A 144,179-nucleotide genomic window follows, 5' to 3' on the forward strand; every position below is an offset into this window, starting at 1 on the left:
CAGCTTGGTGGTAATGACTTCGGAGAAACATCACTATCTCATCTGGAAGATCAACTCCCACTCGATTCAAGCGATTGTTGTACTCAGACAATCTGAGCACAAGCTCAACAATTGAGCTTTTCTCCCTTAGTTTGCAGGCTAAGAAAATCGTCGGAGGTCTTATACCTCTTGACGTGGGCACGAGCCTGAAATCCCAATTTCAGCCCTCAAAACATCTCATATGTTTCGTGACGTTTCAAAACGTCTTCGGTGCCTCAACTCTAAACCGTTTAACTGAACTATCACGTAGTTATCAAAACGTGTATGTCAGATGTTCGCAACATCCACAGACGACGTTCGAGGTTCAGCACACTGAGCGGTGCATTAAGGACATAAGCCTTCTAAGAAGCAATGAGGACAATCCTCAGTTTACGGACTTAGTCCGCATAATTGCTACTATTAACTTTCAACTAATTTTTCTCTAGGAACATAACTAAACAGTAGAACTAAAGCGCGAGCTATGACATAATTTGCAAAATCCTTTTGACTATGTTCAGGATAATTAAGTTCATCTTATGAACTCCCACTCAGATAGACATCCCTCTAGTCATCTAAGTGATTACATGATCCGAGTCAACTAGGCCGTGTCCGATCATCACGTGAGACGGACTAGTCAACGTCGGTGAACATCTTTATGTTGATCGTATCTTCTATACGACTCATGCTCGACCTTTCGGTCTTCTGTGTTCCGAGGCCATGTCTGTACATGCTAGGCTCGTCAAGTTAACCCTAAGTGTTTTGCATGTGTAAAACTGTCTTACACCCGTTGTATGTGAACGTAAGGATCTATCACACCCGATCATCACGGCGTGCTTCGAAACGACGAACTGTAGCAACGGTGCACAGTTAGGGGAGAACACTTCTTGAAATTTTAATGAGGGATCATCTTATTTACTACCGTCGTTCTAAGCAAATAAGATGTATAAATATGATAAACATCACATGCAATCAAATAGTGACATGATATGGCCATCATCACTTTGCTCCTTTTGATCTCCATCTTCGGGGCTCCATGATCATCATCGTCACCGGCATGACACCATGATCTCCATTATCATGATCTCCATCATCGTGTCTTCTTGAAGTTGCCACATCATCTATTACTTCTACTACTACAGCTAACGGTTAGCAATAAAGTAAAGTAATTACATGACGTTTATGTTGACACGCAGGTCATAAATAAATTAAGACAACTCCTATGGCTCCTGCCGGTTGTCATATTCATCGACATGCAAGTCGTGATTCCTATTACAAGAACATGATCAATCTCATACATCACATATATCATTCATCACATCCTTTGGCCATATCACATCACATAGCATACCCTTGCAAAAACAAGTTAGACGTCCTCTAATTGTTGTTTGCATGTTTTACGTGGCTGCTATGGGTTTCTAGCAAGAACGTTTCTTACCTACGCAAAAACCAAAACATGATATGCCAATTGCTATTTACCCTTCATAAGGACCCTTTTCATCGAATCCGATCCGACTAAAGTAGGAGAGACAGACACCCGCTAGCCACCTTATGCAACTAGTGCATGTCAGTCGGTGGAACCTGTCTCACGTAAGAGTACGTGTAAGGTCGGTCCGGGCCGCTTCATCCCACGATGCCACCGAATCAAGATTAGACTAGTAACGGCAAGCATATTGAACAAAATCAATGCCCACAACTACTTTGTGTTCTACTCGTGCATAGAATCTACGCAATAGACCTAGCTCATGATGCCACTGTTGGGGAACGTAGCATAAATTCAAAATTTTCCTACGTGTCACCAAGATCTATCTATGGAGTCATCTAGCAACGAGGGAGGAGTGGATCTACATACCCTTGTAGATCGCGCGCGGAAGCGTTCAAGAGAACGGGGTTGATGGAGTCGTACTCATCGTGATCCAAATCACCGATGATCCTAGCGCCGAACGGACGGCACCTCCGCGTTCAACACACGTACGGAACGGAGACGTCTCCCATGCCTTGATCCAGCAAGGAGGAGGGAGAGGTTGATGGAGATCCAGCAGCACGACGGCGTGGTGGAAGTAGCGGGATTCCAACAGGGCTTCGCTAAGCGCTGCGGGAGGAGGAAGATGTGTCACGGGAGGGAGAGGGAGGCGCCAGGCCTTAGATTGGTTTGCTCCTCCTTTTCCCCACTATATATAGGGTCAAGGGAGAGGGGGGAGGCGCAGCCCTTGCCCCTTCCTCCAAGGAAGGGTGCGGCCAAGGGGGGGAGGAGTCCATCCTCCACAAGGCACCTCGGAGGTGCCTTCCCCCTTTAGGACTCTCCCCTTTTTTTTTCTCTTGGCGCATGGGCCTCTTGGGGCTGGTGCCCTTGGCCCATATAGGGCAAGGCACACCCCCTACAGCCCATGTGCCCCCCGGGGCAGGTGGCCCCACCCGGTGGACCCCCGGGACCCTTCCGGTGGTCCCGGTACAATACCGATGACCCCGAAACTTGTCCCGATGGCCGAAATAGCACTTCCTATATATAATTATTTACCTCCGGACCATTCCGGAACTCCTCATGACGTCCGGGATCTCATCCGGGACTCCGAACAACTTTCGGGTTACCGCATACTAATATCTCTATAACCCTAGCGTCACCGAACCTTAAGTGTGTAGACCCTACGGGTTCGGGAGACATGCAGACATGACCGAGACGTTCTCCGGTCAATAACCAACAGCGGGATCTGGATACCCATGTTGGCTCCCACATGTTCCACGATGATCTCATCGGATGAACCACGATGTCAAGGACTTAATCAATCCCGTATACAATTCCCTTCGTCTATCGGTACGATACTTGCCCGAGATTCGATCGTCGGTATCCCGATACCTTGTTCAATCTCGTTACCGGCAAGTCTCTTTACTCGTTCCGTAACACATCATCCCGTGATCAACTCCTTGATCACATTGTGCACATTATGATGATGTCCTACCGAGTGGGCCCAGAGATACCTCTCCGTTTACACGGAGTGACAAATCCCAGTCTCGATTCGTGCCAACCCAACAGACACTTTCGGAGATACCTGTAATGTACCTTTATAGCCACCCAGTTACGTTGTGACGTTTGGCACACCCAAAGCACCTCTACGGTATCCGGGAGTTGCACAATCTCATGGTCTAAGGAAATGATACTTGACATTAGAAAAGCTATAGCATACGAACTACACGATCTAGTGCTATGCTTAGGATTGGGTCTTGTCCATCACATGATTCTCCTGATGATATGATCCCGTTATCAACGACATCCAATGTCCATGGTCAGGAAACCGTAACCATCTATTGATCAACGAGCTAGTCAACTAGAGGCTTACTAGGGACATGGTGTTGTCTATGTATCCACACATGTATCTGAGTTTCCTATCAATACAATTCTAGCATGGATAATAAACGATTATCATGAACAAGGAAATATAATAATAATCAATTTATTATTGCCTCTAGGGCATATTTCCAACAGGGGAGGCCCATGGGACCCTCCGGGATAGGTGGCCCCACCCGGTGGACCCCCGGGACCCTTCCGGTGGTCCCGGTACAATACCGATTACCCCCGAAACTTTCCCGATGGCCGAAACTTGACTTCCTATATATAATTCTTCACCTCCGGGCCATTCCGGAACTCCTCGTGACATCCGGGATCTCATCCGGGACTCCGAACAACCTTCGGGTTACCGTATACTAATATCTCAATAGCCCTAGCGTCACCGAACCTTAAGTGTGTAGACCCTACGGGTTCGGGAGACACGTAGACATGACCGAGACGACTCTCCGGTCAATAACCAATAGCGGGATCTGGATACCCATGTTGGCTCCCACATGCTCCTCGATGATCTCATCGGATGAACCATGATGTCGAGGATTCAATCAATCCCGTATACAATTCCCTTTGTCAATCGGTACGTTACTTGCCCGAGAGTCGACCATCGGTATCCCAATACCTCGTTGAATCTCGTTACCGGCAAGTCACTTTACTCGTACCATAATGCATGATCCCATGACCAACCACTTGGTCACATTGAGCTCATTATGATGATGCATTACCGAGTGGGCCCAGAGATACCTCTCCGTCATACAGAGTGACAAATCCCAGTCTCGATTCATGCCAACCCAACAGACACTTTCGGAGATACCCGTAGTGCACCTTTATAGTCACCCAGTTACGTTGTGACGTTTGGCACACCAAAGCACTCCTACGGTATCCGGGAGTTGCACAATCGCATGGTCTAAGGAAATGATACTTGACATTTGGAAAAGCTCTAGCAAACGAACTACACGATCTTTGAGCTATGCTTAGGATTGGGTCTTGTCCATCACATCATTCTCCTAATGATGTGATCCTGTTATCAATGACATCTAATGTCCATAGTCAGGAAACCATGACTACCTTTTGATCAACGAGCTAGTCAACTAGAGGCTCACTAAGGACGTGTTGTGGTCTATGTATTCACACATGTATTACGATTTCTGGATAACACAATTATAGCATGAACAATAGACAATTATCATGAACAAGGAAATATAATAGTAACCATTTTATTATTGCCTCTAGGGCATATTTCCAACAGTCTCCCACTTGCACTAGAGTCAATAGTCTAGTTACATTGTGATGAATCGAACACCCATAGAGTCCTGGTGTTGATCATGTTTTGCTCTAGGGAGAGGTTTACTCAATGGATCTGCCACCTTCAGGTCCGTATGTACTTCACAAATATCTATGTCTCCATTTTGAACACTTTCACGAATGGAGTTGAAGCGACGCTTGATATGCCTGGTCTTCCTGTGAAACCTGGGCTCCTTGGCAAGGGCAATAGCTCCAGTGTTGTCACAGAAGAGAGTCATCGGGCCCGACGCATTGGGAATGACTCCTAGGTCGGTAATGAACTCCTTCACCCAGATTGCTTCTTGTGCTGCCTCCGAGGCTGCCATGTACTCCGCTTCACATGTAGATCCCGCCACAACGCTTTGCTTGCAACTGCACCAGCTTACTGCCCCAGCATTCAAAATATACACGTATCCGGTTTGTGACTTAGAGTCATCCAGATCTGTGTCGAAGCTAGCATCAACGTAACCCTTTACGACGAGCTCTTCATCACCTCCATAAACAAGAAACATATCCTTAGTCCTCTTCAGGTACTTCAGGATATTCTTGACCGTTGTTCAGTGTTCCATGCCGGGATTACTTTGGTACCTTCCTACCAAACTTACGACAAGGTTTACATCAGGTCTGGTACACAGCAAAGCATACATGATAGACCCTATGGCCGAGGCATAGGGGACGACACTCATCTTTTGTCTATCTTCTGCCGTGGTTGGGCATTGAGCCGTGCTCAATCTCGTACCTTGCAATACAGGCAAGAACCCCTTCTTTGACTCATCCATATTGAACTTCTTCAATATCTTGTCAAGGTACGTACTTTGTGAAAGACCATTGAGGCGTCTCGATCTATCTCTATAGATCTTGATGCCTAATATGTAAGCAGCTTCTCCAAGATCCTTCATTGAAAAACACTTGTTCAAGTAGTCCTTTATGCTTTCCAAGAATTCTATATCATTTCCCATCAACAGTATGTCATCTACATATAATATGAGAAATGCTACAGAGCTCCCACTCACTTTCTTGTAAATGCAGGCTTCTCCATAAGTCTGCGTAAACCCAAACGCTTTGATCATCTCATCAAAACGAATGTTCCAACTCCGAGAAGCTTGCACCAGCCAATAGATCGAGCGTTGGAGCTTGCACACCTTGTCAACATTCTTAGGATCGACAAAACCTTCCGGCTGCATCATATACAATTCTTCCTTAAGGAAGCCATTAAGGAATGCCGTTTTGACGTCCATTTGCCATATCTCATAATCATAGAATGCGGCAATTGCTAACATGATTTGGACGGACTTCAGCTTCGCTACGGGTGAGAAAGTCTCATCGTAGTCAACCCCTTGAACTTGTCGATAACCCTTAGCGACAAGCCGAGCTTTATAGATGGTTACATTACCATCCACGTATGTCTTCTTCTTAAAGATCCATTTATTTTCTATGGTCGCCGATCATCGGGCAAGTCAGTTAAAGTCCATACTTCGTTTTCATACACGGATCCTATCTCGGATTTCATGGCTTCCAGCCATTTGTCGGAATCTAGGCCCGCCATCGCTTCTTCATAGTTCGAAGGTTCACCGTTGTCTAACAACATGATTTCCAAGACAGGGTTGCCGTACCACTCTGGTGCAGAATGTGTCCTTGTGGACCTACAAAGTTCAGTACAAACTTGATCTAAAGTTTCATGATCATCATCATTAACTTCCTCTCTAGTCGGTGCAGGCACCTCAGGAACAATTTCCTGAGCTGCGCCACTCTCCGGTTCAAGAAGCAATACTTCATCAAGTTCTACTTTCCTCCCACTTACTTCTTTCGAGAGAAACTCTTTCTCTAGAAAGGATCCATTCTTTGCAACAAAGATCTTGCCTTCGGATCTGAGGTAGAAGGTATACCCAATAGTTTCTTTAGGGTATCCTATGAAGACGCATTTTTTCGATTTGGGTTCGAGCTTTTCAGGTTGAAGTTTCTTGACACAAGCATCACATCCCCAAACTTTTAGAAACGATAGCTTAGGTTTCTTCCCAAACCATAATTCATATGGTGTCGTCTCAACGGATTTCGACGGAGCCCTATTTAAAGTGAATGCGGCAGTCTCTAAAGCATAGCCCCAAAATGACAGCGGTAGATCGGTAAGAGACATCATAGATCGCACCATATCCAATAGACTGCGATTACGACGTTCGGACACACCATTATGTTGAGGTGTTCCAGGCGGCGTGAGTTGTGAAACTATTCCACATTTCCTTAAGTGCGCGCCAAATTCGTGACTCAAATATTCTCCCCCATGATTTGATCATAAGAACTTGATTTTCCTGTCACATTGATTCTCAACCTCACTCTGAAATTCTTTGAACTTTTCAAAGGTCTCAGACTTGTGTTTCATTAAGTAGACATACCCATATCTACTCAAGTCATCAGTGAGGGTGAGAACATAACGATAGCCACCACGAGCCTCAACACTCATTGGACCGCACACATCAGTATGTATGATTTCCAATAAGTTGGTTGCTCGCTCCATTGTTCCGGAGAACGGAGTCTTGGTCATTTTGCCCACGAGGCATGGTTCGCACGTGTCAAATGATTCATAATCAAGAGACTCCAAAAGTCCATCTGCATGGAGCTTCTTCATGCGTTTGACACCAATGTGACCAAGGCGGCAGTGCCACAAGTATGTGGGACTATCATTATCAACCTTACATCTTTTGGTACTCACACTATGAATATGTGTAACATCACGTTCGAGATTAAATAAGAATAAACCATTGACCAGCGGGGCATGACCATAAAACATATCTCTCATATAAATAGAACAACCATTATTCTCGGATTTAAATGAGTAGCCATCTCGTATTAAACGAGATCCTGATACAATGTTCATGCTCAAAGCTAGCACTAAATAACAATTATTGAGGTTTAAAACTAATCCTGTAGGTAAATGTAGAGGTAGAGTGCCGACGGCGATCACATCGACCTTGGAACCATTCCCGACGCGCATCGTCACCTCGTCCTTCGCCAGTCTCCGCTTATTCCGCAGCTCCTGTTTTGAGTTACAAATATGAGCAACCGCACCGGTATCAAATACCCAGGAGCTACTACGAGTACTGGTAAGGTACATATCAATAACATGTATATCACATATACCTTTGGTGTTGCCGGCCTTCTTGTCCGCTGAGTATTTGGGGCAGTCCGCTTCCAGTGACCACTTCCCTTGCAATAAAAACACCCAGTCTCAGGCTTAGGTCCATTCTTTAACTTCTTCCTGGCAGCTTGCTTACCGGGTGCGGCAACTCCCTTGCCGTCCTTCTTGATGTTCTTTTTACCCTTGCCTTTCTTGAACTTAGTGGTTTTATTCACCATCAACACTTGATGTTCCTTTTTGATTTCCACCTCCGCTGATTTCAGCATTGAATATACCTCAGGAATGGTCTTTTCCATCCCCTGCATATTGAAGTTCATCACAAAGCTCTTGTAGCTCGGTGGAAGCGACTGAAGGATTCTTTCAATGACCGCGTCATCCGGGAGATTAACTCCCAGCTGAGTGAAGCGGTTATGCAACCCAGACATTTTGAGTATGTGCTCACTGACAGAACTATTTTCCTCCATCTTACAACTGAAGAACTTGTCGGAGACTTCATATCTCTCGACCCGGGCATGAGCTTGGAAAACCATTTTCAGCTCTTCGAACATCTCATATGCTCCGTGTTGCTCAAAACGCTTTTGGAGCCCCGGTTCTAAGCTGTAAAGCATGCCGCACTGAACGAGGGAGTAATCATCAACACGTGACTGCCAAGCATTCATAACGTCTTGGTTCTCTGGGATGGGTGCGTCACCTAGCGGTGCTTCTAGGACATAATCTTTCTTGGCAGCTATGAGGATGATCCTCAGGTTCCGGACCCAGTCCGTATAGTTGCTGCCATCATCTTTCAGCTTGGTTTTCTCTAGGAACGCGTTGAAGTTGAGGACAGCATGGGCCATTTGATTCACAAGACATATAGTAAAGATTTTAGACTAAGTTCATGATAATTAAGTTCATCTAATCTAATTATTCAATGAACTCCCACTCAGATAGACATCCCTCTAGTCATCTAAATGAAACATGATCTGAGTCAACTAGGCCGTGTCCGATCATCACGTGAGATGGACTAGTCAACATCGGTGAACATCTCCATGTTGATTGTATCTTCTATACGACTCATGCTCGACCTTTCGGTATTTTGTGTTCCGAGGCCATGTCTGTACATGCTAGGCTCGTCAAGTAAACCTAAGTGTATTGCGTGTGTAAATCTGGCTTACACCCGTTGTATTCGAACATTAGAATCTATCACACCCGATCATCACGTGGTGCTTCGAAACAACGAACCTTCGCAACGGTGCACAGTTAGGGGGAACACTTTCTTGAAATTATTACGAGGGATCATCTTATTTAAGCTACCGTCGTTCTAAGCAAATGAGATGTAAAACATGATCACCATCACATGCAATCAAATAGTGACATGATATGGCCAATATCATTTGCTCCTTTTGATCTCCATCTTCGGGGCTCCATGATCATCGTTGTCACTGGCATGACACCATGATCTCCATCATCATGATCTCCATCATCGTGTCTTCTTGAAGTTGTCTCATCATCTATTAACTTCTACTACTATGGCTAACGCTTTAGCAATAAAGTAAAGTAATTACATGACGTTTATGTTGACATGCTGGTCATAAATAAATTAAGACAACTCCTATGGCTCCTGCCGGTTGTCATACTCATCGACATGCAAGTCGTGATTCCTATTACAAGAACATGATCAATCTCATACATCACATATATCATTCATCACATCCTTTTGGCCATATCACATCACACGACACATGCTGCAAAAACAAGTTAGACGTCCTCTAATTGTTGTTGCAAGTTTTTACGTGGCTGCTATAGGTTTCTAGCAAGAACATTTCTTACCTACGCCAAAACCACAACGTGATATGCCAATTTATATTTACCCTTCATAAGGACCCTTTTCATCGAATCCGATCCGACTAAAGTGGGAGAGACTGACACCCGCTAGCCACCTTATGAAACTAGTGCATGTCAGTCGGTGGAACCAGTCTCACGTAAGCGTACGTGTAAGGTCGGTCCGGGCCGCTTCATCCCACGATGCCGCCGAATCAAGATAAGACTAGTAACGGCAAGTAAATTGACAATATCCACGCCCACAACTGCTTTGTGTTCTACTCATGCATAGAAACTACGCATAGACCTAGCTCATGATTCCACTGTTGGGGAACGTAGCAGAATTTTCGAATTTTCTACGCATCACCAAGATCAATCTATGGAGTCATCTAGCAACGAGGGAGAGGGGAGTGCATCTACATACCCTTGTAGATCGTGAGCGGAAGCTTTCAAGTGAACGGGGTTGATGGCGTCGTACTCGTCGTGATCCAAATCACCGATGACCTAGCGCCGAACGGACGGCACCTCCGCGTTCAACACACGTACGGTTGGGAAGACGTCTCCTCCAACTTGATCCAGCATGTAACACCCTCGATGCGGCTATATCTCCTACGTGTCGAAGCACGACTTAGAGGCATAACCGCATTGAAAGCAATGTCGCAAGTAAGGTAATCTTCACAACAACCCATGTAAATAGATAAAAGGGGAAAGGATACATAGTTGTCTTACACTCGCCACGTCACACAAATACATGAATAACATTACAATCATCCAATACACTCATGGTCCGACTATGATACCAAAATAAAAGATTAACCCCCACATGCGACACGGTCCCCGATCGCCCCAACTGGGCACCACTACTGATCATCTGGGAAAGACACATAGTAACAGCGAGATTCTTCATCGAACTCCCACTTGAGCTCAAGCGCATCGTCTGGAGCGGTATCATCGGTCCCTGCATCTGGTTTTGGAAGTAAACTGTGAGTCACGGGGACTCAGCAATCTCGCACCCTCGCGATCAAGACTATTTAAGCTTATAGGTAAGGCAAGGTAATATGTGGAGCTGCAGCAAGCGACTAGCATATATGGTGTCTAACCTGTTCGCAAAAGAGAGCGAGAAGAGAAGGCAAAGCACGGACGAATAACTATGATCAAGAAGTGATCCTAGAACAACCTACGTCAAACATTACTCCAACACCATGTTCACTTCCCGGACTCCGCCGAGAAGAGACCATCACGGTTACACACGCGGTCGATTCATTTTAATTAAGTTAAGTTTCATGTCTACTACAACCGGACATTAACAAATTCCCATCTTCCCATAATCGTGGGCACGACTTTCGAAAGTTCAAATCCCTGCAGGGGAGTCCCAACTTAGCCCATCACAAGCTCTCACGGTCAACGAAGGATATTCCTTCTCCCGAGACATTCCGATCAGACTCGGCATCCCGGTTTTACAAGACATCCTCGACAATGGTAAAACAAGTCCAGCAACACGCCCGAATGTGCCGACAAATCCCGATAGGAGCTGCACATATCTCATTCTCAGGGCACACTCGGATAAGCAATCCGTACAACTAAAACCAAGCCCTCGAGTTTCCCCGAGGTGGCGCTGCAAGGGGCTCTAGTTTGGACCAACACTCAGAGGAGCACTGGCCCGGGGGGGGGGTTAAATAAAGATGACCCTTGGGCTCCGAAAACCCAAGGGAAAAAGAGGCTAGGTGGCAAATGGTAAAACCAAGGTTGGGCATTGCCAGAGGAGTTTTATTCAAGGCGAACTGTCAATGGGTTCCCATTATAACCCAACCGCGTAAGGAACGCAAAATCCGGGAACATAACACCGATATGATGGAAACTAGGGCGGCAAGAGTGGAATAAAACACTAGACAAAAAGGCCGAGCCTTCCACCCTTTACCAAGTATATAGGTGCATGAAGATAAACAAGATAATATGGTGATATCCCAATAATGGAACGATCTCCAATCTTCACCTGCAACTAGCAACACTATAAGAGGGGCTGAGCAAAGCGGTAACATAGCCAATCAACGGTTTGCTAGGACATGGTGGGTTAGAGGTTTGACATGGCAATTTGGGAGGCATGATAAGCAAGTGGTAGGCATCGTAGCATATTCATAGCAAAAGAGCGAGCATCTAGCAAGCAAAGATAGAAGTGATTTCGAGGGTGTGATCATCTTGCCTGCAAAGTTGTCAGAGTTGACTTGATCCTCGTAAGCGAACTCAACGGGCTCCTCGTTCACGAAATCGTCTCTTGGCTCTACCCAAACAAGAACAACAAGCAAACGGGAGACAATCAACCACGTGCAATGCTCAAGCAATATGATGCAAACATGGTATGCTATGCGGGATGCGGTATGCGATGCATATGCAAGATTTGACAAGGAATGATTGAACCTGGCCTCAACATGGAAATCCAAGAGTGCCACTGGAAAGGTGAGGTGATTTTGGTTGAAATCGATATAAAGATCACCGGAATCGGATGCACGGTTTGGAAATGGCAAGCAAAACAAATGTGACACCGGTCTGCGATAATCAGCAAGTGACCAACTAAATCATCAAGATAAATATGCTACAACACTCAAGCATAACAAAAAATACATGGCAGGGATCCACTCATGATGCTTGACAAAAGATGAACACTGAGATACGGCTAATTCATCCATTAACAGGTTCAAACCAGCATGGCAAAAGTGCAAATGATAACAGGTTTCAGACTTAGTGAAATTAACACAAGTCTGGAATTTATCATCAGGAAGCACAATTTAGAGCATGAAAACTACATGCTCCAGGAACTTAACATGGCAATGCAAGGCATGGCATGAGGCTACTCAAAGCACTTAACAAAAGTCCCTTAGTGACATTGAGCCAAAAGGGATCAGAAAATACAATTGCAAGCATGTGAACATGGCAAAAACATAAACAGATTTCAGACTTGGTGAAAAAACTGGAGCATGCAAATCAGTTAACGAGTAGGCATGTTTACGAGCTCGATGCACTCACTACAGAGCATGGCATGACAAACTAAGCATATACCCATCAAGAATACATATCATAGAAGCTAGAAATGGCAAGAACAACAACATAGCATGCACGGATCAAAAGCAACATCCTCGGCAAAATCGCTAATCATGTCAACAATCTACCAGGATTCACGATATAGCAAAAGTAGAGCTCGATTGACTCAAGATAGAGTGCTCCATAAATGCAAACAAAGACATGGATGCATAGAGCACCATAATGTTAACAAATCATCCTTAGTGATCATCCTCAAAAGAGGCACAGATCACTAGGAAACAACATGAACATATGGCATATCAACAAAATCAGGACAAGGACTTGGTGAAATTCTAAGTCCCTGAAATCAGCCTTACCGATTACACTACTTTGCAAGCTTGTGCTAGTCACCACACATATCACAAAAATACATGGTAAGCACCTCTGTAAAGATGGCATGGTATATAACAAAACACATGTAGAGCTCAGGATCATAGCATGCACACATTAAACATGGCAAAAATGACAAATAGCTATTTGATGCAACAGATCTGACAAATTCACCACATAGCCCTCTTTCAACAGCATTTCGGGCATCAAGATGAGCTCAAATTAAAAAGATGCAATGAGCTGAAATGATGTACTCGTCGAGTCGAACATTTTGATATGCTACACGCACAAATCGGAGCTACTGATGCAGAGATACGACATGATGAATATTGCAAAAAAAATAAGGGGAGAGGGGGAAAGTCAACCCTAGAACTCGCAGATCTGGATCGGGGCGAGCACTGTAGCGATGCACTGTTCACCGGTGCGCGAACCGAGGATGGCCGGCCGGAGAGGGAGGCGCCGGGGCCGGATCCGGGTCGGAGGTGAACGGGGGCGGCGTCGGCGGTCGTCGGACGGCGGCGGAGGAGGTCCGGCGACCTCGCTGTGGCGGCGGGGCGAGGTCCGGCGAGCTCGCTGTGGCGGCGGGGCGAGGTCCGGCCGGCGCATGGTTGGCGCGGCGGTGGTCGTCAATGGCGGCGCGGCGGGTGGCCGGGAGAAGAGGCGCCGGGCGCGGGGAAGACGAGGCGGCGCGGGCGGGGGCCTCTGGCCCGGCTCGGCGGCGGGGAGGGCCGCGCGCAGGCCAGGCGGGCCGGCGCGGGCGAGGCGGCGATGTGGGGCGCGCGCTGCCATGTGGCATGCCCCGGTTGGCAACGGCGATTGCGTCCAGTGCGGGCGGACGTGTCCGCGCGCGGAGAGAGAATTTCTAGGGTTTTGGAAGGAGGGGATCCGGGAATTTTTGGAGGAGACCTAGTTTTATAGGTAGGAGGAGCTAGGAGGCTCCAAATTGAGCACGGTTTGCGGCCACGCGATCGTGATCGAACGATCTAGATGATGGAGAGGGTTTAGGTGGGTTTTGGGCCAAATTGTAAGGGTGTTGGTCTACAACACAAACGAGGCCTTCTCGGTCCCTCGGTTAACCGTTGGAGTATCAAACGAAGTCCAAATGGCACGAAACTTGACAGGTGGTCTACGGGTAGTAAACCAAGGCCGCTTGGCAAGTCTCGGTCCAATCCGGAAATGTTTAACCCCCACACACGAAAAGAGGTAGAAAGGGGCACCGGAGGAGATAGGAGCGCCGGAATGCAAAACGGACAACGGGGAAAATGCTCAGATGCATGAGACGAACACGTATGCAAATGCAATGCACATGATGACATGATGTGAGATGCATGAAAAAGGCAACAACACACGGAGGCAAAAACCTGAACCCGAGGAAAATAAAATAACTTAGGCCGGAAACGGCAAGAGTTGGAGTATAGATAAGGTAAATTACATCCGGGGTGTTACACAACAAGGGGGAAGGAGAGGTTGATGGAGATCCAGCAGCACGACGGCGTGGTGGTGGAAGCAACGGCGATCTCGGCAGGGCTTCGCCAAGCATAGCGAGAGGGAGAGGTGTCACGGGAGGGAGAGGAAGGCGCCAGGGGCTAGGGTGCGGCTGCCCTCCCTCCTCCCACTATATATAGGATCCCTAGGGGGGCACCGGCCCTAGGAGATGGGATCTCCAAGGGGGGCGGCGGCCAAGGGGGGTGGAGTGCCCCCCAAGCCAAGTGGGGCGCCCCAACCCCTAGGGTTTCCAACCTTAGGCGCAGGGGAGGCCCATGGGGGCGCACCAGCCCAATAGGGGCTAGTTCCCCTCCCACTTCAGCACATGGGGACCTCCGGGATAGGTGGCCCCACCCGGTGGCCCCCGGGACCCTTCCGGTGGTCCCGGTACAATACCGATTACCCCCGAAACTTTCCCGATGGCCGAAACTTGACTTCCTATATATAATTCTTCACCTACGGACCATTCCGGACCTCCTCGTGACGTCCGGGATCTCATCCGAGACTCCGAACAACTTTCGGGTTATCGTATACTAATATCTCAACAACCCTAGCGTCACCGAACCTTAAGTGTGTAGACCCTACGGGTTCGGGAGACACGTAGACATGACCGAGACGACTCTCCGGTCAATAACCAACAGCGGGATCTGGATACCCTTGTTGGCTCCCACATGCTCCTCGATGATCTCATCGGATGAACCACGATGTCGAGGATTCAATCAATCCCGTATACAATTCCCTTTGTCAATCGGTACGTTACTTGCCCGAGACTCGATCATCGGTATCCCAATACCTCGTTCAATCTCGTTACCGGCAAGTCACTTTACTCGTACCGTAATGCATGATCCCGTGACCAACCACTTGGTCACATTGAGCTCATTATGATGATGCATTACCGAGTGGGCCCAGAGATACCTCTCCGTCATACGGAGTGACAAATCCCAGTCTCGATTCAGGCCAACCCTGTTGGAAATATGCCCTAGAGGCAATAATAAATTATTTATTATTATATTTCCTTGTTCATGATAATCGTTTATTATCCATGCTATAATTGTATTGATAGGAAACTCAGATACATGTGTGGATACATAGACAACACCATGTCCCTAGTAAGCCTCTAGTTGACTAGCTCGTTGATCAATAGATGGTTATGGTTTCCTGACCATGGACATTGGATGTCATTGATAACGGGATCACATCATTAGGAGAATGATGTGATGGACAAGACCCAATCCTAAGCCTAGCACAAGATCATGTAGTTCGTATGCTAAAGCTTTTCTAATGTCAAGTATCATTTCCTTAGACCATGAGATTGTGCAACTCCCGGATACCATAGGAGTGCTTTAGGTGTACCAAACGTCACAACGTAATTGGGTGACTATAAAGGTGCGCTACGGGTATCTCCGAAAGTGTCTGTTGGGTTGGCACGAATCGAGACTGGGATTTGTCACTCCGTGTGACGGAGAGGTATCTCTGGGCCCACTCGGTAGGACATCATCATAATGTGCACAATGTGATCAAGGAGTTGATCACGGGATGATGTGTTACGGAATGAGTAAAAGAGACTTGCCGGTAACGAGATTGAACAAGGTATCGGGATACCGACGATCGAATCTCGGGCAAGTATCGTACCGCTAGACAAAGGGAATTGTATACGGGATTGATTAAGTCCTTGACATCGTGGTTCATCCGATGAGATCATCGTGGAACATGTGGGAGCCAACATGGGTATCCAGATCCCGCTGTTGGTTATTGACCGGAGAGTCATCTCGGTCATGTCTGCATGGTTCCCGAACCCGTAGGGTCTACACACTTAAGGTTCGGTGACGCTAGGGTTGTAGGGATATGTATATGCAGTAACCCGAATGTTGTTCGGAGTCCCGGATGAGATCCCCGACGTCACGAGGAGTTCCGGAATGGTCCGTAGGTAAAGAATTATATATAGGAAGTGCTATTTCTGCCATCGGGACAAGTTTCGGGGTAACTGGTATTGTACCGGGACCACCGGAAGGGTCCCGGGGGTCCATCGGGTGGGGCCACCTATCCCGGAGGGCCCCATGGGATGAAGTGGGAAGGGATCCAGCCCAAAGTGGGCTGGGGCGCCACTTCCCCCTAGGGCCCATGCGCCTAAGGGTGGGGGAAACCCTAAGGAAGAGTCCTAAGAGGGGAAGGCACCTCCTAGGTGCCTTGGGGAGGAGGGATTCCTCCCTTGGCCGCCGCCCCCTAGGAGATTGGATCTCCTAGGGCCGGCGCCCCCCCTCGGCCCCCTATATATAGTGGGGAGATGGAGGACTTCTCACCTTGGCCTTTGGTGCCTCCCTCTCCCTCTCCAACACCTCCCCCTCCTCCATAGTGCTTAGCGAAGCCCTGCCGGAGTACTACAGCTTCACCACCACCACGCCGTCGTGCTGCTGCTGGAGCCATCCTCCATCAACCTCTCCTTTCCCCTTGCTGGATCAAGAAGGAGGAGACGTCGCTGCTCCGTACGTGTGTTGAACGCGGAGGTGCCGTCCGTTCGGCGCTAGGATCATCGGTGATTTGGATCACGACGAGTACGACTCCATCAACCCCGTTCTCTTGAACGCTTCCGCGCGCGATCTACAAGGGTATTTAGATCCACTCCTCCCTCGTTGCTAGATGACTCCATAGATAGATCTTGGTGACACGTAGGAAAATTTTGAATTTATGCTACGTTCCCCAACAGTGGTATCAGAGCTAGGTCTATGCATAGTTTCTATGCACGAATAGAACACAAAGTAGTTGTGGGCATTGATTTTGTTCAATATGCTTGCCGTTACTAGTCCAATCTTGATTCGGTGGCATTGTGGGATGAAGCGGCCCGGACCAACCTTACACGTACTCTTACGTGAGACTGGTTCCACCGACTGACATGCACTAGTTGCATAAGGTGGCTAGCGGGTGTTTGTCTCTCCCACTTTAGTCGGATCGGATTCGATGAAATGGGTCCTTATGAAGGGTAAATAGAAATTGGCATATCACGTTGTGGTTTTTGCGTAGGTAAGAAACGTTCTTGCTAGAAACCCATAGCAGCCACGTAAAACATGCAAACAACAATTAGAGGACGTCTAACTTGTTTTTGCAGGGTATGCTATGTGATGTGATATGGCCAAAAGGATGTGATGAATGATATATGTGATGTATGAGATTGACCATGTTCTTGTAATAGGAATCACAACTTGCATGTCGATGAGTATGACAACCGGCAGGAGCCATAGGAGTTGTCTTAATTTATTTATGACCTGCGTGTCAACATAAACGTCATGTTATTACTTTACTTTATTGCTAACCGTTAGCTGTAGTAGTAGAAGTAATAGTTGACGAGACAACTTCATGAAGACACGATGATAGAGATCATGATGATGGAGATCATGGTGTCATGCCGGTGACGATGATGATCATGGAGCCCCGAAGATGGAGATCAAGAGGAGCAAAGTGATGATGGCCATATCATGTCACTATTTGATTGCATGTGATGTTTATCATGTTTATGCATCTTATTTGCTTAGAATGACGGTAGTAAATAAGATGATCCCTCATTAAAATTTCAAGAAAGTGTCCCCCCTAACTGTGCACCGTTGCGAAATTTCATCGTTTCGAAGCACCACGTGATGATCGGGTGTGATAGATTCTTACGTTCGAATACAACGGGTGTTGACGAGCCTAGCATGTACAGACATGGCCTCGGAACACATGCAAAACACTTAGGTTGACTTGACGAGCCTAGCATGTACAGACATGGCCTCGGAACACAAGAGACCGAAAGGTCGAGCATGAGTCGTATAGAAGATACGATCAACATGAAGATGTTCACCGATGTTGACTAGTCCGTCTCACGTGATGATCGGACACGGCCTAGTTGACTCGGATCATGTAATCACTTAGATGACTAGAGGGATGTCTATCTGAGTGGGAGTTCATAAGATGAACTTAATTATCCTGAACATAGTCAAAAGGTCTTCGCAAATTATGTCGTAGCTCGCGCTTCAGTTCTACTGTTTAGATATGTTCCTAGAGAAAATTTAGTTGAAAGTTGATAGTAGCAATTTTGCGGACTAGGTACGTAAACTGAGGATTATCCTCATTGCTTCATAGAAGGCCTATGTCCTTAATGCACCGCTCAGTGTGCTGAACCTCGAACGTTGTCTATGGATGTTGCGAACATCTGACATACACATTTTGATAACTACGTGATAGTTCAGTTAAATGGCTTAGAGTTGAGGCACCGAAGACATTTTGAAACGTCGCGAAACATATGAGATGTTTCGAGGGCTGAAATTGGGATTTCAGGCTCATGCCCATGTCAAGAGGTATAAGACCTCCGACGATTTTCTTAGCCTGCAAACAAAGGGAGAAAAGCTCAATTGTTGAACTTGTGCTCAGATTGTTTGAGTACAACAATCGCTTGAATCGAGTGGGAGTTGATCTTCCAGATGAAATAGTGATGGTTCTCCGAAGTCATTACCACCAAGCTGCTTGAGCTTCGTGATGAACTATAATATATCAGGGACATATATGATGATCCTTGAGATATTCGCGATGTTTGACACCACAAAAGTAGAGATCAAGAAGGAGCATCAATTGTTGATGGTTGGTGAAACCACTAGTTTCAAGAAGGGCAAGGGCAAAAAGGGATGCTTCATGAAACGGCAAATCAGCTGCTGCTCTAGTGAAGAAACCGAAGGTTGAACCCAAACCCGAGACTAAGTGCTTCTGTAATAAAGGGAACAGCCACTGGAGCAGAATTACCCTAGATACTTGGTAGATAAGAAGGCTGGCAAGGTCGATAGAAGTATATTGGATGTATTATGTGTACTTTACTAGTACTCCTAGTAGCACCAGGGTATTAGATACCGGTTCGGTTGCTAAGTGTTAGTAACTCGAAATAAAAGCTACGGAATAAACGGAGACTAGCTAAAGGTGAGATGACGATATGTGTTGGAAGTATTTCCAAGGTTAATCAAATATCGTACGCTCCCTCTACCATCGAGATTGGTATTAAAACCTAAATAATTGTTATTTGGTGTTTGCGTTGAGCATAGACATGATTGGATTATGTCTATCGCGATACGGTTATTCATTTAAGGAGAATAATGGTTACTCTGTTTATTTGAATAATACCTTCAATGGTCTTACACCTAAAATGAATGGTTTATTGAATCTCGATCGTAGTGATACACATGTTCATGCCAAAAGATAGTAATGATAGTACCACCAACTTGTGGCACTGCCACGTAAGTCATATCGGTATAAAACGCATGAAGAAGCTCCATGTTGATGGATCTTTGGACTCACTCGTTTTTTAAAAAAGATTGAGACATGCGAACCATGTCTATTGGCATATATGCATGAAGAAACTCCATGAAGATGGATCATTTGGCATCACTTGATTTTGAATCACTTGAGACATGCAAATCATACCACATGGGCAAGATGACTGAAAGCCTCGTTTTCAGTAAAATGGAACTAGAAAGCAACTTGTTGGAAGTAATACATTTTGATGTGTGTAGTCCAATGAGTGTTGAGGCATGTAGTGGATATCGTTATGTTCTTACTTCACAGATGATTTGAGTAGATGTTGAGTATATTTACTTGATGAATCACGAGTCTGAATTATTGAAAGGTTCAAGTAATTTCAGGGTGAAGTTGAAAGATCGTCGTGGCTAGAATATCTATGATATGATCATAGAGATGAATATCTGAATTACGAGTTTGGCACAGAATTAAGACATTGTGGAAATTGTTTCACAACTAATACAGCCTGGTACACCATAGTGTGATGGTGTGTCCGAACATCATAACTGCACCCTATTGGATATGATGCATACCATGATGTCTCTTATCGAATTACCATGATAGTTTATGGGTTAGGCATTAAAGACAACCACATTCACTTTAAATAGGGCACCACGAAATTCCGATGAGATGACACCATATGAACTATGGTTTAGAGAAACCTAAGCTGTCATTTCTTAGAAGTTTGGGGCTGCGATGCTTATGTGAAAAAGTTTCAGGCTGATAAGCTCGAACCCAAAGCGGATAAATGCATCTTCATAGGACACCCAAAACAGTTGGGTATACCTCCTGTCTCAGATCCGAAAGCAATAAGGGATTGTTTCTAGAATCGGGTCCTTTCTCGAGGAAAAAATTTCTCTCGAAAGAATTGAGTGGGAGGATGGTGGAGACTTGATGAGGTTATTGAACCGTCTCTTCAACTAGTGTGTGGCAGGGCACAGGAGTTGTTCCTGTGGCACCTACACCAATTGAAGTGGAAGCTTATGATAGTGATCATGCAACTTCAAATCAAGTCACTACCAAACCTCATGGGATGACAAGGATGCGTACTACTTCAGAGTGGTACGTAATCCTGTCTTAGAAGTCATGTTGCTAGACAACAATGAACCTACGAGCTATGGAGAAGCGATGGTGGGCCTAGATTCCAAAATGGCTTGAGGCCATATAATCCGAGAGAGGATCCATATATGAAAACAAAGTGTAGACTTTGGGAGAACTACTTGATGGTCATAAGGCTGTTAGGTACATATGGATTTTAAAAGGAAGACGGACAATGATGGTAAGTATCACCATTAAGAAAGCTCGACTTGTCGTTAAGATATTTTCCGACAAGTTCAAGGAGTTGACTACGATGAGACTTTCTCACTCGTAGCGATGCTAAGAGTCTGTTGTAATTATATTAGTGATTACTGCATTATTTATGAAATCTTGCAGATAGGATGTCAAAACATTGTTTCCTCGACGATTTTCTTGAGGAAAGGTCGTATGTGATACAACCGGAAGGTTTTGTCAATCCTGAAAGATGCTAATAAGTATGCAAAGCTCCAGCAATCCTTCTAAGGACTGGAGTGAGCATCTCAGAGTTGGAATGTATGCTTTGATGAGATGATCAAAGATTTTGGGTGTATACAAAGTTTATGAGAAACTTGTATTTCCAAAGAAGTGAGTGGGAGCACTATAGAATTTTTGATGAGTGTATGTTGTTAACATATTGTTGATCGGAAATGATGTAGAATTTCTGGAAAGCATGCAGAGTTATTTGAAAAAAAAATTTCAATGGAAAACCTGGATTAGGCTACTTGAGTATTGAGCATTAAGATCTATAAGGATAGATCAAAATGCTTAATAGTACTTTCAAATGAATACATACCGTGACAAGATTTTGAAGGAGTTCAAAATGGATCGGCAAAGAAGGAGTTCTTGGCTGTGTTATAAGGTGTGAACATTGAGTAAGACTCGAAACCTAACCGCGGCAGAATAGAGAGAAAGGACGAAGGTTGTCCCCTATGCTTTAGATGTAGGCTCTACAGTATGCTGTGTACCGCACCTGAAGTGTGCTTTGCCATGAGTCAGTCAAGGGGTACAAGAGTGATCCAAGAATGGATCACAGGACAGCGGTCAAAGTTATCCTTAGTAACTAGTGGACTAAGGTATTTTCTCGATTATGGAGGTGGTAAAAGAGTTCGTCGTAAAGGGTTACGCCGATGCAAACTTTGACACTAATCCAGATTATTCTGAGTAGTAAACTGGATTCGTATAGTAGAACAGTTATTTGGAATAGCTCCAAATGTAGCATAGTAGTTGCATCTACAAGATGATATAAGAAATTTGCGAAGTACATACGGATCTGAAAGATTCAGACCCGTTGACTATAACATCTCTCACAAGAATAACATGTTCAAACCCAGAACTCATCGAGTGTTAATCACATGGTAATGTGAACTAGATTATTGACTCTAGTAAACTCTTTGGGTGTTAGTCACATGGGGATGTGACCTTGAGTGTTAATCACATATCGACGTGAACTGGATTATTGACTCTAGTGCAAGTGGGAGACTGTTGGAAATATGCCCTAGAGGCAATAATAAATTATTTATTATTATATTTCCTTGTTCATGATAATCGTTTATTATCCATGCTATAATTGTATTGATAGGAAACTCAGATACATGTGTGGATACATAGACAACACCATGTACCTAGTAAGCCTCTAGTTGACTAGCTCGTTGATCAATAGATGGTTATGGTTTCCTGACCATGGACATTGGATGTCATTGATAATGGGATCACATCATTAGGAGAATGATGTGATGGACAAGACCCAATCCTAAGCCTAGCACAAGATCATGTAGTTCGTATGCTAAAGCTTTTCTAATGTCAAGTATCATTTCCTTAGACCATGAGATTGTGCAACTCCCGGATACCGTAGGAGTGCTTTGGGTGTACCAAACGTCACAACGTAACTGGGTGACTATAAAGGTGCACTACGGGTATCTCCGAAAGTGTCTGTTGGGTTGGCACGAATCGAGACTGGGATTTGTCACTCCGTGTGACGGAGAGGTATCTCTGGGCCCACTCGGTAGGACATCATCATAATGTGCACAATGTGATCAAGGAGTTGATCACGGGATGATGTGTTACGGAACGAGTAAAAGAGACTTGCCGGTAACGAGATTGAACAAGGTATCGGGATACCGACGATCGAATCTCGGGCAAGTATCGTACCGCTAGACAAAGGGAATTGTATACGGGATTGATTAAGTCCTTGACATTGTGGTTCATCCGATGAGATCATCGTGGAACATGTGGGAGCCAACATGGGTATCCAGATCCCGCTGTTGGTTATTGACTGGAGAGTCATCTCGGTCATGTCTGCATGGTTCCCGAACCCGTAGGGTCTACACATTTAAGGTTCGGTGATGCTAGGGTTGTAGGGATATGTATATGCAGTAACCCGAATGTTGTTCGGAGTCCTGGATGAGATCCCGGATGTCACGAGGAGTTCTGGAATGGTCCGGAGGTAAAGAATTATATATAGGAAGTGCTATTTCGGCCATCGGGACAAGTTTCGGGGTCACCGGTATTGTACCGGGACCACCGGAAGGGTCCCGGGGGTCCACCGGGTGGGGCCACCTATCCCGGAGGGCCCCATGGGCTGAAGTGGGAAGGGATCCAGCCCAAAGTGGGCTGGGGCGCCACTTCCCCCTAGGGCCCATGCGCCTAAGGGTGGGGGAAACCCTAAGGAAGAGTCCTAAGAGGGGAAGGCACCTCCTAGGTGCCTTGGGGAGGAGGGATTCCTCCCTTGGCCGCCGCCCCCTAGGAGATTGGATCTCCTAGGGCCGGCGCCCCCCTAGGCCCCCCTATATATGGTGGGGAGATGGAGGACTTCTCACCTTGGCCTTTGGTGCCTCCCTCTCCCTCTCCAACACCTCCTCCTCCTCCATAGTGCTTAGCGAAGCCCTGCCGGAGTACTGCAGCTTCACCACCACCACGCCGTCGTGCTGCTGCTGGAGCCATCCTCCATCAACCTCTCCTTTCCCCTTGCTGGATCAAGAAGGAGGAGACGTGGCTGCTCCGTACGTGTGTTGAACGCAGAGGTGCCGTCCGTTCGGCGCTAGGATCATCGGTGATTTGGATCACGACGAGTACGACTCCATCAACCCCGTTCTCTTGAACGCTTCCGCGCGCGATCTACAAGGGTATTTAGATCCACTCCTCCCTCTTTGCTAGATGACTCCATAGATAGATCTTGGTGACACGTAGGAAAATTTTGAATTTATGCTACGTTCCCCAACAAACCCAACAGATACTTTCAGATATACCCGTAGTGCACCTTTATAGTCACCCAGTTACGTTGTGACGTTTGGCACACCCAAAGCACTCCTACGGTATCCGGGAGTTGCACAATCTCATGGTCTAAGGAAATGATACTTGACATTTGGAAAAGCTCTAGCAAACGAACTAAACGATCTTTGAGCTATGCTTAGGATTGGGTCTTGTCCATCACATCATTCTCCTAATGATGTGATCCCGTTATCAATGACATCTAATGTCCATAGTCAGGAAACCATGACTATCTTTTGATCAACGAGCTAGTCAACTAGAGGCTCACTAGGAACGTGTTGTGGTCTATGTATTCACACATGTATTACGATTTCCGGATAACACAATTATAGCATGAACAATAGACAATTATCATGAACAAGGAAATATAATAATAACCATTTTATTATTGCCTCTAGGGCATATTTCCAACACTTTACTCGTTCCGTAATGCATCATCCCGCAACTAACTCATTAGTCACATTGCTTGCAAGACTTATAGTGATGTGCATTACCGGGAGGGCCCAGAGATACCTCTCCAATACTCGGAGTGACAAATCCTAATCTCAATCTATGCCAACTCAACAAACACCTTCGGAGACACCAGTAGAGCATCTTTATAATCACCCAGTTACGTTGTGACGTTTGATAGCACACAAGGTGTTCCTCCGGTATTGGGGAGTTGCATAATCTCATAGTGAGGGGAATATGTATAAGTCATGAAGAAAGCAATAGCAATATAACTAAACGATCATTATGCTAAGCTACCAGATGGGTCTTGTCCATCACATCATTCTCTAATGATGTGATCGCGTTCATCAAATGATAACACATGTCTATGGTTAGGAAACTTAACCATCTTTGATCAACGAGCTAGTCAAGTAGAGGCATACTAGGGACTCTCTGTTTTGTCTATGTATTCACACATGTACTAAGTTTCCGGTTAATACAATTCTAGCATGAATAATAAACATTTATCATGATATAAGGAAATATAAATAACAACTTTATTATTGCCTCTAATGCATATTTCCTTCAGTCTCCCACTTGCACTAGAGCCAATAATCTAGATTACATAGTAATGATTGTAACACCCATGGAGTCTTGGTGCAGATCATGTTTTTCTCGTGAGAGAGGCTTTGTCAATGTGTCTGCAACATTCAGATCTGTATGTATCTTGCAAATCTCTATGTCTCTCTCCTTGACTTGATCGCGGATGGAATTGAAGCTTCTCTTGATGTGTTTGGTTCTCTTGTGAAATCTGGATTCCTTTGCCAAGGCTATTGCTCTAGTATTGTCACAAAAGATTTTCATTGGACCCGATGCACTAGGTATTACACCTAGATCGGATATGAACTCCTTCATCCAGACTCCTTCATTTGCTGCTTCCGAAGCAGCTATGTACTCCACTCACACGTAGATCCTGCCACGACGCTTTGCTTGGAACCGCAACAACTTACAGCTCCAGCATTCAATATAAATACGTATCCAGTTTGTGACTTAGAGTCATCCGGATCACTGTTAAAGCTTGCATCGACGTAACCAATTATGACAAGCTCTTTATCACCTCCATAAACGAGAAATATATCCTTAGTCCTTTTTAGGTATTTCAGGATGTTCTTGACCACTGTCCAATGATCCACTCCTGGATTACTTTGGTACCTCCTTGCTAAACTTATAGCAAGACACACATCAGGTCCGGTACACAACATTGCTTACATGATAGAGCCTATGGTTGAGGCGTAGGAAATGACTTTCATTTTCTCTCTATCTTTTGTAGTGGTTGGGCATTGAGTCTGACTCAATTTCACACCTTGTAACATAGGCAAGAACGCTTTCTTTGACTGATCCATTTTGAACTTCTTCAAAACTTTATCAAGGTATGTGCTTTGTGAAAATCCAATTAAGTGTATTGATCTATCTCTATAGATCTTGATGCCCAATAAATAAGCAGCTTCACCAATGTATTTCATTGAAAAAATCTTATTCAAGTATCCTTTTATGCTATCCAGAAATTCTGTCTTATTTCCAATCAACAATATGCCATCCACATATAATATTAGAAATGCTACAGAGCTCCCACTCACTTTCTTGTAAATACAAGCTTCTCCAAAAGTCTGTATTAAACCATATGCTTTGATCACACTATCAAAGCGTACATTCCAACTCCGAGGGGATTGCACCAGTCCATAAATGGATCGCCGGAGCTTGCACACTTTGTTAGCACCTTTTGGATCGACAAAACCTTCTGGTTGCATCATATACAACTCTTCTTTAAGATATCCATTATGGAATGCAATTTTGAGATCCATTTGCCAAATTTCATAATCATAAAATGCGGCAATTGCTAACATGATTCGGATAGACTTAAGCATCGCTACAGGTGAGAAGGTCTCATCATAGTCAACCCCTTGAACTTGTCAAAAACCTTTTGCAACAAGGCGAGCTTTGTAGACAGTAACATTACCGTCAGTGTCAGTTTTCTTCTTGAAGATCCATTTATTCTCTATGGCTTGCCGACCATCGGGCAAGTCAACCAAAGTCCACACTTTGTTCTCATACATGGATCCCATCTCAGATTTTGTCGTGGAAGTGTCACGGCAGATGTCCTCATGGAAGGACTTAGTTGTGGAGCCATTGCGACGAGGTTAGCTTAAAGGAGTTAAACGGGACAAAGGACGCGAAGAGTTTATACTGGTTCGGCCCCTTGCAGTGAAGGTAAAGGCCTACTCCAGTTGAGGTGGTATTGCTAGGGTTTCGATTACCAGGGAGCAAACACGCTCTGCCTGGCTCTTGATTTGATGTTTCTTGCCCTAAGCCACTGCCGGGTCGTCCCCTTATATACACAGGTTGACGCCCTGTGGCCTACAGAGTCACGCCGGCTCATAGAACGTGTCTGGCTCGGTGACGTATCTTACATGCCTTATATTACAAGTGTACTCTGGGCTTGGGCCTTAAAAGGTCTCTGGGCTTGGGCCTCTTACCGGCCTATCTATGAACCGCCATCTGGTATACTCTTGGGCTTCATGGATGAACCGCCATTGTGGTTGACCCGGCCCCTCCTGGGCGGGTCATACCTGATAGTCATATCCCCAACATTAGGCCCAGGTTGATTTGAACTTGTTCAGGTCAATCTTCAACACTTAGTGGTTGTTTGGATACAGGGAATTAGATGTGGGATTTTAGAAAATGAGTTTTTAGGAAAACCGACTTTGGTTAGTTATTCTGTTAAAGTAAGTAGGTACAATACTTTGTTTGGATGAGAAAAATAGTAAAGCATGGATACGCAGCTCCATCACACAACGACTTAGTCAAAATTCCAATACGTTCCTTCAGTCGATCTATTGAGCTGCTGGGCTTAGCTGGAGCGTCTCCGTCGAGCGCTCGTGTCAGCCTCGCTGCGGCCGCTTCCCCAAATACGGCGATAGAGACAAGGGCGCCATCGGTGGCGTCGTTGAGGACATAACGAACCAGGTTGCCGGCGGCCGGCCATGCAGCAGTGTCCTCTGTGCGCCGCTGGGATGACCAGGGAGGGAGCGGTGCTTATGATGTGATGCCATTCGCCGCTCATGTTCATTGGGGAGATCAGGTTGTAGCAATCGTCGGTAGGACGAATACATCAGCTATGGCACTATGTGCTCCGCGGCAGCTCCCAGCTCGCCAAGTCGCCATGCCACACGTACGGCAATAGGCACATCCGAGACCCGAACAACATGCTCGCCGATGCTTGTAGAGGATGTCGCGAAACATGCGATTCATCGCCGTGTCACACGACGATGGCCACGTCCGGGCCAGAGCGGCTCGCCGAGCGGCACTGACTGCCAGCGTCGCCTCGCATGTGCCTGCAGAGGAAGTGGTGGTGCTCTGATGCGTCACCGTGCGACACGATGACGACCACGTCCGGGCCCGAGCGGCGAGCTCACCCACTCGGCGGCGACTCGCTCATGCCCGAAGAGGATGTCATGGGATGCTCGTGATGCGCCCAACGCGTCGTTGTAGCGTAGCATCTGGCCAGGTAAGATTGCGGCCGTCGTCTTCGGCAGAAGGAAGAGCACGTCGGCCATGGCACCATGCGCTCCGTACATGGCCGCCGTATTCATAAAACTCGTTTATATAAAAACGCCAAATAGTCATTTTTCTATAAGCCGGGTTTTTGAGGTTTTGTAGAACTCAGTTTTCTTTATCCATGATTTGGTTAGGTGATCCAAACAAGATTTTTGGTTGTTACAACTGAAATTGCGTTTAACTAGAACTAGTTCTCTATAATCTTGCTATCCAAACAACCCCTTAGAAAAAATCCTTCTTCCTCTGCTGTGAAACATTGTAACCCACCATGACGTGATCTCCAGAAATTACGGAAACCCGCCACGACGTCATCTTTAACGGATCTTTTATCCTTAATGATCTTCCGAAAACCGAGGCGTTCAATTAGTTGGATAATCATCATTTGGCCTCCTCATTTTTCGCGCCTGCCTGTTACTCTTTTCCTTATAAATAGGGTCAAACCACCCCTTTATCATTCTCCTCTCTTCTCCTTCTCGTCTTCTTCTTCCTCGCAACGCACCAGCACTCACGAGCTCCACCACCGTCGACCTCTGTGCCCTTCATCAACCCCGGCCGCTGCATCGCCTTGAACGGTCCAGAAACGCCGCGGCACACCTCCATTGTCAGCTAGCACCAGTAAGTCTCCCTTTTTCCTTTTCATTGATCTGTTCTTTAGGGTTTCGGTGTTCGTCGGTGTTCATCGCTGCTCCTCCTTCTCCTTTCTAGATCGCGTAGTTTTGATGTGAAAATAATGTAGGAACTGTGCGATAACAGTGTCAGCACCCGCTTTTGATATCAGAACATATCCTCATCGCGATAAATCTCTTCTGGGGCACCTCCACTTTTTCTGTTGCCGCCTCTGTAGATTTAGAATTTATTTCCTTTTTCTGAACAGCTGTAGATCCGAATTTATAACTTTAACCTATGGAACCTGTTTGTCCCAACACTTAGCAAATTTCTCTCTTGGTAGATCTTGAATATCTTAGTCATGGTAGCTTACTTTGTCGGCTTATTGTTACTTCATATATCATTAGCCCTTGCTTAAGCTGCCATTCTGAATATACACTGCAACTGTTAACTTGTGATTTCATCAACTAACTTGAGCCGGTAAATTATTCCCTTCCTTTAGGTTGTCCTTTCACCATGCCGCCAAAGACAGTTACTACATGTAACTGGGTTTGCTCCATCATCATTGAGGGTACTTTAAAAGATTTTGTCACAGTTGGATATTTGCCAGAGAAAAGTGTCATGCATTACCGCGCTCCTGACCCGGGCGAAGAGAGACCTCAGCCAAAGGACGGTGAAGTCATTGTATTCACTGATCATATGAACCGAGGCTTCTCACCGCCCGGCTCTAAATTCTTTAGGGATGTTCTGCACTTCTTCAAACTCCATCCTCAAGACATTGGACCTAACTCTGTGTCAAACATCTGTAACTTTCAAGTTTTCTGTGAAGTATACCTTCAAGAAGAGCCTAGTGTTGAGATTTTCAGGGAATACTTCTATCTGAACCGGCAAAATGAGTTCACAAACGGGCCCAGCTTGGAACTTGGTGGAATTTCAATTCAACGCAGAAGAGACGCCATCTCTCAAGTAGCTCTACCGAGTCACCCCAAGGACTGGAATCAGACATGGTTCTATTGTAAAGATATCTCGCCGTCTGATGAAAATTCATTGTCGGGTTATCATGCCGAGTGTCTAGACTCAAATTATTAACTCCCTGAGAAACTTACCACCATCGAACGCAAGAAGCTCGCCCCTACAATCAGAAAAGTCCAAGGCTTGCTAGGAAATGGTTTAACTGGAGTTGATTTAACCCGTTGCTGGGTCGCATGGCGGATCATACCCTTAAACCGCTGATCTGGCTTGATGTGTACTTATACCGGAGGAACAGATGATCCATTACGCCATAGCTCTCTGCGTCTGACTGAAGAGGGCATTATTGAAATGGCAACAACACTTGTAAATAGCAAATTCGAAGACTGCAGCAAAGTGGGTCTAAATCCTTTCTGCAAGCTTAACCCACCGCCAGGCGTAAGTCTCTTGATTTCCCTTACTTTACTTCATCACCCAAACATTACGTGAACTCAAGTATGTTACTCTTCCGCAGGCTAAATCTGACTTCTGGAAGGCAAAATATGACCACGAGGCTGCCAAAAAGGCTAGGGCTGCCAAAAGCTGCCAAAAAGACAAGCAAGAGACCTAGGAAGAAATCAAGCGCCTTTGATCTGCTTAAGCTGGATGACACCTCTGAGTCGGTGGTAGCCCTTGACTCTCTTGGCTCGTTTTTCAACCACCTTATTGACACTGACTACTACCAGGATGACACGGGAGCCAACCAAGCAGTTGAAGAAGAGGTAACTATTATTTCCTCCGACTCAGAACCTTTGCCAAGGCAGAAACTTCGACGAGTAACCCGAAAAGTAAGGTTTTCACACCCCTTGGCTTATTTAGATCCTCACTTTCTTTTGAAACGACAGCAACACGAGAGCCGCCGCCAGACCCGGACCAGTGGAGGCGAAGATTTATCCTCCAGTTTACCAAACACTCCTCGAAAATGCCAAAATGAGGTTCCTTTTAGCCTTAACTATTTTATTTACTGGCAAGATTCTTTCGTTAGCCACTCAATTCCTCCGATTCAATCTTGCAGGAGATTTCCCATTCTTCCTTTGGTGACTCATCTCAGACTCAACTGCCAGCTTCCAAGACTACCCCTTGGTAAGAATAATTACCTTTCTGTACCTTTATATCCTCACCATTATGCTAACTTGCCTGAATTCTTTTAGGGGTCAAGCAAAACCCAACAAGAAAGTGAAGGTGACAAAACCGGCTGAAGACCCTAAAGCTGCTGAACCAGACCAGCAAGCTTCTGCACAAGAAGCCTCTGAACAACCAGAAGATCCTGCTTTCAATACTCAACCTGAGATGCCTGAGTTGCCTGTTGATGAAACCAACATTGACCCGTCAAGTACTGAACCGTCAAGCTCGCTTAACTCGTCAAAGACTCATGCTAAGGACATTCTGATCACTGGTACCGGCTTTACTGAACCGGGGAATCCAACTGTATTAGCCAGACATTCTGCCAAACAAGAAGTCATGGAGAGACGGAAAGTGAGGTTTGATGTCTCCCACTATGCTCACTTGAGTAATAGTGAAGTATTATTTGGTTATCTCAATCAATAACACTCCAGCCGTGACTTAAACAGATGCACCAGAAGTATGAGGTACGTCATCCGGCTTACATAAGTTATATATCCTGCCAGCCCCCAAGTCTTCTGATTATGATAAGATTGAATAATATGTAGACTTAAAAAACTTACAAGCTTCTATCCTAGACTCCCTCCAAGTCCGGTTTAAAACTAAACTAGATGTTAAAAAATAGCATAATTTTGCATTTGTAGTCCCCAAGGGCCAGTTTAATCAGTATGAATGAGCCGGTCCTATTGATCACTGTGTAAAAGAACAGAACTTAACTGCATAGCCCGCATGAGTCGGCTGAGACTGTTTACAACACACCCACCTCATCCTTAGGAAGATATAAGCAATATGCATTAGCCCCCAAGTGCCAAGTGTTGTTGCTTGCAAAGCACTTGGGAATTTTAGTTATAAAAGCCATTTCCGTTGAAAAATTGCTTTGATAGACATTAGCCCCCAAGTGCCAAGTGTTGTTGCTTGCAAAGAGCTTGGGACTTATATTGTTGTAATCTGCCATGAAGTATGTTTGATAAATCTGTGCTGCCTCCAGGCTGCTACCACTGAATTGGAATCTCAGCTGAACGATGCCAAGACCCAGCTGGCGGCTCAGGAAACCGAGACCCGGAAAGCTGAATAAAATTTCCAGTTTAGTGTGTCAGAGTCGGAAATATTGAAGACCAGTTTTACTGCGGATAAAAAGGCTTGGGCAGAAGAAAAGACTGCCTCGATACAGCACGCTGAGAGGGCAGAGGCGGCTCTTCAGGAGGCCACCACTAAACTCACTGGTTTAAAACACCGTGTGTCTCAGATGGTTTCTGCTATCTTTGGTGAGTCGCCTTGTTATTTATCCAAAGTATTTGTTGTCGTAATGTAAGCCGCCATTTTAACCAACCTATGACTTACTCAGGTCCCAGAAGCAGTAACCTTAGCCAAGTTTATACCCTTGTTGAGAAATTATATACTGGAGCTCAACGTACACTGGCTACCATCTCCCCGGCTAATAAAGGACCCAATCTGTTAAGCGATGTGCTGAAGAAATTATCCATCCTGCCCACCAGAATCCAAGAGATAAAACGGTCTTGTGCAAGAGTCGGCGCTATGACGGCCTTGAGCCGAGCCAAAGCGTGGGTACCAGAATTAGACCCGGCAGATGTGGCCAGTGGGTATCCTAGCTTAAAAGAAGATGGAACCTCTTTCCATCAGCAAGACTTTGCCGCCTGTGTCAAGGAGATTCGTCCTCATGCAATAGTCATTGCTGAAGAGACCAATCTTTCCAAATATCAGCCGTCTTATGATGCGGATAATCAGAAGATGCATACGCCTGCGTATAATGTGATGGACTTAATTCCACCGATTCGTAAGCACACCTTCGCCCCTGATATTGACCCATCCAATCTGATTAACGACGAAGCTGAATTCTTCACCTTGCGTGGCTTTGACTGGTCGAAACCAAACCTCCAGACGGCGGAGGAGGAAGAAGAACCATCAAGGGATGAACCGGAGGCCTCCCGTCAGCAAGACGAAGAAGAGTGAACCACCAGGCGGGTTAAAGACTTGAGCTTTGACAAAACACTAGACCTCATATTGGCTCATGGAGCTATGTAATAGGGTAGTTAAAACTTGAATTGGCCGTGCCATCGCGCACGTTTTCTGTTTTCTGTAACACTGATGATCCACCAGCCACTCTTCGTATGATAGTCTTTAACTTATGCAGATTTGAATTATTATGATCCTGCACACAAAGAAAACACAAGGGCCCTGGCGGCTTACCGCCGGGCGGGTCATGATACCCAATTAAGCCGCTGGGGACGAATAGTCCATGACCAGGGCCGGTCTAATAATTGCTAAGTAAAATAACATACCTGTGATATATACTTAAACTGCCGGCTTATCAGCTTCGTGCAATTTAAAGGTGTGAGAACTATCACTTCAACCATGGTATTCATTATGCTTTTGGCGATGTAGAGTCTGTCCTCCCGACGGGTTGTATAAACCCAAAGCATGCTTCCAATGTAAGCCGTAAACAGGGCAACTGGGCCCGACTTATAAAAAAACCCGGAAAGCAGCGAAAAACTCAAATACGAATAAGAAATCAAAAGAAATTCATGGCTTTGTAGACTGTTAAAGTAAAGTGTCATCTTCAATGAAACTAGACGGAGCCACTGGATTGTTCGCGCTGCCGTGATCCTGAGTCACAGTGTGCCCAATCGACATTTGAACCCTAGATAAGTCTGGTCTTGCTCAAATACTTATGAGGAGTACGCGGGGCCGGAGCAACAGTATCATGGGCCGATTTATCCAAGTTTCAAGGAAGGCGGCTTATGAATCCTGGATCCATCTGACTCTGTAAACCGTACTCTCGCATGACAAGCCACCGTTTGAACCTTAATCGAGCTCAGATCTTGGTCGAATACACCGTAAATACTGATCGTTAAGAGTTTGGAGGGTCAATCAGGATGACCTGATGGAGTTGAAGCAGCTGGCATTACAGGTAGTACGACCCCGTCAGAGTTTGTTCTCTTCGGTTGAATACGCCTATGTTTGAACAAACCTGGTCAAGAGGGTAGTAACGCTATGTTCTTTTTGGTCGAATACGCCTATGTTTGAACAGGTAGCCCCCAAGTGACATACTTACAAGCATGGCGTTGAGCCAATCAAAAGGGTACCAAAATCTATGTTCTCTTTGGTGAATACACCTATGTTTGAACAGGAAGCCCCCAAGTGACCATATAACCTTTTGGCCTTGCGCCGATCACATGGGTACTGACAGCTATGCTCGATGAGCAGGAAGCCCCCAAGTGATCATATAAGTTTTGGCATTGCGCCTGATCAAGAGGGTACTGACAGCTATGCTCAATGAGCAGGAAGCCCCCAACTGATCATCAGGGACCTATGTTTGAGCTGTGCTATGCATCCAACTCTCTTTGGTCCTGAAAGTTGTGGGCGTCAAGCCTCTTAAATGATGATAAAGACTTAGCTTTGAATAAGTAAAACGACAGAGGCCCTGAATTGTCAGGGATGCCGGCTTTATTATACTGCTTATAATATATACATCAGATAACTATGTACAGCATGAGAGCCGGAGGCTCAAGTATAGTAGGGTCAAAGATTAGCAATGTTCCACGGCCGACGGGTCTCCTCCTCCGATGTGCGTGAGTCCTTGTTGTCGCGAACGTCGATAAGGTAGTATTACCCATTATGTAGATTCTTGCTGACCACAAAAGGTCCTTTCCAAGGTGGTGATAACTTGTGCATATCTGCCTGATCTTGGATGAGCCGGAGCACTAAGTCGCCTTCTTCAAAGGTTCTAGTTTTGACCAGGTGGCTGGGATAACACCGTAAGTATTGCTGGTAAATCGCCGAACGAGCCGCCATAAGGTCACGCTCCTCATCCAATAAGTCAAGTGCGTCTTGACGCGCTGGCCCCATGGTGGGCGCCAACTGTCATGGAAGTTTCACGGCAGATGTCCTCATGGAAGGACTTAGTTGTGGAGCCATTGCGATGAGGTTAGCTTAAAGGGGTTAAACGGGACAAAGGACACAGAGAGTTTATACTGGTTCGGCCCCTTGCGGTGAAGGTAACGGCCTACTCCAGTTGAGATGGTATTGCTAGGGTTTCAATTACTAGGGAGAAAACACGCTTTGCCTGGCTCTCGATTTGATGTTTCTTTCCCTAAGCCGCTGTCGGGTCATCCCCTTATATACACGGCTTGACGCCATGCGGCCTACAGAGTCACGCTGGCTCATACAACGTGTCCGGCTCGTTGACGTATCTTACATGCCTTATACTACAAGTCTACTCATACATGGCGGTTTACACTTACGGGCCTTAAGCCGTCTCTGGGCTTGGGCCTCTTACCGGCCTATCTATGAACCGCCGTTTGGTATACTCTTGGGCTTCATGGATGAATCGCCATTGTGGTTGACCCGGCCCCTCCTGGGCGGGTCATACCTAATAGTCATATCCCCAACAGATTTCATGGCCACAAGCCATTTTGCGGAATCTGGGCTCATCATCGCTTCCTCATAGTTCATCGGTTCGTCATGGTCTAGTAACATGACTTCCAGAACATGATTACCGTACCACTCTATTGCGGATCGTACTCTAGTTGACCTACGAGGTTCGGTAGTAACTTGATCTGAAGTTTCATGACCATCATCATTAGCTTCCTCACTAATTGGTGTAGGAATCACTGGAACTAATTTCTGTGATGAAATACTTTCCAATTCCGGAGAAGGTACAATTACCTCATCAAGTTCTACTTTCCTCCCACTCACTTCTTTCGAGAGAAACTCCTTCTCTAGAAAGGATCCATTATTAGCAACGAATATCTTGCCTTCGGATCTGTGATAGAAGGTGTACCCAACAATCTCCTTTGGGTATCCTATGAAGACACATTTCTCTGATTTGGGTTCGAGCTTATCAGGTTGAAGCTTTTTCACATAAGCATCGCAGCCCCAAACTTTAAGAAACGACATCTTAGGTTTCTTGCTAAACCACAGTTCATATGGTGTCGTCTCAACGGATTTAGATGGTGCCCTATTTAACGTGAATGCAGCCATCTCTAAAGCATAACCCCAAACAATAGCGGAAAATCGGTAAGAGACATCATAGATCGCACCATATCTAATAAAGTACGGTTACGACGTTCGGACACACCATTACGCTGTGGTGTTCCAGGTGGTGTGAGTTGCGAAACTATTCCACATTGTTTCAAATGAAGACCAAACTCATAACTCAAATATTCTCCTCCATGATCAGATCGTAGAAACATTATTTTCTTGTTACGATGATTTTCCACTTCACTCTGAAATTCTTTGAACTTTTCAAATGTTTTAGACTTATGTTTCATTAAGTAGATATACCCATATCTGCTCAAATCATCTGTGAAGGTCGGAAAATAACGATACCTACCGCGAGCCTCAACACTCATCGGACCGCATACATCAGTATGTATTATTTCCAATAAGTCAGTGGCTCGCTTCATTGTTTTGGAGAACGGAGTCCTAGTCATCTTGCCCATGAGGCATGGTTCGCAAGCATCAAGTGATTCATGTCGGCTTTCTTGGAACGGGGGTCCCCAGACTTGCCTGCCTGCGGCCTGCAGCGTGGCTCAAGTGGGGGCCCAGCATAGCCCATCTTCATCAGCTCAAGCTCAAGACCCTCGCGAGGGGCCAAGCCTCGCGGGGCGGACGACCTGAAGCTTCCTCAGAGGCAGCCTCATCAGGTAGGCTCGCGAGGAGGTGAAGAGATCAAGGCGGAGATACCTCATGAGGAGCCCGTGACGCAAGCCATGACGATCGAGACCAGGCGGGCGCCGGCCTACGCAGTGTCCTTGTTTCCCCTTTGGTCCAAAGGGGGCAAGCACAGGCCAAGGCAGCGGGCAAAGGTTACCATTCCGGTGCAACGAGACCAAGACCAGCAGAGCGGCAGGACGGAGGTCACCGTGGAGCCCAAGATGGCGTCATCACCAGTACTTTTGGCAGCCGAAGACCACCTTTGGTCAGGATAACTTGTACTAGATGTTCCCCTTCAAAATGGCCAATTGTTGGCGCCCTTCCCGCTCATTATTTGGGGAGAGGCCCAGGGCCTCTATAAATAGAGCTAGCCACCAAAGAGTAAAAAGAAGACAAGGAGGGACCGAAAAAGAGAGATAGAGAGAGAGAGGCGACTAAACTTCCCCAAGAAGTTCATAGCACCAGCTCAAGAACACCTCTCGCGAGGCTGTTCTTCCCTTGTACTGTTCATTATCAGCCCCTGAGGCAATCCACCACACCACACACTGGAGTAGGTTATTACACCACAACGGTGGCCCGAACCAGTATAAACCTTGTGTCCCTTGTGTTGTTCGTTGTTTCCAGCTTAGATAACACGAGGATATTGGACGCAGATCGGTAGGGGAGAGATCTCCGCGCGCACCCCAGTGTTCGAACCTCAAGGGTCTACCGGAACCCGAAATCGGACAATTCATAATCAAGTGATTCCAAAAGTCCATCACCATGGAGTTTCTTCATGCGCTTTACACCAATATGACCTAAACGACAGTGCCACAAATAAGTTGCACCATCATTATTAACTTTGCATCTTTTGGCTTCAATATTATGAATATGTGTATCACTACAATCGAGATTCAACAAAAATAGACCACTCCTCAAGGGTGCATGACCATAAAAGATATTACTCATATAAATAGAACAACTATTATTCTCTGATTTAAATGAATAACCATCGCGCACCAAACAAGATCCAGATATAATGTTCATGCTCAACGCTGGCACCAAATGACAATTATTCAGGTCTAAAACTAATCCCAATAGTAGATGTAGAGGTAGCGTGCCGACGGCAATCACCTTGACTTTGGAACCATTTCCCACGCGCATTGTCACCTCGTCCTTAGCCAATCTTCGTTTAATCCGTAGCCCCTGTTTCAAGTTGCAAATATGAGCAACAGAACCAGTATCAAATACCCAGAGCATTAGTAGGGTACACATCAATAACATGTATATCAAATATACCTTTCACTTTGCCATCCTTCTTATCCACCAAATGCTTGGGGCGGTTCCGCTTCCAGTGACCAGTCCCTTTGCAGTAGAAGCATTCAGTTTCAGGCTTAGGTCCAGACTTGGGCTTCTTCCCGGGAGTAGCAACTTGCTTTCTATTGTTCTTGAAGTTCCCCTTCTCCCCTTTGCCCTTTTTCTTGAAACTAGTGGTATTGTTAACCATCAACACTTGATGCTCCTTCTTGATTTTAACCTCCGCAGCCTTTAGCATCGTGAAGAGCTCGGTAATTGTCTTTTCCACCCCTTGCATATTATAGTTCATCACGAAGCCTTTATTGCTTGGTGGCAGTGATTGAAACTCTATCAATGACACTATCATTAGGAAGATTAACACCCAGCTGAGTCAAGTGGTTATGGTACCCAGACATTCTGAGTATGTGTTCACTGACAGAACTATTCTCCTCCATTTTGCAGCTGGAGAACATGTTGGAGACTTCATATCTCTCAACTCGGGCATTTGCTTGAAATATTAACTTCAACTCCTGGAACATCTCATATGCTCCATGACGTTCAAAACGTCTCTGAAGTCCTGATTCTAAGCCGTAAACATGGCACATTAAACTATCAAGTAGTCATCAGCTTAGCTCTGCCAGACGTTCATAACATCTGGAGTTTCTCCTGCAACGGGTCTTACACCTAGCGATGCTTGAAGGACCTAATTCTTCTATGCAGCAATGAGGATAATCCTCATGTTACGAACCCAGTCCATGTAGTAGCTACCATCATCTTTCAACTTAGCTTTCTCTAGTAACGCATTAAAATTCAAGGGAACGGTATCACGGGCCATTGATCTACAACAACATAGATATGCAAAAAACTACCAGGTACTAAGTTCATGATAAATTAAAGTTCAATTAATCATATTACTAAAGAACTCCAACTTAGATAGACATCCACTCCAACTTAGATAGAAATCCCTCTAGTCATCTAAATGATCATGTGATCCATGTCAACTAAACCATGTCCGATCATCATGTGAGATAGAGTAGTTTTCAATGGTGAACATCACTATGTTGATCATATCTACTATATGATTCACGTTCGACCTTTCGGTCTCAGTGTTTAGGGGCCATATCTACATATGCTAGGCTCGTCAAATTTAACCCGTGTATTCTGCATGTGCAAAACTGGCTTGCACCTATTGTATGTGAACGTAGAGCTTATCACACCCGATCATCACGTGGTGTCTCGGCACGACGAACTGTAGCAATGGTGCATACTCAGGGAGAACACTTATACCTTGAAATTTAGTGAGGGATCATCTTATAATGCTACCGCCGTACTAAGCAAAATAAGATGCATAAAAGATAAACATCACATGCAATCAAAATATGTGACATGATATGACCATCATCATCTTGTGCCTTTGATCTCCATCTCCAAAGCACCGTCATGATCTCCATCGTCACCGGCTTGACACCTTGATCTCCATCGTAGCATCGTTGTCATCTCGCCAACTATTGCTTCTACGACTATCACTACCGCTTAGTGATAAAGTAAAGCAATTACATGGTGATTGCATTTCATACAATAAAGCGACAACCATAAGGCTCCTGTCAGTTGCCGATAAGTTTTACAAAACATGATCATCTTATACAACAATTTATATCTCATCATGTCTTGACCATATCATATCACAACATGCCCTGCAAAAACAAGTTAGACGTCCTCTACTGTGTTGTTGCAAGTTTTACGTGGCTGCTACGGGCTTCTAGCAAGAACCGTTCTTACCTACGCATCAAAACCACAACGATTTTTTGTCAAGTGTGATGTTTTAACCTACAACAAGGACCGGCCGTAGTCAAACTCGATTCAACTAAAGTTGGAGAAACAGACACCCGCCAGCCACCTGTGTGCAAAGCATGCCAGTAGGACCAGTCTCATGAACACGGTCTTGTAATGTCGGTCCAGGCCGCTTCATCCAACAATACCGCCAAATCAAAGTAAGACATTGGTGGTAAGAAATATGACTATTATCACCCACAACTCTTTGTGTTCTACTCGTGCATATCATCTACGCATAGACCTGGCTCGAATGCCACTGTTGGGGAACGTAGCATGCAATTTCAAAGAATTTCCTATGATCACGCAAGATCTATCTAGGAGATGCATAGCAAAGAGACACTGAGAGTGTTTCCACGTACCCTCATAGACCGAAAGAGGAAGCGTTAGGTTAACGCAGTTGATGTTGTCAAATGTCTTCACGATCCAACTGATCCAAGTACCGAATGTACGACACCTCCGTGTTTAGCACACATTCAACACGATGACGTCCCTCGAGCTCTTGATCCAGTAGAGAGTCGAGGGAGAGTTCCGACAGCACGATGGCATGGTGACAGTGATGGTGATGTGATCCACGCAGGGCTTCGCCTAAGCACTATGACGCTATGACCGGAGGAGTAAACTATGGAGGGGAGGCACCGCACATGGCTAAGAAATCTTGGTGTGCCCCCCGCCCCCATATATAAAGGGGGGAGGAGGAGGTGGTCGGCCCAAGGGGGGCGCGCCAAGGGGAGAGTCCTACCTGGACTCCTAGTCTAAGTAGGATTCGGCCACCCACCTTTTCCTTCCAACGAAGGGGGAAAGAGGGAAGGAGAGGAGAGGAAGAGGGAAAGGGGGGTCGCGCCCCCTCACCTTCCTATTCGGACTCCCCTTGGAGGAGGGGGCGCCTCCCCTTTGTGGGCTGTCCCCTTTTTTCTCCCATGGCCCATGAGGCCCATGATTTCCCCCGAGGGGTTCCGGTAACCCCTCGGTACTCCGATAATATACCCGAATCACTCGGAACCATTCTGATATCCGAATATAACCTTACAATATATGAATCTTTACCTCTCGACCATTTTGAGACTCCTCATCATGTCTGTGATCTCATCCGGAAATCCGAACAAACCTTGGTCACCAAAACACATAACTCATAATACAAATCGTCATCGAACATTAAGCGTGCGGACCCTATGGGTTAGAGAACTATGTAGACATGACCGAGACACATATCTCGTGAATAACCAATAGAGGAACCTGGATGCTCATATTGGCTCCTATATATTCTACAAAGATCTTTATCGGTCAAACCGCATAACAACATACGTTATTCCCTTTTTCATCGGTATGTTACTTGCCCGAGATTCGATCGTCGGTATCCTCATACCTAGTTCAATCTCGTTAGTGGAAAGTCTCTTTACTCGTTCCGTAATGCATCATCCCGCGACTAACTCATTAGTCACATTGCTCGCAAGGCTTATAGTGATGTGCATTACCGAGGGGCCCAGAGATACCTCTCTGATACTCGGAGTGACAAATCCTAATCTCGATCTTTGCCAACTCAACAAACACCTTCGGAGAACCTATAGACAATCTTTATAATCACCCAGTTACATTGTGACGTTTGATAGCACACAAGGTGTTCCTCCGGTATTCAGGAGTTGCACAATCTCATAGTTAGAGGAATATGTATAAGTCATGAAGAAAGCAATAGCAATAGAACTAAATTATCATTATGCTAAGCTAACGGATGGGTCTTGTCCATCACATCATTCTGTAGCGACCGACCTCAAACGGTCAAGTCTCTGTGCTTCAGTGTCATCCTTGGATTGGTAATGCTGACACACAAAGTACTCGAGGATTTATAGCAGAGTAGCAATCACACACTTATTACATCGAAAGTCTCCAAAGAGAACTTATTACAATAATATGGCTTAAGGCCATCTAATATGATAACAGTGGAAGGCTTGGAAGATAAAGTGAGATCATCAACTCCAACGGCATAGCTGAGCTGCACGACAACGACCTAACGAACCTTACTCCTGGTCTGAAAAGTCTGCAACATAATACGTTGCAGCCCGAAAACGGGTCAGCACATGGAATATGCTGGCAATGTAACACAGTAGAGCATGAACAGAGTAATGCTATATCTATATGCATATTTGGCTGGTGGAAAGCTCTATGGTTATAGTTTTTGCGAAAAGCCAATTTTTTCCTACAACAAGGAATAGATTTTAATTTAACTATCATGGTGGTTGAACAATATTGAGAAGGTAACCCCAACTCAATCCCAAATTAAAGTAGTTAACAACCCAACAATATTAGTTAAGAGTGATGAGATACATGTGATAACCCAAGTACTAGGTACTCAAAATTGTCCATAACCGGGGACATGACTAACCATGATTAGATTGTACACTCTGCAGAGGTTTGCGCACTTTTCCCCACAAGACTCGATCGCCTCTGTTGTATTTCTTGCACTACAAGGTGTTTGAGAAACGGATGACCGAGACACAGTCTTTCAGAAACATTAACTCTCTACTCCGGGCGGACCATACTGAACCTACAAAACCCACTACCTACTGATCCACCTCTTTGAGAGCTTCACGTAACTTACTCAACTATGCTAGAGCCCATAATAGCTTGTGGCTGCACACGGAAGTTTCTAGCATGAATCATCCCAGTTCCCTTTGAGCCTGGGTGGCGGTCCATAGGAAGATCACACGGGTACCCCGGGATTTCCAAACAAAAACAGACAACACTGGGTTCCCCAGGTGCCTCAATCCACCCAGATGTTAATAAGTTGCCACCTTAAGTTGAACCATTAATTAACAATCTCACATTTGTCATGGATTTCACTCAAACCCAAACCACGTCTACGAGCATAGCAAAATAAGATAAGCAACGCGTAGAAGTAACTCCCAAGGGTTTGAATGCAGGGCAATAGGTTCTACCTCATCAACTACTTCCCAACCCACATGTTAAAGACATCCTAATCATGCAATGTTTGAGGATTGAGACTAATGCATAAAAACTGGGTATGGAAAGAGTATGATCAATGTGTTACTTGCCTTGCTGACGATCCGCGAATCCTAGGGACTCGTAGTAACATGCTTCGCACTCCGGGTGTTTTATCGCAAACAAACAATAACATACATAAGCAACAAGCAAAGATGCACAAGCAAAACTCAAATAAGAGAGGTTTACCAGAAAGTTCAACTTAAGAACTCCGGCTAGCAAAAAGAATCAAATCAAATGGAGCAACGAAACTCAAACGACGAAAGAAACAAGATCCATTTACTAATCTGGACCTAGGTCAAATTTTACAGTAGCAAAAACTTGTGCAAGTTGGTTAAACGAAAAGAGGGTCTCGAGACAAAGATCTAGGCGCTTGAATCGCTTGATTCCGACTAACAAGCAAAAAGATAAACAGAAACTAAGATCGGATCAGAAATCGCGATCGAAAATAATCGCAAATTAATCCGATAAAAGAAACTGATGAACAGACTACGAACGAGCATTCGTTATCTGTAACTAACGCGCGAAAAACCGTTCGTTAAAACGAACATACGGACGAACGTCCGCCATTTAGAAGAACCGAGAAAAACCGGCGAACCAATCTAAAAAAACAAACTAGGGTTTCTAAAAAAACCGAACGGTTCCTAAAAAAACCGGCGGCTCGGATTCAGTGCGGTACCTTCGGCGAGGGGCTCAGGCGAGGTGGGGTTGGCGGCGGCGAGGCGCGGGCGGCGGCTGCGGGGCGCGAGCGGCGGCGCGGCAAGCGGCGGTGAGGCGCGGGCGGCGGCGGCTTGGCGGCGGGGCTGCGGCGGGTGGCGGGGCTGCGATGGTGGTGGTGGCTCGGTACGACGGGGTATATAAAGAGGGGGGCGGCGACTTGGGGGAGGGGCCAAGGCGGGGCGGCGGAGTCCGGCTTGGACTCCTCGTCCGAGTCGGCGGCGGCGGCGCGCGCGGCGGGGAGGCGGTGGCGCGGGCGGCTGGGCCGGCGGCCCGGCTGGGTTTCGGCCCAGCCGGCGGAACCTCTTTAAAAAAACTATTTTGCCGAGAGAAATAAAATCCTAAAAAATAAAATAAAAATCTAAAAATGCCAAAACAAATTTTCACCGTCTAAATAAAATATTTAGAACGAGATGAACATTTTCTTGGCCCTAAAATGCAATTTTGAAAAACGTGCAACTTTTCTAATTGCAATTAAAATCCAAATAAAATTGAATAAATGATTTTAATATTTTTCCTCCAATATTTCAGTTATTTTGGAGAAGTCATATATTTTATTATGAAATATTTTTCGGAGAGAAAAATTATTAAAATAAAAAATCCTCATTTCATTATTTGATAAAAATCAAATATGAAAACTAGGAAATCCCCAACTCACTCCGAGGGTTCTTGAGTTGTGTAGGATTTCAAGGATTGCAGAACGGAAATGCAATAAAATATGATATGCATGAATGACCTATGTATAACATTCCAAATTGAAAATTTGGGATGTTACAAACCTACCCCCCTTAAGATGAGTCTCGCCCTCAAGATTCGGGTTGGCTAGAAAATAGGTGTGGGTGGTCTTTGCGGAAATCATCCTCTCATTCCTAGGTGGCTTCATCCTCGGTATGGTGGCTCCACTGAACTTTGCAAAACTTGATAACCTTGTTGCGGGTGACTCGGCTGGCAAACTCAAGAATCTTAACTGGCTTCTCCTCATAAGTCAAATCACTGTCCAACTTAATCGCCTCCAAGGGTACTGTATCTCTTAACGGTATATCGGCCATCTCAGCATGACACTTCTTCAACTGTGAAACATGGAACACATCGTGAACTCCTGACAATCCCTCAGGTAATTCTAACTTGTAGGCGACTTCTCCCATTCATTCCAAAACACGATATGGTCCTACAAATCTCGGGGCTAACTTTCCCATAACTCCAAAACATCTCACTCCTCGCAAGGGTGATACTTGCAGATATGCTCTATCTCCAATTTCATAGGTTACCTCCTTGCGTTTCGAGTCTGCATAACTCTTCTGCCTAGACTGAGAAATCTTCAATCTATCACGAATCAGTTTAACCTTCTCCTCAGACTCCTTGATCAAGTCTGGTCCAAACAACTGCCGGTCTCCTACCTCATCCCACATCAACGGCGTTCTACACCTGCGTCCATACAGAGCTTCAAACGGTGCCATCTTCAAACTGGCTTGTTAGCTATTGTTGTACGAGAACTCTGCCTAAGGCAAATTGTCATCCCAGCTAGATCCATAATCTAGCACACAAGCTCTCAACATGTCCTCCAAAATCTGATTGACTCTCTTAGTCTGGCCATCCGTCTGTGGGTGAAACGTTGTACTAAACTCCAATCTTGTTCCCAAAGTCTGATGTAACTGATGCCAAAACTTTGAAGTAAACTGTGTTCCTCTATCTGATACGATGGTCCTCGAAACTCCATGCAGACATACGATCCTGGACATATATATCTTGGCCAACTTCGCACTTGTATAGGTAGTTTTCACTGGGATAAAATGAGCCACTTTGGTCAAGCGATCAACTACTACCCATATAGAATCATATCCTGGTTTGGTTCTGGGCAATCCGGTGATAAAATCCATGCCAAGTTTATCCCACTTCCATTCGGGTATCGGCATAGGCTGTAACAGTCCTGCTGGTTTCTGATGCTCTGCCTTTACTCTTTGACAAACATCACATACGGCTACATACTCGGTGATATCCTTCTTCATACCAGTCCACCAGAAATGTTCCTTCAAATCCAAATACATCTTGGTGTTTCCGGGGTGTATCGAGTATGGTGAGTCATGAGCCATCCTGAAGTATTAACTTCCTGATCTCTGGGTTATTGGGCACATAAACTCGGTCCTCAAACCATAAGGTATCGTGCTCATCCTCACGAAAACCTTTGGCCTTTCCTTTGCTCATCTTCTCCTTTATCTCGGCAATATCTTTGTCATCCTTCTGAGCTTCTCGAATCTTGCCTAATAATGTAGAATAAACCTCCATTGTTGCAACAAAACCTCTTGGAACAATCTCCAATCAGAGTTCCATGATATCCACTGCTAACTCCCTCGACAATCCCTTACTTTCATGGATATTGGCATAACTCTTCCGGCTCAAAGTGTCTGCTACGACATTGGCCTTTCCGGGATGATAGTGTAGCTTCATATCATAATCATTTATAAGCTCCAACCATCTCCTCTGCCTAAGGTTCAGCTCCTTTTGGGTGAAAATGTACTTCAAACTATTATGATCCGTGTACACATCACAACAATTTCCAATAAGGTAATGTCTCCAAGTCTTTAACGCATGCACTACGGCTGCTAGCTCCAAATCATGCATGGCATAGTTCAACTCATGAGGTTTTAGTTGTCGTGAGGCATACGAAACAACTCTTCCATTCTGCATAAGCACACATCCAAGTCCTAAGCGGGAGGCGTCACAATACACTTGGAACTCCTTATGTATATCTGGTAGTGTTAACACTGGGGCTATAGTTAAACGTTTCTTCAACTCCTGGAAACTTGCCTCGCAATCATCTATCCACTTAAACTTAGTGTCCTTCTTCAATAGTTCAGTCATTGGCTTCACAATCTTGGAAAAATTCCCAATGAATCTCCGGTAGTATCCTGCGAGTCCAAGGAAACTGCGGATCTCGCTAACTGAAGTGGGTGCCAACCATTCAGTGACTGACTGAACCTTGCTGGGGTCTACTGCTATACCTTCTCCTGATATAACATGTCCAAGGAATCCGACTTCCTTCAACCAAAATTCGCATTTGCTGAACTTAGCATACAACTGGTGTTCCCTGAGTTTCTCGAGAACTAACCGCAAATGCTCCTTGTGCTCCTCTTCATTCTTCGAGTATACCATAATATCACCAATGAACACCACAACAAACTTGTCCAAATATTCCATGAACACCTTGTTCACCATGCTCATAAAATAGGCAGGGGCGTTAGTCAGTCCAAACAACATGACTGTATACTCGTATAATCCATACCGTGTGGTGAATGTTGTCTTTGGTATATCCTTATCTCGAATTTTCAACTGATGATATCCTGATCGTAGATCGATCTTCGAAAACACTTTAGCTCCTTGCAGCTGATCAAACAGATCATTGATCATCGGCAGTGGATAATTGTTCTTAATCGTCACTTCATTCAAGGCTCGATAATCAACAACCATCCTTAGGGATTTATCCTTCTTCTCAACCAAAAGTACTGGGGCTCCCCAAGGTGACGAACTTCTTCGAATGTAACCTTTCTCTAATAACTCCCTGATCTGTTTCTTAATTTCCTCCAGATCATTTGCGGGCATCCGATAGGGTCTCTTGGATATTGGCCCTGTACCTGGCAATAGCTCTATCAAAAACTCAAGGTCTCTATCCAGTGGCATGCTTGGTAACTCTTCTGGAAAACATCTGGGTAGTCCTTCACTACAGGCACTTCCTCTTGAACAACTCCCGTGAGGGCATTCACTTGGCTCCTCCTAGGCACATGCCTAGATACATACTTAATCCTTTTTCCCTCCGGGGTGGTGAGATAAATCAACTTACTAGCACAGTCAATACTTCCTCCATACTTTGACATCCAGTCCATACCTAATATCACATCCAATCCTTGTGACTCCGAGATAATCAGGTCGGACGGAAAAACATGTGTGCCAATGGTTAGGGGTATCTAGTCGCACCATCGGCTAGCCATGTACTCTGCTCCAGGTGAACTCACTAGGAGAGGGGTCCTAAGGGTTTGGGTTGGTAGTTTAAACTTATCGACGAATCCCCTTGATATGTATGAATGCGATGCACCAGTATCGAAAAGAACAAGAGCGGTAAATGACTTAACGAAAAACTTACCTATTACCGCGTCCGGCTGCTCTTCAACCTCCTCCATGTTAACGTGGTTCACTTGTCCTTTGTTGAAGGGATTAGGCTTCTTCCCAGCGCTCCCATTTCTGCTTCCATTCCTCCCTTCGGGGCAATCATTGGCATAGTGCCCTGTCTTCCCGCACTTAAAGCAAGTAACGTGACTTAGATCTCTTTTGGCGGGTGTGGCTGGGTTGGAGCGGTTCTGATTGTTGTTAGCTCCGTTCCCATTTCCATTCTTAGTACCATTGTGGTTATGCGATCCTCCTCCAGTGTGGTTGTGACCTCCATGGTTATGAACAAGTCCTCCCGAGTTCAGGGTTAGGCGGGGCTTCTGCTGAGCTCCTGAGTTATACTTCCCTTGTCCGTACTTCCTCTTACGGCTGTCAATCTTCTGCTGCTTCCCTTCAATCATAAGAGCCTTATCTACCAACTCCTAGTAGTTGTTGAAGGTTGCTACCATCAACTGCATGCTCATCTCATCATTCAGCCCTTCCATAAACTTCTCATGCTTCGCAGCATCTGTGGCCACATCATCAGGGGCATAGCGTGATAACATGCTAAATTCATCCACGTACTGAGCCACAGTACGGTTTCCCTGGCGCAAGTTGCGGAACTCCCGCATCTTCATCTGCATAGCTCCAGTTGAGACATGGGTTGTGCGGAAAGCTTGCTGAAACAGGTCCCAAGTGACATTGGCTATAGGAAAAGTGGCAGTGTAATTCTCCCACCATGAGGTTGCTGGTCCATCCAATTGGTGTGCGGCAAAGCACACCCTCTCAGCATCTGTGCAACCTATGGTGGTCAACTCCCTTCCAATACGGTGTAGCCAATCATCAACAACTATAGGCTCGGTGCTACTGGGAAACACCAGCGGCTGCAACCTCAGAAAACGGGCTAAGTTGTCAACCGGTGGTGGTGGTGGTGGATTGTTGTTGTTGTTGCTGCCTTGGTTCTGAACTAACAACTGCATCAGTGTATTCTGCTGCTGGATCAACTGAGTGAGCTCCGGCGAGAAAGCAAAACCGGTGTCACGTCTCGGAGGCATCTGATGGGTTTAGAGGGGAGAGATTAGAATAGAACGAGGTCTAATGAGAAAGCACTACCCATATGCATATGAGACAAACACAATCATTTCACTCAATCAATCAAGCAAGGGCATACAAGCGGTCTAGAACTATTGCAAAAGTGCTCAACTACTACTAAATACATGGGGGAATACTAATAATATATGGTGGTCATCTAGAAATTTTGATCGGTGGAAGACTCCATGATGTCTGCTCCAGCTTCGTCTTCAAAATCATCCTCACTAGGATCTGAATCGGTGTCGTCGATGATGATGTAGTCCTCGGGGCGAATCTCCTTGGGTTCTTCGTCTTCTTCTACTGGTGTGGGGTCTCCCATGAATATTCCAATCTTCTTAATTAGGTCGTCATTCTTCTCGAGCAGTGTCTTGATTTCCTCCTCATATCCATCACGTGTAAACTTGAGTTCTTCCTCCAGATCGATGATCCTAGTCTTCGCCTTCTTCAAGTCCATCATGTCTGCACACATCTGGTTCTCCTGACGTCGAATGTGCTGGTTTAACTCCTGGATGAAAGCTGCAATGGGTCTATCCTTCTTGGTGCTGATTACTTCCCATTGCTCATCTCGACGCCCACATATTTGGTAGATAATGTCTTTGAGTTCCCTGTTGTAGACCTGTCCAATGCGTCCCATGGTAATGTGGGCTGCCATGCTCTTGCCTAGACTCCAGGTGGGTGCTTCGAAAGAAAATTCTATGGGTTTAGAGGTTGGCGAAAACGTCCTTCTTGGAACTTGTACTTGAATCATCCAGCGCTCTTCTTCTAGTAAGGTGGCGTTGTACGTCCCGGTGAAGCTTGGTATTCCAATGTTCAAGTACCTAGTGACTTCTTTCAAGTGACGTCCAAAAGGTGTGTCTTCATCCGGTTGTGCAAACTTGTTCTCCATCTCCGTCATCCTAAAGAGTAGAAAATGGAGAGGAGTCAGAAATGAGTAGACAAGTGTGACCTATGGTTTAATCTTAGTGGTCGTGTCCTACACTTAGCGTGTGCTCTGATACCATCTTGTAGCGACCCGACCTCAAACAGTCAAGTCTCTATGCTTCAGTGTCATCCCTGGATCGGTAATGCTGACACACACAGTACTCGAGGATTTATAGCAGAGTAGCAATCACACACTTATTACATCTAAAGTCTCCAAAGAGATCTTATTACAATAATATGGCTTAAGGCCATCTAATATGATAACAACAGAAGGCTTGGAAGATAAAGTGAGTCCATCAACTCCAACGGCATAGCTGAGCTGCACAACAACGACCTAACGAACCTTACTCCTTGTCTGAAAAGTCTGTAACATAATACGTTGCAGCCCGAAAACGGGTCAGCACATGGAATATGCTGGCAATGTAACACAGTAGAGCATGAACAGAGTAATGCTATATCTATATGCACATTTGGCTGGTGGAAAGCTCTATGGTTATAGTTTTTGCGAAAAGCCAATTTTTTCCTACAACAAGGAATAGATTTTAATTTAACTATCATGGTGGTTGAACAATATTGAGAAGGTAACCCCAACTCAATCCCAAATTAAAGTAGTTAACAACCCAACAATATTAGTTAAGAGTGATGAGATACATGTGATAACCCAAGTACTAGATACTCAAAATTGTCCATAACTGGGGACACGGCTAACCATGATTAGATCGTACACTCTGCAGAGGTTTGCGCACTTTTCTCCACAAGACTCGATCGCCTCCGTTGTATTTCTCGCACTACAAGGTGTTTGAGAAATGGATGACCGAGACATAGTCTTTCAGAAATATTAACTCTCTACTCCGGGCAGACCATACCGAACCTACAAAACCCACTACCTGTTGATCCACCTCTTTGAGAGCTTCACGTAACTTACTCAACTATGCTAGATCCCATAATAGCTTGTGGCTGCACACGGAAGTTTCTAGCATGAATCATCCCAGTTCCCTTTGAGCCTGGGTGGCGGTCCATAGGAAGATCACACGGGTACCCCGGGATTTACAAACGAAGACACATAACACTGGGTTCCCAAGGTGCCTCAATCCACCCAGATGTTAATTTAAGTTGCCACCTTAAGTTGAACCATTAATTAACAATCTCACATCTGTCATGGATTTCACTCAAACCCAAACCACGTCTACGAGCATAGCAAAATAAGATAAGCAACGCGTAGAAGTAACTCCCAAGGGTTTGAATGCAGGGCAATAGGTTCTACCTCATCAACTACTTCCAAACCCACATGTTAAAGACATCCTAATCATGCAATGTTTGAGGATTGAGACTAATGCATAAAAACTGGGTATGGAAAGAGTATGATCAATGTGTTACTTGCCTTGCTGACGATCCGTGAATCCTAGGGACTCGTAGTAACACGCTATGCACTCCGGGTGTTCTACCACAAACGAACAATAACATACATAAGCAACAAGCAAAGATGCACAAGAAAAACTCAAATAAGAGAGGTTGACCAGAAAGTTCAACTTCAGAACTCCGGTTAGCAAAAAGAATCAAATCAAACGGAGCAACAAAACTCAAAGGACGAAAGAAACAAGATCCGTTTACTAATCTGGACCTAGGTCAAATTTTACAGTAGCAAAAACTTGTGAAAGTTGGTAAAACGAAAAGAGGGTCTCGAGACGAAGATCTAGGCGCTTGAATCGCCTAATTCCGACTAACGAGCGAAAAGATAAACAGAAACTAAGATCGGATCAGAAATCACAATCGAACATAATCATGGATTAATCCGATAAAAGAAACTGACGAATAGACTAACGAACGAGCATTCTTTATCTATAACTAACGGGCGAAAAACCATTCGTTAAAACGAACGTACGGACGAACGTCCGCTATTTAGAAGAACCGAGAAAAACTGGCGAACCGATCTAAAAAAATGAACTAGGGTTTCTAAAAAAACCAAACGGTTCCTAAAAATACCGGCGGCTCGGATCCGGTGCGGTACCTCCGGGGAGGGGCTCCGGCGAGGCGGGGTTGTCGGCGGGGCGGCGGCTCGCGGGGCAGCGGGGCTCGGCGGCGGCACGGCAAGCGGCGGCGAGGCGCAGGCGGCGGCTGCGGGGTGCGGTCGGCGGCGTGGCTGTGGTGGCTCGGCGGCGGGGCTACGGTGGTGGTGGCTCGGGGCGGCGGGGTATATAAAGAGGGGGGGGCGACTTGGGGGAGGGGCCAAGGCGGGGTGGCGGAGTCCGGCTCGGACTCCTCGTCCGAGTCGGCGGCGGCGGTGCGCGCGACGGGGAGGCGGTTGCGCGGGCGGCTAGGCCGGCGGCCTGGCTGGGTTTCAGCCCAGCCGGCGGAACCTCTTTAAAAAAACAATTTCGCTGACAGAAATAAAATCCTAAAAAATAAAATAAAAATCTAAAAATGCCAAAAAAAATTCACCGTCTAAATAAAATATTTAGAATGAGATGAACATTTTCTTGGCCCTAAAATGCAATTTTAAAAAACGTGCAATTTTTCTAATTGCAATTAAAATCCAAATAAAATCGAATAAATGATTTTAATATTTTTCCTCCAATATTTCAGTTATTTTGGAGAAGTCATATTATCTCCTCTCTTATATTTTATTATGAAATATTTTTCGGAGAGAAAAATTATTAAAATAAAAAATCCTCGTTTCATTATTTGATAAAAATCAAATATGAAAACCGGGAAATCCCCAACTCTCTCCGAGGGTCCTTGAGTTGCGTAGGATTTCGAGGATTGAAGAACGAAAATGCAATAAAATATGATATGCATGAATGACCTATGTATAACAATCCAAATTGAAAATTTGGGATGTTACACATTCTCTAATAATGTGATCCCGTTCATCAAATGACAACACATGTCTATGGTCAGGAAACTTAACCATCTTTGATTAGCGAGCTAGTCAAGTAGAGGCATACTAGGGACACTTTGTTTTGTCTATCTATTCACACATGTACTAAGCTTCCGGTTAATACAAATTTAGCATGAATAATAAACATTTATCATGATATAAGGAAATATAAATAACAACTTTATTATTGCCTCTAAGTAGCAACTAGAGGAGGTAAAATGACTCAGGAACCACTTTATCCTAAAGGTCATCCTAAAAGAATTGAACGAGACTCTCAAAGAATTAATAATGATACACCTAGTCCTTCTAAAAAGAAAAGGAAAAAGAAAAAATTATAGGACTTTGCATACTTCTAGCGAGCCTGAGGTAGAAAAACCTTCTAAGAATGATAATGATGTCTCTATGTCTGATGCTGAAACTCAATCTGGTAATGAACATTCACCTAGTCATAATGAAAATGAAAATGATTGTGTTCAAGAATACACCCAACCAGACAATGATAAAGAACTAGATAATGATGTTGAAATAGAACCTGATGTTGATCTTGATAACCCACTACCTAAAATAAACTTTATGATAAAAGAGACTTTGTTGCTAGAAAAGACGGTAAGGAAAGAGAACAATGGGTTCAGAAACCCATGCCCTTTCCACCTAAACCATCTAAGAAAAAAGATGATGAATGATACGTCTCCGTCGTATCTACTTTTCCTAACGCTTTTGCTTTTGTTTTAGACTCTAATTTGCATGATTTGAATGAAACTAACCCAGATTGACGTTGTTTTTAGCAGAACTACCATGTTGTTGTTTTGGTGCAGAAATAAAAGTTCTCGGAATGGAACGTAACTTTTTGGAGAATTTTTTTTAATAAAGAAAAATACTTCAGCCAAGAACCACCGGAGGGGGCTCCTGGGTGAGCACAATCCACCAGGGTGCTCCCCCACCTCCAAGCGCACCCAGGTGGGTTGTGCCCACCTGGTGGCCCCGTAGACCCTATCTCTGATGCTGTAAAATCCTATTTTCAAAGAAAAAATTGGGGAGGAAGAATTATCGCATTTCACGAGACGAAGCTGCCACCGCTTCATGCTCTTCATCAGGAGGCCAGATCTGGAGTCTGTTTGGGGCTCTGGAGAGGGGAATCTTCAATCTTTGTCATCACCAACCCTCCTTCATCGCCAATTCCATGATGCTCCCCATCGGGAGTGAGTAATTCCTTTGTAGTCTTGCTGGTCGGTGTGGAGTTGGATGAAATTCATCATGTAATTGAGTTAGTTTTGTTAGGGCTTGATCCCTAGTATCCACTATATTCTGAGATTGATGTTACTATGACTTTGCCATGCTAAATGCTTATCACTTTGGGCCTGGGTGCCATGATTTCAGATCTGGACCGTTTATGTTTTCACCATTATATCTATGTTCTAGATCTGATCATGTAAGTTATATGCACCTGCTACGTGTTATGATCCGTAAACCCCGGAGTGACAATAGTCGGGATACTTTTAGGTGATGGCCGTAGTTTGAGGAGTTCAGGTATTCACTATGTGTTAATGCTTTGTTCCGGTTCTCTATTAAAAGGAGGCCTTAATATCCCTTAGTTTCCTTATGGAACCCGCTGCCACGGGAGGGTAGGACAAAAGATGCCATGCAAGTTCTTTCCATAAGCATGTACGACTATTTACGAAATACATGCCTACATTATATTTATGAACTGGAGCTAGTTTTGTATCGCCCTAGGTTATGACTGTTATATGATGAATATCATCCAACGAATTCACCGATCCAATGCCTACGAGTTTTCCCCATATTGTTCTTGCTAAGTTAGTATCGCTACTGCTACACTTGCTACAAAATCATTGCTATCACTGTTATTGTTGCTGCTACTGTTACCACTGCTATCAAAACTATCATATTACTGTGCTACTAATCACTTTGCTGTAGATAATGAATCTCCAAGTGTGGTTGAATTGACAACTCAACTGCTAATACCTTCAAATATTCTTTGGCTCCCCTTGTGTCGAATCTATAAATTTGGGTTGAATACTCTAGCCTCAAAAACTGTTGCGATCCCCTATACTTGTGGGTTAGCAAGACCTTTTTTTGGCGCCATTGCTGGGGAGGATAGATATATTTGTTGAGTCACTTGGGATTATTATCTATTTATCACTATGAAGAATCTGAAGGATACCAAGACTATGATTTTTTCCTCTAAGACGAGGGGAGGTAAGGGACTTCCATCACACTCTGCACTTGATTCACCCTCTATTTTGAGTAAACTTGGAACACCACCACATGCTATTAATCCTGACATGCTACAAGTTATTGATGATGCTACCTCCATTATGAATGATGCTTATGATGATCCTAGTACCACACATGATGATGTGCCATTAGGTGATTTTCTCGATGAACAAATTGCAAGAGGCAAAGAAAAGTATGAAGGAAAAAGGTATTAACGGAGAGGATGTTAAAATTTTAGGGAAAATTTTGTTTTTGCCACTCTATATTTTACCAATTTTGCTTATACCACTCTAAATTTTGACATATCATTTTACCACTCTTAGGTTTTAACAATGTATCACAAATGCCACTCTGTTACACTTCCATGAGTTGACCGTTTCTTCTACCTAGTTGACCAGGAAAAAACCTGTCAGTTTTTGTAAAAATGACATAAGTTGCCCCTACTGGCTTGTGGGTCCACTTTGGAAGTGACCCGGGCCCTAATCTATACACATACTCGTATTGAGCTGACCTACCCGCAGGACACACCTGCACCTTGTCACCGCCGCCAAAATTTGGCCACCACATCGCCATCTCCGGTTGTCGTCCCCACGTGCCATCGCAGCCAGCCACCTCCAGCCGGAGGAGCGGCGCTCTGCTCCTGCTGGCCGACGCGGCTCTTGCTGCAACGGCCACCTGGTCGGGCACGATTCCTGGACGTCGCCTGTGCTCCTCCAGAGCTTCGCCTCGCCATCAACACCGACTGCGTGGGCAAGCCTCGTCGTCCATCTCCTGCTGCTCTTCTCCATGGCTGCGACGTACTCCCGTGCGTCCATGCCACTGCCTCCAATCAACGCTCCCATCTGTCCTAGATGCGGGAGTGGAGCTAGATGCATCTCCAATCAGTGCTCCCATGTTCTAGATGCATCTCCAGCGCTCCCTACTTGATCAACTGATGGTGAATCGGAGATGCATGCTATATGTTGGGCTTAGTGCATGCTTGATCCTTGATGTTGATTTGTGTTCAATTCAGCTGAATTGGAGATGCATATCAGCATATATGTATGTGTTATACCTTGCGGGCCTGATGATGTGTGTGAAAGTGTAGTGAATCAGAGATGTATTAACATATGGATGTGTGGCTGCTTTATTTGTTTTGCAATTTTCTTTTCTTATTAGTAGATGAACTCAGCCGAACCAATGGTCTGTTGTTTTTGTCGGATATCAGTAAAAATTTCACACTACGATAACTAAAGTGGCAAAAGCAAAACAAAAAACCAAGGGCAATATGGTCTTTTACCTACTCCGTTTGGTCAAAATGTGCCTTGACCTGATAGAGTGGCATTTGCGATACATAGTGAAAACTAAGAGTGGCAAAAGTGAGATGTCAAATTTTAGAGTGGCATTAGCAAAATTGGCAAAGTCTAGAGTGGCAAAAACAGAAGTTTCCCAAAAATTTACCTCCTATTGAAGAAATACATGGACTTGACACACCATCACCAAAGGTGGAAGAGGTAAACTATTTAATGAAATTTGATGAAAGTGATATCCCTTACAATAAACATCCTAGTCAATGCCTTTATGAGTTCAACAACTACATTAGAAAACAAGATCACTTCAATGCCAATGTTATGAAACAATTAAAATACAATTCTGATATGTTTGCTCGCTTGAGTGACTTGTTATCTAGAATCTCCAATGATGTTAGAGGTGTAGGAAAACATGCCTCTATGGGTCAAACCCAACTAGGACAAGTTGCTAAGTCCCAAAGAGAATTGCTTGATGAAATGAATAACAATAAAAATGACTTTGCTGTTAGAGTAGCAAGTGGAGGAGGTAAAATGACTCGGGAAGCACTTTATCCTGTAGGACACCCTGAAAGAATTGAACAAGGCTCTCAAAGAATTAACACTGGTGCACCGAGTCCTTCTAAAAAGAAAAAGAAGAAGAAAAATGATAGGACTTTGCATACCTCTAGTGAACCTGAGAAAGAAAAACCTCCTGAAGATAATACTGATGTTTCTATTTTTGATGCTGAAACTGTTGGGAAACGTTGCATGGAAAACAAAAAAAATTCTACACACATGTAAGATCTATCCGTGGAGATGCATAACAACGAGGGGGATAATGTGTCTACGTACACTCGTAGACCGTAAGAGGAAGAGTTTTAGTGAAGCGGTTGATGTAGTCGAACTTCTTCGTGATCCAACAGATCAGGTACCGAACGTACGGCACCTCTGCGTTCAGCACACGTTAGCCTCGGTGATGTCCTCGCCTTCTTGATCTAGCAAGACCGGCGATGTAGCGGATGAGTTCCTACATCACGATGGCGTGGTGATGGTGATGGTGATGCTATCACCGTAGGGCTTTGCCTAAGCACTACGAAAATATGGCCCAGAGTGTAAACGGTGGAGGGGGGCGCCGCACACGGCTAAAAGATTGTCATGGTCATGTGTGGCGCCCCCTGTCGGTGTCAAAACCGGCAGATCTCGGGTAGGGGGTCCCAAGCTGTGTGTCATGGATCGATGGGTAACAGGAGACAGGGGACACGATGTTTACCCATGTTCAGGCCCTCTTGATGGAGGTAAAACCCTACGTCCTACTCTTGTTGATATTGATGGAGTATCAAGTACATAGTTGATCTACCTCGAGATCATATGTTGTGGTCTAAAACCTAAGGGTATGATGAATAATATCATAATCATCTATTGACTAGCCTAGCCTCGGCTTATCTAACATACCAGAGGCCTAGGATAACAAGAGTCCTAGTCGAATACGTCAGTGGAGAGGAGTCCTTGTCTTTATCACCAAGTCTAGTGGAATCTTCCTCGTATATGTCTTCGGCTGTCCGAACTGGCCCATGAGTAAATGGCCATGGGGGTCCTCGACCCAATCCAACTGATCGGGAGACGATGTGGTGAGTACCCCCTAGTCCAGGACACCGTCAGTGGCCCCCTGAATCGGTCTTCAAGTTGGGGACGCTCCTCGGTTCTTCTGAACCGTTCTTCGTCTTTAGTCGTCGGTCTTGAAAACTGGTTCAACAAATCTTCCCATCTTCTATCTTGAGGATTGCCGAGCTAAATCTGAAGATCTCACACGTCGAGTATCCGAGGAGCCCTTTAAGTCTTCGGCCTTTATCAATGCCTCATTATTTTTATGCCACACCTCGGGTTTGAAGTTGTTCCCGGACGGCAGTGTCCTCTTGCGTCCGAGCTCCAAAGCCGGACTATATTCGAGGTATCTTTTGCAGACGAGCACCAACGCCGACCGCTTCCGACCTCCCATGCCGGAATGTATCCGAGCTCCAACGCCGGACTATGTCCAAGCTCCAATGCCAGATTATATCTGAGGTGTCATAGATCACCTTGGTTCAAAAAAGTTGAAGGAGTTTAGCTGATATTAATGCCGGAAATGCCCTCTATGGAGCCAGCCACTGGCGCCGCCCGAGCTTTATGCCAGACTGCTTACGAGGTGGTGCACCACCCCGACTGTGGGCCGATTTTTGTCAATATTTTTGATTGGTGCAATTTATTCTCTACCGAGATATATAGCTAGTAGCCCTCAAGGTGTGTATCGGTCTAAAACCCGAGATGCACCTGAAGGATGACATAAGACCGCTGATCCCAGTAGCCACTGAGACTCAGGTTGATTTGCAAAATCAGCCCGAGGACCAACTCCTAGCTCGGAAGGATACTTCGGGACACAAAAAGCGGTGTGCAAAGTCCTCGAGACTCAGGTTGGGTGCGGCCGACCAACCTGAGGATCATAATCTCCTTAAAAACTATATTGCACTTAAATTTTCTGCACTGGATTGCCAATGCAGTAGCCCCCGAGACACTGGTTGGGTGGCAACACCAGATCAGGGGATAGATGTGCCCCTTTAATATTAGTAAATGATAAGCCCGAAGCCCAGTAGCCCCTGAGCCTTAATGCGGGCACGGGTGGCCGAATTAAGGATCGATATCCAGAGTAAAATCACAAATTATGTGTAATGATTCTATGTATCAAAATACTTTACATCATTAATGCTCGGATCCGCATTGTACAAAACTTTGTTGACCGACCATCGGCTTCCACCTCCTCGGCCAGTAGACGAGTAGTGTTTGTCCTACTTTATAAAGCCGTTATAAGGGAAAAGATTTATGGAAAACAAGGCAATCCGGCCATACGGTTTTATAAACAAAGGTACGCGGAGAGATATGTTATATTACTTAATGTAAGAAACATCTTCCAAGCAAAATAGTCCCGCTATCGGTTCCTTTCTTTGGGTCGTCATGCTTATCATGATCATGAAACCTCACCTCCGATCAATATGGGAGGAAAATATTGAGGATTTAGTTCGGGGAAAGTTCCCGAACTCTGTGGTATTAATGAACCAAATTTTTTACTTCCGTTATTGCCGACCAATGTGATCCTTTAAGATCGCTAGCTTTCGGCTTCACCCAGTCCGAGGTACTAACTCGGATGACCCGGTAGTAACAATCACAGAGGTGCTTCCTTTACCACCTAGCCAAACAATGGGAACGTAGGGGTAAGCATAGGAGCCATGCAACCCAGCCTAGCAAAAATCTTATGTCAAATTGATGCATATTTATGGCTTTATAACGATGATTACGGAAGGCAGCCCTTGTATATTAAATACAAATGACGATGATATGTTTATTTTGACCCCGTTGCGACCGTTTATCAGTTGAAAGTGGCCCATCGTTGGATTCTACCCCTTTGTAGATACTACGCGGGGTGTCTCCGCAATAACAAGACAACCCTTAGTCGACGTCTCAGTGCCCGAAGGCGGTTGTGTTAGCGGAAATGAGGCAATCAGATATGCGGGCTTTGTAACTTTCACTTAGTCATAGGAGCTTTAAACTGGGGAAGCTAGCTATGAGCCCCCGGTTAGTGTTCGGCGACATCCGAGGTCAAGCTGTAAACACTTCGGCCAATGTTAGGATAGACCCGTCATTCAACACAGTCATCGGATTGCTGACCAGTTTATGCTTATTGTGACAGTCAGTTTTCGGCTTTCTCCACTGAGGTGCTTAACCATGTGAGGTGGAAGCACAATCGCAGTGGTTCTCCCTTTGCACACCTAGCCAAACAAAGCGGAATGTAGGAGGCAAGCGCAGGAGCCGGGCAACCCAACTATTGACCGAAGACACAATTCAAAACTGATGCATATTTAGCAATATCCGAGAATGTTTTTGCCGAATCTCTAAAGGTGTCCGGCGTTGCACTGCGAGACTTGTGCTGAAAACACACAAATAGTTTAAAAGTGCCATAAGCTTGGAAAACCAAAAAGCGTCAGTAAAAACTTGACGTCCGAACAAGATCAAGTGTTCGGTGCCAATCCGAAAATTAGAAAAAAAGAAAAAAATGTGCTCATGCCGTGCTTTAACATGACACACCCGATCTCAGCACTTCAAGCAGGCTAGCCTACTGCTTCGAGCTCCTTATCCCAATAGCGGAGTACTTCTTCGAGGCCAGTTTATCGAACTAAACTCGAGCGACTTTTTAGAGAGAAGACAAGCTATCTAGCTATTGACCATACACTCGAGTCGAAAAAGGAGCGGTAGAAAAAGACTTTGCAATGACCAAGAAGAATACACATTTACTATAAAACATCTCATATAAATTTTAAGAGCCCCCAAGTGACTTGGTTAAAAGAATTTTATGTATAATGATTGTATGTACCGATGTACTTATATCATATCTGTGTTCACCCGAACTTTAAACGCGTCTTAACCGACCATCGGCTTCTCCCTCTTCGGTCAAGGACCGAAAAGTGTCATGTACTCCACCTATCGAAAGCATCGACGGTGTTTCCGATAACCAAGCAATCAGGGCATAAGGCTGTCACAGACAAAGCGCGCTCATGAAACTTATGCTTTATTTCTGACGAAGTGTAAGAAGCATCTTCGAAGAAAATAGTACCTCCGCTGATACCTTTCTTCGGTTGCTCATTGTTACTATGAGACTTGTGCAATAGATTTTTTGTACTCATGAGTTCTGTTGTGCGCCGACCATTATTGAAAAACAATAAGAGCGCTAGCTTTCGACTTCACATAGTCTGAGGTACTAACTCGGATGACCCGGTAGTAACAATCGTAGAGGTGCTCCCTTTACCGCCTAGCCGAACAATCGAGAACATAGGGGTAAGCACATGAGCGAGGCAACCCAGCTTGCGAAAAACTTAAGTCAACATGGTGCATATTGTGGCGTAATACACGAACAAGGAACGAAGCCGTACAAGTATAATCATATGCAAGAGGAAAGGCTTCATAAAGGAAGCCCCCATGTAAACGGGGTATTTGAATTTGCTTGCAACAAACAAGGTTTTGACAAAGAAAGTTTTTCTCAAATGACTTTTTGTCAAAAAAGCATAATGCTTGGTCGGACCAAACAAAATATAAAACTAAAGTTTTTTAAGCATGGAAGCGACTTAGCTGGTTAATGTGCTCGGTGTCGATGCACGGCCCGAGCTTACGGCGGGACAAGGTCCCAGCCCCCAAGCCGGTCCTGAGGTGGAGGAGCGAAGAGCTCGGCACTCCGAAGTGGCGACATAGCACGGCCAATGCAGGCCGGTAGTGAGACGCCGAAATCCCTGGCGTGGCTTAATGAAGTAATGACAAAGCCCTCGGTCCAGCCGAGGTGACATGGTACGTCGGTACGCCGAGGTGACAGCGCTGCCCGAACCGGATCCTTTACCTGTGCACAAAAAATAGTGCAAGCCGGAGATAATAGGAATAATAATAAAAAACATTGTTGCATAATTTACGCAAAGTGAGTAATAAAAGAAATATGGCCCGTGTGCCGAACACACGATGAGGTAGAGATCTCTCAGTGATGCCAAAGTCCCCGAGGCAACCGAACATGTCGGTATGGCGATTCGACCAACAAGGTGATCACGCGAGCCAATTGGGACAACGACGTTGGCTTGCCAAAGTGACCGCGTGACGCAGTCGAAGTCGATCACCTACACACATAAAATAGTGCGGTCCAAAAAGGATAATTGCTTTTCGCAAAAATAATTTATTGAAAGAGATGTGGCCTGGCGCCGAAGTCATGTCGATGCAGGGCGTCGGTGTGACACGGTGAAGGCGTGGCCAAGCCTGAATTCGCAGGCCGGTCTGAGTTCCGGATGCGGCATTCGCCGAACTGTATATGGAAACTGACTGAACCACCACGCGACTGTTGTTAATGCGGCCACCATTTGATAGACCTGTATACAGATGATGAAACAAAACAGAGTAATAATTCCTTGGGAAAAATAAACCCAAGCAAGAAAAAAAATACTAGGATTAATAGCACCTGGTTTATCTGTTGTAGCAATCTGAAGAAAGGTTACTCCCAAAATTGGGACTCAATCCGCACACCCATTGCCTGATGGGCGATAAAGCGACGGCATGGCGATGCTGGCAAAGGTGGGCTCGCCGAGGCAAAGCCCCCGTTCCAGCTAACGTGACGAAGTTGGTCGGCTGGTGACACAGAAGTCACCGGAGTATGTTGATGAAGAAATAGCTAAGTCCCCGGTCTAGCCGAGATGACGGAACGAGTCAGTAAGGAGACGTTGCAGCTGCCATGTCAGCCGAGGGGTTGAAGCAGTTCGGCGTTATAACACCCTTGATGCGACTATATCTCCCATGTGTCGAGGCACGACTTAGAGGCATAATCACATTGAAGGCATATGTCGCAACTAAGGTAATCTTCACAACATCCCATGTAATATAAATAATAAAGGGGAGATAACATAGTTGGCTTACACTCGCCACGTCAACCAAGGTACATAAATAACATTACATCATCCAAACACTCATGGCCCGACTACGGCGCCAAAATTAAAAGATAACCCAACATGCGACACGGTCCCGATCACCCCCAACTGGGCACCACTACTGATCATCAGGAAAAGAGTCATAGTATCGTTGAGAGTCCTCGTTGAACTCCCACTTGAGCTCGAGCGCGTCACCTGGAGCGGAATCATCAGGCCCTGCATCTGGTGTAATAGTAATCTGTGAGCCACAGGGACTCAGCAATCTCGCACCCTCGCGATCAAGACTATTTAAGCTTATAGGTAAGGCAAGGTAAAAGTAAGTGGGGCTGCAGCAAGCGACTAGCATATATGGTGGCTATCCTGTTCGCAGAAGAGAGGGCGAGAAGAGGAGGCAAAGCGCGAGCAAGAAACTAGAGAGCAACCTGCGCAAGCATTACTCCAACACCATGTCCACTTCACGGACTCCGCCGAGAAGAGGCCATCACGGTAACACACTCAGTTGATTCATTTTAATTAAGTTAAGGTTCAAATTATCTACAACCGGACATTAACAAATTCCCATCTGCCCATAACCGCGGGCACGGCTTTCGAAAGTTCAAATCCCTGCAGGGGAGTCCCAACTTAGCCCATGACAAGCTCTCACGGTCAACGAAGGAATAGACCTCCTCGCGTGACGTTCCGATCAGACTCGGTACCTCGGTTCTTCAAGACACTTCGACAGGTTAAAACAAGACCAGCAACACCGCCCGAATGTGCCGACAAATCCCGATAGGAGCTGCACATATCTCGTTCTCAGGGCACACTCAGATGAGCCAGACGTCGGGTAGGCCAGCCCAGAGTTGCCCCTGGTAGCCCCGGACATCGCTCGGTTGGACCAACACTCAGAGGAGCACTGGCCCCGGGGGGCTAAAATAAGATGACCCTCGGGCTCCGGAAACCCAAGGGAAAAGAGGCTAGGTGGCAAATGGTAAAACCAAGGTTGGGCATTGCTGGAAAAGCTTTAATCAAGGCGAACTATCAAGGGGTTCTCATTATAACCCAACCGCGTAAGGAACGCAAAATCCGGGAACATAACACCGATATGACGGAAACTAGGGCGGCAAGAGTGGAACAAAACACTAGGCGAGAGGCCGAGCCTTCCACCCTTTACCAAGTGTATAGATGCATTAAGATAACATGGCAATATAATGGTATCCCAACAAGTAAATAAATGTTCCAACAAGGAACGGCCTCCAATCTTCACCTGCAACTAGCAACGCTATAAGAGGGGCTGAGCAAAGCGGTAACATAGCCAATCAACGGTTTGCATAGGACATGGAGGGTTAGAGGTTTGACATGGCAATTTGGGAGGCTTGAAAGCAAGTGGTAGGCATCGTAGCATTGGCATAGCAAAAGAGCGAGCATCTAGCAAAGCAAAGATAGTAGTGATTTCGAAGGTATGATCATCTTGCCTGCAAAGTTGTCAGAGTTGACTGGATCCTCGAAAGCAAACTCAACGGGCTCCTCGTTAGCGAACTCGTCTCCCGGCTCTACCCAAACAAGACAAACAAGCAATAAGGACACAATCAACCACGTGCAAAGATCAAACAATATGATGCAAGGATGGTATGCTAAGCGGGATGCGATGCGGGATGCATATGCAAGATGTGACAAGGAATGCATGACCCTGGCCTCAACTTGAGAATCCAAGTGTGCCACTGGAAAGATGAGATGAAAATCGCTTGAAAACGATATAAAGATCACCGGAATCGGAGTTACGGTTTGGAAATGGCAAGCGATTCAAATATGACACCGGTCTGCGATTTACAGCAAGTAGCCATCTAAATGCAATAAGATGAACATGCTACATCACTCAAACATGACAAAAAAATACATGGCAGGGATGCATTCATGATGCTTAACAAAAGTCTAGCACTGAGCTACGGCCAAATCATCCATTAACAGGTTCAAACAAGCATGGCAAAAATGCATATGGTAAACAGATCTCAGACTTAGTGAAATTAACACTTGTCTGGAGTTTTAGATCAGGTAGCACTCTTCGGAGCAACAAAACTACATGCTACAGGACCTGAACATGGCAAAGTAAAGCATGGAATGGAGCTACTCAAAGAGATTAACAAAAGTCCCTTACTGACCTTGAGCCAAAAGGGATCAGAAAATACAATTGCAAGCATGTGAACATAGCAAAAGCACAATCAGTTTTCAGACTTAGTGAAAACTGGAGCATGCTGAAAACAGATATCAAGTAGGCATGTTTACGAGCTCGATGCACTCACTACGGAGCAAGTCATGACAATCTAAGCATACACTCATCAAGAATACACAAAATGCAAGCTAGACATGGAAGAACAATAGCATAGCATGCAAGGATCAACTACAACATCCTCGGCAAAATCGCTAACAAGTAGACAATCTGCCCAGATTCACGAAGTAGCAAAAGTAGAGCTCGATTGACTCAAGCTAGGGTGCTCCATAATTGCAAACAAAGGCATGGATGGATAGAGCACTACAAGATTAACAAAACATCCTTACTGATATCCTCAAAAGAGGCACGGATCACTAGGAAACAACATGAACATATGGCCATATGAAATAAACAGGTCAAGGACTTAGTGGAAATGCTAAGTCCCTGAAATCAGCATTACCAAGTGCCTCACTTTGAAAGCTTGTGCTAGTCACCACACACATCACAAAAATACATGGGTTGCACCTCTGGAAAGATGGAAAAACCTTTAACAAAACATATGTAGAGCTCATGGGCATATCATGCACACAATAAACATGGCAAAAATGACAAATATCTAAATGGAGCAGCAGATCTGACAATTATCTCAAGTAGCCCTCTTATAACAGCATTTCGGGCATCAAGATGAACTCAAATGAAAATGATGCAATGGAATTAAATGATGTACTCTCTGAGATGAACATTTTGATATGCTATATGCCAAAAACGGAGTTACTGATGCAAAGTTATAGCACGATGAAGATGGGCACATGAACTAGGGTTTCGGGCAAAAAGTCAACCGAGATATTTTCAGATCTGAGATCTGCGCGGATTACGAGGTCCACCGGAATCACTGTAGCACGCGCTCGCCGGAGAAGCTCGTGGCGGAGCGGGAGAGGAGGGCGGCGGCGCTGGGCGCGGTCGCCGGCGGCAAGGGCGCGCGGGGCGGCGCGGCGGCCGGCGTCGGGTGGCGGGGCGGCGCGCGGAGGAGAGGAGCGGCGTGGGGCGCGGTGGAGGTGCGGCCCGGGAGGCGGTGGAGGAGGGCCGGCCTCAGGCCCGAGCGGGCCTCGGCGGGAGCGAGGCGGCGATGTGGGGCGCCCGCCACGTGGCGCAACGGGAGTGGGCGGCGGCGATGTCCGGCGCGCGGATGAGCGGGTAGCTAGGGTTAGGGTGCGAATGACCCGGGATTTTCGGGGAAGATACCTTTTTATAGATAGGAGGAGCTAGGAAGCTCCAAATGAGGTGCGGTTTTTGGCCACGCGATCGTGATCGAACGGTCTAGATGATGGAGAGGGTTTTGGTGGGTTTTGGGCCAAATTGGTGGGATGTTGGGCTGCAACACACACGAGGCCTTTTCGGTCCCTCGGTTAACCGTTGGAGTATCAAACGAAGTCCAAATGGTACGAAACTTGACAGGCGGTCTAACGGTAGTAAACCAAGGCCGCTTGGCAAGCTCGGTCCAATCCGGAAATGTTTAATCCCCACACATGAAAGAAATCTAGAAATGACCACCGGAGGAGAACGAAGCGCCGGAATGCAAAACGGACAACGGGGAAAATGCTCGAATGCATGAGATGAACACGTATGCAAATGCAATGCACATGATGACATGATATGAGATGCATGACAATGACAAAAACACACGGAGACAAAAACCCGAACCCAAGAAAATAAAATAACTTAACGCCGGAAACAGCAAGAGTTGGAGTACAAATTGGGAAAGTCATATCCGGGGTGTTACAACACTCCACCACTACGAAAGGATCTCGTCCCGAGATCTAGGACTGAAAGAACGCCGGGTACTCAGAACGGAGGTGATCCTCGCGTTCCCAGGTAGCTTCACGGTCGGAATGGTGTGACCACTTGACTTTGAGGAATTTGATTGACTTATTGCGAGTCTTGCCTTCTGTCTCTTCAAAAATAGCAACGGGGTGCTCACGATAGGAAAGATCTTCTTGGAGCTCAATGTCCTCGAAGTTGACGGTGCGGTCCGGAGACTTGAAGCACTTTCGGAGCTGAGAGACATGGAACACATCATGAACATTTGCAAAGTTTGAAGGAAGCTCGAGTTGATAGGCGAGATCGCCTCTCTTGCTGACAATCTTGAAAGGTCCCATGTATCTAGGGGCAAGCTTCCCTTTGATACTGAAGCAACGAGTACCTTTCATAGGAGAGACACGGAGGTAAACATGATCTCCGATCTCGAAAGCCAAATCACGGTGCTTACTATCATAGTAGCTCTTTTGGCGGGATTGGGCTGCTTGGAGGTTATCTCGAATGACTTTGCACATTTCCTCTGCCTCTGTGATTAAGTCATTTCTGAGAAGCTGACGTTCACCGGTTTCAGACCAGTTGAGAGGGGTACGGCACTTCCTGCCATACAGAATTTCAAATGGGGCCTTGCCCGAACTTGCTTGAAAACTGTTGTTGTAGGAGAATTCAGCATAAGGAAGACAATCCTCCCACTTCATGCCGAAGGAGATCACACAATCCCTGAGCATATCTTCAAGAATCTGGTTGACACGCTCGACTTGACCGCTAGTTTGAGGATGGAAAGCTGTGCTGAAGCGGATGTTGGTGCCCATGGCCTTCTGAAAAGAATCCCAAAACTTGGAGGTAAAGATGCTGCCACGGTCTGAAGAGATCACTTGTGGAATACGGTCCAGAGAGACAATTCGAGAGGTATAGAGTTCCACCAATTGAGCTATAGTGATCGACTCTTTGATAGGCAGAAAGTGAGCCACTTTGGTGAGTTCGTCGATGACAACGAATATAGCATCATTGCCACGCTTGGACTTTGGAAACCCAGTCACGAAGTCCATTTCAATGTGGTCAAACTTCCATTCTGGAATGGCAAGAGGTTGGAGGAGACCAGCTGGCCTTTGGTGTTCTGCCTTCACTCTTCTGCAGACATCACACTCATTCACGAATTGAGCAATCTCGCGCTTCATTCGAGTCCACCAATAAGCCTGCTTGAGGTCCTGATACAGCTTCGTACTCCCAGGGTGGATGGAGAGGAGAGAATTGTGAGCCTCGTTCATGATCACTTTACGAAGGTCACCTTTGGGCACAACAATACGATCCTCGAAGAAGAGAGTGTCCTTGTCATCAAGGCGGTAGCACTTGTACTTGGGTTGGCTCTTGGCAATCCCAATCTTCACCTTTTGCACCATAGCATCAAGAAGCTGGGCTTGGCGAATCTGGTCTTCTAAGGTAGGAGAGACTTGAAGGTTGGCGAGGAAACCTTGAGGAACAACTTGCAGATTAAGTTTGCGGAAAGCTTCACAAAGCTCGGGTTGATAAGGCTTGAGAATAAGACTGTTGCAGTAAGCCTTTCTGCTCAATGCGTCAGCAATCACATTGGCCTTGCCTGGAGTATACTTGATACTCGGATTATACTCTTGAATCATTTCGACCCATCGAGTTTGCCTGAGGTTGAGATTACGCTGAGTGAAAATGTACTTGAGACTCTTGTGATCAGTGAAAATGTTCACTTTTCTTCCCAATAAGAGATGTCTCCAAGTCAAAAGAGCATGCACAACTGCCGCCAACTCGAGATCATGAGTGGGGTAGTTCTTCTCATTAGGCTTCAACTGGCGAGAGGTATAAGCAACAACTTTCTTCTCTTGCATCAACACTGCGCCAAGACCTTGGAGAGAGGCATCACAAAAGACCTCGTACGGCTTGGATTCATCAGGCGGAGTCAGAACTGGAGTAGTGATCAATTTCTCTTTCAAAGTGTTGAAAGCAATGTCACACTCCGGAGACCAAACGTACTTGACGTGCTTCTGGAGAAGATTTGAGAGAGGCTTCACGATCTTGGAGAAGTTCTCAACGAATCTTCGACTGTAGCTTGCGAGACCGAGGAAGCTACGGAGTTGCTTCACGTTCTGAGGAGGTTTCCAATTCATAATTGCAGACACCTTCTCAGGATTCACGGCAATGCCCTTGGAAGAGATGATATGACCAAGATAAAGAACCTCATCGAGCCAAAATTCACACTTGGAGAACTTGGCGTAGAACTGATGTTCCCTCAGCTTATCAAGAACCAAACGCAAGTGCTTGGCATGATCTTCCTTGTTCTTCGAGAAAACCAGAATGTCGTCGAGATAGAACAAAACGAAGTCATTGGTGTAGGCGTTGAAGATGAAGTTCATCATGCGAGAGAACGTCAGAGGAGTGTTGACGAGGCCAAAAGACATGACAGTGTATTCATATGAACCGTAGCTTGTCCTGAAAGCCGTCTTGGGAATATCTTGCTCACGGATTCGAATCTGATGATAACCCATACGGAGATCAAGCTTGGAGAATACTTGGGCACCTTTGAGTTGTTCGAACAGCTCGTTGATGTTGGGAAGTGGGTATTTGTTCTTTATAGTCTTCTTGTTCAATGGACAATAATCAACATAAAGCCGGTGCGTTCCATCCTTCTTCTTCACAAAAAGAACACCACAACCCCACGGAGAAGAACTAGGCCGGATGAGACCCATTCTTTCTTGAATATCGAGTTGCTTCTTCAGCTCCTTCAACTCTTCAGGTCTGAGCTTGTAAGGACGCTTGCAAGCAGGTTCCGTGCCAGGCTCAAGATCAATGACGAATTCAACTGGCCGGTGCGGAGGCATTCCTGGAAGCTCTTCTGGAAAGACGTCTTGATATTCGCAAATGACTGGAATTTGCGAGATAGCATCCAGTTCACCCTTCTCATTGAGAGAAAACAGACGGATGGTATCATCACGAGCGGCAAAGACAATTACATCCTCAGACGAATGAGTCAATTGAATCTGCCTGGCTGCACAATCAAGCTGAGCCTTGTGCTTAGAAAGCCAATCCATCCCGAGAATAAGATCAATATCCGAGTTACCAAGAACCACAGGAGAAGAGAGAAACTTGTAGTCGCCCAACGTGATAGTAACATCCGGGGCGATAGCGCTTGCATTCATGAATTTACCCGAAGAAACAACAGATAACTGTCTAGGCAAATCTTGTAAAGGCAACTCATGCTTAGAAACAAATGGTCTCGAGATGAAACAATGCGATGCGCCTGTGTCAAAAAGAACTTTTGCAGGAATATTATTAACAGGAAGGTTACCCATGATGACATTTGATGAGTCCTCTGCCTGGGCTGCGTTCATCAAGTTGACCTTGACGGACTTGTTGTTATGCTTGACGATAGCTGTACTTGCCGATCTGACAGGAGGAGGAGGAGGAAGACGCCTCTGATTGAAACACTTGTTGGCATAGTGACCCTTCTGTTGGCACTTGTTGCACGTGACCTCTGAAAGCGGACGGTGATATGGAGCACTCGATCTTGGATCTTGAGACAAAGTCTTGTTCTAAAAGCCAGGGTTGGGGGGGTGGGAAGATCCAGTGCCACCTTTGCTCTTCTGCTGATACGGCTGACGGAACGGAGGAGGAGGAAGCCAATACTTCTGCTGCTTGGCCACTTGAGTAGAGGAAGAAGGAGTAACATCTCTGACTCGCTTCCTGGAAGCATCACACCTCAATTGAGCAGACTCTTGCTTCAATGCCATGTTGTAGAACTCATCGTACCTCAAGGGCTCAAAGAGGACAAGAGCTAGCTGAATTTCTTCTCTGAGACCACCCCTGTACTGGTATATCATGCTCTTCTCATCAGGTACATCCTGCTTAGCAAAGCGGGCAAGCTTCTGAAACAACTTGTTGTAGTCATAGACAGACAAAGAGCCTTGCTTCAGGTTGTGGAATTCCTCACACTTGCTTTCAACCACGCTCTGAGGGATGTGATGAGCTCTGAAATCTTGACGGAATTCATCCCAAGTAATAACCCGTCCACCTCTGGAATCCTTGTACTGCTAGAACCATTCTGCAGCTTGATCTTTGAGTTGGAAGGAAGCGAACTTGACAAAGTCCTCAGGCCTGACGTTACTGCACTCGAAATGCTTGCACAGACCCACGAGCCAATCGTCAGCATCAGTTGCCTCAACACAATTGCTGAAAGTCTTTGGCCCGTTAGCAAGGAACTGGTTGAGTGTAGCAGAGTGATTCTGATTGTTGCCTTGGTTCCCTTGGTTGCCTTGATTGCACTCTTGAAGAATTTGCATGATCAACTGTGTGTTTGCATTGGTTGCGGCCATCACAGCTTGCCATGCCTCCGAAGGAGGTGGAGGTGGTGGCGGATCAGGATTCGGAGTCGTGCGTGTTGGAGGAGCCATCCTGAAGAGGTTGACATCCATTAGCACATTGATAGACAAATATTGAAGCTGAATCCAACGGAATGAAAATTGCAACATATAGTATTCACATCCGAACAAAATGAACGAATGCATTCCTCTTGAAATGGTCACATATCCATAAATTGAGAAGCCACTTAGAATTAAGGTAGAGAAATAAATCAACAAGGTACGGATCAAGAACGAATAATCGGTAAGAAATCCCAATCTCAAACCAATATCCGTGGAAGAAGAACTAGAGCTACGAGAATTCCCACCTATGAAATTCCCGAACCTTTCCGGTTATGCAATCAGGTGTTGGGGATACAGGGGAAGCATAATATTTCACCCAATTCTAGCAAATCCTACATCCAGCTGTATCCATCCTTCAACACATAACCGAGAAAAAACTTCGGAAACCATCTACCTCAACCTTCCAAAAGCATCCGTTATACAAGTTATGGCGATACTCCCGAGCTCCCGCCCCAGTACTGGGTGGCATCGAGGTTATCTCACCAACGAACTACATAAAAGAGATTTTCGATGTCGGAGTACTAAACTCAGGTATTCCAGAACTGCAACGTTAAAATTATGACGACAACACCTCAGAGGTCAACTCCCCGGGACACTTCCACAAAACCCCTGACAGGAGGCACCAAGACAATGTTCTCATCATAAAACCATCGGAACGATTCCAAGATACCCGCGTGATCCTAAAATTTTATTTAGTGAAATTTGAGAAGAGAAGAGTCAAAACTCTACGTCAGGATGCCTTACCAGAACGATGAGGAGACTGGGAAGTAAAAAGAATTCCTAAACTCTCCGATATAATTCCTAAATGACTCAAAACATTTTTCTAGACACAACTCGGCTGCTAAAAACGATCAAGCAATGGGGCTCCTAAGGTCGGGGAAGGCTCTGATTAGCAACTTATAACACCCTCGATGCGACTATATCTCCCACGTGTCGAGGCACGACTTGAGGCATAATCGAATTGAAGGCATATGTCGCGAGTAAGGTAATCTTCACAACATCCCATGTAATATAAATAATAAAGGGGAGATAACATAGTTGGCTTACACTCGCCACGTCAACCAAGGTACATAAATAACATTACATCATCCAAACACTCATGGCCCGACTACGGCGCCAAAATAAAAGATAACCCAACATGCGACACGGTCCCGATGACCCCCAACTGGGCACCACTACTGATCATCAGGAAAAGAGACATAGTATCGTTGAGAGTCCTCGTCGAACTCCCACTTGAGCTCGAGTGCGTCACCTGGAGCGGAATCATCAGGCCCTGCATCTGGTGTAATAGTAATCTGTGAGCCACATGGACTCAGCAATCTCGCACCCTCGCGATCAAGACTATTTAGGCTTATAGGTAAGGCAAGGTAAAAGTAAGTGGGGCTGCAGCAAGCGACTAGCATATATGGTGGCTATCCTGTTCGCAGAAGAGAGGGCGAGAAGAGGAGGCAAAGCGCGAGCAAGAAACTAGAGAGCAACCTGCGCAAGCATTACTCCAACACCGTGTCCACTTCCCGGACTCCGCCGAGAAGAGGCCATCACGGTAACACACTCAGTTGATTCATTTTAATTAAGTTAAGGTTCAAATTATATACAACCGGACATTAACAAATTCCCATCTGCCCATAACCGCGGGCACGGCTTTCGAAAGTTCAAATCCCTGCAGGGGAGTCCCAACTTAGCCCATGACAAGCTCTCACGGTCAACGAAGGAATAGACCTCCTCCCGAGACATTCCGATCAGACTCGGTACCTCGGTTCTTCAAGCCACTTCGACAGGTTAAAACAAGACCAGCAACACCGCCCGAATGTGCCGACAAATCCCGATAGGAGCTGCACATATCTCGTTCTCAGGGCACACTCAGATGAGCCAGACGTCGGGTAGGCCTGCCCAGAGTTGCCCCTGGTAGCCCCGGACATCGCTCGGTTGGACCAACACTCAGAGGAGCACTGGCCCGGGGGGGCTAAAATAAGATGACCCGCGGGCTCCGGAAACCCAAGGGAAAAGAGGCTAGGTGGCAAATGGTAAAACCAAGGTTGGGCATTGCTGGAAAAGCTTTAATCAAGGTGAACTATCAAGGGGTTCCCATTATAACCCAACCGCGTAAGGAACGCAAAATCCGGGAACATAACACCGATATGACGGAAACTAGGGCGGCAAGAGTGGAACAAAACACTAGGCGAGAGGTCGAGCCTTCCACCCTTTACAAAGTGTATAGATGCATTAAGATAACATGGCAATATAATGGTATCCCAACAAGTAAATAAATGTTCCAACAAGGAACGGCCTCCAATCTTCACCTGCAACTAGCAATGCTATAAGAGGGGCTAAGCAAAGCGGTAACATAGCCAATCAATGGTTTGCATAGGACATGGAGGATTAGAGGTTTGACATGGCAATTTGGGAGGCTTGAAATCAAGTGGTAGGCATCGTAGCATTGGCATAGCAAAAGAGCGAGCATCTAGCAAAGCAAAGATAGTAGTGATTTCGAGGGTATGATCATCTTGCCTGCAAAGTTGTCAGAGTTGACTGGATCCTCGAAAGCAAACTCAACAGGCTCCTCATTAGCGAACTCGTCTCCCGGCTCTACCCAAACAAGACAAACAAGCAACAACGACACAATCAACCACGCGCAAGGATCAAACAATATGATGCAAGGATGGTATGCTAAGCGGGATGCGATGCGGGATGCATATGCAAGATGTGACAAGGAATGCATGACCCTGGCCTCAACTTGAGAATCCAAGTGTGCCACTGGAAAGATGAGATGAAAATCGCTTGAAAACGATATAAAGCTCACCGGAATCGGAGTTACGGTTTGGAAATGGCAAGCGATTCAAATATGACACCGGTCTGCGATTTACAGCAAGTAGCCATCTAAATGCAATGAGATGAACATGCTACAACACTCAACCATGACAAAAAAATACATGGCAGGGATGCATTCATGATGCTTAACAAAAGTCTAGCACTGAGATACGGCCAAATCATCCATTAACAGGTTCAAACAAGCATGGCAAAAATGCATATGGTACACAGATCTCAGACTTAGTGAAATTAACACTTGTGTGGAGTTTCAGATCAGGTAGCACTCTTCGGAGCAACAAAACTACATGCTACAGGACCTGAACATGGCAAAGTAAAGCATGGCGTGGAGCTACTCAAAGAGCTTAACAAAACTCCCTTAGTGACCTTGAGCCAAAAGGGATCAGAAAATACAATTGCAAGCATGTGAACATAGCAAAAGCACAATCAGTTTTCAGACTTAGTGAAAACTGGAGCATGCTGAAAACAGATATCAAGTAGGCATGTTTACGAGCTCGATGCACTCGCTACGGAGCAAGTCATGAAAATCTAAGCATACACCCATAAAGAATACACAAAATGAAAGCTAGACATGGCAAGAACAATAGCATAGCATGCACGGATCAACTACAACATCCTCGGCAAAATCGCTAACAAGTAGACAATCTGCCAGATTCACGAAGTAGCAAAAGTAGAGCTCGATTGACTCAAGCTAGGGTTCTCCATAATTGCAAACAAAGGCATCGATGGATAGAGCACTACAATATTAACAAAACATCCTTACTGATCATCCTCAAAAGAGGCACGGATCACTAGGAAACAACATGAACATATGGCCATATGAAATAAACAGGTCAAGGACTTAGTGGAAATGCTAAGTCCCTGAAATCAGCATTACCAAGTGCCTCACTTTGCAAGCTTGTGCTAGTCACCACACACATCACAAAAATACATGGGTTGCACCTCTGGAAAGATGGAAAAACCTTTAACAAAACATATGTAGAGCTCATGGGCATATCATGCACACAATAAACATGGCAAAAATGACAAATATCTAAATGGAGCAGCAGATCTGACAATTATCTCAAGTAGCCCTCTTCTAACAGCATTTCGGGCATCAAGATGAACTCAAATGAAAATGATGCAATGGAATGAAATGATGTACTCTCTGAGATGAACATTTTGATATGCTATATGCCAAAAACGGAGTTACGGATGCAAAGTTATAGCACGATGAAGATGGGCACATGAACTAGGGTTCCGGGCAAAAAGTCAACCGAGATATTTTCAGATCTGAGATCTGCGCGGATTACGAGGTCCACCGGAATCACTGTAGCACGCGCTCGCCGAAGAAGCTCGTGGCGGAGCGGGAGAGGAGGGCGGCGGCGCCGGGCGCGGTCACCGGCGGCAAGGGCGCGCGGGGCGGCGCGGCGGCCGGCGTCGGGTGGCGGGGTGGCGCGCGGAGGAGAGGAGCGGCGTGGGGCGCGGTGGAGGCGCGGCCCGGGAGGCGGTGGAGGAGGGCCGGCCTTGGGCCCGAGCGGGCCTCGGCGGGAGCGAGGCGGCGATGTGGGGCGCCCGCCACGTGGCGCAACGGGAGTCGGCGGCGGCGATGTCCGGCGCGCGGGCGGACGTGTCCGGCGCGCGGATGAGCGGGGAGCTAGGGTTAGGGTGCGAATGACCCGGGATTTTCGGGGAAGATACCTTTTTATAGATAGGAGGAGCTAGGAAGCTCCAAATGAGGTGCGGTTTTCGGCCACGCGATCGTGATTGAACGCTCTAGATGATGGAGAGGGTTTTGGTGGGTTTTGGGCCAAATTGGAGGGGTGTTGGGCTGCAACACACACGAGGCCTTTTCGGTCCCTCGGTTAACCGTTGGAGTATCAAACGAAGTCCAAATGGTACGAAACTTGACAGGCGGTCTAACGGTAGTAAACCAAGGCCGCTTGGCAAGGCTCGGTCCAATCCGGAAATGTTTAATCCCCACACACGAAAGAAAGCTAGAAATGACCACCGGAGGAGAACGAAGCGCCGGAATGCAAAACGGACAACGGGGAAAATGCTCGAATGCATGAGATGAACATGTATGCAAATGCAATGCACATGATGACATGATATGAGATGCATGACAACGACAACAACACACGGAGACAAAAATCTGAACCCGAGAAAATAAAATAACTTAACGCCGGAAACGGCAAGAGTTGGAGTACAAATTGGGAAAGTCATATCCGGGGTGTTACAGGCGTGAGGGACACCGGCTTGAAGAAGCAACAGTGTGGCCATGCCGACGCGGGTCATAACTTGTGACGCGGTCAATGCCGGCTTGATGAAGTGACCATGCGGCGATGCTGTGTGCCTGCTCTGTGTAGTCTGTGGGGCGGTGATGTTGGTGATGATTTATTCTTCGCGATGCCGAACTCTTGTTCGGCTTGCCGAGCTGATGATCCGATAAGGTTAGGCTCGGCTCGATGAAGCGACGATCTGTCTAGCACAGGTCGGCAGACGTGGAGCAATGTTACCGGACTGGTGTGACACCGGCACGATGGTGAAGAGTGCCTCAAAGAGGCCTCAAAGACGTCCGAGCTAGCTGCTGGAGACCACGCCCTAAACTCATCCAGATTCCCGTCTAGATTTGACAGGGCTCCGATATATCGTATATTGCCGGAGATTCCTCCATCGGAACTCGATGAAATTTTACATGGTTGTTGTAGACTCAATTCCGCACAATTCCACCAAAGGAATCGTCAAAGTGATGCTCGAGGAGGTGGTGGAAGTGGATACAAGTTCGCTGTTCGGAAAAACAACTCGGTCGCCCGAGGGCAATGTTGATGTTGAGCCCCCGAGCTCCATGAATGATTCCTCCATCATCTTGATAGAGATCGGAGTTGATGTTGATGAAGGCCCCCGTCCGAACATGACGATTAAAGATGGAGCGCGGTCCTCGGTCGAGACGAGGTGACTGGTCGAGCCGGCGACGAAGATGCTGACATCGCAGTTGATCTGCGGGCGAGCCATTAATCCTTTCCCGATCACACAGCGGAACTCTCAATGAAAGCACCATTGTCGGTGTCAAAACCGGCAGATCTTGGGTAGGGGGTCCCAAGCTGTGTGTCATGGATCGATGGGTAACAGGAGACAGGGGACACGATGTTTACCCAGGTTCGGGCCCTCTTGATGGAGGTAAAACCCCACGTCCTGCTCTTGTTTATATTGATGGAGTATCAAGTACAGACTTGATCTACCTCGAGATCATATGTTGTGGTCTAAAACATAAGGGTATGATGAATAATATCATTATCATCTATTGACTAGCCTGGCCTCGGCTTATATAACATACCAGAGGCCTAGGATAACAAGAGTCCTAGTCGAATACGTTGGTGGAGAGGAGTCCTTGTCTTGATCACCAAGTCCTGTGGAATCTTCCTCATATATGTCTTCGGCTAATCGAACTGGCCCATGAGTAAACGACCATGGGGGTCCTCGGCGCAATCCAACTGATCGGGAGACGATGTGGTGAGTACCCCCTAGTCCAGGACACCGTCACCCCCTCCCACATATATATAGGTGGGGGAGAGGGGAGAGGCCAGGAGGCGCCCCAAGTAGGACCGAATCCTACTCGGGCTCCTCCCTGGCCGCGCCCCCTTTCCATATTTGCCGGAGGGGGAAAGGAAAGGGGGGGAGGAAGGGGGAGGCCGACCCACCCTTTCCTTCTCTCCCCAAGGGCTACGGCCTAGGAGGGGCACGCCAGCCCCTTGTGGGCTGGTGTGTTCCCCCCTTTGGCCCATATGGCCCATTAACCTCTCGGGGGTGTCCGGAACCCCTTTGGGTGACCCGATTTCTACCCGGTACATCCCGAAACTCTTCCGGTGTCCAAATATCATCGTCCTATATATTAATATTTTCCTACGGACCATTCCGGAGCTCCTCGTCATGTCCGCGATCTCATCTGGGACTCCGAACAACATTCGGTCGCCAAATCATATAACTCATATAACACTATATTGTCAATGAACATTAAGTGTGAGGACCCTACGGGTTTGAGAACTATGTAGATATGACCGAGACACCTCTCCAGTCAATAACCAATAGCGGAACCTGGATGCCCATATTGGTTCCTACATATTCCACAAAGATCTTTATCGGTCGAACCGTTATGACAACATACGTAATTCCCTTTGTCTGTCGGTATGTTACTTGCCTGAGATTTGATCGTCAGTATCTCTATACCTAGTTCAATCTCGTTACCGGCAAGTCTATTTACTCAGGATCTAGAAGTAGATGTGTCTAGAGGGGGGGTGATTAGACACTTAGTGCTAAAGTTGCAATTTTTAGGCTTTTTCGGTTTAAGTGGAGTTTAGGCATAATTTCAACATTCACAATACATATCAAGCAAGTATGCAAGGAGTATATTGGCAGCGGAAAGTAAAGCATGCAACTTGCAAGAATGTAAAGGGAAGGGTTTGGAGAATTCAAACGCAACTGGAGACATGGATGTTTTTCCCGTGGTTCGGATAGGTGGTGCTATCCTACATCCACGTTGATGGAGACTTCAACCCACGAAGGGTAACGGTTGCGCGAGTCCACGGAGGGCTCCACCCACGAAGGGTAATGGTTGCGCGAGTCCACGGAGGGCTCCACCCACGAAGGGTCCACGAAGAAGCAACCACCCACGAGGGGTCCACGAAGAAGCAACCACCCACGAAGGGTCCACAAAGAAGCAACCTTGTCTATCCCACCATGGCCATCGCCCACGAAGGACTTGCGTCACTAGCGGTAGATCTTCACGAAGTAGGCGATCTCCTTGCCCTTACAAACTCCTTGGTTCAACTCCACAATCTTGTCGGAGGCTCCCAAGTAACACCTAGCCAATTTAGGAGACACCACTCTCCAAGAAGTAACAAATGGTGTGTAGGTAATGAACTCCTTGCTCTTGTGCTTCAAATGATAGTCTCCCCAACACTCAACTCTCTCTCATAGGATTTGGATTTTGTGGAAAGAAGATTTGAGTGGAAAGCAACTTGGGGAAGGCTAGAGATTAAAATTCATATGGTAGGAATGGAATATCTTGGTCTCAACACATGAGTAGGTGGTTCTCTCTCAGAACATATGAGTTGGAATTGTGTATGTGTTCTGATGGCTCTCTCCATGAATGAAGAGGAGGTGGAGGGGTATATATAGCCTCCACACAAAATCCAACCGTTACACACACTTTTCCAATCTCGGTGGGACCGAATCAACAAACTCGGTCGGACCGAAAAGGTAAACCTAGTGACCGTTAGAGATTTTCGGTGGGACTGACATGCAACTCGGTAGGACCGATATGGTTAGGGTTTGGGCATAACGTAATCTCGGTGAGACCGATTACACAAACTCGGTGAGACCGAGTTTGGTAATAAGCTAACCAGAGAGTTGGTCAGGTAAACTCGGTGGGACCGATTTGCTCTTTCGGTGAGACCGAAAAGTTACAAAAAGGAAACAAAGAGTTTACACTGCAATCTCGGTGGGACCGATTCGCTCTTTCGGTGAGACCGAAAAGTTACGAAAGGGAAACAGAGAGTTTGCAATCCCATCTCGGTGAGACCGAGATCCCTATCGGTAGAACCGAATTGCTAGGGTTTGGCAGTGGCTTATGATAAGTGAAACTCGATGGCGCCGGATAGAAAGAATTGGTAGGACCGAGTTTGGCTTAGGGTTTAGGTCATATGTGGAAGTGGGAAAGTAGCTGAGGATTTTGGAGCATATCATTAAGCACATGAAGCAAGAGGCTCATTAAGCAACACCTCATCCCTCCTTGATAGTATTGGCTTTTCCTATGGACTCAATGTGATCTTGGATCACTAAAATGTAAAATGAAGAGTCTTGAGCTTTAAGCTTTAGCCAATCCTTTGTCCTTAGCATCTTGAAGGAGTTCCCACAACCTTTAGTCCATGCCACTCCATTGTTGAACTTATCTGAAACATGCTAGATAGAAATGTTAGTCCAACAAGAGATATGTTGTCATCAATTATCAAAACCACCTAGGGAGCACTTGTGCTTTCAATCTCCCCCTTTTTGGTAATTGATGGCAACATACATCAAAGCTTTAGATAAAGATATAAAGAACAGCAAGTAAAGCTTTGGAAGGACATGTAACAAGCACAGGCCCCCCCTACATGTATGCACTCATGTAAATATGAAATATAGAGGCATGTGAGAGCATAACCATGACAGAGTAGGAAATGTGTTACATGTATCTTGGCCATATGCATCAGAGCAAAAGATTGTCAAGGAAAATACCTTCATGCTCATGAGTCCTTCTTGCAAACAGTATGTACATAAGCAAGAACTCCTCATACTCATGATTTTGATGCATATACTTACCTTGTGGTCTTGAGTTGGCTTAGGATGGAATGAACCTGCACAAACAAAGTTAGATAACACAGGTACATCCACTAGCCAGAGCAAACAAAAGAAACCACAAGAATACCAAGACTGGGATGACATGTAGAGAGTGAGTACAAGGTACTACATTGGATTCAACATGTCCCCAAGAATAAAGATATGCAATGAATTTGACTGATTTCTTTCCCTTAGGTGTCTTGCTCCCCCAGAATCTTACATGGGATATTGGGAGAAGATAAGGAACAGCAAATCAGAGCTGAAAGATACAAATGAACATGTCTTTCCCCCTAAAAAGACATGTGACATATCTCCTCTTGAACATCAAGCATCAAGCATCTGGGACATCTGGGATCCTTGAGTATTCTCTCCCCCTGGAAGTCTCTCTCTCCCCCTTAATACTTTCTCTCTTGTAGGTTTGGTCCTTGAGACTTTTTCTCTCCCTTGATGTGATCTCTCTCTCCTACAAGCTTTGATGTGATCTCTCTCTCCCCCTTTGACATCAATTTCCAAGAAGGGCTTTCTGGAATCCGTCGTATAGGTTTGGTCCTTGAGACTCAGCACAAAGCAATGGATAAAACTGTGATGCTTGTAGAGGACAAGATTCATTGAGTAGAGCTGGATCAGAAGAAATATAGAAAAAGTGGCAAACTGTTTTTCCTGTTGCGAAGTCGGTGGCACCGAGTGGTATGTTTCGGTGGCACCGAAAAGATTCGGTTGGACCGAAAATTACAAGTCGGTGAAACCGAGTTCACACAGAGAAAAACACTTGTCACCTCAGCTCACTAGACATGTAGGATCTCACAAAGATTTGCAATGAATCACCTGAAGGATTTGCAAGGAATTAAATGCAGAAAATGCAGAACATAAACAGAAAGAAAAGAGAAGAGACTAAAAAATCTAGATGGAGTTTTTTTTGTTTTTGAAAAAGAGAAAGAAACTAAACATGCATGAGATACACACAAAAAGAACAAAAGAGAACTTCATCTAGAGTTGGGCGGTGACATAGTCACCTATGTTAGAGTATATTGACTTAGGAGTCAAGTGAGAACACTTGATCATAGGTCATACTCATCGTTTAAGCTCAAAATGGGGTTACCATTTTTCGTTTAAGCATCTTGATGTATTCACATCTTGTTGAGTTGCTTTGACTCATGTCTTGGAGTAAAGCTTCTCTAAGATGGAATAACATACCTTGGGTGGTGGTGTGGTTCTTGGTCATGTAGTTGAACTTGTGTGGGTGCTCAAGGTTGATGTAGCTCATCAAGAGTTGGGAGCACCACTTGGAGTTTGAGTTCATCTACCTACATGGGTTAGTTCTTGCAAGGAAGAGCACTTGTGTATCCAAAAATGACAATCATGAAGCTCAACATAGAATTTGTCAAAGGATATGTTTGAATGGTTTTGTGCTTCCTTGTCTTCAACCACCATTGTGTAGAGTCTTGGTGATGTAGAGATTGCTCAAGATGTGAGTGAGTCACAATCTCATGGAATTAGATTCAACCAAGCACCTACATGGGTTAGACAACATGCAAGGTACAAATATATCCAAGACATAAGATAGTCATCATAAGAGATATATCATGGATTAGTCATAAGCTCATGTCTTGCATGTATCCAATGGAGTTTCTAGTCCAAGTTTGAAGCATCAATGATGTTCAATTCACCTCTCAACCTGCAAAATACTTTCTCATCAAGAGGTTTAGTAAATATATCCGCTAATTGCTTATCGGTGCGAACGTGCTTAAGATTAATGTCACCCTTAGCAACATGATCTCGAATGAAATGATGACGAACTTCAATATGCTTAGTTCGAGAATGTTGTACAGGATTATGACCAATTTTGATAGCACTTTCATTGTCACAAAGTAGTGGAACATGTTTCACATAAATCCCATAATCTTTAAGAGTTTGGGTCATCCAAAGTAATTGAGCACAACATGAACCAGCGGCAATGTATTCCGCTTCGGCGGTGGATAAGGATACCGAGTTTTGTTTCTTGGAAGACCAAGACACAAGAGATCTACCAAGAAATTGACAAGTACCCGAAGTGGACTTTCTATCAACCTTGTCTCCGGCATAATCCGAGTCGGAATAGCCAACAAGATCAAAAGAAGACCTCTTAGGATACCAAATGCCAAAATTTGGTGTATGGATTAAATATCTCACTATCCTTTTCACAGCCTTAAGATGACATTCTTTAGGAGCAGCTTGATATCGTGCACACATGCACACACTTAGCATAATATCGGGACGTGAAGCACATAGGTATAACAATGAACCAATCATAGAGCGATAAACCTTTTGATCAACCGGTTCACCATCTTTGGTCAAATCATTATGTCCACTAGTAGGCATGGGTGTAGACATACCTTTGCATTCTTGCATATTGAACTTCTTGAATAAGTCCTTGGTGTAGTTCGTTTGAGAGACAAATGTACCTTCCTTAGTTTGCTTGATTTGCAAACCGAGAAAGAATTTGAGTTCACTCATCATAGACATCTCAAACTTCTCTGACATTAGCTTTCCAAACTTTTCACTAAAGAGAGGGTTAGTTGAACCAAATATGATATCATCGACATAAATTTGGCATACAAATAGTTCTCCATTAACCCTTTTAGTAAAAAGAGTAGAATCAATTTTACCAATTTCAAATCCACTTGTAATAAGGAACTTGGTCAAGCATTTATACCATGCTCTAGGAGCTTGTTTAAGACCATAAAGAGCTTTGTGAAGTTTGTAAACATGATTTGGTTTCTTAGGATTGATAAAGCCGGGAGGTTATTTGACATAAAATTCCTCCTCTATTTCACCATTTAGAAAAGCACTTTTAATGTCCATTTGGTACAAGGTGATATTATGGTGATTAGCATAGGCAAGTAAGATGCGAATGGACTCAAGTCTAGCAACGGGAGCATATGTCTCACCATAGTCCATACCTTCGACTTGTGTGTACCCTTGGGCGACGAGACGTGCTTTGTTGCGAACCACTTGTCCATCTTCATCTTGCTTGTTGCGAAACACCCATTTGGTACCAATGATGTTGTGGTTGTTGTCGGGCTTCTCAACCAATGTCCAAACTTGGTTTCTCTCAAAATCGTGTAGCTCTTCATGCATAGTGTTTATCCAATCCGGATCTTCCAATGCTTCTTCAACCTTCATAGGTTCAATGCTAGAGATGAATGAATAGTTTTCACAAAAGTTAGCTAAACGAGTTTTTGAGCGAGTGATTCTCCCAGTTTGTATATCATTGAGGATTTACTCGACGGGATGATCTTTGGCAATTCTTGCTCGAACTCGTGAGAGCTTTTGCTTGGGTCTTCGTTGAAAATCTTCTTCATCTTGTTCCTCTTCTTGGCCTTCTTCATTGTTGACGTCGTCGTTCTCTTGTCGTGGTGGAGAAAGAGGTTGTTGATGTTCGTCTTGATGCATTTCCTTGTCTTCTTCATCTTGGTGTGTCCCACTTGTGGATGCTTCCGTGTAGATTCTTGGTTCACCTTGTCGTGAAGTAGAAGCTTCCACTTGGACGGATGAAGTACTCTCCTTCACCTCTGTTGGACGAATTTTGCCAATGGACAAGTCTTGGATTGCTTCTGAAGGGTCTTTGTCTCCTACATCAATTGGCAATTGCTCTACTTGCGAGCCATTAGATTCATCAAACTTCACATCTACCGTCTCTTCAACCTTTCGGGTGAAATTGTTGCAGACACGGTAAGTGTGAGAGTTTGAGCCATAACCAAGTAGAAAACCTTCATGAGGTTTAGGAGCAAACTTTGAGCAATGATGCTTATCAAGAATGTAGCACTTTGAGCCGAATACTCGAAAGTATCCAACTTGGGGTTCGTTACCGGTGAGAAGCTCGTATGCCGTCTTGCCGAGTAGCTTGTGAAGATATAAGCGATTTTTTGCGTGACAAGCTGTCTCAACCGCTTCTGCCCAAAAGTGCTTCGGCGTCCTGTATTCATCAAGCATCGTTCTTGCCATTTCGATGAGCGTCCGATTCTTCCTCTCAACAACTCCATTTTGTTGAGGTGTGTACGTAGCTGAGAACTCGTGTGAAATCCCTTCTTCGTCAAGAAAGGTGTCCACATTTGCATTCTTGAACTCTGTTCCGTTGTCACTCCGAACCTTCTTGATCTTCACGTCAAACTGATTTTGGGCCTTCCTAGCGAAGTTTCTGAAGATGTTCTGGACCTGCGACTTGTCATTAAGAAAGAACACCCACGTAAATCTTGAAAAATCATCAACTATAACTAGACCAAAAGAATTTCCACTGAGACTCTTGTAGGCGTTGGGACCAAAAAGATCCATATGAAGTAGCTCGAGTGGCCTTCTTGTGGTCATGATGTTCTTCACGGGATGCCTTCCTCCAACCTGTTTACCTGCTTGACAAGCACTGCAAAGTCTATCCTTATCAAATATGACATCGTTAACTCCAAGGATATGATTTCCTTTAATAAGCTTGTCAAGGTTTCTCATGCCAACGTGACCTAGTCGTCTATGCCACAACCAACCTTTTAAGGATTTAGCAACAAAGAAAGTTTTAGGTTGTGCCTTTTTAGAGAAATCGACAATGTAAAGATCACCTCTACGCATACCGGTAAAGACCATTTTATGATTGTCTCGATGAAATACTTGGCAATCTACCTCAGTAAATAGGACATTCAAACCGAAATCAGCAAGTCTAGATACTGAAAGTAAGTTGTAGCCGAGAGATTCAACGAGCATGACATTTTGAATGGAACTATCATGTGAGATGGCCACCTTACCAAGGCCAACCACTTTACCCTTTGAATTATCACCAAAGGTGACATATTTTCGAGGGCCGTCATTTTCAGCATGCTCACGAAACATCTCTTCATCTCCGGTCATATGATCAGTACATCCACTATTAAGAACCCATTCCTTTCCTCCTGATTCATATCCCCGAAGATTTTCCATAAGACCAAAATGTCTCATTGCATCATCAAGATCGAAGTCACTATCATCATCATCATAGTATCCATGTTCATCATGATCTTGTGACTCATCATTTCCGAGAAAGGGTAATTCATTAGATAAATGATCATCAAAGTGGTCACTTTTATGAATTCTTATAGCTTCGAATATGATATCACTAATGATTCCAACATCTCCTTTAGCATGCTTAAGATTGGTAAGTTCAAATAGACAATTACCAAAACTAGGATCACTAGAGTTCATCTTACTCAAGGCAATAGATTTATGGAGAATTTCATCCAAAGTTTTCAAGGAATGATCGGGAAATCGTTCCTCAAGAAATTTCCATATAGTATAGGCACAATTAAGAGTAGGCAAAGTAGCAATCAAATTTTTGGGCAATCCTCTAATGATGAGCTCAATAATTCTAAGATTGCGAATCATGTCAATATCTTCATCTAGGGTAGGATGCAAAGGATCAATATGAGGTGCACAAGGGCTAGCAATATACTTGTTCAAATGATATTGCTTGAAAATTACAAGCATCTCATTTTTCCACTCATGAAAATACTCTCCATCAAGAATAGGCACTCTATGTCTAAGACACCCTAAGGTAGACACATCCATCTTCCTCTAATGGTGATTAAACCAAGGCAATGGAGACCACAGCTCTGATACCACTTGTAGGATCTCGAAGTAGATGTGTCTAGAGGGGGGTGATTAGACACTTAGTGCTAAAGTTGCAATTTTTAGGCTTTTTCGGTTTAAGTGGAGTTTAGGCATAATTTCAACATTCACAATACATATCAAGCAAGTATGCAAGGAGTATATTGGCAGCGGAAAGTAAAGCATGCAACTTGCAAGAATGTAAAGGGAAGGGTTTGGAGAATTCAAACGCAATTGGAGACATGGATGTTTTTCCCGTGGTTCGGATAGGTGGTGCTATCCTACATCCACGTTGATGGAGACTTCAACCCACGAAGGGTAACGGTTGCGCGAGTCCACGGAGGGCTCCACCCACGAAGGGTAATGGTTGCGCGAGTCCACGGAGGGCTCCACCCACGAAGGGTAATGGTTGCACGAGTCCACGGAGGGCTCCACCCACGACGGGTCCAGGAAGAAGCAACCACCCATGAAGGGTCCACGAAGAAGCAACCACCCACGAAGGGTCCACGAAGAAGCAACCTTGTCTATCCCACCATGTCCATCGCCCACGAAGGACTTGCCTCACTAGCGGTAGATCTTCACGAAGTAGGCGATCTCCTTGCCCTTAAAAACTCCTTGGTTCAACTCCACAATCTTGTCGGAGGCTCCCAAGTAACACCTAGCCAATCTAGGAGACACCACTCTCCAAGAAGTAACAAATGGTGTGTAGGTAATGAACTCCTTGCTCTTGTGCTTCAAATGATAGTCTCCCCAACACTCAACTCTCTCTCATAGGATTTGGATTTTGTGGAAAGAAGATTTGAGTGGAAAGCAACTTGGGGAAGGCTAGAGATCAAGATTCATATGGTAGGAATGGAATATCTTGGTCTCAACACATGAGTAGGTGGTTCTCTCTCAGAACATATGAGTTGGAATTGTGTATGTGTTCTGATGGCTCTCTCCACGAATGAAGAGGAGGTGGAGGGGTATATATAGCCTCCACACAAAATCCAACCGTTACACACAGTTTTCCAATCTCGGTGGGACCGAATCAACAAACTCGGTCGGACCGAAAAGGTAAACCTAGTGACCGTTAGAGATTTTTGGTGGGACTGACATGCAACTCGGTAGGACCGATATGGTTAGGGTTTGGGCATAACGTAATCTCGGTGAGAACGATTACACAAACTCGGTGAGACCGAGTTTGGTAATAAGCTAACCAGAGAGTTGGTCAGATAAACTCGGTGGGACCGATTTGCTCTTTTGGTGAGACCAAAAAGTTACAAAAAGGAAACAAAGAGTTTACACTGCAATCTCGGTGGGACCGATTCGCTCTTTCAGTGAGACCGAAAAGTTACGAAAGGGAAACAGAGAGTTTGCAATCCCGTCTCGGTGAGACCGAGATCCCTATCGGTAGAACCGAATTGCTAGGGTTTGGCAGTGGCTTATGACAAGTGAAACTCGATGGCGCCGGATAGAAAGAATTGGTAGGACCGAGTTTGGCTTAGGGTTTAGGTCATATGTGGAAGTGGGAAAGTAGCTGAGGATTTTGGAGCATATCATTAAGCACATGAAGCAAGAGGCTCATTAAGCAACACCTCATCCCTCCTTGATAGTATTGGCTTTTCCTATGGACTCAATGTGATCTTGGATCACTAAAATGTAAAATGAAGAGTCTTGAGCTTTAAGCTTTAGCCAATCATTTGTCCTTAGCATCTTGAAGGAGTTCCCACAACCTTTAGTCCATGCCACTCCATTGTTGAACTTATCTGAAACATGCTAGATAGAAATGTTAGTCCAACAAGAGATATGTTGTCATCAATTATCAAAACCACCTAGGGAGCACTTGTGCTTTCAGTTTCGTAATACATCATCTCATAACTAACTGCTTAGTCATTTGCTTGCAAGGCTTATTATGATGTGTATTACCGAGAGGGCCCAGAGATACCTCTCGGATACTCGGAGTGACAAATCCCAATCTCGATCCAAGCCAACTCAACAAACACCTTCGGATATAGCTGTAGAGCATCTTTATGATCACCCAGTTACATTGTGACGTTTGATAGCGCACAAGGTATTCCTCCGGTTTCGGGAGTTGCATGATCTCATGGTCGAAGGAACATGTATTTGACATTCAAGAAAGTAGTAGCAATAAACTGAACGATCATATGCTAAGCTAACAGATGGGTCTTGTCCATCACATCATTCTCCTAATGATTTGATCTCGTTATCAAATGAAAACACATGTCTATGGTTAGGAAACCTTAACCATATTTGATCAACGAGCTAGTCTAGTAGAGGTTCACTAGGGACACGGGATTTGTTTATGTATTCACACATGTATTTAAGTTTCCAATCAATACAATTCTAGAATGAATAATAAACCTTTATCATGATAAAGGAAATTTAATAATAACCATTTTATTATTGCCTCTAGTGCATATTTCCATCATTATCCCACTTGAGTCAATAATCTAGTTCACATCACAATGTGATTTAACACCCATAGTTCACATCGCCATGTGACCAACACCCAAAGAGTTTGGTGGAGTCAATAATCTAGTTCACATTGCCATGTGATTAACACCCAAAGTGTACTAAGGTGTGATCATGTTTTGCTTGTGAGAGAAGTTTAGTCAACGGGTCTGTCACATTCAGATCCGTATGTATTATGCAAATTTCTATGTCTACAAAGCTCTGTCTGGAGCTCCTCTAGTTAATTTCGCCCACTTTCAATATGTATCCAGATTGAGACGCAGTCATCCGAATGGGCATTAAAGCTTGCATCGACATAACCCTTTACGACGAAGTCTTTATTACCTCCATAACCAAGAAATATCTCCTTAGTACTCTTAGGTAACTAAGGATAATTTTGACCGCTGCCCAATGATCTACTCCTGGATCACTATTGTTCCCCCTTGCCAAACTCATGGCAAGGTACACACCAGGTTTGGTACATAGCATGACATACTTTATAGAACCTACGGCTGAGGCATTGGGGATGACTGTCATTCTCTCTCTATCTTCTGTCGTGGTCGGGTTTTGAGTCTTACTCAACTTCACACCTTACAACACAAGCAATAACCCTTCTTTGACTAATCTATTTTGAACTTCTTCGAAACTTTTGCCAAGTATGTGCTTCGTGAAAGTCCTATTAAGCATCTCGATCTATCCCTATAGATCTTGATGTCCAATATATAAGCAGCTTCACCGAGGTCTTTCATTGAAAAATTCTTATTCAAACATCCTTTTATGCTATCCATAAATTCTATATCATTTCCAATCAACAATATGTCATCCACATATAATATCAGAAACGCGACAGAGCTCCCACTCACTTTCTTGTAAATACAGGCTTCACCGTAAGTCTGTATAAAACAATATGCTTTGATCACCTCATCAAGGTGTATGTTCCAACTCCGAGATGCTTGCACCAGTCCAAAAATGGATCGTTGGAGCTTGCACACTTTGTTAGCACCTTTAGGATCGAAAAAACCTTCTGGTTGCATCATATACAACTCTTCCTTAATAAATCCATTAAGGAATGCAGTTTTGACGTCCATTTTCCAGATTTCATAATCATAAAATACGGCAATTGCTAACATGATTCGGACACACTTAAGCATCGCTACGGGTGAGAAAGTCTCATCGTAGTCAACCCCTTGAACTTGTCGAAAACCTTTTGCGACAAGTCGAGCTTTGTAGACAGTAACATTACCATCAACATCAGTATTCTTCTTGAAGATCCATTTATTCTCTATGGCTCGCCGATCATCGGGCAAGTCCACCAAAGTGCTACTACCTCTTGAGCACTACGTTGGTTTTCCCTTGAAGAGGAAAGGGTGATGCAACAAAGTAGCATAAGTATTTCCCTCAGTTTTTGAGAACCAAGGTATCAATCCCATAGGAGGCCACGCACGAGTCCCTCGCACCTACACAAACAAATAAAATCCTCACAACCAATGCCATAAAGGGGTTGTCAATCCCTTCACGGTCACATACGAAAGTGAGATCTGATAGATATGATAAGATAATATTTTTGGTATTTTTATGATAAAGATGCAAAGTAAAGAAAGCAAAATAAACGGAAAAGGAAATAGCTTGTTGACGGAAGATTAATATGATGGAAAATAGACCCGGGGGCCATAGATTTCACTAGTGGCTTCTCTCGAGAGCATAGTATTACGGTGGGTAAACAAATTACTGTTGGGCAATTGACAGAACTGAGCATAGTTATGAGAATATCTAGGTATGATCATGTATATAGGCATCACATCCGAGACAAATAGACCGACTCCTGCCTGCATCTACTACTATTACTCCACACATCGACCGCTATCCAGCATGCAGCTAGAGTATTAAGTTCAAAACAACAGAGTAATGCTTTAAGCAAGATGACATGATGTATTATGCAATATGATATAAACCCCATCTTTTTATCCTCGATGGCAACAATACAATACGTGCCTTGCTGCCCCTACTGTCACTGGGAAAGGACACCGTAAGATTGAACCCAAAGCTAAGCACTTCTCCCATTGCAAGAAAGATCAATCTAGTAGGCCAAACCAAACTGATAATTCGAAGAGACTTGCAAAGATAACCAATCATACATAAAAGAATTCAGAGAAGATTCAAATATTGTTCATAGATAAACTTGATCATAAACCCACAATTCATCGGTCTCAACAAACACACCACAAAAGAAGATTACATCGAATAGATCTCCACAAGAGAGGGGGAGAACTTTGTATTGAGATCCAAAAAGAGAGAAGAAGCCATCTAGCTAATAAATATGGACCCGAAGGTCTGAAGTAAACTACTCACACTCCATCAGAGAGGCTATGGTGTTGATGTAGAATCCCTCCGTGATCGATGCCCCCCCGGCGGAGCTCCAGAAAAGGCCCCAAGATGGGATCTCACGGGTACAGAAAGTTACGGTAGTGGAATTAGGGTTTTGGCTCCATATCTGGTAGTTTGGGGGTACATAGGTATATATAGGAGGAAGAAGTACGTCGCTGGAGCAACATGGGCCCCAGGAGGGTGGAGGGCGTGCCTGGGGGGTAGGCGCGCCCCTACCTCGTGCCCTCCTTGTTGCTTTATTGACATAGGGTCCAAGTCCTCTGGATCATGTTCGTTCCGAAAATCACGTCCCCGAAGGTTTCATTCCGTTTGGACTCCGTTTGATATTCTTTTTTTGTGAAACTCTAAAATAGGCAAAAAACAACTATTCTAGGCTGGGCCTCTGGTTAATAGGTTAGTCCCAAAAAATATAAAAGTTTATAATAAAGCCCAATAATGTCCAAAATAGGACATAATATAGCATGGAACAATAAAAAATTATAGATACGCTAGAGACGTATCAAGTCCACATTTTGTTCTCATACATGGATCCTATCTCAGATTTCATGGCCTCAAGCCATCTGTCAGAATCTAGGCTCATCATAACTTCTTCATAGTTCGTAGGTTCGCCTTGGTCTAGTAAGATGACTTCCAGGACAGGATTACCGTACCACTCTAGTGCAGAACGTGTTCTCGTTGACCTACGAAGTTCAGTAGTAACTTGATCTGAAGTTTCATAATCATCATCATTAGGTTCCTCTCTAGAGGTTGTAGGCATCACGGGAACGGATTTCTGTGATGTGCTACTTCCCAATTCAAGAGAAGGTACAATTACCTCATCAAGTTCTACTTTCCTCCCACTCACTTCTTTCTAGAGAAACTCCTTCTCTACAAAGGACCCATACTTAGCAACAAAGATCTTGCCTTCGGATCTGTGGTAGAAGGTGTATTCAATAGTTTCTTTAGGGTATCCTATGATGACGCACTTCTCCGATTTAGGTTTGAGCTTATCAGGCTGAAGACTTTTGACATAAGTGTCGCATCCCCAAACTTTAAGAAACGACAACTTAGGTTTCTTGCCAAACCATAGTTCATACGGCATCGTCTCAACGGATTTAGATGGTGCCCTATTTAACGTGAATGTGGCTGTCTCTAATGCATAACCCCAAAACAATAGTGGTAAATCGGTAAGAGACATCATAGAACGCACCATATCTAATAAAGTATGGTTACGACATTCAGACACACCATTACGCTGTGGTGTTCCAAGTGGCGTGAGTTGTGAAACAATTCCACATTGTTTTAAATGAAGACCAAACTCCTAACTCAAATATTTGCCTCCATGATCAGATCATAGAAACTTTATTTTCTTGTTACGACGATTCTCCACTTCACTTTGAAATTCTTAAAACTTTTCAAATGTTTCAGAATTGTGTTTCATCAAGTAGATATGCCCATATCTATTCAAATCATCTGTGAAGGTCAGGAAATAATGATACCCGCCACGTGCCTCAACGCCCATTGGACCGCATACATCGGTATGTATTATTTCCAATAAGTAATTAGCTCGCTCCATTGTTCCAGAGAATGGAGTTTTAGTCATCTTGCCCATGAGGCATGGTTCGCAAGTATCAAATGATTCATAATCTAGTGATTCCAAAAGTCCATCTGCATGGAGTTTCTTTATGCGCTTTACACCAATATGACCTAAACGGTAGTGCCACAAGTATGTTGCACTATATTATCAAATTTGTATGTTTTGGAATTAATATTATGAATATATGTATCACTACGATCGAGATTCAATAAACCATTTGCATTGAGTTTATGACCATAGAAGGTTTTATTCATGTAAACAGAACAACAATTATTCTCCGACTGAAATGAATAATCGTATTGCAATAAACAAGATCTAATCTTGTTCATGCTCAACGCAAACACCAAATAACATATATTTAGGCTCAACACTATTCCCGAAGGTAGAGAGAGTGTGTGATGGTGATCGTATCAACCTTGGAATCACTTCCAACACGGATCGTCACCTCGCCCTTAACTAGTCTCTGTTTATTCTGCAACTCCTGTTTCGAGTTACTAATCTTAGCAACTGAACCAGTATCAAATACCCAGGGGCTACTCCGAATACTAGTAAGGTACACATCAATAACATGTATATCAAATATACCTTAGTTCACCTTGCCATCCTTCTTATCTACCAAGTATTTGGGGCAGTTCCGCTTCTAGTGACCATTCCTTTTGCAGTAGAAGCACTTAGTTTCAGGCTTAGGTCCATCTTTGGGCTTCTTCACGGGAGTGGCAACTTGCTTGCCATTCTTCATGAAGTCCCCATTCTTTCCCTTTGCCATTTTTCTTGAAACTAGTGGTCTTGTTAACCATCAATACTTGATGCTCTATCTTGATTTCTACCTTTGCTGATTTCAGCATCGCGAAGAGCTCGGGAATCGTTTTCATCATCCCTTGCATATTATAGTTTATCACGAAGTTCTAGTAGCTTGGTGATAGTGACTAGAGAACTCTGTCAATCGCTATCGTATTTGGACGATTAACTCCCACTTGATTCACGCGATTATAGTACCCAGACATTCTGAGGACATGGTCACTGGCTCAGCTATTCTCCTCCATCTTGTAGGCAAAGTCTATGTCAGAGGTCTCATACCTCTCGACACGGGCATGAGTCTGAAATACCAATTTCAGCTCTTGGAGCATATCATATGTTCCGTTGCATTCAAAACATTTTTGAAGTCCCGGTTCTAAGCCATGAAGCATGGCACACTAAACTATTAAGTAGTCATCATATCGAGCTTGCCCAATGTTCATAACGTCTACATCTGCTCCTATAATAGGTCTGTCACCTAGCGGTGCATCAAGGGCATAATTCTTCTGTGCAGCAATGAGGATAATCCTCAGATCACGGACCTAGTCCGCATCATTGCTATTATCATCTTTCAACTTATTTTTCTCAAGGACCATATCAAAAAATAGGGGAGCTACATAGCGATCTATTGATCTACCACATAGATTTGCAAATACTACCAGGACTAAGTTCATCAGAAATTAAGTTCTATTTAATCAAATTATTAATGAACTCCCACTTAACTCAACATCCCTCAAGTTTTCTAAGTGATAAATGATCCAAATCAACTAACCCATGTCCAATCATCACGTGAGATGGGGTAGTCATCAGTGGTGAACATCTCTATGTTGATCATATCTACTATATGACTCACGTTTGACCTTTCGGTCTCCAGTGTTCCGAGACCATGTCTGTACATGCTAGGCTCGTCAAGTGTAACCCAAGTATTCTGCATGTGCAAAACTTTCTTACACCCGTTGTATGTGAACGTAGAGTCTATCACACCCGATCATCATGAGGTGCTTCGAAATGACGAACTTTAGCAACGGTGCATACCCGGGGAGAACAATTTTATCTTGAAATTTAGTGAAGGTATCATCTTATAACGCTACCTCTGTTCTAAGCAAAATAAGATGCATAAAGGATAAACATCACATGCAATCAAAATATGTGACACGATATGGCCATCATCAACTTGTGCTTTTGATCTCCATCTCCAAAGCATCGTCAAGATCTCCATCGTCACCGCCTCGACACCTTGATCTCCATCCTTGCGCCGGGCTGTCTCGCCAACTATAGCTTCTACAACTATTGCTAACGCATAGCGATAAAGTAAAGCAATTGCATGGCGTTCGCATTTCATACAACAATCAAGATACAACCCAAAGGCTCCTGCGGGTTGTCGATATTACAACACATGATCATCTCATACAACAATGTATATCGCATCACGTCTTTACCATATCACATCACAACATGCCCTACAAAAACAAGTTAGACATCCTCTACTTTGTTGTTGCAAGTTTTAGGTGGCTGCTACGGGCTTCTAGCAAAAATAGTTCTTACCTACGGCAAAAGCGACAACGGTGATTTTTCAAGTTTGCTGTTTTAACCTTCTTCAAGGACCGACCGTAGTCAAATTTGATTCAACTAAAGTAGGAGAAACAAACACCCGCCAACCACCTTTATGCAAAACAAGTTGCATATCAGTTGGTGGAACCGGTCTCATGTACATGGACATCTAAGGTTGGTCCGAGCCACTTCATCTCACAATACGGCCGAATCAAAATAAGATGTTGGTGGTAAGTGGTATGACTATCACTGCCCACAACTCTTTTTGTTCTACTTGTGCATATCATCTACACATAGACCTGGCTCGGATGTCACTATTTGGGAAACGTTGCATCAAAAGCAAAAAAGATCTACGCACACACAAGATCTATCCATGGAGATGCATAGCAACAAGGGGGAGAGTGTGTCTACGTACCGTGGTAGACCGTAAGCGAAAACGTTTTATTAACGCGGGTTATGTAGTAGAACTTCTTTGTGATCCAACCGATCAAGTACCGAACGTACGACACCTCCACGTTTAGTACACGTTCAGCTCAGTGACGTCCTCGACTTCTTGATCCAGCAAGACAGGTGAAGTAGCAGATGAGTTCCGGTAGCACGACGACATGGTGAGGGTGATGGTGATGCTATGTCCGCAGGGCTTCACCTAAGCACTACGAAAATATGACCGAGGGTGTAAACGGTGGAAGGGGTGCCGCACACGGCTAATAGATTGTCGTGGTTATGTGTGGCGCCTCCTCCCACATATACATAGGTGGGGGAGAGGGGAGAGGCCAGGAGGCGCCCCAAGTAGGACCGAATCCTACTTGGGTTCCTGCCCTGCCCCCCCTCCATATTTGACGGAGAGGGAAGGAAAGGTGGGAGAGGAAACGAATTTGGAGGATCATTCTCTCCCCAAGGGATGTGGCCTTGGAGGGGCATGCCAGACCCTTGTGGGATGGTGTGTTCCCCCCTTTGGCCAATATGGACCATTAACCTCCCGGGGGTGTCCAGAACCCCTTTGGGTGACCCGATTTCTACCCGGTACATCCCAAAACTCTTCCCATTTCCAAATATCATCGGGTGCCCCCCGGACTGCCTCTTTTCTCTATAAATGCCCCAATATTCCAGAAACCCTAGGGGAGTCGACAAAAATCAATTCCAGCCGCCGCAGAGTCCAGAACCACCAGATCCAATCTAGACACCATCACGGAGGGGTTCACCACTTCCATTGGTGCCTCTCCGATGATGCGTGAGTAGTTATTTGTAGACCTTTGGGTCCATAGTTAGTAGCTAGATGGCTTCCTCTCTCTTGTTTGATTCTAAATACAATGGTCTCTTGGAGATCCATATGATGCAACTATTTTTACGGTGTGTTTGTTGGGATCAGATGAACTTTGAGTTTATGATCAGATCTATCTTTTTATCCATGAAAGTTATTTGAGTTTCTTTGATCTCTTATATTCATGATTGCTTATAGCCTCGTATTTTTTCTCCTATATTTGGGTTTTGTTTGACCAACTTGATATATTTGTCTTGCAACAGGTAGAGGTGCTTTGTAGTGGGTTCGATCTTATAGTGCTTGATCCCACTGAAAGAAGGGGAACTGACACGTATCTATCGTTTCTACTAAGGGTAAAACGTGTTGGGGAACGTAGAGAAATTCAAAATTTTCTACGCATCACCAAGATCAATCTATGGAGTAATCTAGCAATGAGGGAAGGAGACTGCATCTACATACCATTGTAGATCGCTAAGCGGAAGCGTTCAAGTGAACGGGGTTGATGGAGTCGTACTCGTCGTGATCCAAATCACCGATGATCCTAGTGCCGAACGGACGGCACCTCCGTGTTCAACACACGTACAGCCCGGTGACGTCTCCTATGCCTTGATCCAGCAAGGGGAGAAGGAGAGGTTGGGGAAGACTCCATCCAGCAGCAGCACGACCCCCCACTATATATAGGGGAAAGGGAGGGGCTGCGCCTCCACCTAGGTTTCCACCCCTAGGGGTGGCGGCCAGCCCTAGATCCCATCTAGGGGGCGGCCAAGGGGGGAGAGAGGGGGGCGCACCACTAGGTGGGCCTTAGGCCCATCTGAGCCTAGGGTTTCCCCCTTTTCCCTTCTCTCTTTGCCCTGGGCCCTGGTGGGGGGGGGGTGCACCAGCCCACCTGGGGCTGGTCCCCCTTCACACTTGGCCCACGCAGCCCTCTGGGGTAGGTAGCCCCACCTGGTGGACCCTCGGGACCCTCCCGGTGGTCCCGGTACGTTACCGATAGCACCCGAAACTTTTCCGGTGACCAAAACAGGACTTCCCATATATAAATCTTTACCTCCGGACCATTCCGGAACTCCTCGTGATGTCCGGGATCTCATCCGGGACTCCGAACAACATTCGGTAACCATGTATATCTATTCCCTATAACCCTAGCGTCATCGAACCTTAAGTGTATAGACCCTACGGGTTCTGGAACCATGCAGACATGACCGAGACACCTCTCCAGCCAATAACCAACAGCGGAATCTGGATACCCATATTGGCTCCCACATGTTCCACGATGATCTCATCGGATGAACCACGATGTCGAGGATTCAATCAATCCCGTATTCAATTCCCTTTGTCTAGAGGTACGATACTTGCCCGAGATTCGATCATCGGTATCCCGATACCTTGTTCAATCTCGTTACCGACAAGTCTCTTTACTCGTTCCGTAACACATCATCCCGTGATCAACTCCTTCGTCACATTGTGCACATTATGATGATGTCCTACCGAGTGGGCCTAGAGATACCTCTCCGTTACACGGAGTGACAAATCCCAGTCTCGATTTGTGCCAACCCAGCAGATACTTTCGGAGATACCTGTAGTGTACCTTTATAGCCACCCAGTTACGTTGTGAAGTTTGGCACACCCAAAGCACTCCTACAGTATCCGGGAGTTGCACAATCTCATGGTCTAAGGAAATGATACTTGACATTAGAAAAGCTTTAGCATACGAACTACACGATCTTTGTGCTAGGCTTAGGATTGGGTCTTGTCCATCACATCATTCTCCTAATGATGTGATCCCGTTATCAACGACATCCAATGTCCATGGTCAGGAAACCGTAACCATCTATTGATCAACGAGCTAGTCAACTAGAGGCTTACTAGGGACATGGTGTTGTCTATGTATCCACACATGTATCTAAGTTTCCTATCAATACAATTCTAGCATGGATAATAAACGATTATCATGAACAATGAAATATAATATAATAATAACTAATTTATTATTGCCTCTAGGGCATATTTCCAACAGTCTCCCACTTGCAATAGAGTCAATAATCTAGTTCACATCGCCATGTGATTAACACTCACAGGTCACATCGCCATGTGACCAACATCCAAGAGTCTACTAGACTCAATGATCTAGTTCACATCACTATGTGATAAACACTCAAAGAGTTCTGGGTTTGATCATGTTATGCTTGTGAGAGAGGTTGTAGTCAACGGGTCTTTCCATATTCAGATCCCTTTGTATTTCGCAAAACTTTATATCGTAGATGCTGCTACCACGTTCCACTTGGAACTATTCCAAATTGTTGCTCCATTATACGTATCCGGTATCTCTACTCAGAGCTATCCGGATAGGTGTTAAGCTTGCATCGACGTAACTCTTTACGTCGAACTCTTTATCACCTCCATAACCGTGAAACATTTCCTTATTCCTCTAAGGATAATTTTGACCGCTATCTGGTGATCTACTCCTAGATCACCTTTGTACCCTCCTGCCAGACATGTGGCAAGGCATACATCAGGTGCGGTACTTCAGCATGGCATACCGTATAGAGCCTATGAAAAAAGCATAGGGGACGACCTTCGTCCTTTCTCTTTCTTATGCTGTGGTCAAGCTTTGAGTCTTACTCAACTTCACACCTTACAACTCAGGTAAGAACCCCTTCTTTGACTGATCTATTTTGAACTCTTTCAAAAACATGTCAAGGTGTGCATTCTTTGAAAGTATCATCAGGCGTCTTGATCTATTTCTATAGATCTTGATGCCCAATATGTAAGCAGCTTTATCCAGGTCTTCCTTTGAAAATCACTCTTCAAACAACCGTTTATGCTTTCCAGAAATTCTACATTATTTCGGATCAACAATATGTCATCCACATATACTTATCACAAATGTTGTAGTGCTCCCATTCACTTTCTTGTAAATACAAGTTTCTAGCAAACATTGTATAAACCTAAAAGCTTTGATCACTCTATCAAAACATATATTCCGATTCCGAGATGCTTGCTCTAGTCCATAGAAGGATTGCTGGAGCCAGCATACCTTTTAGCATCCTTAGGATCGTCAAAACCTTTTATTGTATCACATACAACTTTTCTTACAAAACTGGTAAGAAAACTTGTTTTGACATCCATCTGTAAGATTTCATAATCGAAAAATACTGCTATCATGATTCCGACGGACTTAAGCATCGCTACGGGTGAGAAATTCTCATCGTAGTCAACTCCTTGAACTTGTGAAAAGACTCTTTCCCACAAGTCGAGCTTCATAGATGGTAACATTACCGCCCACGTATGTCTTCTTCTTAAAGATCAATGGCTTGCCGATCATCGGGCGAGTCCATCAAAGTCCATACTTTGTTCTGATATATGAATCCTATCTCGGATTTCATGGCTTCTAACCATTTGTCGGAATACGGGCCCACCATCGCATCTCCATAGATCGTAGGTTCATTGTTGTCTAACAACATGATGTCTAAGACAGGATTACCATACCACTTAGGAGTAGTACATATCCTTGTCGACCTACGAGGTTCGATAGCAACTTGATCCGAAGCTTCATGATCACTATCATTAACTTCCTATTCAACAGACGTAGGTGCCACAGAAAACATCTTTCTGTGTTGCATCATTCTCTGGTTGAAATAAAGGTTCGACAACCTCATCAAGTTCTATCTTCCTCCCACTCAATTCTTTCGAGAGAAACTCCTTCTCGAGAAAGGACCCGTCCTTAGCGACAAACAATTTGCCCTCGGATCTGAGATAGAAGGTATACCCAACTGTCACCTTTGGGTATCCTATGAAGATGTGTTTGTCCGCTTTGGGTTCGAGCTTCTTCGGCTGAAGCCTTAAGCATCGCAGCCCCAAACATTAAGAAATGACAACTTTGGTTTCTTTCCAAACCAATGTTCATATGACGTCATCTCAACGGACTTAGATGGTGTCCTATCTAAAGTGAATGCAGCTGTCTCTAACGCATAACCTCAAAATGAAAACGGTAGATCGGTAAGAGACATCATAGATCGCACCATATCTTATAAGGTTCGATTACGACATCTGGACACACCATTACGCTGTGGTGTTCCAGGTGGCTTCAACTGCGAAACAATTCACAATGTCTTAAGTGTTTGCCAAACTCATAACTCAGAAATTCTCATTGATCAGATCGTAGGAATTTGATCTTCTTGTTATGATGATTCTTAACTTCACTCTGAAATCGCTTGAACTTTTCAAACGTTTCAGACTTGTGCTTCATTAAGTAAATATACCTATATCTACTCAAATTGTCAGTGAAGATGAGAAAATAGCAATATCCACCGCACACTTCAATTCTCATTGGATCACACGCATCAGCATGTATGATTTCCAACAAGTCACTTGCCCATTTCATTGTACCTGAAAACGGGGTATTAGTCATCCTGCCCATGAGGCATGGCTCGCATGTGTCAAGCGATTCAAAATCAAGTGACTCCAAACATCCATCGACATGGAGTTTCTTCATGCATCTTTATGCCAATATGACCTAAGCGGCAGTGCCATAAGAAAGTGATACTATCATTATTAACTCTACATCTTTTGGCGTGAACATGTGTATTACCACGATCAAGATTCAATGAAGCATTCACATAGGGTGCATGACCATGAAATGTATTATTCATGTATAAACATAATAACCATTATTCTCTAACTTAAATGAATAACCGTATTGCAATGAACATGATCTAATCATATTCATGCTCAACGTAGACACCTGATAACATTTATCTAGGTTCAATACTAATCCCAAGGCAGATGGAGCGTGCGATGGTGATCTCATCAACTTTGGAAACACTTCCAACACACATCGTCACCTCGCCCTCAGCTAGTCTCCGTTTAGTCCGTAGCTTTTGCTTCAAGTCACCAATAATAGTAACTGAACCGGTATCCAATACCCAAGTGCTACCAGGAGTACTAGTGAGGTACACATTAATGACACGTATAAACTTTGAAGTTGCCAGCCTTATTATCTAACATGCATTTGGGGTAATTCCGCTACCAGTGACCGTTCCCCTTACAATAGAAGCATTTAGTCTCGGGTTTGGGTTCAACCTTGGGTTCCTTCACTGGAGCGGCAACTGGTTTGCCATCCATGAAGTTTCCCTTCTAGCACATGCCCTTCTTGAAACCAGTGGTCTCGTTAAACCATCAACACTTGATGCTCCTTCTTGATTTCTACCTATTGCGGTCTTAAGCACCGTGAACAGCTCCAGGATCAACTCCATCCCTTGCATGTCATAGTTCATCACGAATATCTAGTAGCTTAGTGATAGTGGCTAGAGAACTCTATCAATCACTATCTTAACTGGAAGTTTAACTCCCACTTGATTTAAGTGATTGTAGCACCCAGACATTCTGAGCACATGCTCACTAGCTGAGCCATTCTCCTCCATCTTGTTGGCAAAAGAACTTGTCAGAGGTCTCACACCTCTCAACACGGGCATGAGCCTGAAATCCCAATTTCAGCTCTTGGAAAATCCCATATGTCTTATGGCGTTCAAAACGTCATTGGAATCCCGATTCTAAGCCATAAAGTATGGTGCACTAAACTATCAAGTAGTCATCAGGATGTGTCTGTCAGGTGTTCACAACATCCACAGACGACGTTGTAGGGGTTTGCACCTCGAGCGGTGCATCAAAGACGTAAGCCTTCTGTGTAGCAGTGAGGACACTCCTCGGACTACGGACCTAGTCCGCATCATTGCTTACAATATCTTTCAACTTAATCTTTCTCTAGGAATGTATTGAAACAGGGAGCTACAACGTGAGCTATTTATCTACAACATATCTACGAAGATAATTCAGACTATGTTCATGATAATTGAGTTCATCTAATGGACTCCCACTCAGATAGACATCCCTCTAGTCATCTAAGTGAAACATGATCCGAGTCAACTAGGCCGTGTCCGATCATCACGTGAGATGGACTAGTCATCATCGGTGAACATCTTCATGTTGATCGTATCTTCTATACGACTCATGCTCGACCTTTCGGTCTTCCGTGTTCCGAGGCCATGTCTGTACATGCTAGGCTCATCAAGTCAACCTAAGTGTTTTTGCTTTGTAAATCTGGCTTACACCCGTTGTATTCGAACGTTAGAATCTATCACACCCGATCATCACGTGGTGCTTCGAAACAACGAACCTTCGCAACGGTGCACAGTTAGGGGAACACTTTTCTTGAAATTTTAGTAAGGGATCATCTTATTTAAGCTACCGTCGTTCTAAGCAAATAAGATTTAAAACATGATAAACATCACATGCAAACAAATAGTGACATGATATGGCCAATATCATTTTGCTCCTTTTGATCTCCATCTTCGGGGCTACATGATCATCATTGTCACCGGCATGACACCATGATCTCCATCATCATGATCTCCATCATCGTGTCTTCTTGAAGTTGTCTCGTCATCTATTACTTCTACTACTATGGCTAACGCTTTGCAATAAAGTAAAGTAATTACATGACGTTTATGTTGACACGCATGTCATAAATAAATAAAGACAACTCTTATGGCTCCTGCCGGTTGTCATACTCATCGACATGCAAGTCGTGATTCCTATTACAAGAACATGATCAATCTCATACATCACATATATCATTCATCACATCCTTTTGGCCATATCACATCACAAGGCATAAGCTGCAAAAACAAGTTAGACGTCCTCTAATTGTTGTTGCAAGTTTTTACGTGGCTGCTATAGGTTTCTAGCAAGAACGTTTCTTACCTACGCGAAAACCACAACGTGATATGCCAATTTCTATTTACCCTTCATAAGGACCCTTTTCAACGAATCCGATCCGACTAAAGTGGGAGAGGACACACACCCGCTAGCCACCTTATGCAACTAGTGCATGTCAGTCGGTGGAACCAGTCTCACTAAGAGTACGTGTATGGTCGGTCCGGGCCGCTTCATCCCACGATGCCGCCGAATCAAGATAAGACTAGTAACGGCAAGTAAATTGACAAAATTGACACCCACAACTGCTTTGTGTTCTACTCGTGCATAGAAACTACGCATAGACCTAGCTCTGATACCACTGTTGGGGAATGTAGCAGAAATTCAAAATTTTCTATGCATCACCAAGATCAATCTATGGAGTAATCTAGCAACGAGGGAAGGAGACTGCATCTACATACCCTTGTAGATCGCTAAGCAGAAGCGTTCAAGTGAACGGGGTTGATGGAGTCGTACTCGTCGTGATCCAAATCACCGATGATCCTAGTGTCGAACCGACGGCACCTCCGTGTTCAACACACGTACTGCCTGGTGACGTCTCCTACGCCCTGATCCAGCAAGGGGAGAAGGAGAGGTTGGGGAAGACTCCATCCAGCAGCAGCACGACGGCGTGGTGGTGGTGGAGGAGCGTGGTACTCCAGCAGGGCTTCGCCAAGCACCACAAGAGACGAGGAGGGAGAGGGGTAGGGCTGCGCCAAGAAGGAGATGTTCTCGTGTGTATGGCAGCCCAAAACCCCCACTATATATAGGGGAAAGGGAGGGGCTGCGCCCCCACCTAGGTTTCCACCCCTAGGGGTGGCGGCCAGCCCTAGATCCCATCTAGGGGGCGGCCAAGGGGGGGAGAGACGGGGGCGCACCACTAGGTGGGCCTTAGGCCCATCTGAGCCTAGGGTTTCCCCCTTTTCCCTTCTCTCTTTGCCTTGGGCCCTGGTGGGGGGGGCACCTGCCCACCTGGGGCTGGTCCCCCTTCACACTTGGCCCACGCAGCCCTCTGGGGTAGGTAGCCCCACCTGGTGGACCCCCGGGACCCTCCCGGTGGTCCTGGTACGTTACCGATAGCACCCGAAACTTTTCCGGTGACCAAAACAGGACTTCCCATATATAAATCTTTACCTCCGGACCATTCCGGAACTCCTCGTGATGTCCGGGATCTCATCCGGGACTCCGAACAACATTCAGTAACCACGTATATCTATTCCCTATAACCCTAGCGTCATCGAACCTTAAGTGTGTAGACCCTACGGGTTCGGGAACCATGCAGACATGACCGAGACACCTCTCCGGCCAATAACCAACAGCGGGATCTGGATACCCATGTTGGCTCCCACATGTTCCACAATGATCTCATCAGATGAACCACGATGTCAAGGATTCAATCAATCCCGTATTCAATTCCCTTTGTCTAGCGGTACGATACTTGCCCGAGATTCGATCGTCGGTATCCCGATACCTTGTTCAATCTCGTTACCGGCAAGCCTCTTTACTCGTTCCGTAACACATCATCCTGTGATCAACTCCTTGGTCACATTGTGCACATTATGATGATGTCCTACCGAGTGGGCCTAGAGATACCTCTCCGTTACACGGAGTGACAAATTCCAGTCTCGATTCATGCCAACCCAACAGATACTTTCAGAGATACCTGTAGTGTACCTTTATAGCCACCCAGTTACGTTGTGACGTTTGGCACACCCAAAGCACTCCTACGGTATCCGGGAGTTGCACAATCTCATGGTCTAAGGAAATGATACTTGACATTAGAAAAGCTTTAGCAGACGAACTACACGATCTTTGTGCTAGGCTTAGGATTGGGTCTTGTCCATCACATCATTCTCCTAATGATGTGATCCCGTTATCAACGACATCCAATGTCCATGGTCAGGAAATCGTAACCATCTATTGATCAACGAGCTAGTCAACTAGAGGCTTACTAGGGACATGGTGTTGTCTATGTATCCACACATGTATCTGAGTTTCCTATCAATACAATTCTAGCATGGATAATAAACGATTATCATGAACAATGAAATATAATATAATAATAACTAATTTATTATTGCCTCTAGGGCATATTTCCAACAAAACGATGGGGTCTATTTCTACATAAATAGATCTTGTCTACATCATGTCATCGTTCTTATTACATTATTCCGTTTCTGCATGAACTTAATACACTAGATGCATGCTGGATAGCGGTCGATGTGTGGAGTAATAGTAGTAGATGCAGGCAGGAGTGGGTCTACTAATCTTGGACGTGATGCCTATATAATGATCATTGCCTGGATATCGTCATGATTATTTGAAGTTCTATCAATTGACCAACAGTAATTTGTTTACCCACCGTTTGCTATTTTTTCTCAAGAGAAGCCACTAGTGAAATCTACGGCCCCCAGGTCTCTTTCTCATATTATTTGCCTTTGCGATCTATTTTATTTGCCTTTTATTTTTAGATCTATTAAACGAAAAATACAAAAATACTTTGCTGCAATTTATTCTCATTTATTTTATCTCGCGTTCCCGCGATCCAATCTATCATATTTTTATCACGTCTGTTTGCCAATTTCTGGCGACGTTACCCGAAAGGGATTGACAACCCCTTTGATACATCGGGTTGTTTACGTAGTGTTTTTATTTGTGTGCAGGTGTTGTTTACGTAGTGTTGCTTGGTTCTCCTACTGGTTCGATAACCTTGGTCATCACTGAGGAAAAAATCTATCGTCGCTGTGCTGCATCATCCCTTCCTCTTTGGGGAAATACCGACATAGGTTCAAGCCGCATCAGCATCCTATCTTCCTCAGATTCAAACCGAGCCCGCATGTTCTTCCACTTTCAAATTTAGGTTTAGCAATTATTCTCCTTTTTCGAATTGTTGTATATTCATAAATATAACCGCAACTTGTGGAACCCGTTTCTCCCATACTTAGAAGAATTTTAACTGTTTTGACAGCTAACTAACCCACCGGTCACTTATTGGGCGGCTTAACCATCAACCTTCTGTAAGCCGCCAGTACCTTAGCCAGCTTACCAATTGAATATCAATAGCCATTTACTATGAAATGGCCAACTTAAACATGAACTTTGAAAACACCAGTCGGTTCTTCCTCACAATACTGATCCACCATAGTGTATTTCTCAGGCGTTCATTGTCAAAGATGACTAAAACTGTTACCTCGTGCGAATGGGTTGCATCCACTGTTACGGAGCAAACCCTTACCGATTATGTCCAAGTGGGCTTCTTAGCAGCAAAAGATGTGATCCACTGGCGAGCTCCAGGAACAAAAGCTAGACCTCAGCCAAAGGAAGGCAAAGTCGTTGTTTTTGATGATCATATGAACCGCGGCTTCTCACCGCGCAACTCAAAATTCTTTCGCGATGTATTGCACTTTTTCAAACTTCATCCCCAAGATATTGGACCCAACTCCATTTACAACCCCTGCAACTTTCAAGTCTTTTGTAAAGTTTACCTTCAACAAGAGCCCAGTGTCAATCTTTTTTGAAAGTACTATTATTTGAATTGTCAGACCAAGTTTACAAATGGACTTTGCTTAGAACTTGGTGGCATTTCAATCCAAAGGCGAAGAGACGCTATATTCCCTGGAGCCTCACTTCCCAGTCATCCTAAGGACTGGAATCAAACCTGGTTTTACTATCAGGACACTTCTCCATCTGATGAAAATCCTTTGTCGGGTTTCCACGACCGCCGGCTTAGCCTGAAACATCCACTTCCAGACCGGCTCACCATTGCGAACGTGCTAAGAATATGCCTACCTTTTGAAGGGTGAGGGCCTTGCTAGCCAATGGACTGACCGGAGTTGACCTGGTTCGATGTTGGGTCACCTGGAGGATTATACCTTTGAGCCGCCGGTCCGGCTTAATGTGTGAGTATACTTGTGATGTCAAAGACCCACAACGTTACTGTCCAATCCATCTGGAAGACAAGGAAATCAATGAGATGACCAAGACGCTGCTCAATGAAAGCTTAGAGACCTGCAGCAAAACGGGGCTGAACCCCTTCTGTGCTCTTAACCCGGCTCCAGATGTAAGTGCTTTAAGCCAATTTTTCTGTAACCATTACTTATACTAAACTTCACATTCCTTATCTTTGTTTTCTTCTTTTACAGGCTGACTCTTCTTTCTGGAGTAAGAAGTTGCAAGAAATGCCAGCCAATAAGGCCAGAGACAAAACCAAAGCTTCCAAGAAACTTGCCAAGAAGAAAACAAGTACAACAAAGCTATTTGCACTGAACGATGATGAGTCGGAGGTAGAACTTGATTCCCTTGGCTCCTTTTTTATACATCTTATTGACGTTGACCTCTCTCAGGATGACGCAGAGGCCAGCCAGGGAAATGTTGCAGAGGTAACTAGCATTTCCTTTGACTCAGAGCCTTTGCCAAGACGGAAAGTTCGGCACGTGACCCAGAAAGTAAGGTTTTCTCACCCTTTAGCTTACTTGGATCCAAAAGTTATTTTGAAGAAACACCAACATGAAGCTCGACGTACAACCCGGAATAGTGGAGGGGGAGACCTGGCTTACCCAACATGTCGGCCCCTCACGAACGCCGAGCAGAGGTGCCTCAAAACTCAGACTTCCATTTTCCAAAAGCGAGTCTTATCCGTCAACTGCTTAATCCTTCTGACTCAAATTACCAGGGCACCTCTCACTATTCCTCCAGCGACTCTACTGGGACTCAGATTCCTCTCTTCAAAGTCGCTCCTGTGTGAGAACATTTAATCTCTTTGTTTTTCAGCACTTCATAGATTGATATATTAACATCTTCATATGTCTTACTTCCAGCAGAATAGCCAAACCCATTAAGAAACTGAAGATGAACAAGCCGGCCGAAGACCCCAAGGTTTCTGAGCCGGAGAAACAAACCATATCTGAAGCTTCTCATCAAACTCCTGAGGCTGTTGCTGATGACCCACCACCAGAGACTCACGACGTCACGGTAGATCCAATGGGTGTTGACCCTTCCAGCACTAAGCCGCCCAGTCCCATAAAACCTGCTGAAGAACCTCCTTCGCAACAAACTGTTGAGGATGTCATCGTTACTGGCATTGGCTATGCTGAACCCGGGAACCCCACTATTCTAGCCAAGCATTCTTCCACAGAAGAGTTAACTGAAAAGAGCAAAGCCAGATTTGACGTTGCCAATTACTCACACTTGGGCCTCAGTGAATTGTACTCTGGTTATCTGAGCCATCTGCATACTGGTCATGATCTGGAGGCGGATTTAGTCAAGAAATTCCGCCAGAAATATGAGGTATGAACATCTGTTTCCATTGCATCTATAGTCATCCAGCCCCCTAGTCTTATCCGTAGGAAAATATATATTTGAGTAGGGTTAAGACTTGTACATGTGTTACTGTAATCTCTAAAGTCATAGCCCTCATGAGCCAGCTTATCTTGATAAAGATGATCCAGAGTATTTCCATTATGCAGAAAGAATGCCAGACCATAGCCCTCATGGGCCGGTTTATCTTGATAAGGATCGGCCGGAGCACAAACAATATAATGCAGAAAAGAACTTCCGCATACATTAGCCCCCAAGTGTCAAGTGCTTAGCTTGCAACGTGCTTGAGACTTGTATGTAGATTTTGTCCTAACAAATATGTTTATCATTTGTTTGACTCTTATTTGCAGGATGCTTTAACTCAGGCTGAATCCCAGGTGGTCGATTTAAAGACCAGGCTTGAGCAACAAGAGGCTGAAACATGAGAAGCTGACACCAAGCTTAAGCTTAATATAGAGGAGAGCTCAAAGCTCAAAGCTGGATTCTCCATAGAAAGAACTGCATGGGATAAGGAGAAGGCCACCTTAGTACAAAGAGCAGTGACTGCCGAATCTTCTTTGAAAGAGACTGCTGCAGAATTGACCGGCTTAAAACGCCATATATCACAGATGACGGCTGCTATCATTGGTAAGTCATTTGGGATGTTTTGACCATTTCCAATTTTTAACTTTAATTCACCTGGCTACTTATTTGTGCACTTATTCAACAGGCCCCGGGAGTGCCAACCTTGGCCAGGACATGTTGGTGAAGCTGAAGGCGGTTTACACTTTGGTGGAACAGCTGTACACAGGCACACAACGAATCATAGCAGACATCTCGCACAGTAAACAACCACCTTAACTCATCAGGGAGGTACTGGACAAGCTATCTGTCATGCCCAGAGAATTGAACAGATTAAGCGATCATCAGCTCGAGCTGGTGCCATCATTGCTTTTAGACGGGCCAAAGCATGGTAAGCGGAGTTAGACTCAGAGGAGATGGCCACTGGCTGTCCAAGTCCCAAAAAGGACGGGTCTCCCTTCGATGCTAGTGACTTTACCAAATGTGTAAACGAGATGCGCCATATGGCAAGCAAATTGGTCGAAGAGACTGATTTGTCTAAGTATCAGGCGACTTATACAATGGAGAACGCAAAAGTGAATGAGCCGGCTTACGAGATTGTGGATCTCATTCCTCCAATATGTAAGCGTACTTTTGCTCCTGGTGTTGATCCGTCCACACTTATAGATGATGAAGTTGTCTTCAAAGCTGTAACTGGCATCGACTGGATGATAACCCACAAGTATAGGGGATCACAACAATTTTCGAGGGTAGAGTATTCAACCCAAATTTATAGATTCGACACAAGGGAGCCAATGAATATTCTCAAGTATTAGCAGTTGAGTTGTCAATTAAACCACACCTAAAAGACTTAATATCTGCAGCAAAGTATTTAGTAGCAAAGTAGTATGGAAGTAATGGTAACGGTGGCAAGAGTAACAATAGTAGTTTTGTAGCAATCGTAACAGTAGCAACGGAAAAGTAACTTAGCGAAGATCAATATGTGAAAAGCTCGCACGCAATGGATCAAAGATGGATAATTATGTCAGATGCAATTCCTCATGCAACAGTTATAATATAGGGTGACGCAGAACTAGCTCCAGTTCATCAATGTAATGTAGACATGTATTCCGAATATAGTCATACGTGCTTATGGAAAGAACTTGCATGGCATCTTTTGTCCTACCCTCCCGTGGCAGCAGGGTCCTATTGGAAAGTAAAGGACCCCAAAGCATTAACACTTACTGAATACATGAACTCCTCAAACTACGGTCATCACTGGGAGCGGTCCCTAGTGACAAGCATTAAGCATAGCAAAGTCATAGCAACATCAATCTTGGAACATAGTAGATACTAGGGATCTAACCCTAACAAAACTAACTCAATTACATGGTAAATCTCATCCAACCCATCACTTTCCAGCAAGCCTTTGATGGGATTACTCACGCATGGCGGAGAGCATGACGAAATTGGTGATGGAGGAAGGTTGATGATGACGATGGTGACGGATTCCCCTCTCCGGAGCCCCGAGCAGACTCCAGATCGCCCCCCGATGAGGATTAGAGCTTGGCAGCGGATCCGTATCGTAAAACATGATGATTCCTTCTCTCTGAATTTTTTCTCCCCGAAAGTGAATATATTGAGTTGGAGTTGATGTTGGTGGAGTCCCAGGGGGCCCACGAGGCAGGCGGCGCGCCCCAGGGGTTTGAGCTATGGGAGGATTTTTTTTGGAGGAAGACGAAGTGAGTGGGTGCTGTAATAAGTGGAGGGGGTCCACGTGGGGTCCATGTGGCAGGGGCGTGCCCCAGTGGGCGCCCTGCACCCTCGTGGCCAAATGGTGGGGCCCCCTGGTGTGTTCAGTGCTAGTAATTATTAAATATTCTACAAAAAATCATATTTCATTTTCAGGACATTTGGAGAACTTTTATTTTCGAGGTATTTTTATTGCAAGGATAATTCAGAAAATAGACAGAAATTATTATTTTTTGCTTTATTTAATCTAAATTACAAAATGTAAAAGGAGGGTACACAGAGTTGTGCTTTCTAACTCCATCCATCTCATGCTCATCAAAAGGAATCCACTAACAAGGTTGATCAAGTCTTGTTAACAAACTCTTTCCGAATAACATGAAACCAGAGAATTTTCTAACAACACTAGGTGACCTCAATGGGGATGTGCATGTCCCCATCAATAAGAATATCATATTTCTTCTTGACAGTAGGAAGAGGGAATTCAAAACCTCCAATAGTTATTGTTGAAATTTTTCCAATAGAATTGATACTGTGGACTGGAAGTTGTTTCCTCGGAAAGTTTACTGTATGCTCATTACCATTAACATGAAAAGTGACATTGCCTTTGTTGCAATCAATAACAGCCCTGCAGTATTAAAAAAGGGTCTACCAAGGATAATAGACATGCTATCGTCCTCGGGAATATCAAGAATAACAATCCGTTAAAATAGTAACATTTGCAACCACAACAGGCACATCCTCACAAATACCGACAGGTATAGCAGTTGATTTATCAGCCATTTGCAAATATATTTTAGTAGGTGTCAACTTATTCAAATCAAGTCTACGATATAAAGAGAGAGGCATAACACTAACACCGGCTCCAAGATCACATAAAGAAGTTTTAACATAGTTTCTTTTATTGGAGCATGGTATAGTTGGTACTCCTGGATCTCCTAGTTTCTTAGGTATTCCACCTTTAAAAGTATAATTGGCAAGCATGGTGGAAATTTCAGCTTCCAGTATCTTTACTTTATTTGTAACAATATCTTTCATATACTTAGCATAAGGATTCATTTTAAGCATATCAGTCAAACGCATACGCAAAAAGATAGGTCTAATCATTTCAGTGAAGGCTCAAAATCCTCATCGTCCTTTTTCTTGGATGGTTTAGGAGGAAAAGGCATGGGTTTCTGAACCCATGGTTCTCTTTCTTTACCGTGCTTCCTAGCAACGAAGTCTCTCTTATCATAACATTGATTCTTTGATTGTGGGTTATCAAGATCAACATCAGGTTCAATCTCTACATCATTGCTATTACTAGGTTGAGCATCATCATGAACATCAACATTAACATTATCACTAGGTTCATGTTCATTACCAGATTGTGTTTCAGCATCAGAAATAGAAATATCCTTGGGATTCTCAGGTGTGTCAACAACAGGTTCACTAGGATCATGCAAAGTCCTATGATTTTTATTTTTCTTCTTCTTAGAAGGACTAGGTGCATCAACATTAGTTCTCTGAGAATCTTGCTCAACTCTCGTAGGGTGTCCCTCAGGATACAAAGGTTCCTGAGTCATTCTACCCCCTCTAGTCACAATTCTAACAGCATTATCATTTTCCTTATTAATTAATTCATTGAGCAAATCATCTTGTGCTTTAAGCACTTGTTCTACCTGAGTGGTTACCATAGAAGCATGTTTACTAATAAGTTTAAGGTCACCTTTAACTCTAGAAATATAATCACTCAAGTGTTCAACCAACATAAGCATTGAATTTTTCTTGTTTAACAAGAAAATTATCAAACTCATCCAAGCATTGGCTAGTAGACTTATTACGAGGAATATCACCTTCATCAAATCTATAGAGAGAATTTACCTTTACTACCTGTGTCAGATTATTAAGACCATGTATTTCTTCAATAGGTGGTAAATTCTTAACATCTTCAGCTTTAATACCCTTTTCTTTCATAGATTTCTTTGCCTCTTGCATATCTTCAGGACTGGGAAATAGAATACCCCATTTCTTCGGAGTTGACTTAGGACTTGGTTCAGGAAGTGTCCAATCATTATCATTACTCAATATATTATTCAATTGCAATTCAGCTTGCTCAACAGTTCTTTCCCTGAAAACACAACCAGCACAACTATCCAAGAGGTCTCTAGAAGCATCGGTTAGTCCATTATAAAAGATATTAAGTATTTCATTTTTCCTGAGAGGATGATCGAGCAAAGCATTAAGTAATCGGAGAAGCCTCCCCAAGCTTGTGGGAGACTCTCTTCTTCAATTTGCACAAAATTATATATTTCCCTTAAGGCAGCTTGTTTCTTATGAGCGGGGAAATATTTAGCAGAGAAGTAATAAATCATATCCTGAGGAGTACGCACAAAACCAGGAGCAAGAGAATTAAACCATGTTTTAGCATCACCCTTTAATGAGAACGGAAATAACTTAAGGATATAGTAGAAACAATTTTTTTCCTCATGAGTGAATAGGGTGGCTATATCATTCAATTTAGTAAGATGTGCCACAACAGTTTCAGATTCATAGCCATAAAAAGGACCAGATTCAACCAAAGTAATTAACTCAGGATCAATAGAAAAATGATAATAATTATCAGAAATACAGATAGGTGAAGTAGCAAAAGCAGGGTCATATTTCATTCTAGCATTCAAAGACTTCTCTTTCAGCTTAGCTAACAGTTTCTTAAGATCATATCTATCTTTGCAAGCAAAAAGGTCTCTAGCAGTTTCTTCATCCATAACATAACCCTTAGGCACATCAGATAATTCTTATCTAGGGGGGAGATTCTTCATCATCACTTTCATCAATATTATCTGTTTCAATAATTTTATTCTCTCTAACCCTAGCAAGTTGTTCATCAATAAATTCACCTAATGGCATAGTATTATCAAGTATAGAAGTAGTTTCATCATAAGCATCATGCATAGCAGAAGTGGCTCATCAATAACAGGCGACATATCAGAATCAATAACAAGAGTGGGTGTCGCAAGTTTACTCAAAACAGAAGGAGAATGAAGTGCAGAGCTAGATGGTAGTTCCTTACCTCCCCTCGTAGTTGAGGGAAAAATCTTGGTTCTTTCATCTTTCAAGTTCCTCATAGTGATCAACATATATAAATCCCAAGTGACTCAAAGAATAGAGCTATGCTCCCCGGCAACGGCGACAGAAAATGGTCTTGATAAAACACAAGTATAGGGGATCGCAACAGTTTTCGAGGTTAGAGTATTCAACCCAAATTTGTTGATTTGACACAAGGGGAGCCAAAGAATATTCTCAAGTATTAGCAGTTGAGTTGTCAATTCAACAACACCTGAAAGACTTAATATCTGCAGCAAAGTATTTAGTAACAAAGTAGTGTGGAAGTAACGGTAACGGTGGCAAGAGTAATAGTAGTAGTTTTGTAGCAATCGTAACAGTAGCAACAGAAAAGTAACTTAGCGAAGATCAATATGTGAAAAGCTCGTAGGCAATGGATCAATGATGGATAATTATGTCAGATGCGATTCCTCATGCAACAGTTATAACATAGGGTGACACAAAATTAGCTCCAGTTCATCAATGCAATGTAGGCATGTATTCCGAATATAGTCATACGTGCTTATGGAAAAGAACTTGCATGACTTCTTTTGTCCTACCCTCCCGTGGCAGTGGGGTCCTATTGGAAACTAAGGGATATTAAGGCCTCCTTTTAATAGAGTACCGGACCAAGGCATTACGACTTAGTGAATACATGAACTCCTCAAACTACGGTCATCACCGGGAGCGGTCCCGATTATTGTCACTTCGGGGTTACCGGATCATAACACATAGTAGGTGACTATTGACTTGCAAGATAGGATCAAGACCTCACATATATTCATGAAAACATATAGGTTCAGATCTGAAATCATGGCACTCGAGCCCTAGTGACAAGCATTAAGCAAGCAAAGTCATAGCAAGATCAATCTTAGAACATAATGGATACTAGGGATCAAACCCTAACAAAACTAACTCGATTACATGGTAAATCTCATCCAACCCATCACCGTCCAGCAAGCCTACGATGGGATTACTCACGCACGGCAGAGAGCATCATGAAATTAGTGATGGAGGAAGGTTGATGATGACGATGGCGATGGATTCCCCTCTCCAGAGCCCCGAACGGACTCTAGATTAGCCCTCCCGATGAAGATTACGGCTTGGCGGCGGCTCCGTATCGTAAAACGCGATGATTCCTTTTCTCTGATTTTTTCTCCCCGAAAGTGAATATATAGAGTTGGAGTTGACGTCAGTGGAGTCTCAGGGGGCCCACGAGGCAGGGGGCACGCCCCAGGGGGCACGCCCTGCACCCTCGTGGACAGGGTGTGGGCCCCCTGATGTTGATTCTTTTGCCAGTATTTTTTATTAATTCCAAAACGTGTCTCCATGGATTTTCAGGTCATTCCAAGAACTTTTATCTCTACATAGAAATAACACCATGGCAATTCTGCTGAAAACAGCATCAGTCCGGGTTAGTTCCATTCAAATCATGCAAGTTTGGAAAAGTAGATACGTTGGAGACGTATCACTGGACATCACCTGACTTCCAGACGATGGATGAAGAAGAAGAGCCGGCGCAGGATAACCTGGAGGCTTCAACTTCTCAGGACGAAAACAACTGACCCAAGGGGCGGCTCTCAGACCGCGGCGTGGTGCTTCTCTTTGAAAAACTCTTAATCGTTTGGGCTTTGGAAAGCCTTGTAATAGGCTAGTTGAAACAATGATCTGCCATGCCATCGTGCATGTGTTATCCCTTGAATGTTTAAACCGCTGTGCTTGATTTTTATCACCCGCCACTTGTGCGTAGAATATTATCAGTTATGTGGATCAGATCAAGCATCATCATACTTCCCGTACACAAGGAAAAAACATATGCCCTGGCGGTTTACACCAGGGAGGGTCACAAATATCTTTGAAAAAACCCTAATATAATGGTCTTTGATAAAAAGGACTAAAGGCTATTTAAGCCGGAAATATGCCGGCAACTTATGGTCGAAGGCATGACGAGTTAGAAAAAACCCTAAATATCTATTCAAATATGAAGAGTCGTACCTGTAGACTGATATTATAATGACGATGTAATGATTGTAATCCAGCATGGGTATTACCCCGTAAACATGAAGAATCATGAATTGAATTTATTCAAGGTGAATCGTCCTGGCGACTTAAAGTCTGCTTATCAGGGCGGATTATTAACCCAATACACTCAAGTATGAGTCATAAAATCAAGGCTACATGGACTAAATTGCAAAAAACATATATTAATACGGAAGAAGGATACGAATCCAAAAGTTTTAGAAAAAATAGAAAACCAGAAAAACAAAGCTTTCATAGGCTGCCAAGCCTAAAACTTCAAGTGCTTTCATGGGCCGCACAGCCACTGAGTTAATTTCCTGCACACCTATAAGCCGGCCCTCACATGGCAAAACAATGTTTTAACTTTAACGAGTTTAGGGTCTTATTAAAAGATTTACTGTCAAGAGTACGACGGGTCATTCCAGGATTACCTGGGCAGAGTAACAATGACATACAGGCGGTTAACCCGAAATTTGGTGTTTACACCTGGCATGTAAGCCGATCAAGAGGGTAAGCATAGCTATGATCATTGAGCAGGAAGCTCCTAAGTGACCTATGAAAAGGCATGTAAGCCTGATCAAGTGGGTAAGCACAACAATGCTCATTGAGCAAGAAGCCCCCAAGTGACCCGCGAGAAGGCATGCAAGCTTCATCAAGAAGGTAAGCATAGCTATGCTCATTGAGCAGGAAGCCCCAAGTGACTTGCGAAAAGGCATGTAAGCCTAATCAAGAGGGTAAGCATAGCTATTCCCATTGAGCAGGAAGCCCCCAAGTGACCCGCAAGAAGCCATGTAAGCCTGATCAAGAGGGTAAGCATAGTTATGCTCATTGAGTAGGAAGCCCCCAAGTGACCTGCGAAAAGGCATGTAAGCCTGATCAAGAGGGTAACCATAGCTATGATCATTGAGCAGGAAGCCCCCAAGTGACCCGCGAGAAGGCATGTAAGCCTGGTCAAGAGGGTGCATAGCTATGCTCATTGAGCAGGAAGTCCCCAAATGACCTATGCTCATTGAGTAGGAAGCCCCCAAGTGACCTGCGAAAAGGCATGTAAGCCTGGTCAAGAGAGGTGAAACGAGGGAGGCCCTGAATTATCAGGGATGCCGGCTTTATTATATTGATCATAATATATACATTGATGAAAGTATCTACAACACAAGACACTACAAAAAAAATACACTTCTGTGATGATACGTGTTTGTCACACTAGGTCACGTTTTCTGTCATGCATGTACATCCATGACAAATTTATGACAGAATCAAGATAGTCATACCTGTGTTGTCGTAGAAGTGTTCCACGACATTACCAAAACTATCATCACGGAAGTATCCACTTCCATGACGATAAATCGCGCGTCACAGAAGTGCTTTCGTCAAGGGTGACAGACACGTGGCATCCACCATAACGGAACGCCGTTAAGCTATCGGGTCCGGTTTTGGATCCGATAACCCGTTAACAGCCCCAACCAATGGGGATTTTCCACGCGTAAAATCATCATTGGCTGGAGGAAACAAGTGCCGGCTCACCGTTGGGACAGATGTCATACACTCATTGGACCCAAAGCGCCTATGATACGTCAAAACATGGCACGGCCCAACAGAGGCCCATAAAGGTTTAAAAGGCCGGACCAGTCAAAGGCCCGTAGTACTTACTCACGTACTAGTGGGCCAGCACAATAACGGCCTGCCCAATAAAGGCCCATTTACGGCCCGAAGCCAGACCTGGCCCGTTAATTGTTCACCGAATATTTGGGCCCATTTACGGCCCGAAGCCAGATCTGGCCCGTTAATTGTCCGTCGAATATTTGGGCCCAATTACAGCCTAGTGACTTTCGGCCTGTTAGAGACCCGATGTAGACATGGGCCCATTTCAGCCCGGTGTGACTTTCGGCCTGGGAATGGCCCGTGCTACCCATGGGCCATATATGGTCCGACAGGACATCGGGCCCACTAACGACCCATGATAAAGGTGGCAACAGTTAAGCCCAACATGACTTTGGGCCTGTTAAAGCCATGTCGCATAATTCGGCCCATTGTTGTGTGTACTAAGCTTTCGGCCTCTTAAAGGCCCATGATATCAGTGGGCCAACTAAGGCCCGATATATGTTTCGGCCTAGTAACTGCCCATGATATAACTGGGCCCAAAAAGGCTTGGTCTACATTTCAGCCTGCTGAAGGCCCGTCGACGACTAGTGAAAATTGAGGCCAAATATTCATTTTGGCATGCTAAAGGCCCATGGTTTCATCTGGACCGTAACAGGCCAGTACAATATTCAGCCTGTTAATGGCCCAACGCTACCTGGGCCAAACTAAGCGCTGGGTCCACAAAAGGCCCAACTAAAATATAGGCCGGTGTAAGTTGTGGGCCTCACGCAAAGTGTGAAGGCCCCAATGATTTGGGCCCATGAAAGATGCAGGTCGGCCCAATTGTGGCCCGCTAAACACCAAGCCCGTTAGAGGCGAATTTTTGGCCCGGCCAACTACATCTGGTTTTTTTTCAGATAGCGAATGATGACAGTAACTAGTAGGAATTAAGAACAAACCTACTCTATACAATAAAGAAATTACGCATAGTAACTAAGAATAAACCTACACTATACAATTAAGGATTTATGGTATATTACATCCATTGGGCATCGAAGTTCGCCACCAGTGATCATAACGCGCAACGAAGAAGCAGATTACAAAAACTGGGCACCATTGCAGCGTAACTGAAAGAACGTGTGGTGCCCCCATGTTTGGTTTTGGTAATTGATGACAATCTCTATGGACTAATGGTTGCCTTGAGTTATATTTGAAGGTTTTTCCATAGGCTTTTCTTGGAGTACATGTGTTGGTTCCAAGGAGAGTTTGTGTCGACCAAGGTGCTATTCAAGGAATTACCTAAAGATTGGTCTTGTGAGAGGTTGATCAAGACTAAGTTAAAGAGTGAATCAAGTTGATCAACCCACAAAGCGTAGAAGATGTACCAAGAGGGATCAAGTGATCCCATGGTATGGTAAGCATTGTCAATTACGCTTTGTGTACTAACCCATGGTCTTTGTGAGAGTTCTTTGTGGGGTTAGGTTGCGGTGTGCAAGTTCAAGTGGAGCACCACGAAGAGATCAAATGCTTGAAGCTTGCTGTTCTTTGTGGTGACAATGGACCTGTGAAGATGTGCGGAAGAGTAGCTCACCCATAGTAGAGTATGGGGGAGCAATCAACTAGTCTTCATCGAGTCAACACAATCAAGAAAGGTTGCGGTGTGAAAGTTCAAGTGGAGCATCACGAAGAGATCAAATGCTTGAAGCTTGCCGTCCTTTGTGGTGACAATGGACTTGTGAAGATGTGCGGAAGAAAGGCTCACCCATAGTGGAGTATGGGGGAGCAATCAACTAGTCTTCATCGAGCCAACACAATCAAGAAAGGTGGTCCAACTTGAGGGAGTCAAGATCGTCATCATCTAGCTCAAGTGGACCATGTGCAAGGCAAAGGTTTGCCCTTGATAGGTTTTCTATTTTACCGGTCTCATGTTGGTAGTTGGGAGACCGGGTTATAGGATCGTTTGCCATACTATCAAGGGGGGCTCTCGATGAGTAGCTTGATCGTATCGTTCATTGAGAGCTCAAACCATTGCATCCTTGCATCATCTTTCTTGGTTCTTGTTTGGTTCTCTTTGTGATTCTTAGAGCTTTCGGTCATCTTGTTGACAAGCTTGAGTTCATCGAAAACGGAGTTCGCTTGCATCTTCTATGATGTTTTCGATGTTGGAGGTTTTGCCAGTTCTTCTCGGTTGGAGGTTTCACTCCTCTTTTTGTTAGGCATACCTCCCCTGCCTCTTTTTTTAGGCATACCTCCTCGGTTGATGCTACTCATCGTCTTGTTTCCAACAAGCTTGAGTTTGCTCAATTCGGAGCTCATATGCAGAAGTTATGGCAGTTCTTGTTTTCTTGGTTTTTGACAGGGTCCCAGCGGTAGTACCGTGGTACCCAGCGGTAGTACCGTTGAGGGGTCACAAGCGGCAGTACCGCTCCGCAGCGGTAGTACCGGCGGTGACTCTGCAGCAGTACTACCGTTGGCTTACCATGTCCCTACCGCGTCGATTCGAGGGGTCTTTTTCTGTGTCGGATTGTGCGGTACCTCGCTGCGGCAGTAGTGCGGCAGTACCGCTCCTTAGCGGCAGTACCGCCCTTCCTCCGCGGTAGTACCGCCCGGTTCCCTCTTTCCCTTTCCCCTTCGTTCTGCACGGCAGTACCGCCAAAGGGAGTGGTAGTACCGCTTAACCCTCGGTAGAACCACTGTCTCCTGCGGTACTACCGCCCCCAGGTTCATGTTTTGTTGCTCCTTTTCCCTGTTTCTTCTGCCTGAGTGGTAGTACCGCTCGTGGAGCGGTAGTACCGCTCGTGTGCGGGCTGAGCACATAATGGTTGGATTTTCCCCCTCCTATAAAAGGGGGTCTTCTTCCCCAATGAACCTTATCCTTTGAGCTCGTGTTCTTCCCCCATTGTTGACCTTCTTCGAGCTTGCTAACTCTCGATCCCTCCATGGATTCTTGCTAGTTTTTGAGGGAAAAGAGAGAGGAGATCTAGATCCACATTTCCACCAATCACTTTCTTCTCTATGTGAGGGGAACCCCTGGGATCTAGATCTTGGAGTTCTTGGTGTTCTCCTTCTTGTTCTTCCTCTCATTTTCCTCCCTAGCATTAGTTGCTTCAGTGGGATTTGAGAGAGAAGGACTTGGGCATTCCGTGTGCCCTTGCCATTGCATTTGGTGCATCGGTTTGAGTTCTCCATGGTGCTACGTGGAAGTGAAGTTTGAGAAGCTTATTACTCTTGGGTGTTTGGGCACCCTAGAGCTTGTTCCTCTTGGGTGCCTTGGCGCCCTAGACGGTTGGTGTTGTTCGGAGCTCAATCATTGTGGTGTAAAGCTTCGGGCAAGCGTCGGGGTCTCCAATTAGGTTGTGGAGATCGCCCCGAGCAATTTGACGGGTACCGGTGACCGCCCCCAAGGGTTACCAAAGTGTACAGGTTCGGTGACCGCCCCCAAGGGTTGCCATTTGTATGGGTTCGGTGACCGCCCTCAAGGGTCCCTTTGTGGAATCACGGCATCTTGCATTGTGCGAGGGCGTGAGGAGATTACAGTGGCCCTAGTGGCTTCTTGGGGAGCATTGTGCCTCCACACCGCTCCAAACGGAGATTAGCATCCGCAAGGGTGTGAACTTCGGGATACATCCTCGTCTCCGCGTGCCTCGGTTATCTCTTACCCGAGCCCCTTTACTTATGCACTTTACTTTGTGATAGCCTTATTGTTTCTTGTCATATATCTTGCTATCACATAGTTGCTTATCCTGCTTAGCATAAGTTGCCTTATTGTTTCTTGTCATATATCTTGCTATCACATAGTTGCTTATCCTGCTTAGCATAAGTTGTTGGTGCACATAGGTGATCCTAGTTGTTTTAGGCTTTGTGCTTGACAAATTAACCGCTAGGTTTATTCCGCATTTGTTAAAGCCTAAACCATAATTATTTTAAAACGCCTATTCACCCCCCCTCTAGGCGGCATCAACGATCGTTCAGTAACAAAATAATACTGAACCGAGACCACTTCCAAGACAGTTCAAGAAAGGTTAGCCTTGCGCGGGAAATGCTGCACAAGCTGCTGAGCAAGGCTGTGAGACCGGCCTAGCATGTCGGTCATAGCTTCCAGGTGTAGATGTTTAGCGATGAGGTTCTCATTGGTGTTCTCTGCAATATTTCTTAGAGATAGGACTTCAAGTCGAAGTTGAGTTGCAGAATGCCTTTCTGCTAGAACTTGGGACTGAAGAAGTCGAACTGATTCAGACAACGAATTCTGTGAGCTTGTTTGACTGCTAGTCTCAAGTAACTTGAACACTGCATCAAGACAAGACTTTGGGGTTGTCTCGCTATCTTCAAGATGTTTTGCCTTCTTTGCTGCAATATATGTTGGGTTTGTCTCACCGCCTTTAGCAGACTTGTGAATGCCATCAGGCATATCACCCTGAAACAAAGCAGAGAGATGATAGGTTTTGCACGTGTATAAACAAAGATGATAATTGTGCTGTCAATTCCATCCAATTTCAAATTACAAAATAAAGAGTAAGTTCAAAATATCAATAGCATAATTTGCCATTGTTCATAATGCGGGGAGCTTCACCACACTACTGGATTACCATGTCAACATAACAAGCATAGATGAAGGGCAAAGAAAATCACTGTATCTATTTTGGTTAATGTGCATGGCATGTTGTTCATATCATCAGCCACATCAGTAAGATAAAACAGGAGATGACAAGGTACAAACGTGGGCTGCTTCACCACACACTGGATTATAGATCCAGAAAAATAAGCATACATATAGGGAGTATTGAGTAATGTGCATGGTATGAATAAGGAATTTGGTTTTACAAGTAAAACTTAGAACTTACGGTTCTTGCGAACATGTATTTTGGTAGAAACAGCAAACTAAACAGAAGTAAATGATAGGGAGGATGAGCAAATTAAACAGCAGTTGAGGATAAAGGCTTTAGAAGGACTGACTTACATTAACAGTTAACACCGGCTTTATAATGCCCTTCTCCATGTCAAGGGAAGGATAACTCAATAATTTCATCACAGAATCTTTTTCATAAGCATTGCCTGTACTCTACATTTTGAAGAGAGTAATTATAGATATGATAATACTCGAAGGCATAGAGGATAATGAAGATAAGATGCAGATTGATGCTACATAATCAACTACCAATCCCTGGAAGTACAAGCATTACAGGACAAAATGTACTGACAAGAGCAATTTGCTACACTTCTGCACTGGCATTGTCTGTGTATTCTACTTTTTGGTAAGATTAAATATAGATCTGATCTTTTTTAGTAAATGGTGGGCGAGGGAGATAAGATGCAGAATGCTACACAACGAACCAATCCCTCTTCCCATAATACAAGAGTGTTTTGAACACTTGTGTAATGTACAAAACGTTCTTATATTATGGGACGGAGGGAGTAGCTGTTAATGTAAGTACAGTGATAGACGACATTCAGTCCTTACAAGAGGACCGCAGAGCTAAACCTCTTTAAAAGCATTGGGTTGATTCTAAATTTATGTAAGAGTCCATATGGATCTTATAATGTCCACCAAATGGACGATAACGAGGCTAACATCTGCAGTGATGCTACATAATCAAACAACTATGAAAGTAAGTATGGTCATACATGGCAAGAGGTAGTCACAAGAGCAATGAAGTGTGCAGTATAGTTGCGAGATTCTGTGGTCCCTTGAGAATGAATGTTCTTCTGCTAACAGTTTTCATACAAGTGAGACATTAAGGCAAATGCAGAAATGTAGTTCAAATTGTGATGTGATATTATAGATAGTACCTTACGCTGCAGCCAAGACAAATGTGTAACAAGATTATTCCAGTCACCGTCGGATAAATGTAGCACCAGAGACTTTACAGAAATTTTGTTTAGAGGCTTGCCATCGAAGTACGCTTGCCTCAGGTAAGAATGATACTTCATCAACGAGTGCTTGAAAAGCGCAACCAACCCTTTCTCATCTTCACAATCCAGTTTGGTCCTCGCCTATTTAAAAGAATGAAATCTTGTGTCTTCTGTCAACAGAAACATATGCAATAATGACCACGAATAATATTAGTACATTACTTATGCGTAAGTTGCGGAGGAAGACTAGAAATTGTTCTGTGTCTGCGGTATAGTCTTTCCATGAAGGAAAGATGCGCACAAAGTTTCTGACAACAATATAACCTTTGTCTTCTAAACTGGGAAGAAATGGAACAGGGGTCCTATTTGCTGCAATTGGGGCTCTCTCTAGTTTGAAAAGGGATTTGGCAACTTGATTTGGTGTACTCTTTGTTGGAATGGAGGTTTTGCATCGTAGAGCTGGTGCTATGTCAACTGGCATAATCATAATGTTTGCTGCAGTTGGGGTATGCTGAGTTGGGGCATCAGAAATGACCAGTGTAGTAGGGCTAGAGTCTGCTAGAGTTGGGGTGTTTTGTGGGTCAGGTGATATTGCAACTACACCTAATGGGCTATTTGATTTATCAGGTGCCACTACCTTTTCCAAATACTTTGCTTGTGCTCCTCCACGACCAGCAATCGCCCTCTTCCTTTTGAACATCTGATACACAAGAACAACATTTGAATGGATAAATATGGTATGATGACAGATGGAATATGTACTGAAAATGGATAGGCAGGGCGTATTCACATACACGATGTGTAAACTAAGCTAATGGCAGTTCAACAAACTAGAAGCAATGCAAAGCATCAGTTGCAAGATATGTGCGACAAATATAACCTTGGAAAGTTAGAGCAAGCACCTTGATGGGTGAATAAGATAGGGCATCTTCCTCTGACTCCTCCACTAGGGAGCTACATTGACTTAGGTCTCCCTCTAGCTTAGAATCACTGTTAGGATTATATTCTGAGCATGAATTTGTAGGTGGAGAGCATTTGCATTGCATTGCATCCAGACTTGATGTCAGTCCCTTAATGCCAAGTTTGACAGCCATGGCATTGTTCTGCTTTATTCTTTTCATGCGCGCAAGCTCGTAATCATTATGATGCTGTTCAGAATCTGAGATTCATGAAAACATAAAAAGTAGTCAGATTGTCTATTGAATGCATTGCGGATTCAACTCGAAGAGTGTCTCCCTATAAACCCACGGTGATGGTGGAGGACGGTGGCGATGGATGTGGTGGAGGACGGCGGCGATGTATGTGGTGGAGGACGGCGACGATGGATGGGGTGGCGGACGGAGGCTGGTGTGGGGATGGTGTTCTAGCGCGGACTATGTATGAATGGGAAAATGGAGGGAGAGGTACGGCGAACCATGTTGTTGGGACGCGCCTGTCTGAAATATGGGAAAGTTACGAACTTAGCCCTCGTTTAAAATTTGGGCGTCTCGTCAGTTGGGGATACGACGGTAATCTCGCATCTCGCCAATATTTGCCTAGAGCAATTTCGGGCGAGGAGAGGGTGGTTGGCGCCCATGGTTTACGCCCACGGTGTATGAACGGGGCTGACAGGTAGGGAGGTTGTGTCACGTTTGAGTGAAGTTACAAACCTGCCCCTATTGAAAATATTTGCCTACATCGATTTCGACCGAGTCGAGTTTGTTTTGTGGCCCACCGTGTATGAATGGGGAAATGGAGGGAGAAACAAAGGTCTTTCAGACGAGCTTGAATCAAATGTGTTTTGCCGCCCATGTTTGGCGCCCACCGTGTCAGAATGGGCTCAGAGGCGGTCGTGTCACGTCTAATTGAAGTTACTATCCTACCCCTATTTAGAGCAGTGGAAATCAGACCGATGGATTGTTCGTGTAATGGGTATGCAGTAATTTCCATCTCCCAAACACTTGGCTTCGGGCAGCCGACGTGGGAGTGGACATTTTGCCGCTTCTTTCGAATTTTGGGACAATAAGCATCCAGGTTTACCATGGAAACTAAATTTGAATCCATTTTGTATTCCTATACGAATCTTTATAAATCATTCTATGTGTTTTTATATATCTTGAAAAGGACGACAAAGATGTATTCCACTGTCATATATGAATACGGTTTACAAATGTCGATACTCAAATTCAGAAGCTAGAATCCAGTTCAAGGTGAATTCGAATATTTGGAACACTTCATGTCCAACTCAAATGTCACACACAACATAATGTGTACTCCCATTTAGATATGTACACAAGCGATGTATCAAGATTCAAATACCGAGTCAATCAACCAAGAATGTACAGAACTAACAGACATATAAACAATTATAGAGTATATGGATCAATAATATCAACTAACATACATAAGCCAGGCCGTTGTACTTTTCTTTGCTACAACAACATCCTTTTTTTAGCCAAGTTACTATAGCATCTTGGCCTTTCCGATGCGTGCCACTTATGGTCCATCTCTACTAATATTATTGCCGAATGCACATTCAGCCCGATTTCCATATTTGTAGGTCTGGCACAACAATCAAAATGAAATGTCTCCGAGTCTTATCAATTAATACAGACTTGTGCTCAAATAAAATTACAAACCAAAAAACAAAAAACAATTATTACATGATCTCTAAAACAAACGGTTTGATTGATTACATGAAGAAACAACACAAAGGTTATTCAACGATGGAAAGAACATGTCACCTATGATTTACCAAGTGGGAATTTAATTTCCTTTTGTCCTTCAGGACCTAAACAATGTGGTCAGTCTCAGCTAGTTTCGTTTTGAAACCCACCAAATATTTAATGGTTGTTTTGAGTACTGCTACTAATTGTGCTGTTTGCTTCCTCAACATGTCAACTTCATATCCAAGTGCAGAAGCAGAATCTCTTTCTACCACTAGTTTAGCTTCTAGAGCATCAACAGCTGGCAATTCATAATGCACGATTGGGCCGGTGCCACTGCTGTGGGATGATACAACATCCATGGGGACCTCGCTCTTTGATCTTGGGCTAACCAGTTTTGCCATTAAAGTTCTGATTGGATTCAGGAATGTTGAAGCTAGCAAAACATCTCAACTGGGAGTTATAACAGCAAACCAGTTAAACAAGCAAGGAATTAAAGAGTTTCAATTCGATGCTGGAAAGTAGTTATTAACATCATTGTAACCCGTTGTTGCAGTAGCAAAGCAGTTAAACAAACAAGTAGCTATTTAAGTTCAGGCAAAAAGGTAATTCTTAACAGTAAGTATCAAACACATAGATAGGCGCAGTCTATATTAGGATTAACAGGCTGTGGCATTATGTAATCAGTAGCAAACTAAATTAAGCCAAGCAACGTAATTGAACAATTTTGCATTAAGTGGCTAACTAAAATTCAAGAAACAGCTAACTGAACTTACGCTAGTTCTTTGTACATGCACACTTCAAGTTCTTTTTTGCTTACAAGGTTGTACAAAGGAGTCCATGGCATCAATTGCATGGATACACGGTCCCAATACTTCTTTCTAACCCACACTGCATTGGTAAGTTGAATGGTTAATCTGGTAAGATGGTGCGTCCTTCATATGTTATATGAGGACGTGTAGTCAAACTAGTTGTAGCCACACACATCACACTGGCTTTTATTGTATATGTCATGCGATTACTTTTGGCATATCGAGATCTAAGCCTCCTTCACATTATTGGCGAACTCAGTTCATAGAAACAAGCAATTCAACCATTCCGTGGGTAAATCAAAAGCGCCACTGGAATATTTTTCACTACCCCTATCATACACGCAAAAAGGGGCGACGCCACAGTCGGTGTCAAAACTGGCAGATCTCGAGTAGGGGGTCCTGAACTGTGCGTCTAGGATCGATGATAATAGGAGACGGGGGACACGATGTTTACCCAGGTTCGGGCCCTCTCTATGGAGAAAATACCCTACGTCCTGCTTGATTGATCTTGATGAATATGAGTGTTACAAGAGTTTATCTACCACGAGATCGTAATGGCTAAACCCTAGAAGCCTAGCCTATATGAATATGGTAATGAATATATGCTTTCCGGACTAACCCCTCCGGTTTATATAGACACCGAGGGAATCTAGGGTTTACATAGAGTCGGTTACATAAGAAGGAATCTTCATCTTCGGTCGCCAAGCTTGCCTTCCACGCCAAGGAAAGTCCAATCCGGACACGGGTAGAGTCTACATGTCTTCACAGCCCATCAGTCCGGCCTATGGATAACAGGTCGGATGCCCAAGGACCCCTTAGTCCAGGACTCCCTCAATAGCCCCTGAACCTAGCTTCAATGACGAGGAGTCTGACGCATAGATTGTCTTTGTCATTGCAAGGCGGGTTCCCCCCTTCCGAAGTCCTAGTTGATCTTCAGATGTAATGATTGTATCCAGACTTGTATGCACAACCGCAGAGGACATAATATTTCATGAGTTCCACGACCACTTTTTGGTAATATGACACCACGCCTGCCCGGCCACTACTAGCGAACCATTTTAGCCGGCCCGTCGCCCCAAGTCCCAAGATGTGGTCTTATTGGCGCGTCTTATCCAAGCGGAGATCGTGCCTCCCTTTTTTAAGAGATTCCGGTCAACCCGGACGTGGGTAACCCAACCATCGGTGGGGTACAACTCCTTGGAAACAAGCAAGTTTTTGAGGCCCAAGAGGAGATGTTTGATATTAGCAGCCTTTATATAGGGGTACAAACCCGTCTTTTTCTTCCACGCTTGACTCTTTCTCAACCTCTGCTACCCTGAGTTCCAACACCCGGGTTTCGGTCGCCACCAGCCCCAATCATGTCCAAATTCAGCCGTCAAGGCCGGTGGGTAGCTTCTTCTGTTACAGAGGAAGACATTGCAAAGCTTCGGGCGGCGAGGTACCTGACCGCTGAAATCCATCATCTGGTTCCTGCCGAGGGGCAGGTTATTCCCGCCCCCAGATCTGGCGAGAGGGTCGTGTTCATGCCCCACTTCCTCCGCTGGTTGCGGTTTGCACTTAACCCCTTTGTCCGAGGGCTCATGTTTTATTACGGGCTAGACTTTCACGATTCGGCCCCGGACTCTATTCTTCTTATCTCGGCGTTTATCGTCACGTGCGAAGCCTTCCTCCGAGTTCCTCCGCACTTCGTCTTGTGGCTGAAGACCTTCGATGTGAAGCCGCAAGTGGTAGAGGGGGAGCAGGCCGAGTGCGGCGGCGCTACAGTGAGCAAGCTTGTTAGCGTCGTTTGGCTGAAAGGATCTTTCGCCAAATCTTCTGATATGTGGCAGCAGGGGTGGTTCTATATCACCGAGCTCCGCAGCTCCAAGTGGGCAACAGCGCCCGTATTCCGATCCAGCCCCCTAATTCAGCTTGCATCGTGGATTAACATGGGGCTGGATTGGGGATCAATGAATGCTGTGCGAACTCTGCAAAGTCGCATCCGTAGCCTCATTGAGAGGGACATCGACATAGCCAACGTCGTTCAAGTAATGCTAGTTCCTTGGACCCTGCCGTGCCAGCGATGGCCTCTCCGCCTATGGGAGTTCAATCCAGAAGGGTCGTGGACTCTTCAGCACTTCTTAGACACAACACATCAAGGAATGTGGAGATTATTCTTCGAGAAACGAAGGCAGTGGCCGGACACCACCAAAGATGTCGGCCTAGACTGTAACCATCCGGATATCCCTGTAAGTACCCGTTTACCGAATACCTTATAGTCAGATACCCAACAGCAAGATACCAACATTATCATCCTTTTCAGGGCTGGATAAAGAAGGTGGAACGGATTAGGTGTCCGGCTCCCCTTCCTGAAGACTCAGCTACTCCTGTGTTAACAAGAATGCTGGCCTCGGCGCCATACTAGGCACCAGCAGGGGAGGTCGAGAACACACAAGATGACCTTGGTTCCAGAGGTAAGTCGGACTCTGAGTCCAGAGAAATCGACCTTTCCTCACCCGGAGATGGAGGCGGAAAAGGACCCAGTGTACCTTCTCCAAACAGGAGGAAAAAGGCCGCCTCCAAAGCTTGGGAGGGGCGGTCTTCCCAGAAGGGCAAGATGCCAACGTCGATCGGCTTGGGTTTGGAAAGCGACGACGTTGAGCAGCTCCAACAGGGGGACAAGCCCTCGGCCAAACCGTAAGAGAATCTGGAGTACTTTTATAGCGTCCTGCTCCGTTATTGTTTCCGAAGATACACGTAATGCATTTATGCATTTTTACAGGTCGGCATAGAATTTTTCTGGGCGATCCTCTTCTTCGGGGAGTCTCCTCCCAGAGATGATGGAGAGCGAGATGCCTCCTCCGACCTCCTCGCCCAATAAGGCAGATGACTCTGAAGTGTCATCGCGGAGGGTCCCTTTAGACCAGGGGACAGAAGAGGCAGTACCCAAAGGTAGATCTCCGACCATCCGGGATTTCGTGGCTGATGATAACAAAGGCCCCAGACTGTCTGGTTCACATCCGACAGCGATTTTGGATACGGGTGAGCAGATTCCTTCAAAGGATGATTGTGCTTTCGGAGCAGCTTCCGGAGACTCGGGGACTCCGGATATGTTGCGGGACAAGTTGCGGAAAGCATCTGTCTTGGGGGAACAGCGTACCTTGATGGGTATAGTGATTGAAAAGATTTCGTTCGCGAAGAGCTGATTAAATGAAGCCTTCATGAGCCTACTGAAGGGCTTCGAGGTTTGTGACATAATGTTTTCAGCTATGTTTCATTTGCGAAGATGCGCCTATGTATAGGTAGTAGCCCCTGATACTCGGATTGGCTTCCGCTGGGGAGCAAAACGGAGGATCGAAAAGGATCGTTTGAGGACTAACCTAATCAACTTTGAACACAGGCTGCTTCCCCCTGGGCCGCTTCCTGGACTATGGAAATTGTCGAGTTGCAGCAGAAGCTTGATGTGGCAGGGGATGATCTTGCTTTAATCAATATGCGTCTTGACGAGTCGAAAGGTATGTATTTGGGGCAATCCTCATACATTTTTGTGGTATAAGCATGATGCTGAGATTTAGATGCTGGAATATGCATGGCTGCAGATGGTGCTGCCGCCGTTGAAGTTCTTCGAGCGGAGCTGGCCCAGGCCAAGGAGCAAGCCCGTCATAGTAATGCTGCTGCCGAAAAGGCATCAGCCGAATTAAAAGCTAAACAAGCTGCACGGCGCCAGGATGATGAGAAGATATCCACTATGACGCTCAAACTGGAGAATGCTACCGGCCGCTATGAATTTCTGGAGAAGGAGAGTAAAGCCTTAACGGCTGAGCTAGACAAGGCCTTACAAGAGGCTAGAGCAGCGCGGTCCGAATCCAGAGCAGCCCGTGAGGAGGTTCGACAGGCGAGGGAGATTGCGGCTGGAAAGCCCTTTATGCTGCAAACCAAGTTCGGTGACCCGAACTATGCCTGGCTTAACCAAGTCTAGAGTTCTCCGGATGAGTTCTTGGACTTGTCGAAGAATTCTGCCGATGCGGCATAGTATTACCAGGTGCGAGATGGATATGCAACGGAGAAGCTTTTTTGGTCGCTGTTTGGTGCATCAAAGCGCCCTCTATTTCTCAATGAACAGATGTCCCAATGGGCCGAACTTCAGAGAATATCCGGCGCTGCCATAAAGGATGTCGTAATCCGGTTGTGGCCAACCGAGCCTTTTCCAAATAGCTATTTTGGTTTGGTGTAGAGGCTTGTTGATGCGGTGCCGCGTATCGATGCTGTGAAGAGATCATCGTGCATTGAGGGTGCGCGTATGTCTTTTGCCCGAGTCAGGGGGAAGATGAAGGCCATCAATGTCGCGACGAAGAGTCCACCCAAAGGCAAGGACCGCCCGGAACCGGAGCATTATTTTGAAGACATCCTAGAGGCCGCCCGCTTTATAGAGGGTCAGTGCTCAAAAGACATAATGTTCAAGTCAGGTGTATGAAAAATTTTAAAAAACAATTTTATAGTTAACCTATTTATGTTTTGCTTGAAAGCTTGAATTCCTCATGTGCGGCCGTTTTGATATAATCTGAAAGTTTCTAGTCGTTGGCTTCAGCCCCCTCATAGGAAATACGGGGGTGTTCGGAAAGGAATTTAATCACTCTTTATCCAACGTCTTGGTCGATGAAGGAGGTGATAATGCGGCGAACCAGGCAATCGGACTATAGGGTGTTAACGCTTTCACTTAGCCATAGGAGTTTTATTGTGGGGCTACGACATAGCCCCTGGTATGTATGCGGCATATGGTGCCTTACATATTTGATCCGAAGAAGATCCCTCGTGTGACACAGAGAATCGCTAAAGATTCCAAGAAGTCGTCAAGTGGTTGATCAGCTCACGCCGCATCATGCCAGTCAGTTTTTGGCTTTCTCTACTGAGGTGCTCGTCCGGTTTAGACCAGCGCACAATCGCAGTAGTTCTCCCTTTACTACCTTAGCCGATAGAGCGGAACGTAGGGTAGCAAGCACAGGAGTCGAGCAACCCAACTATTCACCCAAGACAATGATTCAGAGCTGATGCATATAAGGCCAAACTTGTGACGCCAAAGTATGCTATAGAGCTGTTCGGACTTTTACTGGCAAGTCATTTGTTCCCACACCAAGTCCCTGGCGGGTTATGCCAAGGTATTTCTTGTGAAATAACCGTAGGAGCCATATTTGTTGGGGAAACAATGCGGATGATTAGTTCGTATATTGTTTAATGGGAACTGAGTGATATGCCAATGATTACTAATGATATATATATATATATATAAGCCACCCTCCCGGCTATTTGACATGCTCGGGGTTGGAGGCGGAGGAACAGGCATAGTACAGGCTCGAGAAATAGAGAGTGCGGTCTACAAAAAGTTATTTTGGACCTCATGTCGGACGTCTGCGCCACCCGTCCTCGGTGGGGGGAATCCTTGAAATAGCCCCTTGGGTGATAGTGCGGATCCAGACTCCGATAGAGCCAGTTTTCGATGTTCATCCTGTTCGTCACCTGTTTTTAAAGGATAGCGAAGGAAGAAATAAAAAATAAAATAAATAATAATAAAAAGAGTTAATGGAGTGCTTGCAGGCTTGTCCGTATTGTGCTTCCGCCAATGCCCATGGTATCTTGAGTGCGTAATGATGTATGTGCGGTACAAACTTTGTGGGTGTACGGAGTGGGCGGCGGAAGCTGGGTTGCTATTTCCATTCTAGGAGTAGTTGATCCTCGAGTGGAGACTGCTTCTGACCCCCGGTGTTTCTTTGGTGAACGTTTCCGTCACCCCTGTCGCTTGACGGCCTCCTCCCCCTGTGTTCGGCGTTGAGCTTGCCGGCCAGTTTAAAGACCCAACAGTTTTTGTTGGTATGATTAGCTGGTTTATCGGGGTGGCCATCAATCTGGCAGGGTCGGTCCAATATTCTGTCCAGGTTGGATGGTTCATCTCGATTCGCCTTGAATGGCTTCTTCCGCTGACCGGGCTTGGGGTTGGTGAATCTGGTGTTGACCGCTATGCCGCCTGATCTTTCATTGTCATTGCGACTGTTGTTTTTGCTTACTCGTGACTTGCCGTTGCCGTCTCGGATTTTGGAGGTGCCCTGGTTGCTGGCGCTATTGCTTCTACGGGCGAGCCAGCTGTCTTCTCCCGCGCAAAAGCGAGTCATGAGAGCAATGAGGGCTGTCATGGATTTAGGTCCTTCTTGGTCGAGGTGGCGTGCGAGCCACTCATCCCGGACGCTGTGTCTGAAAGCCGCAAAGGCTTCCGCGTCCGGACAGTCGATGATTTGGTTCTTTTTGACTAAGAACCGAGTCCAGAGCTCCCTGGCTGATTCTCCGGGCTGTTGGACAATGTGACTTAGGTCATCGACCTACGGTGGTCGGACATGTGTTCCTCGGAAGTTATCGAGGAAGGCCTCTTCCAAGTCCTCCCAGATGCCTATGGAATTTTCAGGCAGGATGTTTAACCAGTACCGAGCTGGCCCTTTTAGTTTTAGTGGGAGGTATTTAATGGCGTGGAGGTCGTCCCCACGGGCCATATGGATGTGGAGGATGAAATCTTCTATCCATACTGCGGGATCGGTTGTCCCGTCATATGATTCAATATTGACGGGTTTGAATCCTTCGGGGAATTCATGATCCATTACTTCATCAGTGAAGCAAAGCGGGTGTGCGGCGCCTCTATGTTCGGCCACACTGCGACGTAACTCCGAAGGAGTCCCTTTGCGGTTTTCGGCTCGGACGTGGCGAGGTTTGACTCGTCCCAATAGGTAGCCATCATCGCGTGTCGAAGCATGCTTTCGCGATCCATAGATCGGTCTTGCGTGTCCTGCTCTATTATCCAAGTCCCTCTGCAGGTTGTCTGGGTAATCGTGACATGCGCTGTTCTTGCCTTTACGGCGAGGTGGGGCGGTCTGGTGTTCGGCTTGAGTTGCCTCTTTATCCAGACAGAGTTGTCGACGACCTGCCGCATTGTGTGACGATGGTATGGGCTCCAACGCCCCGTCATCGGACTGGTATAGAAATCTATGTTTTGAGTAGCTTTTGGCTAGGCCACTAAGGCCGTATTCTTCGGCGACCAGGACTTTGGTCCATCTGTCGTTGAGTAGGTCTTGGTCAGCTTGAAGCTGCGGCTGCTTCTTTTTCAGGCTCCTTGCCGTAGCTATCAGCCTGCGCTTGAAGCGCTCCTGCTCGAGGGGCTCTTCGGGTATGATGAAGTCTTCATCGCTGAGGCTTACCTCATCTTCGGAGAGCGGAAGGTAGTTGTCGTCCTACGAACCGTCGCTGGACGGGTCCTGTTCATCGAGGTTGGCTTGCCCGTTTTCCTATTCCTCCTGCTCGGATATTGCTCCCACAGGGTCTTCATTGCTTTCGGCACCATCCGGAGTACTATTTTCTCCAGCGCCATCGTTGCTGCGGCGTGACATGGGGCGGCGTTTGGAGCACCGGAACTGAGACTGTGTCTCAGGAGTTTTAACCGGATCTCCCTTGTCCTTGCCGCGAGGCTTTTTAAGTGTATCGATCATGTACACGTCATATGAAGGGGTGGCCATCCCACGCCAGATGACTGGCGGGTCTTGGCCTTGCTCCTTATCGGCATCGTCGTCTATACCATCTATGTTTTCGGAGCCAGAAGCGGACATGTCGGTTAAATCCTCAACAGAGGCTATGAATTGGGTGGCGAGTGGGAAGCGAAATTTCCCATCATCAGCCTCTGGCTCGAACCGAACATAGTTCGGCTGAGAGTCCTTATCCAAGGAAAATTTCTTTAAAGATTTTAGCACATCACCCAAAGGTGAGTGCTGGAAGATGTCTGCGGCGCTAAATTTGAAAATCGATAACTGATCCAGCTCGGTGTCCGCAGGCGTACCCGGTCCGGAACTTATAGCCGGAGACAACTCTGCAGTTCCATTGGCGCAAATATTGAGGGGTGTCGAGCCCGTGTCCAGCTCCAACGCCACGGACTCTGTGGCCTCGGATGGCGCGATCTGCTCCGGTTCTAAGGCCGTTGCAGCAACAGGGACCATCTCCTGGATGTGATCCGATGACAGATTGAATTCATGTTCATCGGGGCGAGGGGGAGCGATTGTTACGGTCTCAAATCCATTGAAGATCAAGTCTCGACGGATATCCGCGACGTAGTTCAAGCTTCCAAATTTAACCTGGTGGCCAGGGGCGTAGCTATCGATCTGCTCCAGATGGCCAAGTGAGTTGGCCCGCAGTACGAAGCCGCCGAACACGAAAATCTGTCCGGGGAGGAAGGTTTCTCCTTGGACAGCGTCACTATAGACAATTGAAGGGGCCATCGAACCATTCGTTGACGGCACAATGGAACTCTCAATGAAAGCACCATTGTCGGTGTCAAAACCGGCGGATCTTGGGTAGGGGGTCCTATAACACTCCAAAAAATTTGATTTGGTTTTCATCAAATCCTTTAATTAATTGGAAGGAGGTTATTTAAATTTTTTTCTAAAAGACTCTCCTTCTCAAAAAAATTCTTGTATGACAAGTATTTCTATGGGCTCAACACAAATAATTTTGGAAGGTTTTTACAATTCCTTTTTATTAAAAAGAATTCCTATAAATTATGAATTTTATTCTTCCCCATTCAAAAAGTACTCTCTTGCCATGGCCTATGTAGAAAACTTTCTTCCAAAACCCACCTCCCTACTTTGGGTCAAGCCAAGCATCCAATTCCAGCAAGTGTCAACCTCTTTTAGATTACATTTCTATTTATTTTATCCTCAAACCTTTTTCTGTATTTTATTTTGGACTCCTGGTATTTACAAAGGAGGTACCAGATTCCTTAAGTTTCTAAGCCCAAGTAACTTACCCTAGCTACTCCTTAGTACCCTCGACCTAGATCCATCAAGATCTGCTGGTCCACAGTTCAAATTTTTCAAAATTTACTTGCTGCAAGTTTGGACCAGATTTGCCATTTTTGGTGAAATTCATTCTTTTCCTTTTCCAAAAATTCTGAGAAAATTCAGGCAGTCTCTGGATGCATCAAGAGGCCATCTCACCAAGTTTCAGCTCAAGAAAATATTTCCACATGCGCCAAACACTTCGTCGAGCAGCTGGTGTGCACTGTTCCTGTTCAAATTCAGAGTTTCAGTGTTAAGCTTCAGTCGTCAGTGTCGTTTTCTTCAGAGCTTGGCGTCAATCTCACCAGTGCTCGCCCTAGCCTCTTGCTCCCTATTCCCCCTCCTTATCCAGTGCGCCGCACGGTTGTTTGGCCGGTCATGAGCGTCAGTGGCGACGTGTCACGTCAACTCCGGCGCCTCCCGCGGTTGCAGAACCGCCCGTGGCGGCCAGCAGGGGCCAGCCCTGCAGCACCGCCCACACCACCAGGAGCCTCCGCGTGGCCGTCCTCTTCTCTGTGTGCGCTGCAGAACCATCGACGTGGCCTGAGAGGCGCAGAGCGCGCTCTCTGCCGCCGACGAGCCCGTGAGCTCCGTTCCGTCGAAGCCACGGGAGCAAGCCAGATCCGATCAAGCTTAGCTGTTGAATGGAGCCAGTGGACCAATCCGAAGATGCCTAGTAACCTAAACCTCTAGCCCGACCACTGCCTCACCGTAATCGCTCGTCGGAGTGATCCCGTTCTCGGCAACCGCCTCGGGCCGGCTATAAATGGAGGCCACGAGCTCGCCTTCGACCCAGCACCACTCCTCCACCTCACCAGAACCGCGCCCAGCCGCTAGGAGGACCTCGAGGAGGTCTTCTTCCCCGACTCCGGCCGCCCCGATCCGCTTCTGGCTCTGGCAAGATTCTCTCTAGTGAGTGCACCCCCGCTCCCCAAACTGTGCCAGTAGCATCCTAGTGCACCCGCTTGCCTGACCCGCGCTTCAATTTGGAGTTTGCAGCTCCCTTCGGAGAGAATCATCCTCGACCGAACCACCATCCGCCAGAGTGGAGGCCGCCGTCGACGTGGTGCTCGCCGGCGACCAACTCCACCACCCACAGACGAGGGAGAACTCTGTGAGTCCGTAGGTACCTTCTACTCCCCTACCACGTCGTGGATCGACGTCGGCGACCACCGCGAGCCTCGGGCGCCGGTGGGACTCTGTTCTGAATTTCAAACCTGACGGGTGGGACCCCCTCGTCATCCTCACCCTCCCCCATCGAACCATTTTCCGTTGGCACCTTCGGCGGGGATACATTTTCCCCTCTAGAAGGCGTATTCCAACTGAAGCGTTTTTTGCTTTTCTAAACTAGCCCCTGGAAAGTTTCTGTTTCATCACAGATTTGTCCCTGGACTAAAACCTTTATAAATTTTAAAAAAAAAAAGATGATTTTGAGCTGATTCTTTTTCTGTCATCTTTATTTTTCTATCTACTTTTTTATCATATTTATTTGAAAAATATTTGGAACAATTTTATGCACGCACTGTATTTACGTTAGTGTCCGATTTCTTTTATAACGTAGATACGGAAGGAGGTGACGGAGCCGCAAACTTCGCCGAGCTAGACTCCGACTACTCCGAACCAGGCAAGCATGTTTGAAACTTTGATATGACGAGTGTTTTTCATGATTGATTAAGTGGTTTTCTCATGGCATGTTTATATAAGCATTTGTGAATGTTATATTTCATGCAAGCATGCTGCGAGTGAGCTTCAAAATTCGATGTGTTCATATGATGGTGAGATAACCTGATCATGTGGTGGCATGATAGGTTGCAAGCTAGTATTGTTGAAGCATTCCAATTTTATATCAACTGTTTAACTCCAGTATTAACGTTGAGCAAGTCCTATTCCCGTTTCGTCCCCTTCCGTGCTACCACATGTTTTCTGCAAAAGAATACGGTTTAGTAGGTTGCAAATGTCGTTCCTTGTACACACCAAATAGAGGGGCCGTGATGAGGGTTCCATGGCCCTGGATTAAAGCCCGTCATCCGGTCAGGGGGCATGGGTGTTTCCGGTTGGGACCGAGAGGGGGGCACCCCTTAGGGCGCGTGATATAAATTTGATCCCATGCTATTTGAGGTTGTAGCCTCCCCGTCTTAGAGTTTTTCTCGAACGTTGCTTGGGTGATTCCTGGCAGCGGAATGTGGAATGGGTGTGTACTGGTTAGATGTGTTTCTACTAAAATACCATAAACGAAACTAGTCCTTTGTGACTACTGAAATCCGTTGGCTATGGTTAAAGAGTACAAACACTGCAGAGTCATAACAATTCGAGTAACCATGTCGATGGTTAAGGACTTGAACAACATCTCAGTGTCAGTGTCAGTCTCAGTGTCAATCTCAGTGTCAGCCCCCAGTGACAGTCTCCGGAGAATAAGCACGAAACTAAGAGTGGTAAACCCGGCCGAATGTTATTCCTGTGGATGGACTAACCAGTTTATTATCATGTACCGAGTATTCCGTGGAATGATGTTACCTTCATGAGCTACTTGAATTCGAATGATGAGATATTAGCCCTTTATGTGATGTCGCTCAGACGTCCGACTGTGGCATTCTTGTTATTTATTTTTGATATAAGCCCTTTATGTGATGTCGCTCAGACGTTCGACTGTGGCATTCTTGTTATTTACTTTTGATATAAGCCCTTTATGTGATGTTGCTCAGACGTTCGACTGTGGCATTCTTGTTATTTACTTTTGATATAAGCCCTTTATGTGATGTCGCTCAGACGTCCGACTGTGGCATCCGAGTTATTTACTTTCATTATAAGCCCTTTTCGAGATGTCGCTTAGACGTCCGACTGTGGCACGTACTGTCATTTACATTTCAATATAAGCCCTTTATGTGGTGTGGCCCCGATGCCCGACTGCGGCATGTTAATTTATTTTACCTTTCGAGGCATCGCTTCAGACACCCGATCGGTCTTCAGCAATTTTATTGGGATTTCGGGAGGACTACCGCCTGACTTCCTTTTTATTTAACATGTAGTCTAAATTTATTACCTGAGTGCGCATTACTAGTTGGTCATGTGCATCATGTTTGCATTTGTTATATCTTATGTCCAAACTGTCTTGCGAGTACATTCAAAGTACTCACTTGTATTATATTATGTTGACGAAGGCGATCTTATGGATGAAGAGTGCGATAGCGAGTCCGACGCCTAGAGGAGTCCCAGTCAGTCTCGTGCGATCCTGGAGTTGGTCACTTGTATTATATACGCTCCCGCTACGCTAATAAAATCATCGAGCCTCACTCCGGCGCTTGATGAGCTATAAGATTTTGGAGTCATGTCACCCACTTCTCTGTGACATATCCACCACCACTTTTATTACGAGTTCGTAGTTATGCCACCATACCCTTTGTGTCATTTTCGCCTTTATGTGTTATATCGGCATGCTTGTAATAAATTGGTGAGCAGCCTCAGCTCAACCCGGTATAATATTTTGTACTTCTGGATTTCTGTATCAAGGATTTGTCTACCAGTATGGAGGATTTTTTCTATACTGGTCTGATAAAATGGTCGACTTTTCAATAAATATTTTATTGGAAAACCGGTCTTTACAATCTTGGTATCAGAGCCAGGCTGACTGTAGGAAGCCACTAGGTGCGATCGCTAATCGGTTATTAGCGTAATAAGTGCTATTTTAACATTTTGCAATTGTAGCAATTTTCTGTTAGTCATCATAAATTTATGAATTGACTATCTGGAATTTTTGTCTACTTTTGTAGATGGCTGGCAGCGACTGTGAGTCACAGGTGTTTGCCAATGTACATGAGGGGTTTATCAAGCTTCTCGTCTCCATCACCAAGGTCGCGATCGGGCCATCGGCTCGTCCGGAGTTCACACTCCACCAGCACAAGATCAGCGACAGCGTGTCTATGCACCAGGCCGCGGTGCAGTTCAAGGAAGGACGTTATGAGTCACGTCGCTTCCGATTTGTGGGAAGGTCCATGCCTACGGAGAGGCATGCCATGCAGATGGCTGCCTGTGAGGCGATAGCTCATCTCCGGGATGCCCTCCCTTCGATGAAGGCTCGTCGCTACCGCTACCTCCCATGCCACGTGCCATACACATGTCACTATGCATTCGCTTGTGCTAGGGGGGAGAGAGATGAGGCTATTGAAATGTTGGTTGAGTATCTCAAAGCTCTTGAGGCAGCTTTAGATAACCTCGTGGACGACTTTGTGGCTTCTTGTATGGACTTAGTTCAGGGATGTTCCGCCAACAGGAGGGAGCTCCTCCATACAGCACCACCACTGACTTACATCTTGTCCTCAGCATCCAATACACCTGCCATCTTAGCCACCGCTCGCCGCCTGCCTACCACTGAGGAGTTTGACCAAGTCATTGCTCCTACTCCAGTCAATGATGCACCACCTGCCGCGCCCGCACCAGCTCCTCAACCCAGTACTTCGCGCCTAGAGCCTATTAGTGAGGAGGAAGTTGAGTCTCCAGCATCACTGGGTCTTACCCTCGGGAGGCCGAGGGAAGTTTTTACCATCTCCGACTGAGTGTGCAAAGCAGTCGTGCGATGTACCAGCTTGTATGATATGTTTATATGTATATAGGTTTGGTGAGAAGTAGTTTGTGTGCACATCATGTAGGAACTCGGAGGAGTGCACTAGCCTAAATAACATGTCAGGAATGTGGACGCACATCCTGGGTGATGTATTGTATAATTACGGCTTGTGTGTAGGAACTGAGTGGTCCTTCTCCATGCGCAATCAAGTATTTTCTTGAAAAAAAATTGGAGTTTTTTTTTAAATCTGCCTTTGTAAAATTATTTATTTTTGCCACTCAGTTTTTCTCATGAGTTCTGCAAAAATACCCCAGAGTGGAAAATGCCTCGTCCCTGGACTCGTTCCACGCCAAGTCCGCCGGAAGAAAATTATGGTACCCAGAAAAGTAACAATTTCACACAGGGGCAGTCAAGTTAGCAAGGTAGTGAAGCAGCATTTTCTCAAGTATGCCGCCTTTATGAGCAAAGCCAGCAGCTGCATCAAGAAATGATGAACCATGTTATCAATATGGGAAATCACCGTGAACCATATCAGCAACATTCCAAATTATCTGAACTACAAAAGACACGTCCCCCAACGTTCTCTCACACTGATAGACCTCTTGAGTCCGATGATTGGCTTCGAGACATTGAAAGGAAGTTAATTATCGCACAATGTTCGGACCATGAGAGGGTACTTTATGCACCTCACTACCTCACTCGAGCAGCTGCATCATGGTGGGAAAATTTCCTACACATGCACCCCAATGAAAATAACATCACATGGGAAGAAGTTAAAGAAGGTTTTCGTGGGGCGCACATTCCCGGAAGCATTATGAGGATCAAGAAAAGGGAGTTTGATGACCTTAAGAAGAGAAGCATGACAGTGACTGAGTACAATAGTCAGTTTACTCGATTATCTCGTTATGCCAACGAAGAGCATATGACTGAAAATAAAAAGATGGAAAAATTTCTGGACGGTCTGGCACCAGCACTTAAATGCCAGCTGGTCATACACACCTTACCGGATTTCAAAACACTTGTGGACAAAGCTATTACATTGGAAAATGAGCGCCGCAACTTGGAGGATTTTCGCAAGCGCAAAAGGGACAAGACTACTCATGCTCGCAACAAGACTGATTTTCAGAAAATTGGAGCGAACAAATCCACAACCATTGTTCCACGCCCAAACAAAAAATTTCATGCAAGAGACAAGGATTTTACATATCACCCAGGTGTTACTTTGTACGCATGTGGAGAGGAAGGACACTATGCCAAACAGTGCCCAAAGCCAAGAAACTCGGCCCCCAAGCCGAGAAACAGTGGAAATAATTCAACACCCAAGCGTAACAACTTCAACCCCAATAACAATCACAAGAAGTGTCACTTGAACCATGTGACCAAGGAGGAAGCACAGAATGCCTCAGATATCGTACTCGATACGTTCCCTGTCAACACAATACTTGCCACGGTTTTGTTTGATTCTGGAGCTTCTCACTCGTTCATTTCAAAGAAACTTTCTTTGCAACATGATTTTTCGATGCTTCCCTTGGAAAAATCCATGACCATCAAGTCCCCTGGGATTAAGCAAATCACTCAGAGTTACTGCCAAGGTTTGGTTATTGAGATTGAGGGACTAAAGTTTCGGGCAAACCTCATTGTATTGGAAAATAAGGGACTGGATGTCATCCTAGGAATGGACTGGTTAACCACCAACAAGGGATTTATCGACTGCTTCAATCGGACTGTAATTCTTACTCATCATCACGGGAAGACGATAAAAATTGCAGCTCAAGAAAGACCAATATCACGGCAACCAAGGTTGAACACGGTGGACATTTCAAAGTTAAGAAAAGTTCCAGTGGTGTGTGAGTTCCCTAATGTATTTCCCGAAGAACTACCAGGCATGCCACCAGACCGAGAATAGAGTTCATCATTGAACTAGCACCTGGAACCACCCCCATTTACAAGAAACCCTATAGAATGGCACCCTCCGAGTTGGTAGAATTAAAGAAGCAAATAAAAGAATTACTGAACAAAGGATTTATACGGGCCATCTCCTCACCTTGGGGTTCACCAGTATTATTTGCCAAGAAAAAGGATGGGACACTGAGATTATGTATAGACTATCGAGCACTCAACATGGTCACCATCAAGAACAAATATCCGATGCCACGGTTAAATGATTTATTTGACCAGCTCGCACAAGCCAAGGTTTTCTCAAAAGTTGATTTATGGTCGGGGTATCATCAATTAAAAGTACGGACAGAAGATATCCCTAAGACAGCATTCACCTCTAGATACGGATTATATGAATTTACAATAATGCCGTTTGGACTCACAAACGCCCCTGCATATTTTGTCTACCTCATGAACAAAGTGTTTATGAAATTTATGGACAAATTTGTTGTGGTCTTCATTGATGATATTCTAGTATACTCTAAGACACAAGAAGAACATGCTGAACATCTCAGAATTGTACTCGGAGAATTAAGGAAACATCAATTATACACCAAATTCAGCAAATGTGAATTTTGGTTAAGACAGGTTGGTTATCTAGGCCAAGTATTGACCCAAGAAGGTGTTGCCATGGACCCAGAAAAAGTCAAGGCCGTACTTGGCTAGAAACCACCAGCCAAGGTAACAGATGTACGAAGTTTCCTGGGAATGGCTGGATATTACCGAAGGTTTATTGAGGGGTTCTCCACCATAGCAAAACCAATGACACAATTACTCAAGAAGGATAAGAAATTTCTATGGACTGAAGCTTGCGAGAAAAGTTTCCAAGAACTCAAAAGGAAATTAACAACAACACCAGTATTGGTTGTACCAGACATACACAAAAGTTTTGAAGTATATTGTGACGCATCCCGGAAGGGCCTCGGAGGCGTACTAATGCAAGAAGGCAAAGTAGTCGCATACGCTTCCAGGCAACTACGAAAGCATGAAGAAAATTATCCTACTCATGACTTGGAATTGGCAGCAGTCATTCATTCACTCAAAGAGTGGAGGCACTTTTTGCTTGGAAATCATTGTGAAATATATACGGACCATAAAAGCCTCAAATATATTTTCACACAACCAGAACTCAATTTACGACAACGGCACTGGCTGGAATTAGTGAAAGATTATGATGTTGGCATTCACTACCATCCAGGAAAGGCGAATGTAGTGGAAGATGCTCCTAGTCGAAACCCCAGCTCGGGCAATGATAGTCTACAAAACTTGAGACCTTAATTTCAGCAGGAGTTCGCCAAACTCAACTTGGTGATGGTCACTGAAGGCAATGTGTCAAATTTGGAAATACAACCCACCCTAATGGAACAGATTAAGAAGGCTCAGCATGGACACCCCAGCATCAAAGGCATAAAAAGAAAAGTGAGTCTGGGCAAGGCTTCAGAATTTGTAGTAGACGATAAGGGAATATTATGGTACAGAGACAGACTCTGCGTACCAAATATAGAGGACCTCAAACAGCAAATTCTAGCCGAAGGCACACCGCTCCATATTCAATCCACCCTGGAGGAACCAAAATGTACAAGGACATTCAGGAAAAATTTTGGTGGCACAATATGAAGAGGGATATAGCCATATTCATTGCATGTTGTGATTCATGTCAGCGCATTAAAGCCGAACACCAAAAACCAGCAGGACTATTACAGCCAAACAGGATACCTGAGTGGAAATGGCACGAAATTGGAATGGATTTTATTGTCGGACTACCTCGTTCACGACACGGAAATGATGCCATATGGGTCATCATAGATAGATTAACTAAGGTGGCACATTTCATCCCTGTAAAGATGCCGGGGTACTGATCCACGGGCACCTATGGGACCGGCGGACCGGGTCCCTTTCGGTTCGGCGGGGGCGGAGATCGTGCAAAGAGCAAATCGAGGCGATGCACGCGAGCGATTTACCCAGGTTCGGGCTGCACGGATGCGTAAAACCCTACTCCTGCTTTGTGGTTTGTATTGATTTCTTGCTCCTTTGTGGTTTGTATTGATTTCTTGCTCGGGAGCGCGAAGTGCTACAGTACACTTCAGCAGCTAACGAGACCGAGCGTGAGTGTGTTTCGAACCAGCTAACCCCCTCTACGTTGCACATGGGCCTCCTTTTATACGCTCAAGGGGTCACCGATAGGTGGCAATGGAGGCAAGGGTAAAAACGGAAAGGTGCTGCGGTAGGTACAGCTACCTGCTACAGTGTATCACACCTAACCCTGATGGTAGGGGACAAGGGCCTTAAATGCCCGTCTGTATCGCCTAAACAGTGCAAAAAGAGACCGTCAGGGGCGCCACCGCTCGCCACGATGGCAAACTTGTCAGCGCCGCTTGCCACCGCACACCGCAAGCTGCACAGCCTTCCGCCAAGTACGCCTGGAGGGGTCCCAGAGCGACACGTTGGTGGATGTGCTGGAGCGCGGGCACAGTGGTGTCTTGCCGCGGCTAGCGCCTTGCCGCGGTTGTTGTCTTGTCGCGTCCGGGAGCTTGTCGCTCACCGGGTCTTGCCGGGACGCGTTGTGCGCCGCGGCAAGTTCTTTGAAGTGCCTTGGTAGGCCTTCCCGGCAAGCTCCTCTTGCCGGGGTCTTGGGATGCTTTTGTTAGCCTTCCCGGCAAGCTCCTCTCACCGGGGCCTTGTCTCCTTGACTTGGATACTTTGTTCTTGAATGGCTCCAAAGGAACCCCGGAGGACCTTGGCGGTCACCCGGCAAGCCTTGCCGCGGGATGCTGCGACTGCCCGTGCACAAGTTCGGGATACTAGGGTACCCCTACTCTAGTACACCGACAGGAGCCCC

The sequence above is a fragment of the Triticum urartu genome, chromosome 1 (assembly GCF_003073215.2).
Source record: "Triticum urartu cultivar G1812 chromosome 1, Tu2.1, whole genome shotgun sequence".
NCBI classification, from domain to species: Eukaryota; Viridiplantae; Streptophyta; class Magnoliopsida; order Poales; family Poaceae; genus Triticum; species Triticum urartu.